General features: G+C 42.0%; 8 protein-coding genes across 10 annotated transcripts; 6 read left to right on the top strand and 2 right to left on the bottom strand.

Moving 5' to 3' along the window:
• Positions 1-37,924: 37,924 nt before the first annotated feature.
• On the bottom strand, positions 37,925-44,169 carry hscb (HscB mitochondrial iron-sulfur cluster cochaperone). 2 transcript variants are annotated; one of them, XM_071532795.1, is made up of 7 exons: positions 43,854-44,060; positions 43,681-43,726; positions 43,448-43,544; positions 40,113-40,202; positions 39,793-39,937; positions 39,133-39,180; positions 37,925-38,978 (listed from the first exon to the last, which is right to left on the bottom strand). In XM_071532795.1, the coding sequence occupies exons 1-7, from the start codon at positions 43,921-43,923 to the stop codon at positions 38,884-38,886; spliced, it is 591 nt and encodes a 196-aa protein (XP_071388896.1). In that variant the 5' UTR covers positions 43,924-44,060; the 3' UTR covers positions 37,925-38,883. The 2 variants fall into 2 exon arrangements, with proteins under 2 accessions (XP_071388896.1, XP_071388888.1); XM_071532787.1 differs by having other exon boundaries at positions 43,681-44,169.
• Positions 44,170-44,219: 50 nt separating this feature from the next.
• On the top strand, positions 44,220-50,210 carry lrrc8ab (leucine rich repeat containing 8 VRAC subunit Ab). Its single transcript, XM_071532777.1, has 4 exons — positions 44,220-44,320; positions 45,031-45,156; positions 46,821-48,939; positions 49,239-50,210. The coding sequence occupies exons 3-4, from the start codon at positions 46,828-46,830 to the stop codon at positions 49,512-49,514; spliced, it is 2,388 nt and encodes a 795-aa protein (XP_071388878.1). The 5' UTR covers positions 44,220-44,320; positions 45,031-45,156; positions 46,821-46,827; the 3' UTR covers positions 49,515-50,210.
• Positions 50,211-54,344: 4,134 nt separating this feature from the next.
• ppil3 (peptidylprolyl isomerase (cyclophilin)-like 3) lies at positions 54,345-58,466 on the top strand. Its single transcript, XM_071532860.1, has 6 exons — positions 54,345-54,377; positions 54,660-54,734; positions 56,735-56,828; positions 56,939-57,006; positions 57,099-57,217; positions 57,533-58,466. The coding sequence occupies exons 1-6, from the start codon at positions 54,375-54,377 to the stop codon at positions 57,657-57,659; spliced, it is 486 nt and encodes a 161-aa protein (XP_071388961.1). The 5' UTR covers positions 54,345-54,374; the 3' UTR covers positions 57,660-58,466.
• A 183-nt stretch (positions 58,467-58,649) lies between these two features.
• On the top strand, positions 58,650-64,845 carry LOC139655425 (3-oxoacyl-[acyl-carrier-protein] reductase FabG-like). Of its 2 annotated transcripts, XR_011696064.1 has the most exons (9): positions 58,650-58,733; positions 58,895-59,065; positions 59,738-59,916; positions 60,924-61,017; positions 61,114-61,183; positions 61,280-61,316; positions 61,486-61,549; positions 63,101-64,505; positions 64,559-64,845. XR_011696064.1 is itself a non-coding variant. In XM_071532830.1 (8 exons), exons 1-8 carry the CDS (start codon positions 58,710-58,712, stop codon positions 63,257-63,259), a joined length of 798 nt encoding a protein of 265 aa, XP_071388931.1. In that variant the 5' UTR covers positions 58,650-58,709; the 3' UTR covers positions 63,260-64,845. The 2 variants fall into 2 exon arrangements, 1 of the variants encoding a protein (XP_071388931.1); XM_071532830.1 differs by having other exon boundaries at positions 63,101-64,845.
• A 1,468-nt stretch (positions 64,846-66,313) lies between these two features.
• On the top strand, positions 66,314-67,868 carry LOC139655417 (G-protein coupled receptor 4-like). The gene is made up of 3 exons (XM_071532818.1): positions 66,314-66,481; positions 67,048-67,229; positions 67,307-67,868. Exons 1-3 carry the CDS (start codon positions 66,323-66,325, stop codon positions 67,866-67,868), a joined length of 903 nt encoding a protein of 300 aa, XP_071388919.1. The 5' UTR covers positions 66,314-66,322.
• Positions 67,869-69,587: 1,719 nt separating this feature from the next.
• On the top strand, positions 69,588-71,958 carry LOC139655408 (G-protein coupled receptor 4-like). The gene is made up of 3 exons (XM_071532806.1): positions 69,588-69,770; positions 71,105-71,286; positions 71,400-71,958. The coding sequence occupies exons 1-3, from the start codon at positions 69,588-69,590 to the stop codon at positions 71,956-71,958; spliced, it is 924 nt and encodes a 307-aa protein (XP_071388907.1).
• Positions 71,959-72,978: 1,020 nt separating this feature from the next.
• Positions 72,979-77,073, top strand: LOC139655372 (3-oxoacyl-[acyl-carrier-protein] reductase FabG). The gene is made up of 8 exons (XM_071532766.1): positions 72,979-73,085; positions 73,247-73,417; positions 75,160-75,338; positions 75,823-75,916; positions 76,016-76,085; positions 76,182-76,218; positions 76,414-76,477; positions 76,866-77,073. Exons 1-8 carry the CDS (start codon positions 73,062-73,064, stop codon positions 77,022-77,024), a joined length of 798 nt encoding a protein of 265 aa, XP_071388867.1. The 5' UTR covers positions 72,979-73,061; the 3' UTR covers positions 77,025-77,073.
• Positions 77,074-77,159: 86 nt separating this feature from the next.
• On the bottom strand, positions 77,160-137,309 carry col27a1b (collagen, type XXVII, alpha 1b). Its single transcript, XM_071532754.1, has 61 exons — positions 137,257-137,309; positions 134,985-135,049; positions 128,159-129,450; positions 125,307-125,360; positions 119,516-119,569; positions 117,245-117,298; positions 117,081-117,134; positions 111,082-111,126; positions 108,383-108,436; positions 107,019-107,063; positions 106,329-106,382; positions 105,790-105,834; positions 103,597-103,650; positions 100,658-100,702; positions 100,339-100,392; positions 99,965-100,009; positions 99,674-99,727; positions 99,496-99,549; positions 98,470-98,523; positions 98,295-98,348; positions 98,156-98,209; positions 98,009-98,053; positions 96,790-96,843; positions 96,514-96,558; positions 96,263-96,316; positions 96,073-96,126; positions 95,608-95,661; positions 94,432-94,485; positions 91,732-91,785; positions 91,184-91,228; positions 90,474-90,518; positions 90,223-90,276; positions 89,498-89,551; positions 89,340-89,393; positions 89,174-89,227; positions 88,772-88,825; positions 87,486-87,593; positions 87,323-87,376; positions 86,946-87,053; positions 86,819-86,872; positions 86,180-86,233; positions 85,110-85,166; positions 84,960-85,013; positions 84,793-84,846; positions 84,623-84,676; positions 84,432-84,485; positions 84,205-84,312; positions 84,005-84,112; positions 83,375-83,482; positions 83,207-83,260; positions 82,173-82,235; positions 81,949-82,002; positions 81,812-81,847; positions 81,286-81,303; positions 81,127-81,162; positions 80,993-81,019; positions 80,828-80,893; positions 80,356-80,524; positions 80,130-80,239; positions 79,209-79,427; positions 77,160-79,092 (listed from the first exon to the last, which is right to left on the bottom strand). The coding sequence occupies exons 1-61, from the start codon at positions 137,307-137,309 to the stop codon at positions 78,946-78,948; spliced, it is 5,085 nt and encodes a 1,694-aa protein (XP_071388855.1). The 3' UTR covers positions 77,160-78,945.
• Positions 137,310-143,522: the final 6,213 nt, after the last annotated feature.

The raw sequence follows: 143,522 nt of genomic DNA, 5'->3' as shown, positions 1-143,522 counted from the left end.
CAGTCTGACAGCAATTATCAGACACAGTGGTGTTGCATCTATAGGAAGTTGCACTTGCTCAACACCCAAGGGTGTCCTGCATGGCTGGAGCATTATAAGTTTTCTGTTTGTAAGATTTTGCAGAGTTCTGTAACACGACGGCAGGCGTAGTAATTGAGAACATCTGCAGAGCAAAGTGTAGCTGAAACACTGGTTGATTTTATTGGTGTTTTTATTCACCCTTATTAGGGATGCTTTATTCCCATAATAAACCAGCCTTTTCCCATAATGCATTGGTCTTGATAATGGTGAGGTCCTTCAGATGTGGGAGTACACTAATGACATGTCGCCACAAAATGCTTTCTCTGTATATGTGTGGGCCTCTGCATGTGTGTGTATGAGTGTGTGTGTGTGTGTGTGTGTGAGTGAGAGAGAGAGAGAGAGAGAGAGAGAGAGAGAGAAACGGTGAATCACAGGATGAGGGGACGGGGAATGAAAAGGATCCGGTCTGATAATGGGTTGAGAATGACACCTGGACTCCCCAGAAAGAGCGTCACAATGGCTGCTTTATTCCCTGACTGCCACCCCCTCCCACCCCCCACCCCCCTGCTCTGTCCCGATAAATTGAGCACTGCAAGGAAGTCATTAAAACGGCAATCAATGTTTCTTAATTACTAGGCATTGTAGTGAGATATTTGGTCTGGGGGGCCAAGGGAGAATTCTTAAACGTTCAGATCCTTTCCAGTCAATTATGTGGCCCGAGTGTTAAAGACTCAGTCCTCCATTTACATTCTGCTGAAAAACGGACCTGAGGAGAACGCCGGCCTACCCGAAGGACTGCACCTTATTAGAAGTAAAAAAAATAATCAACAATAGGCTCGAACTTTAATTTGTGTTAAGCTTTGGTTCAGTCACCACGCACAAAATTGCCATCAACAATAGTCTGATGCTCTGAACAAGTATAAGCGGTACAGTGGGCCGGGTTGTTTGGGCTTTGAAATAGGCGGCTAGCTGTGAATGTGGGTAAATTATGTTTTGGCTTCATACGGAAAAGACGCTGCTACTGAATACACGCAATAAGCATCGCATTCTTGCAGCAGAAGAGAAATGAGTCTGAGTTCACTTGCAATTCAATGAGCCAGTTTGATTGAATATGGCCTGAGGGATAGCTGCATAATTAGCTGAACTTTCTTGGATATAGGAAATCTACAGTGTCTGTGTTTCGCTCTTCAGACCTACAGATGAATAGAAAGTTCTCTTCCCATGAACACACACACACACACACACACACACACACAACCAACCATACCTGTGTATGCATGCATGTGTGCTCACACAGTCGACAACACATGCATATATAGTCCAAGGACATGCAAGCCAAGTGAATTGAAGACTCATACTTGCCCATAGGCGTGGGCATGTTTTGTGTGTAGTATGGTATATGATGTATACGATGTAGTACATAATGTAGTATATGACGTAGTATATGTTGTGTAGTATGTACACTGCCCGTCAAACGTTTGGACACACCTCATTGAATGTACCATGTTTTTGATTATCTTAAAGCCATTTTGATTTGCGAAAGGCTTATGCTCAAATGAATTTAATGAAAATATGAATTTCTTTCCAAAGCCTTTGCCTTTCCACCAAGGCAAAGGGCGGCTGCTTTAAAAAATCTAAAATATAAGATAGTTTTGATTTGTTTAACACTTTTTTGGTCACTGCATAATTTGAGTTATTTCATAGTTTTGATGTTTTTACTATTATTATAAAATGTGGAAAATAGTAAAAATAAAAAAAAATGTGGTGTCCCCAAACTTTTGATGGGCAGTGTATATGGTGTAGTAAACAATGTATATTAAGTATGTACTAGTCCATACCTGGGGATACGTGCAGACTTCCGGGGATGTGCGCGCCAAAACTCCATGCAGACTTGGCAAAAATGCGCATAAACAGCGTAAATTTGGGAAAATCAGCTTCGTCAGTCCCTGCCTATGCCAATGCTCAATGCCCATGTGCAGTTTCAGATTGATTGGCCAACCCATTGAGGAGCAAAATGGATGCAGACAGACAGACAGAAGGACAGAGTTTTCCTCATTTTATAGTAGGATATGACCTAGTATAGCAGTCATTCTCAACCTTTTTCATATCAAGGACCTCTAATTTAGTCTACATTAGAGCCACGGACCCCCATTTGATGAGATTTTGTCTCTCGGACCCAAATCTGAAAATATGCTTATTGCTGGATATGATTTTGTCCAGAATTCCATGACTATCTGTATTGTAGGTAGAGAGATATCAGTGAAACTATGATCAAAATAGGCATTCTTCTACATTCTCTAATTGTGTTAACTTCTTGTAAATTAAATAATGGTGAAGTTTAACAATTCATAAATTTGCTGGGGACCCCCTGGAACCCCCTCAAGGACCCCTGGTGGTCCCCGGACCCCACGTTGAGAACCACTGTAGTATAGGATGTATATGTTGTGTATGTATGATGTAATATGGTATGTGATGGTATGTAAAGCCCTTTGAGACTTGACTGTGATAAAGGGCTATGTGCATAAACAAGACTTACACACAGTGTTTCTGTATCTGTCTCTCTCACACTCTCACACACACATGTTCAGTCTCTATTGACAGGCAAAGCAGGAAGTGTGCCCATCCACAGAGCTTGTATCCTGATTAATGGTGGCAGTTACTGTGAGTGCCAGGGAAGACCGCGCGGAGGGCTTGTTTGGAATAAATGCACCTTGCCAAGACCAGAGGTTAAAAACCCATTCAGATAGGAACAAATAATACTAGAGTGAGTGTGATCCTCTCTGACAGCGGAGATTTAGAGCACCACTACCTCTAGCCTCAAGGATGTGTGAAGCCAGTGGTGACCTCATTGCCAAGTAACAACATTTTAAGGACCAATCTGACCAATCAAAAGCAGTATCAGTGTACATCATCGAGAACAATTCAATCCCCCTACGGCACTGTAGCTGTTCTGCAAGGCTTTGATTTGCTAAGGCGAAGAGTCACGGACTGAGAGAAACGGTTGACCGGGGAGAGCTCAAAACAGCTCCGAACCCCCGAGTTCAGCCTCTTGGTTTCGGCAGCGCTGTCTGTTGTGTTTTGAGTGCTGTTGTAAGAAATAGCCCTCGTCTCATCGGGCTGTTTCTGTCAGCATGTTTACTCTTTTTAGTCGGTTTGGATTAGAATGAGCACCAGCCGGCTCTGTCTGTTCCCGGTGTGAAGTCATTTTCACAAAAATCCTAGCATCTCAGCATCTGAACTCCTCTGGAGATGAATACATGAATAAACACCCCGCTCCAAAAACTCTGGGAGTCAGCTCTGTTTTCTTGCGCATTAGGCAAGGTCAAAGGCTTGATAGAGACCTTTGTGGATGTGCCTGTATTCTCACGAGGGGATAAATCCCAATCCTTTCTAAAAACTCAACAATAACGCTAATAGGGCTGGAGCTCGCTAAAGGGAGAGCGGGGGCCTTTTGAGAAAACTGATAAACGCCTATCAAGAAGTTCCTGAATTATTTATCCGCTCTACTCTGCTGTCAATTTGTTCCTGCCATTTTGTTTTGCTGTAAATGAAATCTGATTGAGCCACAGATGGAATTCAAACGCATGGCCCACGTTGTGAGAGAAGGGGGATTATGCCTTTCTTTTGTTTGACTGGGAGTTTTCTGCAACATTACTAAAGCCCCTCAGCAAACAGAGTCATCTCTCAACGAGAAATTGGCAAACAGCGTAGGCTTTTCAAGATTTAATTACGTCTAATTGTATCTGTTTCAGTGTGGTCCCATCAATCAGCCAGAGTCGTTTCAGTCGCTTATACATCTTCAAATAGACGGAATCCTGGTTCTTTGATACTGACGAGAGCATGGGAGGAGAAAGAAAAGAAGTGACTCTTATATAAGATGTTGCAGCGTCTATACTCAACATATCAAGGCAGTCCTAGTTTTGGGTGAGCTCACCATTGATGTTGTTGTGTTTGATCACCCGGTGCCATCGCTAGGCTTCTGTATGATGCAACTGTCGAGAAAGCTCATGGCGTTCCAGCCCACAACTTAAAGAGGGGCGCACCCCCACCAAGAAGTGCCATGACATCCGCCCCCGCCCGCGCGCAAGTGGAAACATTAGTCGAGTGATAACTTGTTTGCTTATTGGTTTGTTTTGCCCCCTGTGAACATCTTTCAGTTTATTACACCCTCCGTAAACCAAGAAACAATTAAGAGACGTGCAGCCAGCTCAACTCAATATCAACCTCATGTAACATTTACTCAACAGTCTGTTGGAAAATGAAATGTGCTGTCACATCACTCTGTCAATTTAGCTGTCAAGCGAGGCTTGTATAACAGCAAGTAAAAAATGTGCTTTTGTATTTTTGCAACTTCAATCTTTTGCAAGTTCTGTGTTGAAATGTGCTGCCTTCAGATGTCAGATGTCATGTGGAGGTGGCATATGAAATGTACTACTGTTATTACAAAAGTTGAGGAACTTGTCAGTCGCCCCCTTCCAGAGCAGCTCCTCCAGTATAATGATATTGGTGTACTTATCCCATCATATTACCAGTTACTACTGACGTTACAAAAAGAGCGGACAGCTAAATATTTGCCGAGAGAACTTATGCAGCCATTACTTTTGTGTTTCATGTTCGGGGCGGGGCGGGGGGGGGGGGGGGGAGAAAATGATCTGCTATGGAAACTGATGGCCAGCGTGATATTTCAAAAGGTTACGCTGCGTCTTGCTCAGCGATTGTTTTCCACGGATTTATATTTGTTTAAAGGGGGGTTGTGGTTGTCAGCGATAACAAATGCACTGACAAATAACTGGGCAGTGTGCCATTTGGAATTCATTCAGCAAGACAAGGTAGAGATAAAGGCGCCACCCCGACTGTCTGCGAGCGACGCTTCGTAAATCAGAGAACAGCATGGATGAATTACACTGGTGAGAAAAGTCTCTCTTCTGAAGGACAACGCCAGTGTGCCTGTTTACAAGGAGCTGGCCTGCGGCATAGGTCAGCGCTCACTCCTCCTCTTTCTGTCCTTTTGAAAATGTTACACCAGGCCAAGATGTAGAGAACGATAAAAGATGGAATACCAATTCAGAGTGTCATTTCCAGGTGTTTTAAGACCATTGTAAAGGCAATCCTTTTGTGTCATCGTGTGTGTCCCATCATTCATTTGGAGCATTACTGTCACCGCCGTGATGAGTGTAGCAGATCTGTATCTTAAATTAGACAGGCAATAAAATAGCAGAAGGCAGCCTTATAGTAGGTCTCTCGGTGACAGATACCTGCTAGAAATCACATCAACATTTATATGTACAACTGGGGAGAGATACGGTGCCTCCTCTTGATAAAAATGAATTGCAGTATTAGAATTAACTAATGCATCACATTATTGTTTTGCTCCAATGATGTGGATGAGGAACCATGGAGTCATTTATTAAAATGACCTCTGTGGATCTATCCTAAATCCATTACAGGATCATTTCAAGGGATGAAACGCAGTGATATTGACATTATTATCTATAATGATGAATTCATTTTTGTAAAGATAAAACATGAAAAGAGAGAAGACATAAAGATAGAATATGTTTTAACCATTAATACGTAAGAGAAAATAGGGGAAAATCCGCATGACCTGATCATTTCGACATCAAGCTCAATTTTTCATAAATCACAGTGTGGCTTTGATTTTGTGGCAAATACAAAATGTGTGCGAAAGCCTTTTATAAATAATGCCTCCTGAATAGCCCTATACAAACCGCTAAGTGGATTCAAAAGCAAACTGCATTCATAACCTTCCAAGATTCACAGTCTGAATTTGGGAGAAGAATGAAGATGAAAAAAGACAAAAACACGAAGACCAAGAGTAGAACGAGATTATCTATAAGAACGGGGTTTATCGTTAATTTGCACATGCTAGTTGAAATTTATGTTTCTGCATATTCCTCCTAGATATCATCAGATCACAGAGTTTCCCGCAGTGCAGCACCCTTAGAAACAGTTTGGAGTTGAGTCATTTGCTCAAGGGCACTTCAGCACCAACAGTGGGAGCCACTAATGTAATATCAGGCCACTCACTCTGTTTCGTTGCAAGGCTGAAATTGACTGGGTGTGTAATCACCTTGACACTTCAATACTGGGTCTCTAAGGAATATTCATTATTTACATGTACATAGAGGAAAGGGGTGAGTCAAGCCTTCATCTGGCCAAGATCCTAATAATGCGAGTAATGTCCAATCATATTTCCCTAAACAAGTCACATGACAGGCAAATGTTTCTGTTGCACAAGTACTCCTCTGTCACGTTTGTATTTACTACCGTAATACTGATAGCTGTCATGACATTGATTTTGACTGGATGTTTGGAAAAGGTATTGACAAATGATGCTTGCTCAGATAGAACGTGTGGATTATCATTCTCAATGGTACTCAGTTCCATAGGCAGGCAATCTGTCAGCAAAAAAAACAGTGAAAGAGTAAATACAGACAGACATGACTGATCCATATTTCTCCCCACTGTATATCTATTATGCATGCAGAGGCCAATATTTAACCGTGCCAGAAAAAGCTGAAAAGAGCTGAGATATGCAAAAACTGAAATGTAGCTTGTAATATTTGCGGCATGATTTATTTCAATAGATATCTTTAGGCGAAAGACATGAGGAAAAAACTGCAATATTTTATGCAGGTTAAAAAAAAATGCCGGCGTTGAGGAGATTTTCGCTCGTCTCTATCATTCCTCCTCTACTTTATACCCATCTAGACTGTCGTTAATGGACGGAGTGCGTCATGCGGTGTGTTTTTCAAAGTCACCTTACCCTTCGCTGTTCATAGGACCTGATTCAGTTTGAAATGATCCAGTTTGAAATATGCTATTGACAACACATCCTTGTCAATACAGAGCCATAATACCTCAGTGTAAACTGAGCTGCGAGCAGTTTATTTGCAAAAAACAGTTTCCTTGTACTTTTTTTTTTTTTTTTACTTTGATAAGGGTTGGCAAGTTCCCAGAAATAAAGTGTTCAATTTGCTCAGCAGAAACCTTGCAAATTGTGTTAGAACTGAAAGGTGTAAACTTTAATTTCGCCCATTAAAGGGATTGATTCAGGTTAGCCAGTGCTTGTTGTAGATTGCTAACTGAAAAACACTTATTTGGCACATCGAAGGTTTTTAGCAACTCGTTCGTTGCAACCGAGCAACACATGACCTGTCATCAAGGGTTCTTGCCTGAAATGTATGAAAACAAAGCCACGTAATAGAAAATGGCTAAAATACAGGTAAGATGAGATGAGGCAAAAAAACAAAATCCTTTAAAATCAGGTCACTCTGAAGCCGGTTTTAAGCAATAGACTCGTTGAAGGTTACCCCAAGTATTTCATGTAGGGCAAGGCGAGTGCCCGGCTGTATTTCCTGAGCTGAGTGGCAGATACAGTACAATGCTTCATTGCACTCGGAGCACTTTACTCTGGGTCCAAGCATGTGGCCTTGATTTAGGTGAATGAGCACATCCCATTTATATTCAAGCAATCAGCAATCGCTCACAGAGACACATGCACACACACAATCGCATTGGCTCTCTGTCTCTCCCTCGCTCTCCCTTTCTCTCCTCCGCTCTCACAGCCAGCAATGCTCATTACGCAGCTGAGACGAGTGTGAGAAGAGACGGAGAGAGACCCCGGACACAGGGGAGATCTACTCCCACACCAGGCTGCTCACTCCAAGCCAGCAGTCGGTGAGTCAGTGATCCTGGCAGCGGCTCGGCCCTGCTCAGCCCCCCGCCCCCCCGCTCTGTCAGGGAGGTCTGGAGTGACAGGCCCCCAGCCCCCAGACCTCAAGGCCCCAGGCCCCCTGTCCGTGCAGTGTAGACCAGGTGCTGAGCTTTCCTGCTAGGGACTTCAAAGAAGAAGGATGATGGGAGGCAGTACAAGGAATGTGGGATCCGCAGGTATGGATGTAGGGACAGGCCAAGCTGACAGGCCCATCATCCCGGCTTGCGAGGGAGGCTCCTTCTTGCCTCGGGGTCTTGTCTAACGTCAAGTTGTGCTTGTACACACAGACATTCGAACACACAACAACTAACCACAGTGAAATTAATAATGAACAACATGCTGAAGGAACAATATCATGTTTACATGCACATCAGAAATGTGATTAAAATGCCATTAAGGCAATAATGCAAGTAAGGACCCATGTAAACACCATACATGATTAGGCTATATCAATGTGGTTTTTAGATGAGCACGAGCACTGTAAAAGGTGACATTTTTTACAAAAGGTCAGAAAAACTTAAGGAGGGTGGATCTGTCAGAACAACTGAACATGTTTGCGTTCCTTAGAAAGCAATGAAGGGAATGAATTCCCACAATTTTCTCTGGATAATCAAAATAAGTACTTATAAGCCGCTTTTCCACCGCATGGTACCGGCTCAGCTCGACTTGACTCTACTCACCTTTTTTGGTTTTCCATTGGGCAAGTACCAGGTACCAGGTACCATATTACCTGGTACCTGGTACTTTTTTTGGTAGCACCTCCGTCGAGGTTCCAAGCGAGCTGAGGCGATACCAAAAGGTGATGTGAAAACACTGCAGACTACTGATTGGTCAGAGAGAATCGTCATCATTGTGTGATATGGGACATCCTGGACAAACCCGCCATATTTAAATAGCCAAGCTACTGTAGCGGCCAGCACATTGAGGGGGTACTATCTGCAGTGGAAAACCAAGTGGTACTACCAAAAGCGAGTAGAGTCGAGGCAAGTTGAGCCGGTACCATGCGGTGGAAAAGTGGCTGTAGATACGTATAGAAACGTACATGTCACATAGAAAACAGAAGACCACACAGACTGACTATCTGCATCAAATGGAAACCCATCTCTGTCAAACACACATGCCATTAAACCTCCCAAATCCATCAAGCTGGGACAAAAGACATCAAACATATAGCAGACATGCAGAGCTCTCCGCTGTTTTTCGTCCCTGGAGGAATCCCACTGTTCTCCTCCATGACATATACAGAGATGCCTGGACCCCCACAGAGGGGAGGTGGGAGGATATGACACCTCCTGTCAATGCTGTAATGCATCCCAGGGTGGCAGAACAGGGTGTGAACAGTGATGCTATAGTGTCTGGGTACATTGATGACTGTCAGCGGCATTGTGAGTATTGTCAGTGCTTTTATACACCCTCTGCATGCCTCAACAAGCAGCACTGCTGTTACTTTGCACTCTCCGAAAAACAGAGCTTTAAAGTTTTTTACTCTGTGCGAGAACTGTCTTAAAGGGAAACTCACTCGCTCATTTTAAGAATTTGTGTGTTATTCTCATGGCCTTGGAAAGTTCAAGTGGGGTTTTGGCAAAACTTTCTCTCCAAAGCTTGAAACGAGAGAACTGAAACTCTAATCTGCAATGTCATATCGATGTACAGCCTGGAGCTGCTCCATTAACAATGATAACGGGGGGGAACAAACTCTTCTCTCTTGTTTCTGTCTATGGGAGACAGCACTGAATGTTCACTAATACAGACTGAACCCTCCTAGGGGCAATGGGATGACACATTTCAAACCTGAGTACAGTGGTACTCCCCCTTTGAAATATTTCCACCTCCAAGGCTGCAACACTTTCACCATGGAATTTTTTTTATTCTGGAAGGCACTTTTCATTTTAAGCAGGACTCCCACTTAAAATTTCCAGGGAAAAATTCTGCCTAATGCTCGAAAAAAAAAAAAAATGTTAAGTGTGATTTTGTAATGAGCATGATTCAAAGTAAACCCTTTCGTACAGAGAGTCTGGCTGGGAGCTTCCTCGGTAAGATCTTCTGTCTCATCTTCATTGAAATTCTCTGTCCCACTGGGTCCTTGGTGAGAATGACTCAGCAATGCAACCTTTTCCTCAACTCTCTGCTCTAAGTCGTCTCCTAATCTCTTTCTTCTATTTCCCATTCCATATAGGCGAGGAGGGAATATTTCAAATCGGTCCCTTAATTTTCCTTCAGCTTTAAAAACCAAGTGCAAAGCGGGAAGGTGCAATCTTGCATAAACAAAGCTGTCATTTCACGCATTAGATATTTATAAATGTGCCAGGATTGAGAGCGTGTCTGATATCAAAACATTACTTATCTCTAACTTTCCAAGATGTCATTATGACAAATAGAGCATTAAAAAAAGGGAGAAAAGATTGGGTGTGAAGTATTCCAATGCATGATTAATCATAACAGAATATGAAATGGTAGTGCTTCATCAATATGTGAGTAATGGGAAAGATTGGAAACGTGTGACTTTCAGTAGGGGGGGGGAAAAACTGTATATTCAAGGAGAGAGTCTCTTGTCTTTGACCAAAATCCTCTGTCTGTTTAAACAGAGCAGCCAGCTTAAACATGCTCTATGTGTCTGGCTTTTTCCTCTTCCCTCTCTCTCTCTCTCTCTTCCCTGCCTCTCTCTCTCCATCCCTACAGTCTCCTCCCTCTGCTTTATCTCCTCTTCCTCCCAAATCTATCTCTCTCTGTTTGTTTTGCATTTTTCCCTGCTCAAGCCTTTCTCTCTCTCCTCCCTTATCTGCCTCTCTCTCCTCCCCTTTTTCCTTACCTCTCCCTCTCCAGTCGTCGTCTGCCTCTCCCTCGATCCCTCCCTTTTTTTTTTAGTCTTAAGCAAAATCCTGGCTCCCATCTTATCTCCAGCCTCCATGTAGTGACGCCAACCATGACCAAAAAACGGAGAGGACTTACATTTCCTTGGCTGGCTGCCATCTTCTCTGTCTCCCTCTGTCCCCGCGGCTCCGTCAGGGTCATGTATCTGCCTGGCAGCGGGCGGAGAGTTACAGGGGGAAAAAACAGGCAAAGGCCCCGCTTTACTTCTCCTTGGAGTTGGCAGATTAGCACCTTCAACACCTTATCTTTTCAGCGATTTGAGCAGCCGACTCAGCTATAGCGCATGTGTATGTGTTTGTACTGTATGTGTGAGGGTTTGTCTGGAAAGGGACAGCTTCCGAGTTTCTATGAGACTGTTTTCAGTGCAGTTTGTTTGGTTAGACAAGATTTTTTTTTCATGTAAAAATACACCCGTCTTGTCAGCCTCTGCAACAGAGAAGAGCATCTCATCTCCCCTTATTGTGAACCTGTAGTTTCACCTTATTTACCCAAATGAAATTCTGGTATCAGGTATGGACACTTCTCCACCCATAGGAAGTGACCAATCAAAACTTCACAAAATACAAACTGTCTCCTGAACAGCAGCAAACAAGCGCTCCTGTCTCGTCTCTTTGGTTTCCTTTGGTATAAAACGATTACAGACTGGCCAGGTTGGTGTTGTGTGCAGTTTACTGATGTTCCAGGATTTCTGGGTATTGAAGTTCACATTTTTCAAACAGTTACCTCTCGCTGCCATTCGGAGCTGCCACTGTGCGAAGTTGCCTCATGTAGCTTTCACATGTGCGTTGGGCTTCTACCTTACTTGGTGGTTCAGTGTCAGAAATCCTAATAATATACATACGGGTGAGAAATATCCTTGATGTTGTGTTTGGAAAGCATCATCAATCGCTGCATGTGCCCTGAAGATCCACGGCGGGCCTTGATGATCGATAAATGTATTTACCATGGGTGCTGAGTGACTCATGAATATAACATAGATAGAAAGTCTCTCTCCACAGTCAATAAGTCATTATGAATAATTCTTCACATGTGAAATTTTCCCTTACAGGAAAACGAATGGAGAGAGCAGCTCAAACGAAACGGTATCATTACCATGGCGGACTGTGGGAACACATCGGAGGATATATTGACAGATAGCTATCCCAGGCCAGAGAGAGAGAGAGATAGTATTTGAGAATCATGTCTTTAGATTAATGGTGAAACAGTGTAGTCTGCACACACTGGCTATCAGTGATAAGACACAAGGTAAATAAATGTGTCTGACTCGGCAGCACTGGGTACTGCAACACATGGCCAATACCTTTTCTGTGTGTCTGTATCAGAACATAATTATGACACCCACGCAGTGACATTATTGCTACCCGGCTTTCTATTCTACCCAAACATCGTGAGCCTCAGCATAATAAATAATAAACAAAACTGAAAAAAAAAAAAAAAAAAGAAGAGACATAAAAAAAAAAAGCCAAACCATATTTGCACTGGAAATGATGAATAATTGAATCTGGGAGGCATGCACACAGATGCAGACACAGACGTGCGCGCATACACACAGTTGCACACAGACACACACCTACACACATTCACACACACACCTACACACAGATTCACACACACACACACACACACACACACTGGGGAAAGAGTCCACTGGGTCTCCAGTGCCATCTAGAGTTGATTTGTAGAAATGTGCATAAAAACATGCCAAGATATTAGGGTTTCATAGTCATATTGGCTCAATGGCTGCAACTGTCGCCCCACAGCAAGAAGGACCGGGGTTTGATGCCCGGCTCCGCCCATTTTTGTGTGGAGTTTGCTTGTTCTCCCCATATTCCTGTGGGTTTAAAGACATGCAAGTCAGGCAGATTGGATACTCTAAATTGCCTCTAGGTACGAGTGTGAGCGATTGTCTGCTGATCTATATTAGCCCTGAGTAGCTTCCCTGTCTTCTGCCCAGTGTGTGCTGGGACAGGCTCCAGTCCCTCATGACCCTGGAAAGGAATTCGCTGAACGAGGAATAAGAAGAAAGTGGATGAATGGACAGTCTTGTTGGGCTGGATCTGAAAGGAGTTTGTTCCGGGGGGATGAAGCTGTTGTGTTGCGCCCGGTGCCACTGTGGGTGAACGGGCCGCTCGCTCGTCCCAGCTGTGGCCCGGCAGACAGCAGAGGGGCCGCCCGGGGGCCACCGCGGGCTCCTGCGTCTGGCAGCTGTGCGGCCGCCCCATATGGTCCTCCGAATAATAAGTAGATATGCCATTCTTCCGGCTGGCCGCTCCTGACAAAGTGAGAAGTCGTGCATGAAGTTTTATCAGCTCGTCGACACCAGCGGAGTGATTATCCCTCGGTGCATTGGTGATGTTACCCGGATTGGTTTTTTTTCTGCCCTCTTTTTTTGACTATGCTAACAGCTCGCAATGTGTCGGGAGCATCATTTGACACGGTGCAGGGTGTATGCCTGTTCTCTTGATCTGTGCAAATACATTTCTCTTCCTCCTGAATGTTTGTCTAGTCATTCTGGGTTTCGTCTTGCAGTGACACATGTCCAGTTTCCCCTCATAATGTATTTTCCCTAATACTTTATTTCACAGTAATTCACAGTAAGCATTTAATAGCCTAATACTGTTAAATGTCAAAATTGCATGGGTGTCAATGATAGAATCAGCCAGAGATTCTCAATTCCTAAAAAGATGTCTGTTTGGACTGTTGGATTTTATACAGGGTTTCAGCAGAGCACTGTCAATATGTGCATGTAGGACACGCATGTCGGAGCACAGACAAACATGTACATTTGAGTAACTTTCAGAAGCACACATCATATCTGCCAACTATATAGCCTTTTCCCTATGGGCGCTGGCACAGGAACACACAGCACAACCAGCTGTTGTTCCTTCCACTACTATAGACGTTAATGCGGCGTTTACCATTGGCAGCACTTCAGATGCCATTGGCAGAACGTGTGTTGCCGCCAACATGGCACCGCTCCAGAAATGTTCCATCTCTTGCTATTTAGCCTCTCTACCTACATTCCCAGATTGGGGGCAATCCCTCCTCCCTCCGCCCCAACCAGACACAGACTGTGCTAGATAACAGTTGAAAAGGTAAGGCATGATTTTGGTTTCTTAAAAAATCACTGATTCTGTGCTCTGGATACTCTCCGTCATCCTTTGATCCTCTTCCTTTCTTGCGCAGAGGGGCTGAGACTGGAAAAGAACACCCAATACTGAAAGGCAAAGAGGTGGAAGGGAAACTTTTAATTGGCTACACAGAGCACAGCTGTGTTTTGTTGTTCTCCCCCAAATTCCATTTGTCAGAAGTGCAGAGCACTGTAATAGGGAGGCAGCACCTGAAACTAATACTTACTGTAAACACTGGTGGCAGGATTTACAGAGGGGCGGTCACCTTCCAGAGTCATCCATCCGATTTCTGTGTAAGCTAACTAACCAATACAGTACTAGACTGTAGATATTCAAATTGCGAACCATTATACTCTTGAAAACGACGGGGGGTACGTAACCACCGAGTGTTTGATGACACCTTCATCTTACACAAAATATCTGCATAGGCAGAGTTCCAATTTAAGATTTACTTTTGATATGATTTATTCATTCCCCATGACTCCAGACAGGGGAGGGGGGGAGGTGGTGTTGGGAATCAGACCGTGTTTCCAATCAGTCACAGTGTTGCCTCGTTTCACTAATCATTATTCAAATGAGATTGATTTGCTTCCCCACCCCTGCGCCTAGTTTCACTGTAAAACGGTTTACAGAGGAGCTGGCTGCCTCCGAGAGGGATTTGTATTGTGCCCCCCCTTGGATTGGAGCTGAATGGTCCCCAAGTTCCTAACAATAGGCTCATGAATACTGAGGTAGTATTTTATTTTTCTCTGCCTGGCTCTATGAAATTCACTGTCATAAAGGAAATGAAATCCACTTGAAAAGGAGGCATTTTGGATCATTTGCATGCAAGCATGGCCCAGTAATGGAATGAAATATGACACACCAATTTAATTACTGCTTCAGAATTGTCTCGCCTCACAGTATAAATATTGATTCGGGCTTCTCTCTCCTCAGATTCTCTCCCACTATCCCTTTCACTTCTTCTTCTTGTAGTGGTTCTATCCTTCTCATATACTATTCCAATCTTTTCTTTCTTTAAACACTCTCTCACTCTCTCTTTCTCTCTGACACACACACACACACACACACCCCCACCGAGTGCCATTCCCTCCTCCTCAATTTCCCCTTTCAATCTGTCCACCTCTCTCATCTCTGCTGCCCTCCCTTCCTCACTCCCCTCTCCGCAGCCTGTCCATTCCTTATTCAGCCAACACCAGGTGATGCATATCATGTTGTAGGGGCAAAGACTGGCAAAGGAGCCACGGATATGAGATACCACCCTGGGTTCTCTGCTACTTCAGTGTGATGATAGCGGCGCTCTATATGCATGCCCGCACTCCAACCGTTAACGGCCCCTGAAATTACACACAATTTCCATAGCAATAGGCTTTATAGAAGGGAAATGGGTCCCTGAGGGAGCCATGGCCACACCTTTACAGTGTGGACAGTGGATGGAAAGAGAGGGAAGGCACCGTGTACAAAGCGACGGAGGAGTGTGTGTGTGTGTGTGTGGGGGTTGATTTCCCCAAGGCATCTCCCATGTGGACTTTTATAAACTCCTTGGCCCCGCCGCTTCCCCTCGAGTGTATGATGGGTCAGCCTCACGGCAAACCTCAGCTCTCTGTGGGGGGGAAACCAGCCAAGAGATGTGGACTTGACTGTGAATTCGCCGGCTGCACTGTGGCTGTCTGCCCAGCCAGCCACTGCCATGAGGCAGCAGAAGAAAGAGGTGGAAAACACTGGTAAAGTCTCCATAAAGGCAGGCTGTAATGAATTAAACACAATGAGCTAAAAATGCCCTTTTAAGCATTTAAGTGGAGGAGATCAGAGAGCGGGGCTCTTAGCTCCTTGGACATGTTTTTTTTTTTCAAAGCTTTTCTGAGTCAAAGGGAAAAACACTCGGCATCCTTAAAAGCCCAGGCATTTTGTAAACAACAGATCCTCCTTGCAAGGCCTAAGTGTTTCTCGTGTTTTTGCAGAGCTCTTAACAGGCTGAGTGCCTAACAGGGGTGTCCAAACAAGACACAGAGAATTGAATCCTTGTCTGAGGCTTTATCCACGCAAAGTGAGGCATCACCACCCCCATAACTGCCTTTGTTGTCTTATTCGCACCAAATAGATTTCTTTTTTTTACAAGTCACAACTAAAGATAGCTTTTGAAATGAACTTTTTAATGAGTCACAAACAGGAGTCTAAAGACATTTGAGAGAATGGATCTGTTGATGTGTTTGAGTACAAACTGGAAGTCAAATATATGCAGCCCTATCCCTGCCCCCCTTTTCCAAATCTCATTCCCAAGACTACACGTGTACACACACACACACACACACACACACCTACACACACACACACACACAGAGTGTGGGCTATTAGGGCGCCTGCCTTTCAGAAATCCTGCACTTTCAACCCACTCGCTCTCCTCCTCACAGGGTCGTGAAAACATCCATTTCCTAATGGCTCACTCATGTGAATCGTCGCAATATAGCCCAAAGAAATGGTGACAGAGCCGGCTGGCCTGACGCATCGTTAACACCATGTCGCTGCAGCTAAAGGGAAGGCAGAGACATGACCTGCCAGCAGATTAATCCACCAAACAGCATAGTTAAGGTCAGGGCCACGGCCACAGACACCGAGCCAATACAACCACAATCACCAATGCTGACAGGCAGGCGAAATTAATATTACAAGAGTAATTTTTTTTCTTTGTGAAGTGAATGATTCATGTGTTAAAAATATATTTGCTAGGAAAACGGATAAAAGAAAGTGGACAACATGGATGTTTTTTGTTGTGCATTTACTGTGATTAAACACCTCACTCTGGTGGGGATGATTATGCAACAACTGCAATCTCTGATTCCTGTCTTTTTGTCTTATTGGGATGTTGTGTTTGAGGATCTGTGTGTGATGAGGGTTTATAGTACTTGTACATAATAGGGATTGACAAATAATTACAGGGATAGATCAGATTTTTAGAAAGCATGTCTGATTTATCACAAACTGGAAGTGCTCTCAGTCCAACTAAAAATCACTTGCATCTGTGTTTATGCCGATTGAGAAATTGCAAGCAGAAGTTGTTGTTAACATTTGTTAGCAATGCTAGTGCAACTCAACATGGCTGAAAACCAGTTGTCACAAAATAATACTTGAATCGTTCTATATAGGGTTTAGAACCTCTCAGTATGTGCATTTTTTTTCCCAGAAATGTGGCCTTTAGCCTCTCAAATGCAACCAAATTCTATTTCCAATATAAAACAAACACTGATGTTGCAGTTTTTGGATGGAGAGAATTGACCTCCAGTTCTTCACAAATCAGATAGACTTCTTAGAAACCATATCAATCCATTTAAAGGGGCAGTAAGTTAGATTTTTACTGCCCCATAGCACAAAATGACCATAATATATCTGCTGGGAGTGGATAGGGTAATTAAATAATACCAGTGACTCATCGATTACTCAGCCAGGTGCTGAGATTTCTGGCTTTCAAAACCCATCCTGTTTTAGAACAAAAGCTCCCCACTCATTGGCATTTCAAGACACTCCCAGTCTTATTTTCAACCGCTCCAAGATGGAGCACGGTGCTTCGAGCGAACGACAACATCACACAACATTTCGTTCTCAAGCCAAAAAAGCAAATGGCAAAGCACTATTATTTTTATTATAGTATTTTGCATCGTAACCCAATGCATCTTCACTAGTTTCTGTGGGATCTCTTCTTTAATTAGCTTACTTAATTTAATTAGCTTACTCGTCTCTATTGGGAAAATGTGACTTTATTTATGTCAATTACAGGCCATCGTCCCTCAAGGGATGGAGACGGGTTGGGTGGTGGAGGCTGTTGATGATGACTTGTCAATGATGTTGTCATTCCTACTGGTTGCCAGTAGAGGGCGACAGAAGTCGCAGATTACTTAATGCACCTTTTAAATCACAATTTTAATGAAAAATCACTTTTTCGTCTTTGTAGCTCATTCTATCCCATTGGTTCACACTTTTGAATGCTCCCTTCCTGCATTATATCCTATCCTGACCTCTGGGCGCTGCAGCTAACCGATGATGTTTTGAATGATGATTGTTCCGCTGTTAAATATGAGGCTACATTAGGGGGCGTGCACTTCATAGTATGCACTTCATCCAGACATGTATGTCATATTGTATGTACTTTACAGTATGTACTTTATCTTGATATGTGCATGTCACCTGAGGGTTGTTGACAACAAAGCACGGAAACTCTATTATTACTGCACAGTATACATTACTGTGTGCTGAATGCTGAAATAAGTGTTGTCTGCTGTAACTGTGTTTAAGCTGCAAAACAAATTGCCTCAATGAGGACATCCAAGTTTTCTATTCTATTCTATTTGATTCTTATTTCAACAAGAAATGCATCACATTAAGGAAGTAAGATGCTCTCAAAATGCAGTTTCATTGTGATTTTAAGTTGTTTAAGCAGGTTTTAAGGTATGGTAATCACATCTGGCATATAGAAGACATTACTTTGCTTCAGAAATCAAAGTCAATCAAAGCTGTATGTGTGTGTGTTTGCGTATACTCTACAAACAACTAAATAATGATAAATAATAACTCTACAACTCTACATAATCATAGAAAGAGTTTGCTGCAGATGCTGTCATGTACCGGAGATCTTATCTTTGTGTGCGCAAGAAAGCATGAAAGTGTCGCGGTGCCAATGCATTATGTAACAAATCTACTGTGATTCTACTGTATCGCATAAACACTCTAAAGCCAACCGCTGACAACCACTTGAGCAGGAGCCTTGTTGTTGGCGGCCATTCATCTGTCAAGATATCAGCGACGCTCGGGTCCCTGTGTGTCTGCTACACTAGATTATGTCAGTTGCTACAGAATGTAAAGCCTAAATAAAGACAATAATGTGGTCTAAGTGAATGTGAATGATTATTCAAAAAAAATCGAGGTCTCCCTGCAGCCTCAATGGCCATCTACTCATTTATGCGCTTGCCATTCTACCATGTATGTGAAGTCATGTGGGATAAAAATTAATACAACTATGGTTGATCGTTTAAATTTTAATGGCGCGTAGGTGGGAGCTCGCACCGTTCTGTTCGCACTCCCAGAAGAGCTGAAAGAGCAGAGAGCAAACATTTTGAGTCAATAAACTGGAACAAATTTAATTCTCTAGCATTCTCTCATTGAGACATAGGGCCCCCTCAACCTTGATAAATATTTAATTTTTCTATTCAGATGTATCGGTGAACTTGGTGCATTAAGATTTGCCCTTGCATGGACACAGAAAATAAGTACATCGGTTATGGGAAAAAGAGAGAGGATAGATAAAGAGTGGATGGCTTCATTTTTATCTGAGTGTTTGCATCGGCACACTCATGACTAAACTGCAGAATTGGACAACTTGAAGGTAGGATGAATAACACTCACTAGGGCATTTGCAGTAATTGCACACATGTAGCCAACGCGTCTTGCAGTATGTGGAATATCAAATCATTTCTTTTCCTCACCCTGAATGTATGCTGAGACCTGTCCACCTAATTTTGCAGCTCTGGGACACTTGCTGCTGGAATGAGTAAGACAGAATGGGCAATCCACATGGACAGCAGATCCTCATCCCAGACAGAATATGTCAGTCATTTCCTTAACATAAAGCATAGCCCTGAGACCTGCCTGCAAGTATTAAATAGTTGATTAAATGTCACTATATTGACTTTGAAGCTTTTTTCTCAGTTGGGTAATATACTATATGTGTGATTTGTCTTCAGATTTTGACACGGCGATGGGGATCCAACATCTCTCAGACATTTTGGGAAAGTTTCTTCTCCAATCCAAGTTACCCAGGATTAAATTTATTCGGATCCCTGTTAGCTGCCACTAAGGTGACAGCTATTCTTCTTGGGGTCGACCCAGGTAGCCAAAATTTGCAGGTCTAGCAGGTTTTCACACCTGGACAAACCAACCTTCTATCTCCATGCCCTAAAATACGCGCAGGCAGTGGGCAGAAAATATACTTTGGCTAGCGGGTTAGAAAGCTTGTCTGGGACATAATGAAGCAGGCAACATCCTTAAGCCTTCCAGTTACCAGTGCAGAGCATTCCTCCCTATCTGAGCAGCATGTTGTCCCGCGCAGGCTAATGTCAACTCAGCTGTTACATCTGCCTGGGCCCTCCAAATCTCCCCCTTAATTCCTCCAGCAGGCAGCTGGAATCAGCCACAGGAACATGGCAGAGCTGGAGGAGCAGGCAGCTGCTGCAGGTGGCAGGCTGGGAAACGCAGTAATGTGGCATGCTCAGTGTGAATGAATATCATTAGCAGATATATAGGGAGATGTGCTCGGGATCTGCTAACAGCCCCTGATAATGTTAAAAAATGTCTTTTATTATATTTCATTCACTCTTAAGTGCTAAAAATGGTGGGTGACAATTTCTAATTATGTATCGTGTCCTCATATTGTGAGTGTTAAATGCAAATGCCAACACCATTTTTGGTGCTTTTCATTTTTTTAAGTTTTCTTTTTTGCTTGACTTGAAAAGATGACAAGGTCCTTCATGTGCTGCGTGCATTTTCTGCCCCCAGGGCCCATAAAAGCCATTCAGAACCCTTTATGTATTTTCAAAAAGGCGTAGTCGCCGATCTGAAAATAAAACTTTTTCTTAATTCTATTTTGTGAGATAAAGGGTTTTCTTCTGAGGGCAGTAATATATAGCAGGGCGCTATCAGTGCTTTTAATGGTTATAGCATATCTTTCTATGAACGTTTGAATGATATTCTTGTCTAAAATGCTTGCATTTGCTGTGCTAAGGGACCCACCAGTATTAGAAAGTACATCAGTGAGTAGAATATTTAAGAGATTTCAGGGAGAGCTGTGAAGATAAGGGTAATGGATGTAATAGTATACTAATCCAATTAGAGCTATTCCATTACATTAAATTACAGAACTTCACTTTAATAAGGTATTACCATGGGAGGGGTCATAGAGCGGCTGGGTTTCCATGGCTACAGGCAGTGGTGGTGGTAGTGTGTGTGTGTGTGTGTGGAGAGAGGGAGGGTAGGGGGTTGTAATGCTGATAACTGTTAATATAGAGTGTAACGTAACACCCACACACACTACACAGCATCTCGGCTTGACAATATTTCCCCCATCAACAGGCAAGTTGTTTTCAGGCAGAGAAAAAAGAGGGAGTCACACTAGTCAAAGCTATAAGTTCATATAATTGATGGACAGACTGTGAGATTTGTCCTAACAGGCAGGCAATAAATGAGCAGGTAAGATAAAAAAACAAAAAAAAACAACAACACACATTTGATTGAGATGTTCTGGCTCATCTTCCAGGGTGCCATGAAAAACCGAGAGAGAGCTGGAGGAAGGAAAAGAGAGAGAGAGATGGAGAGAAAGATCCATGTCAAGGTAGCAAACTGTGATAAGCCAGATGAGACCATCTGCTGAGGAAAATTACATTTCTCATGACCCACACCTTCAAAATGCAGCTAAGATCTAACATAGGACCCAGTGGAAATACACTGACAAACAACTCAGATGTAGCTAGGCTACACCATTTGTAAACCAAACAGCAACTTTATTTTCCTCACTTGCTGTGACATGAGTGACCTCCATTTTACAGTAGTGTATGGCCAGTTCCAAAACAACACTGCTGCATCACTCCTTCCTCTCCGAGAGCAATTATGTTAGACAGTTTGCAGACATTGAACTTAATACACTATGAACTTTGACAAGTAACATAAAGAGGGATCAGTTTCTTGTAGGGAATGGTGAAGAAGGTAGACTGGTGGCCAAAAAGAAAATGGAAATTCTTAAGACAGCAGACCAATTAAACATACTAATTTAGATCATTTTTCATCTTGACATATGCTAGAGAAGAAATAATAACACCAGTGATACTCAAATTAAGATTCCGATATTTCTGCTCAATAGGTTAAATTGTGTGGAAAATAACATCCATTAATTCCCATTTATGAACGAATAGTTTAATGTAAAAGTTTTTGGAAATGTGTGCACAAGAGAACACCCAGGAAAGCAGGATTTTATCCTGACTTGTCAAATGAAAAAGAATAAGATATCGTAACAGCGCTGTTTACCTCTCTGGCGGGCCCCTTGAGAGGCCTTGAAGTAAACATCAAGTTTGTCCAAAAAACAAATCAAGGGGAGGTGGCAATATGTGGAATGACACCTGCTGAATGAGCCTTTTCTGCTCCAGGTTTGACAAAGTATTTTGATATCTACTCTTCCTAGCTTAACTTTTTGGATACACACCGGAATGAACTTTGTTAGCTTGAGATGTGTCACCAGTTGTGCTTAAGCAGCGTGAGTAAAGCTGATGTGAACACCAGCAAACAATCCTCAGCCCTACTCTCCAACTAGCCTCACATCCGCTGCGGCTTCAGGACAACAGATGCAACAAACATCCAAGCTCACGCTGACAAAGTACATTTGAAGACGGGGCCCACGCTCAAACAATGATTCATATATCATAACATTTAGGAGTGCACCATATATCTGTATTGTCTCTTTTACACAAGCCTAATCACTGTAAAGTTTGGGGGCCATGGAATTACAGGATACAAGCATCATCAATCTGTCATTGTCTCTGAACTCCAGCTCTCCTGGCAGACATTCAGGCAGGGAATTAATCAAAAGAACCGTTATTGCCAAATTACTGACGTGGGTTCAAAGATGGATGACTCCTGGCTGATGCCAACTGACAGCTCAGAGAGTGATTAATTTCACTCCGCTCTGGTGATTGGCAACAGACTCAAACTGAAGATTGTGCATCACCGCGCCAAGCACCATCACATGTTACTTATTTTTTCAGCATCTGGAGTATAGCATCACTCCCAGCATCACTTTGCAAGCGGAGGCAGCTGCGAAGTGGACAACACATTCTCAGGAGGTTTCAGCTGGAAAGGCACTGAGTGAAGCCCAAGGGTCAGTGGCACAGCACTTTCTCAAAGGCCTCAATTTGAGCTGGTGACAGGATTGAGTTATGTGGTCACTGTCCTGTCAAATGCAATAAGGAAAGCAAGGCAGAGAAAAGCCCAAGGTTTTCTTCTTTCCGACCCTTTCTATAATACACGGGTCCAATACCTGCTGCAGGCAAGGATGCGGCTGTGATTTCATAACATGGAAAGACAGGTCCTCATCCCCTGCTTGGAACGTACTGAAAGAGGTTCACCCGGATATTACAATGCAGCTGAATAAGTATGTGACCTTTCCGCAAAAGGTCCATGTTGTAATGGACAGCCAATTCCAAATTGACAGCTTGAAAAAGTCAGACATTCTGGTCACAGACCTAACGCACTGTTTAGAAATATACAACTGCAGCAGATTTGTGAGTGGAGCTAAAACATTATCACCTTTTGATCTTTTGAGCCTGTTAGCCTCAACCCCCCTATCAACCCAGATATCAGTATTACAGAGAGAAGAGAGACCGATCAAATCCATTATCTGGCTTTTGTGTTTATCATGCTTTAAAGTTGCAGCAGGGGCTAGCGTTGTCATAGAAACAGCTGCAGTGGAAAAAGGTTAGATTGTTGTTGAACTTGGTAGGATGCATGGAGTAACGAGAGTCATCATTATGTGAGATATCAGCAGCACAAAGATAGAAAGCAGAGTGGGGGCTTTTTTCTTGTTTACCTGAAAAGCAAAACCTTATAAACGAGTGTGCTGGTGGCTGCAAATGCCTCCTCTGTATGAAAATGCAAGAGAATATAGAGAGACTCTCTATAGACAATACTGAGCTAACGCAATATATTGCCACAGGTGCAGGGATTTGGCTGAATTCCTGCATAGCAATAAAATTCAATGATAGAACTTTGTTTTCAGAGCTCAAAATTGGTTTGTACCTGCACCACAATGCAATCATTGTTGTCCCTTCTCTCCCTCCAAAAAATGAATGCTGTTTGGCCTACCTGCTGCAGTAAGCTGAGGCATGCTGATGTCTTTTTGCTTGAGAACTCGACATTAGCATTCACACCAGCTGGTGAGTTTACTGAGCAACCCTCCGACTGACGGCCATCTCTGAGACATTGGGGTGTTTGTAAAAAGAATGTGCGTTTTAATTCGGTTTTACAGAGAGACGACCATGAAAGTTCTGTCTCGTGTCGGTGAAAAGACGACTAGCCAGCCAGCCAATTCATTTAAAGCGGGAGGGAGGGCAGGATGAGAGGCCCCTCTCTCTTTCTTCCGCATGAGTCACACAGTTTTGCATGTGGCGATGACGGCTAGATTCCCTCTCTTATGGAGACGAGTGTATGCTAGAGGCAGTGGAAGGAGCAGATTAGTTAGTTTTCAGAGCTTTGTAAAAAAGTTTCTGCCTTCGGCCATTTGAGAGCCAAAATGTCATAGTGGAACCCAGAGCTCGATTAGGCACCACAGCATTACGCTATGCAAGGTATTCAGATGAGATGAGAAACAAATAGGCCAGATCTGCACCGTGGACAATGTGATTGCTGTGAGATAGGCAGTGGGGAGTATCTGCAGCACAGCGGAGGAGATAAGGTGAGGAGATCTCACCAGAGGCGAGTAGTGATTGCACTCCACTCAGCTGAATGTGAAAGGCTGATCTGTATTTCCACAGGCATACACCTTGTTTAAAACCCCTGGCTCTTTGCCTTCAAAGACTCCCCAAACTCAAGAACCACAAAGGAGCCTTTTGAAGCAATATCTCCTGGTGTTTCAATGGCACAACCAAGCACCAAAGATCCCTCTTAACTTCCAGATCCACCCGCAGCCTGCTGCTTCTTGGATGTTTAATTAAAATTGGACCCCACTTTGCAATGGGGATTATAGTCTTTAGAGCCTGAAATATTGTCAACATTGTAGATATTTGATACTTATTATAGTGAATTAGTTGAGTTAATGGGTGCAGACCGCCTATCATTTTGCCTTCTCTCATCAGGTCTGTATTGATCCCAATGCAATGCAGTGTCGCAATTCGCAGCAGAGGTTGCTTTGTGATTGAATACAGGAGAACCAAAGAGGATTTTTTTTTTCCAATATAGTAAAAATATCAGAATATAAGATTATGATGTGGGCTACTAGCCACAATTGCTACACAACAGCAAGCACATTTGATTGGAGCTGTGCGCAGGATCAAATCCAATATCATTTGGAGGAGTACATGTGACAAGAGGTTTTGGGGAAGGCAATTGATAAGGGGATTACTTGACAACTGCTTTTTGGTGGGCAGATTACCCATTCTGGGAAGTCAAAGGGATTTGATGATATGACAAGGGTCTTGAGTCACAGTGCACACACACATCCGCATCCGTGCACACCAACACAAACATGCTGTGTCTAAATGCACAGCTCTTTGCTTTATATTGCTGAGGAGAGCAGAGATTTCCCCAGAAATCTCTCAGCAGGGCCCATATCAAAAGCTTAGAGGAACTGCTTGCCTGCCGCAGTGAGTCTCACACCTCTGGGAATTCTCCACACAAAGATGTAGCCAAGTAGAAAGGGGGTATTGTCGTGGTGTGTTTCGATTTGACTTATAAATACATTCTATAAGGGAAGAAACAATCCACCAAAGCGCTTGAGACACTCACACCCATAGTTTTAATGAACCAAGTCCCCTCTAAAGTTGAAGACTAGAGTCCTCCTGCAACACATCAGCAGCAATTGGAGACAATCGTGGAGAAATTGCATGAATGCTTGGGGCCATGTTTAAAAAAGCAAAAGGGAAAAATAACAAGCATAACAACAACAGTTTCAGCATGAATATTTGTTTTATGCTGCCAACCTGTATTTACAATCAGTATGCGTATCATATCATGTCACATTAGCAGAGATTAGGAACAAGCCGGGTGCTGTATTGCTGTCACCATCAGTGCACTGCCAAAGTGTTCTAAATCTTTCTAAAGATCAAGTCACATTTTTGTGTGGAAGAATGTCTCAAGGAATCAGACTGTGCTACCGAGTTGTGTTTAAAGCTCAACGTTTATCAGAGTGTGCCAGTCATGACTGGGTTCAAACCGAAAACCAAATCAAAATATTTGCGCTGAAAAACTGAGCAAAGGAAGAGGAGACAAGAGTCGAAAACTCAGGAATTCAGCGAGCACATTTGTAGACATCAGGGGGGGATCGTCTGTGTGTGGAGTAACAGTTTTCAAAGTGGAATAGTTCTGAAGCGTTATGGGGGGGCACAGACATGCCTTAGTCAGGAGATGAGGGGAAACAACATAAGAACCCAGATTAGGGGCGGTATGAAATCCTCATGATGATAGATTATAATGGCATTACTACCTGGTGAAATACAAATACACACAGCATGCACTCAGGCTGGAGGTTGCTGTGGGAGGGTGGGACTGACACTCAGTGGCTGAGTCACACAGAGGCAGAGGAGGGGCGAGGATCACAAAGATTGCTGCTAGGCTGTGAGGAGAAAAGAGTTCGGCTCCAATGAGTCATCCTCCATTGGTTTTGACCTCTGTCAATCAGGGCTTTTATTGCCTGCTGTTCTCATCCATAGTTTAAGGTCTATAATGGGATTCTCTGGTGCCGTATCTGTTCTCTCATTATAAACCACAGTCTACTATTCTTCAAATAATTAGCTCCCTGTCAGGCGCGCTGCAAATGTGTTTCAATGGTTATATTCACACACCCACCTATACTTCAATCTTAATGGGATTATGAGAATACTATGATTAAGACATAGGTCATATGAACACCTTAATCTAATTATGTTACTTCTATTAAGGCCATATGGAGATTATTAATGCTACAATTACGACATGCAGTATTAGTCATGTTGATGGAGGGTTATTTCAAGTTCAATACTTTACTGCCATCTCAATTTGGTTGATTGGGATTTGCTTTGGCAAGCTCAAGAATGGTTAAAAATGAACCACACTGAAAGTAAGACACTTAAAACGCATAGAACACAAAGTAAGACATATGGTAGAAGCAATAAAATACCATGAACAAAATAAAATACCACAACTAAAATACCATAAACTTAGAAATATGCACCATGGGGATAAAAACTGTATTAAACAACCACTATACCTGTCACATTTGGATTTGGACATGTAGACACCACACTCCAGGTAAGATTGTCCTTCAATGATCTTACAAGTTGCAACACTTGTGACGCCCAATATGCCTTGACTTGTTAATTTATGGCAGCCTCAATCCCTTCATGCTATGAGTTTCAGCTTTGGATAGGTTGGACAATTAAATAACAATGTTAATACCAAGGAAGCAATGCAACTGTAGTTTACGACACAAAAGAAATGACTGGAGCAGGCACTTGATAACTGACTCAATGATCCCAGTATGCAAGACTGCATGAAAACTGGAATACAAACTGAACCTACTCTGCTACATGAATGAAATGAAATTATCTTCATAATCAATTAAAGGAAGGGTCATTTTAGACTATCAAGTGCATGTAAACAGTCACGGATTATTAGTTTCATGACGTTAACTGTTTTTTTAAATCTCATATCATAAGAACTAGCAACCCTAATTGCCGGGTCATGTAACCTGTGTAAAACATTGTAATTAAACCGGTGAACCTACTCCACTTATTCTCAGCGAACACTCCAAGAGCAGGATATTACTGTGCCTCATTCCCTGCTGCTCTGATTCCTACCCACTAAGCTGACCTAGCTTATTCTAAAAGCTGCATGGTGGCCGCCATGTACCTAGTTCATTTTGCCATGCTTTCCCATCCAAGTCAATTTCTCTGCTTGGCTGCAATGAGTTTTTTTCCCTTTCCTCTCTTTCAAACTCAATTTCAAAGAGTCCTGGGAGACAGCAGTGGCCTCAGAGTTGGTCGATCACATTTTCTCATTAATTTAAAGGCACCGTAGATGCCTTCCGATTACGACATGAATAATAAATAGGCCTGCTAGTCTCCATGTGGTGGGAGAGGCCCTGTTTAATTCACTGTCTATCCACAAGTATTAGGGAAGCTGCTTCTCCACGGTGAAAAAACCTCTGACACGACATTGTTGTTCCAGACTTAATAAACAACCAGTCAAGCGGTGTTACAAAGGGATGTAAAGCCCAAAGTCCACCAGATGCAGCACGGAAGCGGAACGGCCCGGGGCACGGGATCGGAACGGCTCCGGAACGGAAGGTAATGTACACCGCACGCGTTTGATTGAGTTGTATGCATCACCCGCAAGTCAGTAAAGCGCATCTTCACGCTTGTCAGACGCAAGCGGATCCGGCAAAACTAGACCAGCCGCGGAAAAAGAACGGAGCGGTAGAAACTGCTGATTCACATGGGTGTAAGTCTGTTCTGCATCTGGTGGACATTGGGCTTTACAGTGGACTGGGGCGCATATGAAAATAAATTAAAAAAACGCAGACATTTCATGGGTTTGGGTTTTGAAACTAGATTAACATCACTTGAAATTTTTCATGTGGTATGATGTTTTGTTTTCTTCAGCTGTTCCCCCACGTCAGCGTGATTTATCGGTTGCTCATACCAAGAGCCTCGATCTGACTTTAGCTCCATTTCCCAATTATAACCACAAGTAATTAATTATTAGGGCCCGAGCACGATCTCGTGCAAAGCCCTATTGAAATTGAAGGAATTATTATTATTAGGGCCCGAGCACGACCTTGTGCGAAGCCCTATTGTATTTCGTTTGTGGTCTTTTTCTTCTTCGCTCAAATAAATCGGACTTTTGAGGGCCTAAACGTGCTTGAAAACTCTCCGAACTTTGCACACGAGTCAGAAGTGGTGAAAAATTATATATTTTATGGGTCTTGCACATGGGCGTGGCAAAACGGCTCGATAGCGCCCCCTACAAAATTTCAACGGAGTATCCCTCGACGTACGTTTGTCCTAGACTTACGAAACTTGGTAGGCATGTGTATCATGTCCAGACTTAAAAAAAAGTCTGGGGGTACCATGCGCCTAAAACCAACAGGAAGTCGGCCATTTTGAATTGATTGTGACATTTTTGGGCGTTTTTGGCCATTTGCAGGGGTCGTACTTTAACAATCTCCTCCTAGGCGGTTGATCGGATCCACGTCAAACTTGGTCAGCGTGTATAAAAGACCTCAACGATGCAAAGATGTGCGAAGTGTGAGTTTTCGTCACACAGTGTGGGCGTGGCGTCGAATTTCCATGTTTCGCCACGAAACAGGAAGTGGTTTGTAACTGGCCTGTACATGGCCAAATCTGGCCCAAACTTCACACGTTTGATTAGAGTCCCGGCCTGAACACATCTACGTGCCGATATTCGGTTATAGTCATAGCGCCACCTACTGGCGACAGGAAATGCCATGTTTTATACTGTGGTGTGCTACTCCGAGCGGCTTGGCCACATCCACCTCAAATGTGGTCAGAAAAGCCGTAGGACCTTGATGACGCTTCGTGGTGAAGATCGGGAGCATTCATCGCACGGCGTTGCGGCGAATTTCGATGTTTTGCCGTGAAACAGGAAGCTGCGTTAACTTGAGTTTACATCGTCCGATCTGCACCAGATTTCACATGCTGGTCAAGACTCCAGGCCTGAGGACATCTACAGGCCAGTTAGGAGTCATAGGCATTGCGCCACCTACTGGTGACACGAAACAGGAAGTGGGCTGTAACGCGACTGTACATGGTCAAATCTGGCCCAAACTTCACACGTTTGACTAGAGTCCAGGCCCGAGGACATCTACATGCCGATATTCAGTTATAGTCATTGCGCCACCTACTGGCAAGAGAAAACAGGAAGTGGGTTGTAACGTGACTGTACATGGTCAAATCTGGCCCAAACTTCACACATTTGACTAGAGTCCCGGCCTGAACACATCTACATGCCAATATTCAGTTATAGTCAATGCGCCACCTACTGGCAACAGGAAGCTGTGTTAACTTTAGTGTGCATTGTCCAATATGCACCACATTTCACATGGACAAGAGTCCAGGCCTGACGACATCTACATGCTGATATTCAGTTATAGTCATAGCGCCACCTACTGGCGACAGGAAATGCCATGTTTTAAACTTTGCTGTGCTTCTCCTAGTGGGTTGACCAGATCCACCACAAATGTGGTCAGAAAAGCCTTGTGACCTTGATGATGCTCAATAGTGAAGCTTATGAATTGTCCATTTAACTCTGTTGCCATGGCAACGTAGTATTTGTCCTGAAACAAGAAGTTGTGTTGAGGGATTAGGGGTGCGTGAAAATGCACAACACTTGGCACATGCAGTAGAAGGGTAAGGATTTCTAACTGGTGTGGGTCATGAGCTTGGCTGAGGCAAGATGGCGCCGATAGCGTGCCCTACAAAATTTCTACAAAGTTGCCCTTGCGGAACGGTGCACCTACCTGTAAAAAGTTAGCAGGCTAATGTTAAATGTTTGTAAAGACTGTAAATCTTGTAACATCAAAGTTTATTAGTAAGGTGTATTTATTCATAGCATGTTATAGTATGAACAAAGTATAACCCAATCCATGTAAAAGTTATAGATATTGCTGAATATAGGAAGCACAGAAAAAGTAGAGACAATTAATTGAGTGAAAATAATCTGGGCTTTCATGTACATGCCAAAACATCAGCAGGACACCGCAGGGAATCGAACCCCATCCTAGTAAACCAGGAGTACCAATACCAGTGACTTTTGCTTTTTGACACTACATGGAAGGTAAAGCAAAACCTACATTACAACAGCATATGAGTGGCAGCATTTCATATTATGGCATAACTGTCCTGCATTTGGTTCACCAAATGTGGTGACTTACATAATTAGTGCAGTTTTGAATAAGTGCTACATTTGAGGTAAATGTTTGTCAATACATGTTTTAGTTGTAAATGCTGTTGTAATGCTGGAAAAGAAACCAGTGTTACGAAAGTTAATCACAGTTGAGTGTTAATGTATTAAGTTGCAACAAGTTGTTTTAGTGGCATGGAAGTTAGTGACAGTTGGTAGAGACAATCGGGGGGGAAAAGGGTTTTCATGTAAATGCCAAAACAATCAGCAGGACACTGCAAGGGATCGAACCCCATCCTAGTAAACCAGGAGTAGCAATACCAGTGACTTTTCCTTTTGGACTCTACATGGAAGGTAAAGCAAAACCTGCATTAGAACAGCATATGAGTGCCAGCATTTCATAGAAAGGCATAATTCTACTTCATTTTGTTCACCAAATGTGTATAATTACATAATTAGTGCAATTTTTGGCAACGTCCACGTTTTTACACAACATTACACGTGCGTCCTTCCCCAACAACAGCTGTGCAGCCAAACATGTATCATACACCTTAACATGCTGTCCACTTATTAAATCCAGCTTGCCAGTTTTCTTATTTACAAAATCCTGAGCAGCTATTGTGACATATTCAGGACATGTCCTAAATAGTTGCTCAACATTATGCTCTTCTACTTGACTATTTGTAGGGAATATGTGTAAAGCTGAGCTGACTTCACCGGTTTCACAATGTTTCAATATTTCAATGTCACTATTTAACATTGGGGTCCCTTTTGAACGAGTTCTTATCCTGTTCAACAAGTCTGCAAACACACGATCTTTCTGCCTAACTATTTCTTTTAATTCCACAACACTAAATAAGCTAGACCACAAGCTGCTGCCTACGTCATCGACATACGCCGCATACCGAAACCCTCCTCCACAACCGCTTTCGCGACACTGGCCGGTGATGGCTTCGAAGACACCTCCACCTGAAAAAAAAAAAACACACTTGAATGAGTTGCATACACAAAATATGTTTAGCTACACACATTGCATGCAACCACAATGACATCTGTTGGCATTTCAATGTGTACATTGGATGCATCCTGGACTATATAAAGGCCACCAGCAAACCATGTATTTATTAATGAGCACAAACATTGAAGTGTTTTTAATTCTAATTTATACTGCATTAACAATGATAGTAAACTAGCTATGCACAGCCATTCAAAAAACACACAAAGTACACTAACCTCCTCCTTCACAGCCACTTTCACAGCCCTGGCAGGTGATGCTTTGGAGACAGCCCCACGACGCTCGCTTCTGGCTCAACCTACACAAAAACAGCAACTGAGTGATCTACATAAACACCATACGTTTATTTACACACATTGAATGAAACTACAATGAGGTCTGTTGTCTTCATGAGTACACTTGATGCTACCTAGCCTATATAAAGCACCAACTACAACTATTTACTTAGCACAAATAACATGCAAGTGTTGCTTTCAATTCTAATTTATACTGCATTAACATTGACACTGAAATAGCTGTGCATGCACCGTTCAAATGACACAAAGTGCACCAACCTCCTCCTTCACAGCCCTGGCACGTGCTGGCTTTGGACAGACCCCCTCAACGCAGGCCTCCACCTACAAAGAACACAATTGAATGCGCTGCATACACCAAATAAACCATGCCTCTTGTCATTGTTTCACAATTAATGTAAAACAATTAATTACTAGATAGTACAAACATGTAAAAATACTGTTGCAACCAATCTACTCAAACTGTACAACAAACAATTTCAAATATGTTAATACTGCATTACAACCAAAAAAACAAACCTGCTTCTCTGCCGATCTCCTCTTGGAGGCAGGTGGTTTCCTCTGCTGTTCCACCTTCGGTTTCTAATGTAAGAAAAACATCATAAACTTTTTAAAGCCATATTTGGGGCATAGCTCCTTGTGGACAATATAAGCAATGTTGCCTGTTAATAAAAGTGTGTCAGACAAAGGACACCGTTTACAGTAAAGCCTCAACCAACAGATACAATTTGCATTCAAATTACCTTTCTGCCTTTTGGAACACCGGTGGACTGCACAGGGCTAGTGAGAGCCGATGGAACGACTTCCTCCATCGCGTCCAACATGGCACTGCTAAACCTGACGCGTGTTAGCGGGATGGAACACTCCTTCAACACCTGTGAAATACAAATGCAGAAAGACTATTGCTTACAATTTGTCTGGTCAAAAAGCAAACCACACACATAAAATCAATAAACCTATCCTAATTGTTTACAGTAAAGCATAAATTTAACAAACCTGCTGCTGAACCATCATCCTTTTGGATGCACCACTGGACGGCTCATAATATAATATCATATAATGAGAAATTGCATAGTTTGTATTAAACAAATAAATACCCTTTGACCATTGCTAAGATGAACTGCTTAGAACATATCACATCAAACTCTCTCCCGTACAATTACAGTGTGCGACCTTACCTTCCTGCCGCGTCCAACGAGTGTCCACTCAAAGGGGTTTGGTGGTGGACGTGGCACGCTGACCTCCCCTTCACGACCACCTTCGGGGAGAACCGTGGCGGTGACGCCCTGGGAGGAACCACTGGCGTTGGCGCTGGTGTCTCCAGTTGCTGGTAAGCGAAAATCCACAGCAACTGCACGAGGACCTCCATCCCCTCACTGTTGCTCAAGTGGACCTGCAAAGTTATTCACAATATTAACACACTGACATTTGAGTCTGAATATGTATCCGTCGTGTCAACTTGCCATATCGACTACAAAGACGTTTACATGGCACCGCATATTCTACTTACACCATCTCTGCTCCACAGCTCAAGGCGGTTCAAAGGGAAGTGCTCAGCCACGTAGCAGTACTTTACACCTAACAAATATCATCAATTATCGACATATGAATACATATATTTAAACTCTGTGCTGTTTGTTAATTACAAAACCATTACAAATATTATGGAACATAAAATATCCATTCAATCACTTAGCCTAAGAACATATACCCTGTTACTATACATAACAGACACATCTAGACAAATACGTGTCACTGCACTTAACTAAAATCTTTTCAAACTTACCCATACGTGCCACCATGCGATGAAACTCCTGATGCAGGAGCTCCTGCTGATCCACCTCGATGTTCAGCCGCGGAGGAAAGTCCAGGACAAACACCTATACAAAACAATACTTGTTCATTACAAAAGGGCATTATTTCACAAAATGTCATACCCGTTACTACATACATAGTTCTGCAACAGCCGAATCCATTATAGTACAAAAGACATACTAATAATAAATACAACAATTAGGCTTACCGTTTGCCAGCGACTGCAGACACTAGCCAGGAGCCTGGCAAAGTCTGCCCCTGCCTCGCCAACCGTCCTGCTGGCTGTCAGGTTGTTGCTCGGGGCCAGAAGGCAGACTGCGTCGGGTGTCCGAGGCACGACGGCGTTCAGCACCTCGGTCCTCAGGTCAGCAGCGGCGGCCCCCGGGGTCGACATGACACCAAAGGAAAGTCCTCCCTCTGGCATCTTCACGAAACCATCCGCAATGGCTCGTAGATGAGTCACCGACAACCAGCACAAACTGGAAAAACAGATACATTTGCTTTAAAATGCAAGCTGTAAACATTCCACAAATCAATTACTTTGATCATGAGTTCTACAACAATAATACCTTCTTGTCTAGTGACTCGACTGGAACGACCAGCTTGTGGCTTCGTCCGGTTAAGGATGAAATCGGCCACTTTTGCACTGCATGGCGGTAACCTGTACCCCTGCCTATTTATACACAGACAAAGACAACCACTACAACTTAGTCAACTTTCACAAACCATAAATCATCAACACAACTACACACCTCCTAGTAGGACAACTGTACAAAACCCACGGTAAAAGAGTTTACACACATGCAACAACACTCTAAACACAAAGGAACACATTTACTGAGAAAATGGTTGTTTACATACGTGCACTGCTGGTGTTGCAGGGCTGCTGAGGTTCCACGTCCACAGCACACCACCCTCCTCTTGGCGGCCTGGGAACGACGGTACCCCTTGCCTCGTGGCATCTAAAAGTATACAGGCAAAATTGCTTAGAATTAACTTTTGGACTGCAATAATTGGACAATTACATTGTGTGATACATCTGTAACTACACAACAAATCCTTCTTCAACACACTAACATGCTACTAACTTACACCAAAAAAACAGCTAGCCATCTATCTAGCCCGCTAACAAGCTAGCACTGGCACGTGTTACAGCACTATCTAGCCCGCTAACCAGCTAGCCCTGGCACGTGTTACAGCACTATCTAGCCCGCTAACCAGCTAGCCCTGGCACGTGCTTTATCGCAATAACCTAGTTACCACTTTGTACTTCACTGGCAATTACAATATACTCACTGTGCATCCACACCAGCTAGCTTATAAACACTGAATCACATATCTCTTACTACAGGGGAGCTAGAATAGAATTTTCACTTCAGTTGCTCTGATAAAAACCCGTCCACAGCCTTAACAACACGCTACTAACTTACACCAACAAAAACAGCTAGCACTGGCACGTGTTACAGCGCTATCTAGCCCGCTAACCGGCTAGCCCTGGCACGTGCTTTATCGCAATAACCTAGTTACCACTTTGTACTTCACTGGCAATTACAATATACTCACTGTGCTTCCACAACATGCTTTCAAATTCTGACTGAAAGTCAACCCTTCGGAATCCGGCAGGAAGATGGAATCTGTCCTGGTTGAGTGACTCTCGGTTGATGGCCGGTAGTCCCTCAGTGAAGATCCGACGAGTCGACTTGCTTCTTTAGGCTTCGGGAAGATCTGCTGTTGTAGTAACAATTTAAATGGCTTCTGCTCGGTTAAAGCTACGGGAGTCTCGACTTCAGAGAAGTGAAACTGTTGTCTGTGTCCAGAGCTGACCTTTTATCCATGGCTCAATACTGCGCTCGCTTGCTGATTGGTCCGGGCTTCTATTGCCGTTTCTATTGGCAGCTATTATTCCCGCCCCCTCAGAGCAAACGAACGTCAATGAGGGGGTGTGACAACTATGTCTGTGTGTGAGGGTGTGTGGGTGTGGGGATACTTACCTACCGATACACAGTATCCAAGAAAAATACATAAACAACCAGGATAAAATTAAAAAATAGAATAGTAAGCAGTAAGATCCTTTCTTACAGTTTTAATTAAGCACAAAAAATGATTTGACATCACACTTTCACTAGACGTTTACAATTGTTCAGCACTGGATGTCAATCAATTTTTCAATGTACTTGTGTGCTCACTCTACACTTATAGGAATGCAATCTCTTTCTTGATGCAACTTACAGAAAAAAAACATCCACACTTGTATGTATGCAACAACAGGAATCCACTGGTGGCTGGTACCTAGAAAATAATAATCTAAACTAAATTAATCTCATTCGTAGTGTTGTTGTTTTTTTACTAAAGTGGCACCACCAATGTTGTCATTGTAACTTTTTAAAATGTGAGGTGTACTATAAGACACAATGACAACCTATCATCACATATTTAAGTAAAGCAACAAAAATACTTTAGGACCTACAGCATTTTGGATATTGACATTAAGGTATTGCTACAAAACAACAATTTAACATGGTATGGGAAAGTATAGGAAGTACTGGCAATCATCAGTTTGTCTGAGATACAAGGAACAAATCACCTACAGACAGGATTAACCTCACAAAGCCCACTGCTAAACTACTGCAACACAAATTTCTATAGTTCATAAGGTTTTTGGTGTACTAGAGATTTCTTTTACTCCTTGCCTACATTACTGTCATGGGATAATACTTAACTAAACTGTCATTTGTTTTTAACCTGATGATTATAATCTGTGTCACATGACGTTAGACAATTATTGGCAAATAGAGAAGCTATGTGAATAAATAGTATAGCATCACAACACTGAAAGTCAGCATATGTATAAAGTGAAACCCACACAACCAATGCTGCATTAAATTCACACTGATACTCTAAAATCTTGACACCAAATATATATTTACCTCTGCAGAGACACAAAGCAGGAAACACTGTCTTTACAAAAGCGGAAACTGATCAAAGATTCAAAATGTTTTGTCTATTAAACTTTATAACAGCTCATTGACAATGGTCACATCCGTTTCTTTTCTAAAGTATACATCCATGCAAGACTGTGATCTTCGCTCCATACCCTTGAACATAGCACCAAAACATTAATTTTCATTCCGATTCTTTGTCCACAACAACCAAACACTATATTAAACTAGGACACTTTATTCACCTGATAAAAACTTTAAATTCTGTGTCTGTGACTTTTCCACTACTAGTAAACCTTCTCAGTGAATAGACATTTGCAGCATCTCACATGGCCTGCCTGACCTGACTCACCATTCATGATGGACAATACAGATGACTCACCATTCATGTAGGACAATACAGATGAAACCATTACAAACACAGATTTACCTTGGCTGACAATAATTGCCCATTACAAAACAACAGCTTTCAGCACCATGTCTGCCAAAATCTAATGCACCATTCATATAAATGAGGGGAGATTACTGCTTATTGTACCACTAATGCCTCACTTCACACTAGTTTCTAAACCACTTGAACTGCACGTGTGTCTCAATAGCAAAGATGACAACTTCTGATTAAAGGATTCTCTTCCTTTCACTCCTTTAACCACACCCACACATTGTCTCTGCAACTTCCTCACTGCTTCTAACCTTGTATGTGATCTGAACCTTTTGCCTCTAAATGCCTTCTGTTTTATAAAACATCTCACTTCCATTTTCACAATAATGCACCATCACAAAGTACAAGAATGTTTATCATTACTTTTTCTTTGTCAACATTGATCATGATAAGCTGCCATTGATAAAGGTCTGTGTATGATAAATAACACATCCCTGTTCAAAATGTATACAAACAAGAGAAGGAATTGACAGCCCACCTGTCCTGAAGGACACACTCAGCTCAGGAGACAATACTGCAACTTCAAACAACTTTAGCTCACTCCACACTAGTATGTAAAAACACATGAATAACTGCACAGCGTTTGTCACACAACTGTACATGGTCAAATCTGGCACAAACTTCACACGTTTGATAACACTCCAGGCCTGAACACATCGACAGGCCAATTGGGAGTCACAGTCATTGCGTCACCTACTGGCAACAGGAAGTAAACCTTGTGTGACAATCGCCACATGATTTACATGGAATTTTCATGGTGTGGGCAACGTCGACCGGTCGGTGTCCGGTAACGCCGCCGCGGCTACGACACACCCCGACTGCGGCACACCCCGACTTGCACACGGAGGCGAGGGCCCGCTCATCACTGCTTGCAGTTTTAATTTTAACAATAACTTTATTTATATAGCACTTATCAAAACAGAGTTACAAAGTGCTTCACAGAAGACAGCTTGGATAAAAATAAAAGAGATAAAACATGGAATAAAACACTCCAGTCAACATATAAGAGGGGGGGGGGGATAAAACATTTATGGACAGTGTAAAATCAAGTTTTTTAAAGGAAAAGTAGCCTAAGTCTGAAAGGTTTTTAGAAGAGATTTGAGGTCATAGCCTGATCTCCTGGGCCGGTCAATACAGAGTAGGAGTCATTATGGCGGAAGCACAGTTACCCTTAATCTTGAACTGTAGTATTCCTCTACAGTGCTGAAAGTTTGAATAATTAAATGAGGAGGAAGGTGGAGGAATTTACATTGTGATGCAACAATCAATATTCTGCAGGGTTTGTCAATGTACATGTTATTCTTGAGCCAGAAATTACAAGGATCACAGATCTTTGGCTCTACAACTAATCTTCATTCAGTGGAGTCTTCCTGATTATCATAGCATTAATGCTACATATAAAGCTAACATTAATAATTCAAAAGGTTGTCTTCTTCAATAAAGGATTTCCTTCTGGTTTCAAATCTAGTTGGTACAATATGTACTGCTCTTCTTCCTGCTGTGTTGTCAAGGTGTTATGTCTCCACCTAAAGGTAACCTGAGGAACTGAAGGAAGGTCCTGCGTTGTGTGAGCCCCACATGACACTGCTGAACTGATAGGCAGGATAATCATATAAAAACTCTGAGCAGCATTTTAATCAGAGGTAATTACAGATCTCTGCCATATTTAATGATGCATTAGGTCTAAGCGGATATGATTAAGCCTGTGAAACTTGTGTTTCAAGGGAGATCTGCATCCAATTACACACTCATAATATCTATACATTTTTTTCATCAAAATGTAGCCAGTTAAGTACAAATAACCTTTAATTAAATCGTCTACTATCCATTGCAGGTAAAATAGTGCATTCTTTATTTGTGACTTTGAATGGAAATAAGCACAGGGAAAATGTACAATAAAATGTATTATAGTTTCTGTACAAGATTTTCAACTGGCTAAAAATATCAAAAAGTGCGACAAAGGGGAAGAAAACTTCACATGAGCTCAGAAAGTTTTTCCTTCACTTTCTCTTCAATGTTTGCAAAGTATTTCATTTGGGCAAGCAGTGCTTTGGCGGCTTGAAGCTCTCCTGATAAAAAAAAACAAAAAAAGCAGAAAAGTGCAAAAAGAAGTTCAATCAAATGACTCACTCAGCGACTTGAAGGAAAGCTTCACAATAGATTAAAAACAAAAATGAGTGGGAGGAGAAGCAAAATTTTCAATGCAATGTCTGGGTATAATACCTTTACGAAGGGCAGCGTCTATTTGCTTTGTCAAGTCTGTCAGCTTCACTGCAAGTAAGAGGGAGAAAAGTTACAATTCTGCTTGCTGTTAACAAGCCGTAGCACATATGGTGCATGTTTTTTTTCCAGAACCTCAAAAGCACACTTGCCTCTGAGAGTGTAATTGCTTGATTTGACATGAAAAAAACAGAAAAATCAAAGACACCTATAGTGCTAACACAGGGTGAGTTTGATGTGTGTGCCATCCAGCACATGGGTACAATGTATTTGTTCTGTTTACAAAAGACAGGCAGACACAAACACATAGATACATGTGCATTGTTTTCGTCATTTATGGATCTTTTGCTATTTATAAACCTTGCTGTGCTTTTCACTTCAACCATTACCAATTATGCCCATTCTGCTGCACTGGAATAATTCTTAAGCAGCTCTGAATGTTTACCTACTGTGTGTTCATGCCATACAGCTCATCTTATCTGCACTATGTGAGATCCTGTCTTGTCCTGCACCTAATGTGTCAATTGTACAACTGTCTTCTAATGTGTCAGCACCCATTAACCGGGTGCAGTTTCTTGTGCACCTGTACTACTTTATGATAAAGACTCTAATCAAATCAAACCGGAATTTCACTCAAAAAACTGAACTGCTATAGTCTTTTACCTTTTGTGTTTTGGCCGATCTTATTGGCTTCTTCTGGGGTCTGTGCTTCATCAAGCACTTCATTGATCTCCATCAGCTCCATTAGAAACTCTGCATCAGCCCCAGAGTCTGCGCCCTCTTCTATATGCATCCCCTCCAGCTCCAACTGAAACATACGATGCCAGTTCACCAAGCTGACCTACACCTTTAAATACATTTCGCTACTCTTGTGTTAGAGATGGTGAGGATGCTTCCTCAAATCAAGTGATCAAGAAAGAAAGAGCTTACAGCTATGGAAATAAAAGACACATTATACATTGAGTCAGGGACTTCAAACTCACCATGTAAAGACCACGACTCAAAGGCTTGAGCAGAGTCTTGTACGCTGTGTTGACAAGAGCCGACTGGTTTTCTGAATACTCCTGTTCTTTCTGCAAAGGAAGATTCTGTTTACCGTACCACTAATGACAGCAGGTTCAATCCATATCCATTCATAAAGAAAAATCTATATTATCAGCATTTTATTGGCCAATATACTGTGCATATGCCTTTGGAAAACAAATATTCACACTCATCAAACTGCCACAAACGTGAGTAAAGGGAATTACGTCAGAGTTATCTCACACCTTGCCATCCCAATCTATATTTGAAACGTGACTCAATTTGCACACCGCCAAATCTTAGGTGATATTGATAATTATGCGTATGACAGATACAGCCACTCTTTTGTAGTGGAGCCGTCTGGGACCCTTCAACGGATGGAGGTGTAAGTTTGACACGGTAGATGTGGGGAAACGAGGTGGGGAGGAACGGGAAAATATCTTGGAAATGGTTGGCAGATCGAGTACATTTTGTGGCTGTCAGGTCTGTCAGCTCTTGTGAAAATCAATAGTCTCAAGCTGTGGCCCATGGGCCCGTCGTGTAGAGCTGTTTCTGTAATAACAACCAATGCAGTAGGTGACTGCCTTGTAGCCTTGTATAAGTAATGAGTTTTTTTATATATGATGAAGACCCCCGAGGCTAGAAGATGTCTAATTAAGAAAAATGGCCAGAGGTACTGATAAATAAAACAGAGTCAGTACAATATTGGACAGGTTGTGGGGGAGGAAACCATTTAGGCTACCGCTCCTTTCTTTCATCCTGCTGAATTTGAGTTTGCCTTTCATATCACGTCATGACACCATTCTTTGTGGTGCTTTTCCACCTGAGTGTACAGAATTAATTATGTGCGATGCAACACACTTCCGTTCTTCCTTGTACTCATGCTGCTTATTCTTCTAAAATGCCATTCGATTAACTTTAACGATCCACAGGGGGAAACTGGGTAATGCGAACACTTTGTCAACCATTTACTTCCTCATAAAATAACCTATAATCTCTTCCAACTTTGTGCAGATTCTTTGGGACAAGTCTGCTATTGTTTCTTTCTGCAGCACTTTATAGATAAGAATGGAAATGACACAGCAAAAAGGACACATGTGCAAAGTGCGGTACATGTGCAAAACCCTATTCAATTTCTATGAGCAAAACAATAAATCAACATTTTCTGTGGTTGCGTTTTCTGAGTTCTAATAATTTATGTTAAATGTATATGGTGTAAATAATTTGACATTACCTTTTCATTGTTGTCAAACAACAGCATGATCACTAAAATGTTTTTTTTCTTGAAGTCTCAAAATGATAATATGGCTCCTCTCTTGAACGGAAGTTTGCTAGCTTGTTAGCATTTTGTGATTTCCGGAAAAAAAAAAAAACATTTTAATGATAAGGCAGTTCTCTGATAACTGTGAAAAGGTAATGACAAATTTTTTACACCATTCATAAATGATCAGAACACAGAAAAAGCAACCACAGAAAGCGTTGATTTTTTGTTTTGCCCATAGAGATAGAGTGGGGAATATCACTTGCACCGCACTTTGTGGGCATGGCCTATTTGAAACATTAAGCCATTCTTATCTATACTTTTTAAAGCTGCACTAAGAAATTATTTTACGTAGAAATACACCTGTCTTATCAGCCTATATCATGAAGTGGGGCTGCAATAGAGAAGAGCGTCTCATCCTCCCTGTAGATTCGGCCTATTTGTCTAAATGAAGTTCTGGTGTTGGGCATGGACACTTCTCCACCCACATGAAGTGATGAATCGAAATTTAAGAGCAAGAGAAATACAAACTGTCTCCTAAACAGCAGTGAGCAGCGCTCTGTCCAGAGAAAGCTGGACTCACCAACGTTAGATCTTTTCCTCTCTCATCCCTTTGGTTTCCTTTGGTATAAAGCATCACAGAGCGGCCGGTTGGTAAACATGAGCGTGTTGTGTGCAGTTTACTCACGTAATGTTACACTGCCATTTGGAGCCGCCAACATGTGGATTTGCAGCGTGCATCTTTAAGATATTTTATTTATTATAGGTAAACATTTTCACATAAACACGAATGGTAAAATGTTCTCATGAACTTCAGTGGAGGGGGATGATACCAAAAGACTCTAGCAGAAGCTATCAAATACATGCAAGTCAACATACTTCATAAACCGTAGTATATGTAACTTGATTAGTTGCTTTTGGGTATAGTTTTGATACTGTTCATATTTTTAGCATGGTTGCAAAGCATCACACTTTAGTTCTTCTACTTAATATTCATCCTCTCTCCAAACTTTGTCAGCAAACTTCTTTATCATACTTTAAGCTAAAAACTTGCTTTCAGCTTTGAACTACACAGACTCTTTGGGACATGTAAGCACTTATTTCACTCTTCAGTGCTCTTCAAGTGGAGCGGGCTGATGACACTAGAAATCCACTTTAGCAGGAGTTATGAAATACACGGGGAGTCAACACGTGTTATAGACAACAGCTGTGTTTTCAACTCCATTAGTTCCTTTGGAGTATAGTTGTGACACTTTTCATATTTGTCAAGGCAGATTTTACTGTAGTCACTGCTTGTTTACTTGTTAACTACTCTTACATACTTTACACAAAAACTCCTATTTTTCCTTTGGACTTAATGCTTGTATGCAACTTTGTCATCCTACTACTTATACTTTTTGAATAATGTTACTTTTTAATACTCCACTCATACGATTCCACTGTATTTAAACCTATTTAACACTCAGTTTGTCTGTCTCTCTTTTTCGTTTTCAATGCTCTCTCATGTTTTCAGTTGTTAAACTTTATATACTGGATACTTGTGTACTATTCCAATGGTCATTAACCTTCACAGTGCTATACTGTATATAAAGTACTGTACAGATAGCTCATTCTAAACAACACTACAATTCAATTCTGTGTTTTTACTGCGTGTTCTTTTTTATTATGTTTTATATTTTCTTTTAGGAATTTTTTAACCTATTTTACAGTATGTTGGCAGCATAACCAGCAGTAGTAATAGTAGGCTACTAGTAGTAGTATTTTACTGTGTAATGGCCCGGGATTGATCTCAGAATTAATAAATGTGCTTGATAACTGAAAATATAGTGGCCAAAACAATCTTTTGGTACAAGGTACATCAGATTCCTCAGTGTCTATTATGTATGTCAGCTGGTCTCTCGGTCAAACCATGCTGATAACCCAAAGGCTCAGACACAAGGTCCTGTGTCACACACCAGTACTGATAGACATTACAGCCTCTTACTCAACCGATCCCTATTCACATTCCCCTCAGCAGCAGAAAGCTCTCCATACCACAGTTTTCTGGCTGAAGTTGTCTGGATGCAGTGACCGCTGGAGCTGCACGTATCTTCTCTGCAGCTTCTGTGTGTCCAGTGTGAATGAGTGGTCACTGTCAAGATAAGCAACCAATGGTATACATTAAATGGAGCTATAGCTTTATAGTCAATTCATAAATGTAAGGTATTGCTGTACATCAGACACTGAATAAACAACAATATATTTGGGTAATACCAGATTTCGCTCACCAATCCATGATCTGGAAGTGTGATACCTCCTCATCTGGGGGTTGGACTACTTTGCAAGACATGCAGAAGAATGCAGGTGCTTTGTCAAGAGCTTGCTTGCAGTTCCAACAGTTCAGTTTTACTTGGGCCGTACAGTAATTCCTTAATGAATTGACACCAGTCTTGTATATTACCTCTCTCCCCCGTCTGAAGTTCACTTTGCTGTGCCTCATGTCCTCCTTGGAGAAGGGGGTAGAGTTGCATTTTGTTGCATATGTAACAGCTTTAGATAAGCATTGTCGGTTCGTCATCAACCAGTTTGAAGGCTGCAAACCCCGTGATGTGCAAATAATCCGCAAACTGTTCAATGACAGCATATTGAACAGGAAAACGCGAGTTTTATGTCGTAGACTCAATCAAAACATACGATATTCCTCCTCTAACATAAACAGGAGAAAGAGGAAAAGGATGATTCTTCCTCTACGTTGGTTAAACGCGGCGCACCGTCACGGCGCCACCAATCGTCTTGGCGGTGACCCAGAGCTACTGTAAAGTCGTCAACAACAGCTAGCCAGTCAGCTGCTAGCTACAGCAAACAAAATTTGTTAACAAGTATTGATATTGATGTAACGTCGGATTTGATCACAGCCTACCTAACACAGTGAGTTGGACGACTTGGCTAATTTGTATTAATGCTATGTACCCTTGTAATATTAATCTCAGCGTTTGTCAGTGTGCAAAGTTCAGGGGACTGAAAAGCCGGGGGTTGCTAATGTGTAGCTAGCCTACTAGCTAACGCTAGCCTAGCTTGGTTGGCTAGTAGCAAACAATTGGTCTTGTATGTGGTCGGTGCTGCTAACTAGCTAGCTGTCAACTGTCTATCATACGACAATACATTATCATAGATAACGCGAGTAACATGACGTGCAATTGATTATGGGGAAATTTGTCACCCAGCGTGAGCTAGCAGCAGATAACTTTTGGTAAATATTAGCGTCGAAAATTGCTTAGTTACCTAGCCAGCTGACAAAGACGCCCCAAGCTAACGTTACCTAGCGGTGTCTGCTTGATAGTCCGCACAGCCAGCTAATTTATGTGCATGACACCAACACAGTAAGATCCTGTACTCTTCGTCGCTAATTGCGGAATCAAATAAAGCTGCATATTGTCCATCGTCAAATGTTGGATTTAAAAAGACAACTTCGGTTAAAATGTAATGACACTAAGAAATTCGCTATTGTTTGAACAACATGTGCTTTCGTTGGCATTTGCTGCTGTCCTAGTAACCTAGGCGTACCTGAGCGTGTCACCACCGAGCATGACAAAAAAAACTGCTGAAACCACATTTTAATTTCCCCGTGTATTTTTCAGATCTCCCACTCAACCCCATGGCGATGAGAGAGCCAAGGGCCCATGAAGATTTTTGGATCCACAGAGAGTGGAATGTCCACCAGGGACAGCATCAGGCACTGGAACATAGATAACACCTCCAAACTGGTGAGTATTTTAAGTTTTACACTAAGTGTTTACATACAGGCTACAGCTAGATAATCTACCCAATCTGACCAAAAAGTAGACACGCTGCTAATGTGCTAAAATTGTTCTTAAGTTGGGATAGTCTAAATATGCGTAATATATAATAGCAGGCCAAGGGTCAGACTAGGCGTCAGACTCCTTGCCTCCACAGGAAAAAGTCAGTTCTCCTAACAGAGAACAAGCTGTGATGAATGCCAGCTCCGGACTCTTATTGTGTCTCTGTTTGTGTGTGTGTGTCTGTGCGTGTCTGTATGTGCATGCATCTGTGTGTGTGTGTGTTTTGTGATTAGGTGGTGGTGGGTGGGGGGGAGGGGGTGCAAAAGGTGACGGTAGAGTATTCCAGAGAGACACTGGTTGGAGACAGCAGCTCCTGTAAGGTAAACAGGATCTCCTCCTGAAGGTCGAGGGAGGTGCTTCTCAAGGCCCCCACAGACAATACTCTGGGTATTATTAACGGAAATGGCTAAGAATAGAGAGCAGGGGAGCAAGGTGGCTCCTCTGGCCGCTGCGTTGTTTGGGCTGAACAAGCCAAAACGGAACATCTTCTTTAGAAGAGTGACTTCTGTAGCTTACATGCTGGGTGTGTCACAGTCACGCAAGGCTGGAGGTTGATTTTGGAGGGTTTTATCTTGCACTGATGTACAGTAGCAGCAAAGGAGTAATTGTGTATGTCTTGACTGCGGTTTATATATGGAGTTATTGTGCTTTACTCCTGATTTGTAAGTAGAACAATATTCACGTGCAATAGGAAAACGTTGTACTACCCATATACACTGTTCAAATTGTGTAATTCATGTCTACTTTTTCAGTTTTGTTTATATTGTGGGCTAACAACTTTGAGTAGTAAATTTAGGCAACTGCATCCTGCTGCCTATGTGCCCAGTGTAGATGTTTTAGGCTGGATACATAAAAGAATTATCCCTAATTAGGTTGTCTCATGCCTGAAAATCAGGTTTATGGATTTTCTTATAGGCTTTCTCTGATGACCCCAATCTCAAATGGCTTTGTTTGGATGGCAACAATTGTTCTGTTTATGTATTTATTTACTTTTTAAGTCTTTGAGCCTGTATCCGTTCCTAGGCCAACTATCTCATTGTGTGATGTCTGTGATTTTCTAGTTGGACCACCCATTAATTCTTCATCTATTCACCTATTCATTCTTGAAAAGACTGGATTATAATACAGACAAATTGACTTTGTTCTTTATGGATAGTTTGTTTGCCATGACAATAGGAATGCTGTCCAATACTGACACCCCATCGGAGCAAGATTAATTGTACCTGTTAAACAATGGTAAAATCAATAACATGGTAGCCCACCCAGTGAAGTCAATCAGAAATTCTGTGTCACAACAAGTGGGAGGCTCTATTTCATTATTGCTGGCAGACTTCAAATTAACCATCTGAAATGTTCTGATGCATGGCCTTGTTAGCTAGCATTGTAGTATTGATTTGTCAGCTTTGTAGTGGGCAGTGGTGCTCGTAAAGGCTATTCAGGTATTGAGGGAAAATAGCTTTTTCCTATTTGTAGAATGCCAGAGCTGTGATGTTTTGATTTTGATCAGGTTATATGACAGTGTATCACTCTACCAGATAATGATTATGTCCTCCACTCTTTCTTACTAGGTAAATCATGATCCCCATCACGGAGCTGCGGTACTTTGTGGACACACAGCCAGCATACCGCATCCTGAAGCCATGGTGGGATGTGTTCACCGACTACATCTCCATTGTTATGCTTATGATCTCTGTGTTTGGGGGGACGCTGCAGGTCACCCAGGACAAGATGATCTGCCTGCCCTGCAAATGGGTGGTCAATCAGACCTGCAGGAGGTACTTCAATGCCACCCTCTCAGCTTCACTGGTTTTGGAGCCCAAAGGGATCCAGTACGACCTGGACCGGCACCAGTACAACTACGTGGATGCTGTGTGCTATGAGAACAGACTGCACTGGTTTGCCAAGTACTTCCCCTACCTAGTATTACTCCACACCCTCATTTTCCTAGCTTGCAGCAACTTTTGGTTTAAGTTCCCTCGGACTAGTTCTAAACTAGAGCACTTTGTCTCCATCCTACTCAAATGCTTTGACTCCCCCTGGACCACCAGAGCACTGTCTGAGACAGTGGTGGAGGAGAGTGATCCAAAACCCATGAAAATGAACGGCTCAATGGACCACAAGGAGTCTGTTATCAGTGAGGATGTTGAAGCTAGTGTTCCTATGCTCCAAAGGACAAAGTTGCGCCTTGAGCAGGGCATTGTAGATAGAACAGAAACGGGGGTTCTGGACAAGAAAGAGGGTGAACAGGCAAAAGCTCTGTTTGAAAAAGTGAAGAAGTTCCGCATACATGTGGAAGAAGGAGACATCGTGTACAGACTGTACATTCGCCAGACTATCATCAAAGTCATCAAATTTATTTTGATAATCTGCTATACAGGGTATTATGTGCACAATATTCAATTCAGTGTTGACTGTAGGGTAGATATAGAAAGTCTTACTGGTTACAGCATGTACCGCTGTGCTCATCCATTGGCTACACTTTTTAAAATCTTGGCCTGCTTTTACATTAGCTTGGTAGTGGTGTATGGTTTGATCTGCATGTACACCCTTTGCTGGATGCTGCGACGCTCTCTGAAGAAGTACTCCTTTGAGTCAATACGGGAAGAGAGTAGCTACAGCGACATACCTGACGTGAAGAATGACTTTGCATTCATGTTGCACATGATAGATCAATACGACCCTCTGTATTCCAAACGCTTTGCTGTGTTCCTCTCAGAAGTAAGTGAGAATAAGCTGAGGCAGCTCAACCTCAACAACGAGTGGACACTGGACAAGCTGAGGCAGAGGATTACCAAGAACTCCCAGGAGAAGCTAGAGCTGCACCTTTTTATGCTGAGTGGCATCCCAGACACAGTTTTTGAACTGATTGAGCTGGAGGTCCTAAAACTGGAGCTTATCCCTGATATCACAATCCCCCCAATTATTGCCCAGCTGGCCAACCTGCGGGAGATGTGGCTCTACCATACGCCAGCCAAAATTGAAGCTCCGGCATTGGCTTTTTTGCGTGAGAACTTAAAGTCTCTGCACATCAAGTTCACTGACATCAAAGAGATTCCCTTATGGATCTACAGCTTGAAAAACCTGAGCGAGCTCCACCTGACAGGGAACCTAAGTGCTGAGAACAACCGCTACATTGTCATCGATGGGCTCCGGGAGCTCAAGAGGCTCAAAGTTCTTCGTCTGAAGAGCAATCTCACCAAGCTACCTCAGGTGGTGACTGACGTGGGCATGCACCTCCAGAAGCTCTCCATCAATAATGAAGGCACCAAGCTGATGGTGCTGAACAGCCTGAAGAAGATGGTGAACATGACTGAATTGGAGCTCATTCGCTGTGATCTAGAGCGCATCCCGCACTCAATCTTCAGCTTGCACAACCTGCAGGAGATCGATCTGAAGGACAACAACCTGAAGACCATTGAAGAGATCATCAGCTTCCAGCACCTTCACCGGCTGGTCTGCCTTAAGCTCTGGTACAACCAGATTGCCTACATTCCCATCCAGATCGGCACGCTGACCAACATGGAGAGGCTGTACCTGAACAGGAACAAGATTGAGAAGATCCCCAGCCAGTTGTTCTACTGCCGCAAGCTGCGCTTCCTGGACCTGAGCCATAACAACCTAACCTATATCCCGACAGACATCGGTTTCCTCCAGAATCTCCAGTACCTGGCAGTGACAGCCAACGGAGTGAGTACTTTTATATTCACTGTTTTTCCACTACCAAACTAGGATTTTGGCAAATAACACATTATCATTGGTCTTTTAAACAAAGCACAGGGACCAATAAACCTACTGTAATTTGTAAGCCTATGCTTTTTATGATATTTCTAGTTGATTGTATATTTGAGATTGAATAATTTGTGGTTTATATGCAACAATTTGTTTGGTGCTGCAATGTTTTGAAGCTGTGAATCTTAATGTCTCCCAACCCCTCTCCCACCACAACAACCACCTCCAACCCCCCACCCACCCATTCCGAAATAAAGATTGAGACTCTGCCGAATGAGCTGTTCCAGTGCAAGAAGCTTCACACTCTGAACCTGGGGAACAATTGCCTGCAGTCTCTGCCCTCACGCTTTGGAGAGCTGACCGGGCTGACCCAGCTAGAGCTGAGGGGCAACCATCTGGAGTGTCTGCCGGTGGAGCTAGGCGAGTGCAGACAGCTGAAGAGAACTGGTCTTGTGGTGGAAGAGGACCTCTTCAACACCTTGCCCACGGAGGTCAAGGAGCAATTGTGGAAGGTTGAGAAAGAGCAGGCCTAAACATACTGCGATTGTGTGTTAAAACAGTTACTCGTCCACTGGGCTCGGGCGCAGGAAGAACGCCCCGACAGTCCCAGATGGCTTCTTGAAGTAGTCAATATTCCTACTGCAGTGCACGGCCAGTAGGGTTGGGTATCGAGAACCCGTGCCAATTAGACACCGGTTCCTGATTGATCGGAAACCAAACTACTGATAAGCTAACCCGGTACCTGTATCGGTTCTTAACGGTCTAATTCATTGTAATTCGTTCGCACATAACTTCTCAGGCGTTTCTGTTAAAGCCGAGCGTAATGACGCTTTCTAGCAGGAACATTGCAGTGACGCAGCGAGGTTGAAGGACGGCCCTTCAGGGAGAGATGTAAAGTGGCTTTGACCTTGATCTTGAGGGAAAGCAATCAGGCAGTTAGGTGAGTGTTTATCTTTGTGTTTGAAAGTGTGTATAAGCGAGTCCTCCCTTCTACTGAATACTACTCAGTGGACAAACATTGCATGATCACTACCTTACAGTCACACTCATTACATCAGTGGAGTATTGGTATCGATAAAATCTTAACGATACCCAACCCTAACGGCCAGCATTCTCTTCAATGGGATTTGAGCTAGAACTATTGCATGACCGTACTGCATTCACTTTTCTATTGGTTTTTCCAATGAAGTGCACAGAACAAAATAAAAATTTTTTGAAAAAAAAAAAAAAAAAAAAAAAAAAAAGATGGTTTTGTAAAGAAAAAGGTGAGATTTGAATGAAATGAGTTGTGTGCCTGTTATAAATTAGTTTTCAAATGAAATATTTATATAGGATAACACACTATTAACGTCAAAATGCAGCCTGAAAATGCTGGTGATTGGTGTGAAACAAACTGACACAGGTCACAGACAAATTAGGCTGTATTATCCCATTCAGACATACATGCTTACTCAGTACATTGGTAGATTACCCTTGATATGGTGGTATGAAATAGCTGCTAGAAACTAGTCACTCTCTTCTTTTGTGCCATGATAGTTGAGAGCCACTATCTGCAAAACGGCAAGTAAAAGAATGGACACTCCAGCCTGGTCTTTTGTGTAATCATGAATAATATGGTGGGATGAATAGGATGGGTATTTATGCCTTGATGGGGCAGTTATTCTCTTATTTGAATCTGGCTGAACTTCATTAGTCAAAATAATGTGCAATGTCCAATGTAGATGCTGTTTGCTTGTGAACTGATGTTATAGCCATCTTTTACTTTAAAAGCATTATCCAAGTCGCTGCTTATTAGACTGATTTAAGTGGAGTGAATATGTAATTTAACTTGAACAAAATGCAAGTATTTTCTCTCACCCATAAATGACAATGCAATAAGGCTCAAAATTGCCATTTCTGAAACTCCATAGTAATGAATTTTCCTTTGTTTTTTTTTGTTCAATAGGCTTATATGGAGAAACTACATTCCACTTTTTAGAAAAGAAAATGTAATTCCTACAAGTTCATTGTTCAGATGGGGAGATGTGTGTTTTATTGAAAAAAGCCATGGGTTTCAGGTCACTTTGAAAAAACATAAGAACTGCTGTTATGGAAATTTGCCTTAACTTACTTCAGTTGAAACAGTGTTGTTGTGCACTACTAGCAGCTGCACAGTTGGGACAAAAATTAGAAGTATTATGGGTTTGGTTATTCATTAATTTCTCAACCATTAGTGTTAGAAAATGAACTAATAGTTGAATTATTGCAATTGGATTACTATTGGAATTATTGCAGTTGCACTAGTCCATATTGGTTATTTTAGTTGAAAGGGTTTTTTGTGCTGCATTACAGTCACCTTGCTAGTAAGCTTATCTCAAACCATTAATCACTAGCAAATATTCAATCCCTCATATCAATGCTTATTAGTTTTCTCTGGCCTCAAAACTCGTTAATTTGTAGAGAAAAGTTGAATACTTTTTGCCGGAGTGTGGCTTGTTGGGACTTGTGTTTTGACACAGTAAGACGATGCTAAATCTGTGGACTTCTGTATGCAAGGTCAATGCATGGCTCTGACACAGCAGAACAACATGCATAAGAGGATTCTTATGCATGAAAAATAAATCACAGTTCGTATTGAACTTAACTGTGGCAGTGCAAATAAAACTTGGACCGTAGCAATATAACTGAGTTGAAAATGCATAGGAATAGTGGCTGACATTAAGCTACGTACATTTATTTTAGCAACTGTTTAACTAAATGTTATATTGTGCAATATTGCCTTTATTTAAACTATGTAAAAGTAAAATAGTGATGATATAGTTTTCTCATGTGCATGGGCATTCTGTTTGACACATTCATTTTACTCTAGTAACAGTGAGACCTTCTTTTTGGTCCTTGAGAATGCTTTTTGCACTACAGTACCTCTTAGTCTTCAGTTAGAGGACAGTTAGATTTTGGTAAATGCAAGAAAATGATATCCAACTGGTATGGTGTCTTGTATATTTTCCTATGGTTTGGGAAGCTTCAACTGATTGACCGCCAACCACAAGATATTCACTCTGTTATCAGGGATAAGCCCACTCCGTCAGTGCAACTTTGATTTTGAATTTGAGCCGTTGCGTCAACTTTTAGCCACCAGGTGATGCATTGTGTCAACTAACAAAGAACTTACTAATACAATACTAATACAAGATTTACATGTACTTTCTCAAAATTTATTGAAGCCAAGCCTTTAATTGCTTTTTTGTTCAAACGGCACTACAACTTGCCTGCATACATGTTGAATATAAAAAATGGTATCAGTAGATCCAGTAGATCAGTACTAAATTATTTCCTAATGGTGGAAAGAAAAATGAATATTGGTCTTTGGGTTTGGTAAAGTTGCAAACGGAGCATCAGTAGTTAAATGAAATGCAGAACTCTTCAGCAATACACCACAGATTGACAATCAACTTCATCTATTCTAATTAAAGAAGACTGACATCAGAAAAAACATATGTCAAGTGTATAGTTTGTGTTGTTGGCGTATGCCCTATACGCTGCAAGTGAATGGTCAACAAGTACAGCTGGTGTGCAGGGTGCTAGTGAGTGGTATTCGTAAATAGTAGATTTTTTTTTGTTTATTGTTTTCATAGTCGTTAATTCCATTTCTTTTATTTTCTTAATTCAAGGTGTTATATAGAGGCATTCTTGTTTGGAAAAGTGTTGTCTCTGGTGTTATGTGCATGAGTAGTAAAAGGGAGCCAAATTTAAATTTTAAAAAATTTAAATGAGGACTGCTCTCATTTTTTGGCATTTTGAGCTCCCGTTTCAGATTTCTTCAGTTTGACAGCTATTAGTATCATGACAGTACATTAAAACTTTCTCAGGAAACCAGCTAGCACTCTTCTCTTTTTTTCGTTATTTTTTATTTTTTATTTTTTTTTGCTTTAATTGCCTATTTTTTATTACAACCTGTATTTTTATTAATTTAAACAGTTGTGGTAACAACACATATTTTTATATGCATTTCTATACATTCTTTTCTAGTTTTATTGATGTATTTAATAATGACTGCTGGTTTGAAAAGAAATATGTGTTTTTGAAGAAACCACTTGATTTAATCTTAATTTAATGTTTTCATTGGTAACCATTAATTGAGCTGTATTGTTTCAGAAGTGTTATATTATCTTCAATGTGTCTAGCACAGATGAAGAGAGAGTGTGTGTGTGTGTGTGTGTGTTGCGCTCTCTTGTGCGTATGCATGTGTGCATGTTAGGGCTTCCTCATCCCTGGATATCATCCTTTGTTCTTTGTCCTCCCAAAGTTACAATGTTTTCATCTTGTTCAGAGTTATTGAAAGGTTTCCCAACCTGTTTCCCATCATAGTTGGTGTAAAAAACGTTGGTTAGATTCAGTGTTTGTTTGCCAAAAAAGTATTTCAGCATTTCATTGTGGGCATAAAAAGGAAATCAACAGTGCAACAGTATTTTGTTGAGATGACATGAATGAAGTGACAGGAACAATCTGTTTGAACATGTGTCTCATCCTCTCCTGTACACCCTTAATTAGAGGTGCAAAATAATAAACTTGATTTTGGCCAAATATGTCTCGGTCTCTGTTGAGTTGGTATCTGCATATTGTGGAGGAGTCAGTTCGCAACAAAGTCTCTACAGACTGCCCAGGTGTTACATTACATATGACTTAACAAGGAGACAGTCTCTCTAACCACTAGGTCAGTGGTTCTCAACGTGGGGTCCGGGGACCACCAGGGGACCTTGAGGGAGTTCCAGGGGATCCCCAGCAAATAGATTAATTGTTAAACTTCACCATTATTTAATTCACAAGAAGTTCACACAATTAGAGAATGTAGAAGAAATGACTATTTTGATAATATTTTCACTGTTATCTCTCTACCTACAATACAGATAGTCTTGGAATTCTGGACAAAATCATATCTAACAATAAAAATATTCTCAGATTTTGGCCCGAGAGACAAAATCTCATCAATCGGGAGTCCATGGCCCTAATGTGGACTAAACTAGGGGTCCTTGATATGAAAAAGGTTGAGAATCACTGCACTAGGTCACCTTGTTGCCCCAGCCTGTATTTAAACCCTGTATTTAAAATCTTACAGTATGTGAGTGTATCCAAGTTCAGCTTGGGTGACCCCAGTGGGCATCAAACCCCTAACTGTGGCAGTGTATTTGCCATTGAGCTATACAGGACCAGTTATTATAATATAAACAGCCCTATGGTCTGTACAGTGTAACGGCGACAAAAGTAGATTTCGATTAAATTAATTTTGCCATGCGTGTCACATTCCAATGACTTGTAAGTTTCTATCACGGAACCATGTAGCGCTGGGTAGCTGTACCTAGACGGACATATTTCTCTGACACACTGATACACAAGCCGCAAAAAACGACTGGAAAATGGTAACTTAAATTTTGATTGTATAAATTACCTGTAAATAGCTGTCTCCACATGAAATTAACTAACAACTCAATAAGCTATGAAGTAACGTTATGGTTTAAGGGGCTAATGTAGCTTGGAGCCAATCAGCTAGCTTCCCTTTGCTAACTTTAATTTGCTTAAATTTGCTTGTCGTTAGATAGGTAACGTTAGATTAGGCAGCTAACAGCGAATGAATGGCCAGTCTTGTGTCTCTTGGCTCTAGTTAACGTGACGGTTAAGATATATTTTTGCTCCTTTTCCAGGCAGTTACTCTTCACACAGATCTCGGAGACCTTAAAATCGAGTTGTTTTGTGAGCGCACACCGAGAGCATGTGAGGTGAGTTAACGTTAACTGGGCAAAAGGAGGGAGTTACAGTTTAACTCGTTTCCAGAATGAATGAATGAAATTGTATTATTGTGTCGTGCATACAGTTACATGCCCAAGACACCATAAATTCAAACAAGCCAGGACCAGAGTACAGTGTATACATTGTCAAACAACAGAGAAAGAAAATAGAGAAACTAAAGCACCTGTCACCTTCAGATCTTCAGACCATCATTGAGTAGGGCAGAACTCCTAAATCACTGACAGAAGCTTACTATGTGTTACTGAAAAATCTAAATAAATATTAATTAAACAATCTACCTTCTTTTCCAGGCTTTTGAGATAAAGTTAGCAATCTTAAACACATCAAAATTAAACAGCCATTCCAGTTTTTGCTCATCTGAACACCAGGATATTTCAGGGGTTTCTCGAACGATTCCATGGAACAGTAACTCTCTTAAGTCATCATAATTTGTACAGTACAAAAGAAAATGGGACTCACTTTCCACTTCACCCAAATCACACAGCTCACACAGTCTGTTTTCCTCCGGGATATTTTTGCATAGATTCAGATCAGATTAACTGGTGACCGTAGCTTGAATGCGTCAGTGGTTACTCAGAGCGACGGGTTGTTTGGCCTGGGTGGTGTAGGTGAACTGTTCTGTGACAACTATATACAGACTATGAAATATTTTGTCCATGATATCGAATCCTGTCCATATTTTATCTATAATAGCCTGCTTTATTTTCTTGGGAACATTCAAAATGCGTCTGAATGTCACGAGCTCAGCTGCATTAAAGGATTTACAGATCACCATCAAAATAAAATAAATACTTAAGGAAGCCTAATAAATGTTTTATTTTGTCATTAATCTTGAAGACTTTACACCGTGGATTGAATTATAAAGGAGTACTGACAGGGCGCTAGTGTTTAGGGCTGGGAGATATGGACCAAAATTCATATCTCGGTATTTTTAGGCTGAATGGCGATACACGATATATATCTCGGTATTTTCTACGAAGTGGGCTAAATGTTCAGTTGTAAGTAGGGCCGGGCGATATGGACAAAATCAAATATCACAATATTTTTGGCCACATACCTCAATATCGATATTGCGACAATATTGTAGGGATGACTATTGGTGCTTTCACAAAATATTTACACAATGAGATTTTTGATAAATAATCATCAGTAATGTGGATATAATGACTAAGTGGGTAAAGGCAAATAATAGAACAGCTAGAACAGTCTGGTAAGTTCAGAAAATGACATCACTTTACTGTAATGCAGCCTTTAAAACCAGGAAAAGACACTTATGCCATATCACGATATTACGATAACCAAAATGTAAGACGATATCTAGTCTCATATCACGATATCGATATAATATCGATATATTGCCCAGCCCTACTACTGTTCTCTGAAACGAATCTCTAGCCTAAATGATAATGCATTAGATGGAAAAGCGCTGCAATGCTATAGTGTGCATGGTCACAAATTAATCTGGCTGTATTGTTCAGACCAGGAGACGCTTGTGTCTGGCTATTTTCACCTGTCCCGGATAGCGCAGGTGAATTACAACAGTTATAGCTTGTGCCACTTATCTGCAGCATTTTCTCTGTGATATCGAATCCCGTGTAGGGTGATTTTTTTTTTCTCTTTCCTTTCTGGGAAACATTCAAAATGCAGTTGATGCATTAAATAACTTACAGATCAACATCACAATCAGATGAATATTTATTGAAATTACAGTTACAATTAGCACAGAAATTATTAAGGCATTTGCGAGGTCAGGTAGAGACCAATATCCTAATAGGTCCACAATTTTCATTTTAATGATTATTTCAGTAAAAATAGTCGTATAGATCATTCTAACTGGCATTATTAAGTCTCAAATTTAACATGCTGAAACATGCAGACACCCTGTGCGATCATTCGGTCTAGAGCCTTTAACATGTTTTCCTTAATGGTGTCGTGGCACCTTGTAACATGTCAGGTTTTTAATTGACAGAACTTCCTTGCCTTGTGTGCCAGTGGGTTTTACAATGGTTGCATCTTCCACCGAAACATTAAAGGCTTCATGGTTCAAACTGGAGACCCTACAGGTATGGGGCTGTTTTCTTTCACCTGTTCAATACTTGACGTCTCTAGCACAGTGTGGTTACATTCGTGTCCTGTTCATTTTGTTTTCCCTGTCCTTGATTAAATGATCTAGGTACTGGTAAAGGAGGAACAAGTATATGGGGTCGCAAATTTGAAGATGAGTACAGCGAACACTTAAAAGTGAGTACCTCCTCTATCTAGGTTTTACCTCAGCTTTGATCTGGGGTCTGTTTTGAACTTGTTGTGTTCTTATTCTTTCTCTCATTTTTCAGCATAATGTGAGAGGAGTGGTCTCAATGGCAAACAACGGCCCCAACACAAATGGCTCCCAATTTTTCTTCACGTATGCCAAGCAGCCCCATTTGGATATGAAGTACACAGTGTTTGGAAAGTACGCAACCTGTATACCAGAGAGAGAGAGAGAGAGAGAGAGAGAGAGAGAGAGAGAGATCTGCAGTGTTGTTTCAGCTGTCTGGACAGCCAGTTAGGGAGAGAATTGAAGCATTTCTTCTTCTTCTTCTTTTTATTATCATTATTATTATTATTATTAAGATAATCCATCCTGTACCCAACAGTTATTGTGCCGTTTTAATAAGGTTTTAGTGTATTAGTAGGCCGTTTCTGATTCAGGCATAAAGTCAACCCCTAATTTGCCCCCCATGACAGTTTTAGATTGTCAAATAATATTTCCCTCTCTTCCATGTAGGATCATAGATGGCTTGGAAACCCTGGATGAACTGGAGAAGCTGCCTGTCAACGAAAAGACATTCCGGCCTTTGACTGAAACTCGGATAAAGGATGTGACCCTTCACGCAAACCCTTTTGCTGGATAGACGACACCACTGTCCACATGTGCTGATATGCCTGAAACACTGACATGGACTCAGATATTCACAACAAGCCAACACATGTACCTTGCATGCACCCATTTTTGAATTCGTATATGTTATTTCTGTGCCCCAGGACAGTTCGGTGTTTGTGAACTTGCACCACCAGAGGAAAAAACCTTGAATTTGATGTCACTGCAATGTAAAATCAGGGGCTGCTCCACAGACAATGAATGGGGCGCTGACTTTATGGAGCCATAAGATGAAGCCAAATGAACTTTATATTCTAGCATTGCTAACGGGTGTGAACTAGAATTTAAACCTCAGTTAGGCGCAAGAACACGCACAAAAATCTTGTGGGTCAACAAAGTCAGTGTCCCATTCATTGTCTGTGGGCAGTGTGCCAGATTTTACATCCCAGTGACATCACAAATTCAAGGGATAGGGATCTCCAGTTTTTTACTTGAGGAAAGAGTGGCATGTCAAGTATTGATAACTGTCCTGGAGCAGAGGAACAACATACATTTTTAAAATGGGTAGCACTCTCCTTGAAGTCCAATTTAACCTGATGAAGCCTTGGGGAACATAAGGGTCCGACCTGTAGGGGGCTATAATCTATTTATCTTAATTTGAAATTAAGGGATGTAGGTTACTCTTTTCCTATGGCTCCTCATGTCTAAACAGTTAAATCCAACAGTGCACATTTCTGCCTTTGTAGAGAATTGCTCTACGGATTATGAACCTTTTTCTTGACAGGCTATGTATAAATCGTCGATGTTTTGTACTAAATAAAAGTTTTATAATTGTTTGCTATTCTGTTGTGTCCCTACGTGCCCTTTTCTACATAGCCTTGAAAAAATTAACGTTTTCAAATAGCTGCGCCCTGAAAACAAGTTTGTTTTCTCCTTTACAACAAGTTTGTTTTCAGATTGTTTATGTCTCAGCCACTCCTCCTTGTGTCATCAGGTGCGTCATCACTAATCTATGGATGTCCGCCAATATAACGCTTTGATTCAACTAACAAACTCCAAAGTTACTATTCACTTGACAGAAGATATGGCTACAGACGACGCTTTTAAAGTAAGAGTATTTTCTTTGCATGCATGTGGTTCAGCAGTTATTTAGCACATTTGCTCATTGCTTTCATAGCTGTCAAACGTGAAGCCACCGTGAAGTCATGTAATCATTACAGCGTGTCATGGACTGGATCGGGGAATGTACACCTTGCTGTCTTGTTTTAGGTGTCCTCCTTGAAGGGCAAAGTGACCCTGATCACAGGTGCCAGCTCGGGCATCGGGGCAGGCACCAGCATCATGTTCGCCAAACTCGGTGCCCTGCTGGCGCTCAACGGCCGCGACGTGGAAAACCTCGCCAAAGTAGCCAAGCAGTGCACCGACTGTGGAGCAGCGGAGGTACAGACTCACCTCAACACGATTCAGACTGACACGAGCTAGCTAACCAATAATGAGTAGAGGCGAATTCAAACACAGCGCCGCCTTAACATGAAACGTTTTCATGTTAACACTGTGTGCCAGGCCCGAGACATTCCGTTCTCTTTTGTATGGAGAGAACATATGGGAGAGAATGTCACGCCAAACTCCATTTAAAAATCTGGCAGTTTAATGTTGCCTTGCTTATCGGCAAATGTACACACAACATAAACTGTGACACACCTTTTCTGTTTCGATAGGAGCAACTTCTCGATTTGGCATACATATAATTCACCTAGCAGCTCTTTATTTCAGTGAAATTTCAACTCTTAGGATTGGTTTGTGGGAGGTTCCTGGTGGGCCGTTGCTCTCTGATAAGATAAAGGCCCGCATCCCAATGCAGCCCGCTGCTAGATCTGATAGGCAAAACCTCCCAGTCAAGTGCAACTGTATACAAAAACATTTACAATGTCCACATCAAGTTACAAATCTTTACCATAAGTACCCACAGAATTGTACAACAATCCCTAAATGACTCAAGCACCTGGTATCAAGTGATGTGTGTTCTTTGACGCTGATATCTGTGCACAAAAAATGGCTGCAAAGTCACTCTTTAATAAAGCATTGTGTGTGTGTGTGTGTGTGACTATGCAGCCCTTGCTCGTCCCTGGAGACCTAACTGACGAGGAGACGGTGAAGAAGACAGTGGAACGGACTATCGCTCACTTTGGCCGGCTGGATGTCCTGATCAACAACGCCGGCATCCTGGCCGTAGGCAGCATCGAGGCAACAGACATGGCTCAGTATGATAAGGTCATGAACATCAATGTCAGGTAGGATTTCAAACACCTGACAGACTCTAAAGGAGAGATCTTGCTGCTGAGTGTTTCTCATACATATACACTTATATGATGGGGTGTGAGGTGAGATGGCTCTGGAATGGTTTTAGTCATATACGGCTAAAACAATATTTGATTGGGATGTGCAAACAAAGAGGCCTTGGGCAAGGGAAATACATTACATGTTTTTAGGATTGAGTCATGACAAAAAAATGATATTCACACTATAAAAAAAACAGGTCTTCCTGAAAGTAAAACAAGCACAGGCTGCAGAAATGTGGATGGAACCAAAGTTGCAAACCTTTTGAGAGATTGAGAATTATTATTTTACTGAAAATCATATCATACAGTATATATAACCTGGTCAAGAAGAAAAGATCAATTTATATGCTCAACTTAGATCAGGTATATTACCCCTCCATACTGAGCTGTAAGTTTTGTGTCAAGTGGTTATGTGTCATGTAATCCCATGGACCGGCCACGGCACTTACTAATTTTGATTTGATGTTGCAATGCTGTATGCCAAAGTCCAAGGTGAGCATTCATACAGAAACCCAGTTCAGATGTCAAAAGAATTATGTAATAACCCACAAATGGAGACTATAGCAGACATCGGCCTACACTGTCATAAATCATTATACAGGCAGCACCAGCCACCTAATCTAAATGTTGCAGGGTTCAGTGTGTGAGTGCAGCTGTGTCACTGGGTTTATCAAGTGGTCTCCTCCCATTGCAGATGTTCTGTTGAATTGGGCCCGCGACAACTCCAAGAGGCTCAACAGTGATTTCTGGCATCCCAGAGCCCTTCGCCACCCACACACACATACACAGCTGGGGTGCATGACATGAAAAATCAAGATTTCATTCATACACTTCATAGTACTCACTCCTCAACTTTAGACTCTGTAATCATCCTTTATACTGTTGCTAATCCTGTTGTATATCTCCAGTGCCTTTTTTTTCAGTTCAGATATTTCCTTCCTTATGTTTCCATATTCCAGATCTGTGTACCATCTGACTCAACTCTGTGTGCCCCACCTGATTAAGACCAAAGGCTCCATCATCAACGTATCCAGTCTTGCTGGACAAAAATCAGTGGGTATTATGCAGCTCCACCCAACCCTCCATATATCTTCTTTACTTAGTGAAGTGTGAAGAAGAACACTAATGCAGTCTTTTCCTTTTCCATAGTTCCCTGGTTTCCTGGCCTATTGCATGTCAAAGTCTGCCGTTGACCAGTTCACACGTTGTGTAGCACTTGGTGAGTGAACCATTTTTTCCTTGTACATTCAAAATTTTAAAAGTTCATAATGGTGCATCAGAGCGTAGGAGGTCATGTGACTGCTTTTTATTTCAGAACTGGCATCACAGCAAGTCAGAGTGAACGCAGTCTGGTACGTGCACTTAATATTTTATTGTGTCACATAAGCGAGCTTGTTCACATTTTCCTGCCCTTTCATATCTTGGGGAACACACCGTTAGATTACAGAGAACAAATCAGGGGAATCGTTTGTTTTTGTTGGACTGGACCATTTCTGATGCACTGTATCTTTATCCCTTCAGCCCCGGTGTGATCGACACTGATATCTTCAGGAGAGCAGGGCTGGATGGGGAGCAGTATACTCAGGTAACCCGTGCGGATCGGAGCCGCAACTTTGGAGACACGCGTGGTTTCTATTTTTGTCAGACTATGCAGTGGTCTGTTACATATTTAAGCCATATAAATGTATATACATGCTAAGATTTTGCTTACTATAGTCATTAATCACCATGGTAGTAAACAAAACAGAAGATACATAAACCAGTATCACTGAAATAAATGTTGGAGGCGAGATTATCTATGGAGCCGCTAAGAAGCCTTCTAGTTACAGCATGTCTACCTTCTCAAAAAAAGTATCCCCATATGGTACATTAATGATCCATACAGTACAACTTGAGTTGTTTATGGAAAAATAAGCAAAACTAGATAATGGTATTTGGTAAAATGTAGGTGGGTGCAACACAACCGGCAGGCTGCGGCAGAACAAGAACAGTGCAGCAGCTTCAAACGGTGTGCTGCAACAAGTTCAGACAAAAATGTTATGCATACTGTGTAGTTTAGGTGTAAGGAGAGTATCAAGATAGTGTCAAGATAGTGCAAACAACCAAATTTCGAACAGTCTTGGTTCACTATCTCATTCAATAACTCAGCATTGCAGAAATCTTGGTGTCATTTTTGATCAAAACCTCAGCCTAGATAAACATGTTAATTCAATGGTTCAATCCTGCTTTTATCACCTCAGGAACATTTCAAGGATTAGACCATTTCTTTCTGCCAAAAATCTGGAAACTGTCATTCACGCTTTCATAACCAGTCGATTGGACTACTGTAATTCCCTGCTCTCTGGCATCAGCAAAAAATCTCTCTCCCGCCTCCAGCTCATCCAAAACTCTGCTGCCAGGATTTTAGCTCAGTCTAGGAAACATGATCACATCTCACCGATCCTGGCTTCCCTACACTGGCTACCTGTTGCTTTTAGAATTGATTTTAAGATTTTATTGATTAATTACAAAGCCCAGAGAGGCCTTGCCCCAAGCTATCTATCAGATCTCCTATTGCCCTATGTCCCCTTTCGTTCCCTGAGATCTTCGGATACATCTTTACTTGTTGTTCCAAGGTCTAGACTGATACATAAGGGGGATAGAGCCTTTGCAGTCAGGGCTCCTAGACTTTGGAATGACTTGCCTGAGGAGATCAGTGCTGCAAACTCTGTATCGTCTTTTAAATCACAGTTAAAAACCCACTTGTTTAAAATTGCTTTTCGGTGATTTCATTATATTTTATGGCATTTTAGTTCATTTTACTCTATTTGTGATTTTATAATGTGTTTAGTTTTTATGGCTTCTGGTTTGTTTTTATTCTCTTTGCATTTTTAAAATTGTCTGTTTTTATTGTAAAGCACTTTGTAAATGTGTTTTGAAAAGTGCTATATAAATAAAGTTATTCAAATAAAGGTATTATCATGTAACCGTGACGTCCTGGGTTCCAACCCTGGCCTGGGACGTTTGTCGCATGTCATCCCACTCTGTCACCCCTAATCTTTCCTGTTTATTTTGACTGTCCGCTATCAAATAAAAGCATATGACAATTCCCCCCCAGCCGCCTAACCTTCATCCCCCCATTCTTCTTCTCCACCAGTTTTTAGAGGAGTGTAAACAGGACCATCCCCTAGGCCGACCAGGGGAGGTGGTGGAGGTGGCCCACAGCATCGCCTTCCTGGCGTCCGACGCAGCCAGCTTCATTACGGGGGTCACCCTACCCGTCGATGGGGGCCGCCACGCCATGTGCCCAAGATAAGACTCTGCACCTTCCCATAGTCTGTGAAAACCCACACGTGAATTCAAAGCATATCCTGGTTTTCATATACAAACGTGTAAAATTTCCCCTTTCCCATGTGAAAATGCCATTCTTGCCTGTGAATTGTCTCTTTGCATGTGAGGGTTGTTAAAAAAGTGTCCTTGTGGTGGAGATTGGAAATAAGAAAGCTGGTTTTAGGAAACACATTTTCTCCATGTTTTCACTGGCAATTATTGTCAATTATTGTCAGTGTTTGAGTAGAAGGTTCCAGGTGTGAAATGAGTAGAAGCAAGCTAAAATTCACTGGCAGAAGTAGGCAGTTTAAATGCATTATATTTTCTCATTTTGCTGGGGTTTTTTCTAATCGCTGTTAGGTTTCTGGTTTCATGAAAACATTTGAAGCTTGCTCATCAACAAAGGTTTCAAACATTTATTGAATTGTCTGTTGAATCATTAGGCTTTCTTAGTGGAGCATAAAATACATGTACAGATGAACACTGGACTCTCCACAGATGGGATGTGTTGTACTGCTATAGTGTACTGTGGTAGTTTAGTGTTGTGTAATGTGGGGAGTCCTCTAGACTAGTTTATAGACTAGTGAAACCAAACAGCAGTGTTGCACATTTTAGGTGACAAACACTATCAACAGTAAATAGTAAAGGATGGGAATATGTCCCAAAGTACAGTTGATTCTTCAGGACAGTTTAATTATAAAAACACATACAGCCTATACATTTTTTAAAGCTCCAAATGACCAAAAATGCTGAAAACATGAACTTGTTGCCTGGTTTTGAATTGATGATTTCATTTAAATAAAATTGAAATAGCATCCACTGTATGTAGTAAAGGTTACATAATTACATTTTGTAAAAAAAAAAAGAAAAAAAAAAAAAAGAAAATCATTTTCAATACAAGGAACTACGCTCACAATCACTTTTGTTTTCACCTTAAGAATTGTCCTCTTCCATGTTAACTTTGAAATAAATACAAATATAAAAGTCAAAAATCAAACTGGTCAAAGTTTATGTTCTGTCGACTATAGGTCATTACTTAGATTGAGATCACACTGCCTAAATCTCTGTGCAGGGAGAATTTTGAGAAGTTAGATGGTGTTTTAGCACCAGACAGTGGCACGTCCGAGCCATTTTGACATGGGGTGGCCGAGGTGGGGCACAGAATCAAGCCAGGGTGGCACTGAGCACGGCATTTAGGAAGTATGTAGGCAGGTCCCACTGCTCTGTGGGTGGTGTTGTGTTGAAAGGACGTGTTTTAATCGCTTTTTGGATTCAACTGTTGGAGAATGTATTTGCCCTGTGTGTTTGTAGCGTACCTATTGGACCGCAGTGCTCCCAACTATCTGGAGGTGTGAAAGCTCAACAGTGAATTAAGTGATGAAATTTTGAACACAAGGCCCAGGCTGAAAATAACCAGAACTATCCATAATATTTTCAAACATCACTGTCTACTGTATGCATATTAAAAAAAAGCTACTAACATTACCTCTTGTTTATTATCTTCAGGTGCTGCATGTTGTTGCTGTTTCATTCAGTTTGGACAAACATACTGTTTTTTGTCACATTAAAAGATCCCTGGTTTGGTTCTTGGTCTTTAAGCACATTTACTGCAATTCTACAAAATGTTCTATGCCTGTGTGCGTATTTTCTTTTTTAACTTTGTATCTCGATATTATTGCAAATGAGGGAACCCTCAATGATTCTCGAGGCTTAAATAAAGGTTTGAATGAATGAATTAATGAATGTAGTACTCTTAAACACAATACCTTTCTTTGCTGGATATACATTATTATCTTACAATTGTGAGTGACCTGAATTTGCCACTTTCTGCCCCTGGCTGCATGGCGCGCCGTGCGAAAAAATAGGATTATTGTTCGTCTATCACTTGAACGGTACGATTAGGCCTACTTAAATGTTTACTTTGAGTAAAATAGGTCCTTTTCTTTTTTTGGCTGCCATCCTAGAGTGAAACACTATTGTTATTTCTAATATCAAAACATACAGCCACACGCTGACACAGAAGCTTGACCACAAGCTACTGAGCCAGTGCTGCAGGTTATTAGCAAAATACACTGGAAACAAACAAGTCACCAAAACAGCAACTAGCTTGTATGAGGAAATTGAGAATTTAATATTTTAATATCTGAATTCCAGAGGTGCGACCAAGTCAGTTTTGCTTGAGTCCCAAGTCAGTCTCAAATTTCAAGGCACAAGTCTCAAGTCAAGTCCAAGTCTAAATGTAGATTACCACTCTGACTCGAGTCCCACACCTCTGGTCATGATATTGCATAAATTTTACTACTAGGGAGAAAAGTTACAAAGTTTTTTTTTCTTTTCTAAAAAGAGGAAGATGGACATGATGAAATCAATAATCAGCATTTATCTTATTGCAGGAAATGCGTGTCAACTCTGATGATTCCTAGCAAAGATTCTGTCATCTGTACATTAGAAGCAAATATAGATAATAGGAAGCTGCTGTGGGGGATTATTCACACTATAACTGCTGAAGGTAGGCTGCTTGGATGCAGACGAAGAAAACAGCGGACCTTGGCAGATGCAACACATTCAGGTTGTGGTCCAGCAGCTTTCAAACCATAAATTTTATATTTCATTATTTAGCATACATTCAATTTCATGTGGTCACTTCTTACAACACATTTTTATAGATGGGCTTAGGTGTACTTGTTTCTTTTTACCTATTTAAGTGCTGCTGTATATGCCTTTTTTATTCCTTTCTCAATTTTGCTTTTAATGTCTAACTTTATTCATATTATTAATTGTAGTAACAGTAGATTTAACGGTAGTGACTAGCATCAGAGATTCGATATCCAACATCTCTCCGATATAAAACTTAATTTTCTGGTATTTTTTGATGTATTCACAATGATTCTAATTTGCCATAGCATTGCACCTCAGCGAACAACTTCTGTTTCCCCTTCCTTATCTTAAGCAGTAGTGGTGGTAGTAGGAGAAGTGTGTTGAGTAGAGGCTAAGAAGCCTCCACCTTTCCCTGACCTGCTATCCCCAACAACAGGTCTCACTCTGAAGAATGGAAGCTTTGAACAACACCATCACCTTAGAGTACAACACCAGCGGTTCTGTTGACATCTACTACAACTTCTCAGCCGCCTTACGTGTGACGGCATGGATCGTCACCTTCATCGGCCTTCCTTTGACCTTGCTGGCCATCTGTGCTCTGTATTCCCTGGTGTGTGAGTTATGATTGATTTATTTGTCTGTCTGTCTGTCTTTGTAAACTATATCGATATCTATAGGCAAGCCGATACCTTCATTTATTTTCATAATAAATGAAGGTAGGAAAATAAAATTTCATTTTGAATCATCTTTATTCTGTCAAGTTCTGCTTAATGTTTCATCCAAGCCTTGATTCATGTATTTCATTTATTTGTGCCTTTGTTCAACCATTATTTCATCTACACATTTATGCATTCATTCATTGATTTGTGCAATCTTTCATTCATCTGTTATGTATTTGGAAAAAGAATACTTTATTTCAATATTTAGAATAGGCATTTGGCACTACTTTTTGTTAATTGATATAATGGTCAGTATAATTGGCTAAGTGATACGCTAGTGATACCTGTGTCATTAAATTTGCACTTGCACAGTAAAGACACCTGAACTTTATCTTGTGGTTCAACATCATATCTTTTACTCACTCACTGATTAATTCATTCTTTTAATTCATTTATTCAAATACATTTATTTTTACTTTCACGGGTCACTCATTTATTTTTACCACTGTTCCTGTAGGTGCAAGATGGCCAAGCTGCTCCGATCTACGTCATGAACCTCCTCGTCTCCAATCTCATCCAGTTCTGCTTCATGGTCGTCCGGTTGGAAGCACCATGGGGAATCATGGACATCGGGAATTATATCTACTTTATTGGGTTGATGGCCAGTGTTGGCTTCATGGTGTGTGTAGCCCTGGAAAGGTAACTAACCATCTGTGTGTGTTTATGTGTTTCCGATGCATCTGTCTACCTACCTACTTATCTATCTTGTATTACAGGTATTTGGTCATCGCCTGTCCACTGTGGTACCACTTCAGACGAAACATCAAGGTCTCTCTGGTGGTCTCCTTCATGGTCTGGGCCTTCGCCTTAGTCCTCTTGATTCTCATATATTTCCTGCGTGTCAGCTTGTTCCCATTCATCATCCTCTCGATCTTCCTCCTCCTGCCCTTCCCCCTGCTCATCTTCTTCCTGGTTGGGACCCTCAAAGCTCTGTCTGTTTCCATCTCTGTCCCCCCTGAGGAAAAACGGCGAATCGTGGCAGTCTTGGTTCTGGTGCTGCTTAACTACACGCTGCTGTTCCTGCCAATGATCATTACATTCCTGGCGATGGGAAGTTTGACTCAACCCATTCATCCTGACCTGTCTCTTGTCTTCGTCCATTTCAGTCCTCTGGTGGACTTGGTTCTGTATGTTTTCATGAGGAAAGGAGCCGTAGACAAGCTGCTGTCCTGCCTGTGTCTGTGCAGGATGACCAGAGATGAAGAGCAGGGACAGAACCCTAACCCGAACCCTAACACCGCGAATGACGACACCACAGGGAGGGTCAGCTCCGTGTAGGAAGAGGAGGAGAGGGAGAGAGAGAAGGGGAAGGGGAAGGGGAAGGGGGTGGATGGAGGGAAAAAAGGAGGTGAAGAGAAGAGATGGGAGGAGCCTTGTACCACCTAAAGAGAGTAGAGTGTAACACCTGAGAGTGGAGTTAAAGGGAGCAATTTTTGTCCAGGGGGGTTTGTGGTACCATGGATCAGCCTCCGTCTGTTTTTTCTGTTTATTTGTCCGTCCATCCATCACACATGATATCCACAGATTGGCTCTAAGATCTAGGCTGTAAGACCTGCTGATAAGATAAAGCTAGGCCCATTCTTCTGCATTTACTCTTTATGTTTTTAATTATTGCTCACATTTTTTTTTATTTTATATTGTAAACCACATTTAATTGTTTGTAATTCTGTATCTATAAATAAAGTGCATTATCATTATTATTAATATTATTATTATATTTATTTTGAAAGTACATCTTGGTCCAGATAAATTTGTTCTTGTTCACAGGAATGGTTTTAGCATTTTAAAGACAGCCTGTCTTCAACTGTATGCCGCAGTAAGCTGAATTCTATCAGTATTATCCTATAGCCTCTTGACATGGGACACATGGTGTATGAGTTCATAGCCAGAGTTCAGCCACAGTAGTTTCAATAGCAGGTAATGTTGATAACAGCACAGCCTTTTTTATACTTCATGTCTCAATTTTTCTACTTAATGTCTCAGCAAGCCATGTAATTTAATTGCAGTCAACTTTTCTTGATGATACAGGACAGCTTTTTGTGACGACTCCAGACAGCAGCAGTGTTACATCAGCAGGAAATGTACCAGGAAATGCTAAAATTGTTTTTTGACTTTTTGTCTCACTTTGTTGCTTGGATCGTTATCCATCTACGTTCAATTAGTTTAGGTTAGATTATTCAGTTAAGTTTCTATGGTCAGAGCCAGAGTGTCAATAAAACAGATCAATAAAGATATTCATGTGACCTCAGAGTAATCTTGTATGATACAGAAGTGCTATAAAGAAATAAGATCCAGGGAGAAAAGCTACAAACTTTGTATGAAATCAGTCATCAGTGTTTCTCTTATTGCAGGAAATGCGTGTCAACTCTGATGATTCCTAGCAAAGATTCTGTTATCTGGACATTAGAAGCAAATATAGATAATAGGAAGCTGCTGTGGGGGATTATTCACACTATAACTGCTGAAGGTAGGCTGCTTGGATGCAGACGAAGAAAACAGCGGACCTTGGCAGATGCAACACATTCAGGTTGTGGTCCAGCAACATTTAAACCGTAAATATTATGTTTTATTATTTAGCATACATTAAGTTTCATGTGGTCACTTCTTACAACACATCTTTTATAGATAGGCTTACATGTACTTGTTTCTTTTTACCTGTTTCCTTTCTCAATTCTGCTTTTAATTAATGTCTAACTTAATTTATATTATTAATTGTAGTAGTAACAGTAGTTTTAACGATAGTGACTAGCATCAGAGATTCGATATCCAACATCTCTCAGATATAAAACTTGTAATTTTCTGGTATTTTTTGATGTATTCACAATGATTTGCCATAGATAATTTGCCATAGCATTGCACCTCAGCAAACAACTTCTGTTTCCCCTTCCTTATCTTAAGCAGTAGTGGTGGTAGTAGGAGAAGTGTGTTGAGTAGAGGCTAAGAAACCTCCACCTTTCCCTGACCTGCTATCCCCAACAACAGGTCTCACTCTGAAGAATGGAAGCTTTGAACAACACCATCACCTTAGAGTACAACACCAGCGGTTCTGTTAAGTCGAAGCCCAACTACGACTTTGATTATGTTGTTAACTTCTCAGTCGCCTTACGTATGACGGCATGGTTCGTCACCTTCATCGGCCTTCCTTTGACCTTGCTGGCCATTTGTGCTCTGTATTGCCTGGTGTGTGAGTTATGATTGATTTATTTGTTTGTCTGTCTGTCTTTGTAAACTATATCGATATCTATAGGCAAGACGATACCTTCATTTATTTTCATAATAAATGAAGGTAGCAAATAAAATTTCATTTTATTGAATCATCTTTATGTAACCCTCTGTTGCCTATTATATGCTCTGACCAGCTGAGTTAAGGAAAGTAGTACCTTGGATGCGCTTGATATTTGGATGGGCCACTATTTCCATTTCTTAACAGGATCCTGAGTTCTTAGCAGTTGATGTTGAGCTGGCTAAATCCCCCTTTACCAGTAGATGTTGTCAATAAAGGCTTGCATATAAAAAATAAACGTGTAGTATAAAGTAAACACTAGCGCGGTGCCTCCACTGTGAATTACTAAAACTCATACACTATGAGCTATACTCGTATTCCACAGAAACAATGGTAAGTATTTAACGTGTCAGTATACATTATGAAAATAGAATGTTCAGGACAACAAGGTAAAAGGAAAAACAAAAAATAAATGTATTTACTTAAATTAGAGTCCTCTTTCGTTGGGTGTGTATTATTTTAAAGTGCTTTTCTTTTCTGGTATTCTCTCAAAATATAATTTTATGTTACAAACAAATCTCTTCTCTGCTCCTTCACAGTAATAACTAAATACAAAATCAATACCAGTATACACAATAACCCTGTATAAAAAAATAAAGTTTCCAGTAGGTACCTTTAACCTTTTAAACTTGTATTGACCTTGTATTAAATGTATAAATCAAAATATTTTGGCCACACACAATTAAACCTTCAAAATAATAATTTCCCTTTTCACAGGAAGATACAGAAACAACCACCTGGTCGAATACAACCGTCAATATTAATAACAAACTTAGCAAACCTCTATTGAAACCAATAGAGAGTCTCAATGAAACAATATAGTTAACAGTTCAGTTCACAGTTCAGTTCAAAGTATTACCAAGCGCTTGGATTTATTCATTCATCTATTATGTATTTAGAAAAATAATAAGTTCTTTCAATATTTAGAATAGGCATTTGGCACTACTTTTTGTTAATTGATTTGTTAATTGAATGATCAGTATACCTTTGATTGGCTAAGTGATACGTCAGCGTAGTGATACCTGTGTGATTGAATTTGCACTTGAACAGTAAAGACACCTGAACTGTATCGTGTGGTTCAACTCATTTTATTGCTGTTAGTGAGAAGAAACACAACACATCATATCTTTTACTCACTCGCTGATTAATTCATTCTTTTAATTCATTTATTCAAATACATTTATTTTTACTTTCACGGGTCACTCATTTATTTTTACCACTGTTCCTGTAGGTGCAAGATGGCCAAGCTGCTCCGATCTACATCATCAACCTCCTCGTCTCCAATCTCATCCAGTTCTGCTTCATGGTCGTCCGGTTGGAAGGACCAGGGAGAATCAAGGACATCATGCTTTATATCTACTTCTCTGGGTTGATGGCTAGTGTTGGCTTCATGGTGTGTGTAGCCCTGGAAAGGTAACTAACCATCTGTGTGTGTTTATGTGTTTCCGATGGATCTACCTATTTATCTATCTATCTATCTATCTATCCATCTATCTATCTATCTAACCATCTATCTTGTATTACAGGTATTTGGTCATCGCCTGTCCACTGTGGTACCGCTTCAGACGAAACGTCAAGGTCTCTCTGGTGGTCTCCTTCATGGTCTGGGCCTTCTCCATCGGCCAGTTAATTCTCGTACATTTCATTTACACCTTGTTCCCATTCATCCTCCTCTCCATCTCCCTCCTCCTCCCCTTCCCCCTGCTCATCTTCTTCCTGGTTGGGACCCTCAAAGCTCTGTCTATTTCCATCTCTGTCCCCCCTGAGGAAAAACGGCGAATCGTGGCAGTCTTGGTTCTGGTGCTGCTTAACTACACGCTGCTGTTCCTGCCAATGATCATTTCATTCCTGGCGATGGGAAGTTTGACTCAACCCATTCATCCTAACCTGTCTTTTATCTTCGTCCAGTTCAGTCCTCTGGTGGACTTGGTTCTGTATGTTTTCATGAGGAAAGGAGGCGTAGACAAGCTGCTGTGCTGCCTGTGTCTGTGCAGGATGACCAGAGATGAAGAGCAGGGACAGAACCCTAACCCGAACCCTGACACCGCGAATGACGACACCACAGGGAGGGTCAGCTCCGTGTAGGAAGAGGAGGAGAGGGAGAGAGAGAAGGTGGAGGGGAGGGGGGGAGAAATGGAGGGAAAAGAGGAGGTGAAGAGAAGAGATAGGAGGAGCCTTCTACCACCTAGAGTAGAGTCATTTATAACAGAGTAGAGTTAAAGGGAGCAATGTTTGTCCAGGGGGGTTTGTGGTACCATGGATCGGCCTCTGTCTGTTTTTTCTGTTTATTTGTCCGTCCATCCATCACACATGATATCCACAGATTGGCTCTAAGATCTAGGCTGTAAGACCTGCTGATAAGATAAAGCTAGGCCCATTCTTCTGCATTTACTCTTTATGTTTTTAATTATTGCTCACATTTTTTTTATTTTATATTGTAAACCACATTTAATTGTTTGTAATTCTGTATCTATAAATAAAGTGCATTATCATTATTATTAATGATATTATTATTATATTTATTTTGAAAGTACATCTTGGTCCAGATATATTTCTTCTTGTTCACAGGAATGGTTTTAGCATTTTAAAGACAGCCTGTCTTCAATTGTATGCTGCAGTAAGCTGAATTTCATGTGGTCACTTTTTGTAAAGCTAGGTTTACATGTAGTTTGTTATTTTTTACCTATTTTAGTACTTTTGTATATGCCTGTTTTATTCCTTTTTCAATTCTGCTTTTAATTAAGGTGCAACTTATTTGTTATTATTATTATTATTTGATTTTATTTTGTATTGTTTTTTAATCTCGACATACAAAAACAACGTTTTCTTGCTTTTTTTTAGTTTTATTTATGATGTATTCATGGTGATTCTAATTGTGCCATATGTAGCTTTTCTGAGAACAGACCATGTCTATGTATATAAACTGTCAATGTTTTATAGTAAATAAAAGTTTCATAATTATTTTCTATTCTTTTGTGTCCAAACATGACTTTTTCTACATGTAGAAAAATAAATTATTTCAAACTGTGCTGAGCAAACAAAGATCGTCGGTTAAAACTACAAATCAGTCGCTCCCTGGTGTGTCATCAGGTGCGTCATCACTGTTGGACGAAACCAGAGCTGTCCGACGTGTTCAGCCTCAGGCTTTTAGTTCAAATAATAAGCTCCAAAGTTACTTCACAGAAGATATGGCTACAGATGACGCCTTTAAAGTAAGAGTATTTTCTTTGCATGCATGTGGTTCAGCAGTTATTTAACACATTTGCTCATTGCTTCCATAGCTGTCAAACGTGAAGCCACCGTGAAGTCATGTAATCATTACAGCGTGTCATGGACTGGATCGGGGAATGTACACCTTGCTGTCTTGTTTTAGGTGTCCTCCTTGAAGGGCAAAGTGACCCTGATCACAGGTGCCAGCTCGGGCATCGGGGCAGGCACCAGCATCATGTTCGCCAAACTCGGTGCCCTGCTGGCGCTCAACGGCCGCGACGTGGAAAACCTCGCCAAAGTAGCCAAGCAGTGCACCGACTGTGGAGCAGCGGAGGTACAGACTCACCTCAACACGATTCAGACTGACACAAGCTAGCTAACCAATAATGAGTAAAGTGGAATTCGCCGCCTTAACATGAAACGTTTTCATGTTAACACTGTGTGCCAGGCCCGAGACATTCCGTTCTCTTTTGTATGGAGAGAACATATGGGAGAGAATGTCACGCCAAACTCCATTTAAAAATCTGGCAGTTTAATGTCGCCTTGCTTATCGGCAAAGGTACATAAAACATAAACTGTGTCTCCACGCCTTTTCTGATTCAATAGGAGCCACTTTTCAATTTGGCATACATATAATTCACCTAGCAGCACTTTTTTTTATTTGATTTGATCAACTTCTAGAATGGGTTAGTGTGTTATGAAATATATAGTGGTGGGGAGTAGGGAACAGTAGGAATCAATTTTTAAAGTTTAAATGAGTTCTGCTTGGTGAATAAGATGTATGCCGAATTGAGGAGTGGATCATGATTGGTAAATTGGGTTATGTCATATTCTGTGATATGTATGTTTGCCAATAAGCCAGACATTATTATGTATCCAGTGTATCCTGGGATGAGCATAGCCTATATTTTAAAATATCTTTTAACATATTCATGAATAATGTATCTTGCCATAAGATCATATTTCAGAATATAGGCTGCTCTTGGATAATGTATCTTGGTATAGAATACATTTAAATATATTCCACGTCAATAGGTTTGGGTTATCTGTGCACAATATGAAAAATGAAATAGATCCCCCACTGTAATGCTGCAACACACCGTTTACTGACAGCGGTTTAAGCCCAAACATATGCTGAGCACACCACACCCATATATATACAGTATGTAGAGAGAGAGTGAGCAGTGAACATCAAGGGGTAGGGCAGCACATGATAGGTTTGAATGAAATGGGTATTTGTCAATAGATAAGGAATATTGGATTACCAATTACATGTTCAAACACAACTATATCCAAAACATTTACAATATCGACATCAATCTACAAATCTTTGCCATGAGCATTACCCACAGAAAGATATCAAATTCCACAAATAACTACAACAACATACAACATACCTGTTCTATGTCTATGTATTACTTCGATCTTTAATTAAATGCCCTTGTGATCTTGGCTATGTGGGAAAAACAAGCTGTGTGCTCAAGACGCACATAGCAGATCACAGATGTAGCTTCAGAAATCAAGACCCAAAAAGCCCAGTGGCCATGCATTTTTTTGAAGGCGAAACGTAATGTGTCCTCCCTCCAATACACAGGCGTAGAACATATGAAGACCCCTACATGAGGGGGAGATGGAAATTAACTTCTATTGCAACCAGAATCGTATTAGACTGAGTCATTAAGGGAAATGTATATCCTTCTGTGGGTTTCACTCATGGCAAAGATTTGTAGATTGATTTGGATATTGTAAATGTTTCGGATATAGTTGCGTTTGAACATGTAATTGGCAACCCAGTATTCCTTATATATTGACATATACCTATTTCATCCGAACCTTTTTTCATATTGTCTTCAAGCCAAGCACCTGGTATCAAGTGATGTGTATTCTTTGATGCTGACATCTGTGCACAAAACATGGCTGTCACTATTTAATGAAACATCGTATGTGTGTGATTGAATATTTGAATTTCCCTCTGGGATAATACATTTCTTATCTATCTATCTATCTATCTATCTATCTATCTATCTATCTATCTATCTATCTATCTATCTATCTATCTATCTATCTATCGTCCAGCCCTTGCTTGTCCCTGGAGACCTAACTGATGAGGAGACGGTGAAGAAGACAGTGGAGCAGACTATCGCTCACTTTGGCCGGCTGGATGTCCTGGTCAACAGCGCCGGCATCCTGGCTATGGGCAGCATCGAGACAACAGAGCTGTCTCAGTATGATAAAGTCATGAACATCAACGTGAGGTAGGATTACAAACACCTGACCGACTCTTAACATCATGGCGAGATCTTGGTGCGGAGTGGTTGTTATACGTATCGTGGGGCAGAAAAATTAATCGCGATATTAGCTAACATTTTATTCTGCTGTAGTAATCACAGATGAGACGGCTTGCCCATGACAGTTTCACAAGCTCTCCATTGAAATTATATTATTTTCACTTTGTAATAACATTGAAAAATTGTTGTTACATTGTAGCAAGCCAGTGCCATCGCTAGAAAGATTTGTGGCTCAGAATTAAACAGACTTGTGCACAGTCAGACTTTGTTGTCGTTGAAATTTTATTTATTTCATCGTATCGTGGTTGTAGCGAATCATGGACCCCATATCGCGTATTGAATCGTATTGTGAGATAAGCAGATCGTCCCATCCCTAGTAATCATCCTTTATGCATAGCTGTTGGTAATCCTGTTGTATATCTGTTTCCTTCCTTATGTTTCCATATTCCAGATCTGTGTACCATCTGACTCAACTCTGTGTGCCCCACCTGATTAAGACCAAAGGCTCCATCATCAACGTATCCAGTGTCAATGGACAGAGATCAGTGGGTATTATGCAGCTGGCCATGTAGGCTCCACCCCATCCTCCAGATATCTGTCACTTTATGAAGCATTATTTGAGAACTCTTTTTCCCTTTCAATAGTTTCCTGGCGTTCTGGCCTATTGCATGTCAAAGTCTGCCATTGACCAGTTCACACGTTGTATAGCACTTGGTGAGTGAACCATTTTCTTCTTGTACATTCAAAATGTTAAAAGTTCATAATGGTCCATCAGAGTGTAAGAAGTCATGTGACTGCTTGTTATTTCAGAACTGGCATCAAAGCAAGTCAGAGTGAACTCAGTCTGGTACGTGCATGTAATATTTTATTGTGTCACATAAGCGAGCTGGTTCACATTTTCCTGCCCATTCATATCTTGGGGAACACGTTGTTAGATTACACAGAACAAATCCTCAGAATTTGTGATTTCAAAATCAGGGGCTGTTTTTGTTTTTTTGACTGGACCATTTCTGATGTACTGTATCTTACTTTATCTCTTCAGCCCAGGTGTGATCGTCACAGATGTCCACAAGAGAGCAGGGCTGGATGAGGAGCAGTATGCTCAGGTAACCCGTCTTGTCACTACTGTATGTTTCCCACTGTGATGGATTACGCGCATTTGAGGTTCCATACAAAAGTGTTGGACACTCTGTTGAAGTCCAGGGATGTGATAGCATGGACAACATTGCTGTAAAGGCCAGTCAGCATTGTATCAAAGTAACAATATGCATTAGGCTATATATTAGCATACTCAGTTGGCTAAGGTGAGTACCATGTAATTGTGGTTTGAATCCATCATGGGATGTCTGTCATCATCCCACTCTCTCTTCCTTAATCTTTCCTGTCTTTCTACTATCCAAAGGCAAAAATGCCCCAAAAAATTATCTATAAAAAAAAAAGGCATATGTATTGCTCCTCCCCTATCCTCATCCTCCAAATCTTTTTCTCTACCAGTTCTTAGCGAAGTGTAAGCACACCCATGCCCTAGGCCGACCAGGGGAGGTGGAGGAGGTGGCCCACAGCATCGCCTTCCTGGCATCCGACGCAGCCAGCTTCATTACGGGGGTCACCCTACCCGTCGATGGGGGCCGCCACGCCATGTGCCCAAGATAAGACCCTGCACCTTCCCATAGTCTGCCAATACAGTGCTTGAAACCTCTAAGTCTGCCTCTGTTTTTGTATTGAACATGACCGGAGTAGTAATAATCCTCTGGATGCCAGTAATGCCAGTGGGGAGAAAAGTTAAAAAAAAAAAAGTGTCCTTGTGGTGGAGATTGGAGTAAGAAGAATGGCTTTTACTTGAAGGACACAATTTTTCTCCATGTGTTCGATGGCAATGGGTTGGGTGTCAGTGTTTGAGTAGAAGGTTCCAGGTGTGAAATGAGTAGAAGCAAGCTAAAATTCACTGGCAGAAGTAGGCAGTTTAAATGCATTATATTTTCTCATTTTGCTGGGTTTTTTTCTAATCGCTGTTAGGTTTCTGGTTTCATGAAAACATTTGAAGCTTGCTCATCAACAAAGGTTTCAAACATTTATTGAATTGTCTGTTGAATCATTAGGCTTTCTTAGTGGAGCATAAAATACCTGTACAGATGAACACTGGACTCTCCACAGATGGGATGTGTTGTACTGCTATAGTGTACTGTGGTAGTTTAGTGTTGTGTAATGTGGGGAGTCCTGTGAGTTTATAGACTAGTGAAACCAAACAGCAGTGCTGCACATTTTAGGTGACAAACACTATCAACAGTAAATAATAAAGGATGGGAATACGTCCCAAAGTACAGTTGATTGTTCAGGACAGTTTAATTATAAAAACACATACAGCCTATAAAATCTTTAAAGCTCCAAATGACCAAAAATGCTGAAAACATGAACTTGTTGCCTGGTTTTGAATTGGAAAGCCCATAGGAATTTAAATAAAATTTAAATAGCATCCACTGTATATAATAAAGGTTGCATAATTATACACATTTACATTTTGAACAAGTAAAAAAAAAAAAAAAACTAAATTAACTTATAGTGTCAGACTCATACAAAGAATATTGAAAATGTCATAAAATACTACCTTGAAAAGATAGTTTAGTGAATTTGGCCTTTTTGTATTTATACTATACAATCTTCCCTTTTAAGTAAAGTACATACATAGCTTTTCTGAGAACTGACAAGACTTTATCAAACGAGTGTCAACTATTGCAGCACCAGGTGTCACCTCTGTGTCATCCCAGATTATCCCAGGAAACATCTTGTTTCTTGTGAGATGAGAGGTGCGGTACGAGGTAGCATCTTGACACACTTTTCTCCATTTACACTGTGGCATCCTTACACCCACTTTAATATGGAAAGTACCACACAGCAGTTGTTTGTGTGAAGATAGTTCTTATGCGGGTTTCTCAGCATTGAACAGTTACTAGAGGCTCAAAAGACTTACCTGGAGACACTGTGTGTCCTGGGCACACTGTATACCTGAATGAGTGAAATGATGTTGAGATCTGCCTGAATTGCTTCAAAAGGCTGTGGAACAATAACTATTGCACTTTATATTACAATATACAGTACATATACATGTATAAATAATACTTAAAAGATGTAACATTAAAACAGGAATTATTGCATTTGCAGATGTTCCATATTTCTGTACAGATCTCTATTGTGAACTTTAAGACTTTGCAAAATAGGGTATTAGACCGTGAAGGGAATATGTTACAACATGGTCCAAGAGAGATGACAGAAATGAGACTTTCATATTACTTTCTTCCATTCTGGGCATCCAGGTCTTGTATCACAGAAACAAGTCTCTGAAAAAGAAGCTTATTATTTTCCATAGGCGGATTAGTGCCAGACGTCTCAGTTATCTCTGCATTTCCAATGGGCCTTCCCTCTCTGGCGCCCCCTCCTGTCTCTGCAGTCCAAGCATATAATGTGGAGAGAAATTGGGGTCTGCTGTTCTGGAAACTTAGAGAAGCACCAGTCTCCCCTGTCCACCCTCCCCCATGCAGTCACTCCTTTGAGGAGTATTCAAGGCTCCCACAAGGCCCTATAAGAAGCAGACTGGTCCAACCTCCAGGTGATAGCGTGAGCCAGGCTCTGTCGTAGGCAGGTTGTACACATCCACTATGGGGAGTAAGTTCGGGTCCTGGGTCTGGAAGACAAATTGGGTCTGATGCCAGCGGCCATCTTTGATCTGAAAGTCAAGGTTGTATCATGTCACATGATGAGAGAATTGCGAGTCGGTGTGTGTGACAAAAGAATAAAAAGGGTGCTGCTATCAAGCCATGCCATTATAGTATCATTGCCTACCCAGCAGTCGTCCCTGGGTATGAGCGGCTCCAGAAGGTCTCCTGCCTGAATCTTCTCCCCGGTCCAGGCCTTGAAACTCACAGCCTTGGTTGAAGGCCGCAGGGAGGGTCCTGCTGCCCACACAGGAGTGTTCAGACAGTGAATGGTGATGTGCTGCACCGCCTCGGAGCTCAGAAGGTGGATGAAGTTCATCTGGATACGACCCACTCCTATCTCCAACTATAGAGCAATTGTATTTTCTATCAGTCACTGTAACAATAATTTGTACATATTAGACAGCACGGTTTAAGTATTATCATATGTGTTCCCACAGTTGTGTTTTGTGTTTACAATTTAATCCAGACACTGGGTCTCAATTTGCGTTCTTGTGTCCTCCATGAGGCGTTTGATGTAGTATCTAATGGTTGAAGTACAATTCCAAAAAAAAAGAATGTGAGGACGGGGGACGGATAAAGATCCTGAAAGTTTACTTGCCAACCATCGTACTGTGACTTGGCCGACGAGAATGAATGGGAAGCCCCAAGATTCATTGCGGGAACGACGCGTCACGTCCAAACAACGCTACAGTCTATAGTACAGAGTCAGTTGAGACAGATGGGAAAATGAACAGCTGTGCGGCTTAATTGATCACATGCACGACATCAAGCACACAGCCCATCTCCAACTGTAAGGAAGCTTCTCTGTGCTCAAGCTCTTGAGAAATGTGTTCTCTCCAAGGCAACTTGGGAAGAACGTTCTCCACAAGGACGCCAGTATCAACCTGGCATTCTTGGATTTGATATTCACCCACTGTCTGCAGAGCTTGCTAACCAAACATGTGCAAGGCGTGGTTTTGTCTGAATCCAAGTAATATGTATTAAAATTTTACTGGGTGTTTTGTCTAGCTAAGGCAAATGGCTAAATGTGAGAGGTGATCCTAACCTTGGAAACTGTGATGGGTTTCAGGCAAGTCTGTCCACCACCAGTGAAGTTACATGTCACCTCAATAGTGTCAGCAGAGCAGCCCAGGTTTGGGTCGATCCAGTAAGTGCCTTTCAGAGAGTAGCAGTGGAAGAGAAAATGACTCTTAATTAACAAGGACAACACGAACATGTGCAAAAGAACATATGGAGCATTTTAAAAGTCTCTCTCCATGTAGGCTCCTCACCGTCGTACATCCTCTGCTCACAGTCTTGGAGGTCTCGGCAGATGCGGGCAGGATTGTCGCGGGTTCCGAGCGGGTTCTTCAGGCTCTGGATCAGGGTGCTGAGGTGCTGCAGCGTCTTGAAGATCTCTGTGCCCTGGTCTAACATGGGCAGGTCCATATTCTGATAATTCTGCTTTGGACATAAATATGGACATATTTTTGTATGATTTTGTACAACTCTGAATTTATTTACTCTTTGTTCACCAGCCTACACTTCGATTCTTTGCTTCTGCAATGACACGATTTCCCTTCAGGGATCATGACCTCTATGACAGATATTTTATATGTGAGTGTTATGTGTGCATGCAAGATAGAATTGCGGTACTTGTTCAATTTATTACAAAGAAGTCCAGATCAGCAATCGCCAGAGACTAACCAACAAGCGACAGTGATTCCTTGCAATGAGAGCAATATAGTTTCCATCAAAACTGACCTCTGACCTCAGCGCAGTATGGGAATCAATGATGACTTGAAAGGCAGCACCAAGAGCCTCCTTTTTCTACCGAAGAAGACAACAAGGAAATTAGATAACTGCCACCAGATTCATTTTCACTTAAATCTTCCTGATACATTGACAAATAAAGGGAAATATACTTACAAATGAAAGGGGAGAACTAGGAAGCCCCTGGAAACCAAAGAGAAAAATACACATATAGCCATAATTTTTTCTTGTTTAAAGGAAAAGATCTATGCAGTGTGTGTCTTTTTTCATATGTTAAATGAAGAACTTACTGGTGGTCCAGGTGGTCCACGAGGACCAGGGGGTCCCTGAAAAATTGCACCACAACATTAGGCAGAAGTTGATTAATTAATGAATTAATTTCCTCTACTATTGAGAGAATCACAGGCCTTAGTTAAGAAGAATAATTACAGAGACAAGTAATTACTTACCCTTGGTCCTCGTAACCCCTGTTGAACGAGAGAGAAAAAGAAAGCAATATTCATAAGTGGACCATCCCGGATCAATTGAATGTATCTGACAGTATTTTGCAGGCAATTGAAACCAGACAAGATATTGTTCTATCATGTATAACTTCATCCTACTCCTGCTGATTCAATAGACAATCTTTATGTTGAATTGCTAGACTAATTGAATTTCCTCCCCACTTCTTCCTTGTAAGCCTGTTCACAGCACTCTGTTTTCACACTAAAAATCCATACGTGAACTGTGTCTGCCTGTGTGTGAGAGTCCAACAGAGAGCTTTAGATGAGCATGCAGCCAACATTTATCAACCTGACATGAATTCCACTGCAGCTAAGTGTCACTGTGAGTGTAACAACAAACACCGGAGCACAATAGGAAATGAAAAGTGCTGTGGGCGAAGGAGGCTGAGTGGTGCACTCTCTCCATACTAAGTATTCTATTCTGTACTCACACTACAGACAGAAAAGGATTCATCAAAACAGAGCCACGCACCGTCTCCCCTCGACTTCCTTTGTCACCCTGGGGTCCCTGATGGAGAGAAAGGAGAGAGAGCATCACTCCATCACTGCCAAAAAAGAGAGAGGAGTAACATGATGTTTGGCAGATGCGATGAGATATGAGGTACATACAGGATGGCCGCTGGGGCCAATGATGCCAACAGGGCCCATAGCTCCCTCCATACCCTGGAAAGCAGATGTACGTTAGTGACAGTGGACTGATATGATGGAGCACCCGATGAAGCACTACTTATTTTTGTGTGGAGTGTGCAGTTTGTGGGACAGAGTTCAGTGCAGTGGCATTGGCTGAAATCCTGCGCTCACGCTGTCAAGTCTACCATTAATCTTCATCTTACCATCAAGCCACGTGGTCCTTTTGGTCCCTGTATCCCTGCTGGGCCTATGTCTCCTGGAGGTCCCTGAAAAGAAGCAAACACTTGTTTTTATAACAGCGGACAAGGTGTGACAAGCTGAAAGTTTAAAGGGGCATCAAGTAATCTATGACATTTATCGACCTCTATCGGCGAAAAGTAGGAATTGCAGCAATATCGACAGAACTTATCCCCTCCTACACAAGCCACAGCCCCCCATACACATAATAAAGTCACATTTCCATAATAGGAACAAGTAAGATAGCTATTTAGAGCAGAAATTCAACAAAAAAATCTTTATTATTGCCCCTTTAAACCAGGGTGATGGCATAACGATCTGAAACATGGTTTAATCATTCAACATCACTCCTCCAGGATTTGAGTCGTTTCAAAGGTCTGTTTCAAAGCCTTTGATTCTGCCTTTTTACCTGATGAATTAGCTCTAATCAATGACATAACTGGTCTTTAATCATGACTGCTGAGTTGGAACATCCACTGCACGCAACTCACACTCTACACAAAGCTCATCTGCTTCACACTCCTCTTCAAACCCTACTATAACTGAGCACAGTAGGAACACATCCAACATCACTGGCAATCACAGGACTCTAAATTATAGAGCAAAGGATTAGTAAAGCCTCTGTTTCTTCAGCTGGCAATAATCTATAGTGCACGCATAAGTAATGCAGACTTATGGTGTGTATGTGTTGGGGAGTAGCAGAGGCCATCGTGGAGCATCTTACGGTAACATCTAACAGCTTTTATTTTAACTCTTCCCAAAGACCGTAAATATACTGTACCTCTACACCATTACAGGGATTTAAATTTCACCAACATATCAGATTAATCATCAGCTAAAAAACTGATTTACAACTGTAAAAAGCTTTTATCAGAACCATACCATAGGTCTGGCCTCAGAGTTAAGAACATAATTCAGATGGGGAAACTATATAACTTTATAGGTCTGAGTGAACTGAGGTCATGATGTTGGTGGTGAATGACGTTGGATGGGAGCATACCTGTGGTCCGAACAAACCCAGCATCCCTGGAAATCCTTGTTCACCAGTATCCCCCTGATGCACAAAGAAACAGGGAAATTAATTTGATCCTCATCACTACACAGGCAATGAAACATATAAAGGAATGTTAAGTAATGAGTTGTCTTTTTTTGCCAAATGAGTACTGACTGGTTGCCCTTTGGGTCCCTGGTCTCCTTGTTTTCCTGGCAGTCCCATCCCACCAATGAAGCCTCTCTTCCCTCTCGGCCCAGTTTGGCCTGGAAGACCCCTTTCACCCTGGAGCACACACGCACACACACACACACACACAGGCCATGAGGCCATGCAAGAGGGACAAATTCATTAACACTTCAAAACACCAACTCACCCAAATTATTCTAGCACATATAAGGTCTTTTGAAAGGTGGCGTAAAGACTGCTCAAAGAGTTTGCTCATTCAGAATGGCTGCTATCACTGATGTAAGACACGAGCATCGTCACCAGAGAGTCAAGGGAGAGAGTTTTCCATCCTAGAATCAGCTCAGATCAGAGAACGTTCCAGTTGTAAAGAGCGCTTTAGGGTGCAAGGGTGCCAGCCTCGGTGGATTAGTCTTAAAGCTCAAGTATGCAATCCACTTGCAATTGGTGATCAAATTTGCTTGCGTAGAACTCTTTCCAGGGCTTGTTTATACCACAACTTGATTTGCATAAATTTCTTACTGAATAAAACAAAAACTCTACGCTCTTAAGCAAACAGGCACAAAAATAAAGCAAATTGCCCCCTCAACAGAGTCCTAGTGACCTGGACCTCAGTCTCACCTTGGGTCCAAAGGAGCCTTGACTTCCGGGAAGCCCCAGCACACCAGTTTTACCCTGCTGCCCAGGTTTGCCAGTTAAGCCAAACTCTCCGTCATCTCCTTGCTCCCCCTGAATAGATGTAAGGAGATAATTGGTGAACCACTGTCACAGCCACTGTTCATTTCAGGCAGTGAAAAGAGCACCACTGATAGCGCCGTTACCTTGAGTCCTTTGCCTCCGTCTTTACCAGGTGGTCCATCTATTCCAGGCTGGCCCTCAAGTCCCTCCCTGCCCACCACCCCCCGTGGGCCAGGAGGACCCTCTGGACCCTTGGAAATAGAATCAGAAATGTTCATGTTGAAGCCTACATTGGTTCTAGCACATGCATGTAGCTTGACTGTGACTTCTTTCTGATTATTTAATGAGAAAAGCCACTCATCCTACTCACTGGTGGTCCTTTGGTCCCGGATACGCCTCTTGCCCCTGATTTTCCTTTCCGACCCTGGAGCAGAAAGAGCTCATGATCCACAGCTCTAACATGTTTGCACCATGACAGAAAACACAGTCCAACAATATTGCATGAAGTATTCAGTGTATCATGCAAAAAAAAAATCATGCCACTATTATTTTTGTCCTTACTTGATCACCTTTGGATCCTTTCGGCCCTTGTTGTCCCTTTGGCCCAGGATGTCCCTGAAATTATCATTACTGTTTGATTTGAATTGCCTTGATTTGTGTCAGGACATGTAGACACTGTGTCTGTATGAGTTTTACATTTTAAGACATGAAAGAGATACAGAGATACTTACAGGAAGCCCTGGGGCACCAGCTTCACCTCTCTCTCCATCAACTCCTATTTGACCCTGAAAAATGTAATTTTCTACATTACGATGTATAGAACTTCTTCAACTTCAACTTAATTGGCACCATGGCTGATGGGAAAAACGATAGCATCTCAGTTTTTCATCTCACTCACAATGTATCCTGGGTCGCCTGGCTCTCCTCTATCTCCTCTGTCTCCAGGAGGACCCTGGGTTCACATGGGAGCGAGAAACAATGAGACTTGCACGCCCAGTATAACACTATCACACAACACAGGAAAACCAGCAGCATGTAAGGAACTCACTCTGTCACCTTGGGGACCTGGAGGCCCTTCCACCTTGCTGTCCTCCCCCTGTTCACCCTAACACAAACAATATGGAAAAAGACAAACAACTACAATCAGACGTTTCCCTCTAAGCTATGGTCTATTCAAAACCAACACATGGTTTGTTTCAAAGAGCATTACACCCCAAAAACATGTCCCGCAGTCTTTATCTGAATGGCATTAAAAGTGCTCACCCACAATGATCCCATTTCAAATAACGGGGCCCAATGGCTGTTCCAGTGTCTTTATGTGATTCATTAAACAGGAGCCAAGGATGTATGTATGTTTTTAATGGGCCGGGTGCCATGCATGTGCCAAATCAAATAAATAAGTGAGCAGCCCAGCAGGCATCTAACACTCGTCATCTAACACTAGAAGAATAATGAGTGGTGGCCAGGGACTGAGCTCAGCTGTCACTCATGTTGGTGAAATAAATGATATTGCTGCAACAACACTTTAAACTGAATTCTGATTCTGCTCTGAATTTAAACAGTCTGGTTTAGTGCCAGGGTTACCTAGCTCTCTGAGAGACAATTCAAAATCGCACGTACGGCAATGGCCCATGCAGCAGCACAATATTGAACTCATTAGACAGCAAGCAAGGCCATTATTTTGATGATATTGGCAAACACAAAATAACAAAAACAAATATCCGGTTCCTGTTTACCAAACAGTAACGGATATCCACAAAACGAGGAGATTCAGCAGAGTCCAGGTACTTGTGGCTAATTATGTACATTTGACAGCATGTCTAGTGAGTTAATGAGATGTGTCTTGGTCCATATCAGTGATCAAATTATGGATGTCTTCAAGAGTAATTACAAGAACAGCGAGACAGACAGAAGAAACGCTAATTAGGTGCACAACTATAACCCCCATGTGTCAAAACAATAGACCATGGCCTTAAAGAGAATGTGCTGCAGGACAGTTTTACAATGGTAAGTAATGCTATCATTACTAGCCCCGCAGAGACCATTAGTCTACTATAGACACAACCAATTAAGTTGCAGAGGGCTATTAGGCGCAGCAAGTAAGTGTGGGAAGTGTACCTTTTCACCTTTTGGTCCAGGAGGCCCCAGTGGGCCCTGTGGTCCTGTGTGACCCTGTGACAACAAAAAGGGTCAAGAAAGAGTTTGTGAAAGACTGTGATTCATCCATATCAGTACAATACAAGTACAATACCCGCTCACAAGTGAGTAGTGTCATTCAATAACATGGTGTATGAAATATTACCCCAGATAAAAATACCTTCTCTCTATTGATCAAACATCAAATCTGGTTATTTCACCAGGTTATATTACACCTATACTGTTTTTCAATTCAATATTATTGTCAAAGATTCAAGCAAAATTCAAAGTTTGACACATCTAGTTCAGTGTGAGACAGTATAGGAGGCTTGAGCGCTACTTAGCTTCTCATGGTACAAAGTTACAAATATTAAATTTTCTACACTGTTGTTTCAATAGCAACAGAAAAAGATGGGTCCATGGCTATAAACAGTTAAAAAGCCTTTATTTTATTGGCTGTCCTTAAGAGAAGGTTAAAAACATTGATTGTTACCACCTTTTTGAACAGCCAACAGATTAAAGGCTTTCTAATGGTTTTGGGAGTGCCTGAGATCCCTCATTTTTATTACATCTTGTAATGAAATGTTTCATTACATCACTGTTATTAGGGGGAACTCTTACCTCATAACCTGCTATGCCTGGATCCCCTTGTTGGCCCATCCTCCCTGGAGCGCCCTATGGAAATTTATACATTTAGCCCACAACCAATGACAACCAATACATTTCCTTCCTTCTGTGGAGGTCTTACCACTGGCCCGATGGTTCCTCTTGCTCCCTTCTGCCCGACGAACCCTGCCTCTCCCTGTTCACCGATTGGCCCGGTCTCGCCCAGGTGACCCTGGTGACCCTTGCTGCCCTGGAGAGAGGCCATCATGGAGCAAGTATGCAGTGAGAGTATGAACTTCCACTGAGCAGCTGTGTGGGTACTTTGGCAATTCAAACATTTCATATTGAGTGTCTGTTTGAAAAGCACGTCCAATGTCATGCTCATGGAGGGCGCTGACCTCGTTGTTTGTTTACCACTACAGCAGACGGCCATTAAACCCGGCGCACAAGAGACAGCAGCTTGACAGACATGCAAGAATGACCGGTGTATTTCAGCAGCGAGTGAGTGGACCGACAAACCTTTTCTCCTGGTTTTCCTCTGTCGCCAATTTTGCCAGGTTTACCCTCTTGACCCTAGTAAAAGAAAATCGAAAGGGGTGTGTAAGTGGACAGACAGAGCAGTCTCTTCAGGGGAATTGAATGAAATGCAAGCTGGTAAGTGGAAGTTGGCTTAGACACTCACCCTTACACCCAGCAGTCCAGGAGGCCCAGGAGGTCCTTCCTTTCCTTTCAGCCCAATTGTACCCCTGTCTCCTTTAGCACCCTCTGGCCCAGCGTCCCCCTTTTCTCCCTGAGAGAAGAAGTACAAGTCAAGTGAAACCTAAAGGATAATGCAGTTCACCAACAATATTGGCCTATTTCAAATTTATTACAAAGCAGCCAAAGCCAGGGTCTGGGCCGGTCTGGTCTAATTTTTAATTAGCAAGTTAGAATATTCAAACTCTGAAAACATTCAGTAGAAGTACTTGTGTCACAACAAAAATTGGAGGCACTCATCACATCCCCATTAGGAACTTTGTAACTGTTACTTGTGGTAAAATCATCTGTTTGTTAACTCCCCAGTATAATCAAAGCTAACTTTCACAAACAAGTAATGTAGGATGTGTGGTTTTTACTATTAGACAGTTGGCACAATAGAAGGCCGCATGCTTCCGGTGATGATGGGTGTCTCCAAAAAGTGTTTAGAAATGTGGAGGGGACCTAACAATCTTCATCAAAATGAACTGATTTTCATCCCGCTAACAGTTAACAGCACTTGCTGCAAATCCCTCTTGAGCTGCAGTTTTCCATCCAGGAGCCTCACTGTGGCCAAGAAACCCAGAAAGTAGTTTACTATCCCGACTAACAGAAAATATCCTGTACATAATGGAGCTGTACAGACTCTCAGGTCGACTCTATTCTAATCCCCAGTGTTCTCTGTGCTCACGTTTAGCCTTGTAAGACACCTTCTCTCGGGCAAAAGCTGTTTGTGGGTCTGTCAGCCATACTTCCAGCAGCTTGGCTCTGACGGATACGCAGTCTTTTTGTGCTTCTCTGAATCCATTTTTTCTGTCACAACAATTGCCAGACAGTAGAGCTCTTAAAATAGGACTGCTATCTGTTTTCACTAAGCGTCGACAGAATGCAGCTCCAGCTGTACAAAGACCAACTTTTCACAAGCAATACTTAACTCGCTCTAATGACAATGAACTGCTGTTCCAGTAAACAATAGAGTTCATTGGGTCCACACAAATCCAGTTTCAGAGAAGATTTGATCAGTATTGGAATTATATTGATTGCTGGTCACAAGTTATTTGTCATTACATCAACATGTCATTTTCATGTACTGTACTAAGTTTGGTTAAATCACTCTTCTATATCAGTTAAGTTAGTGAAGTACAGTCAGCGTTGTGAGGTGAAGTCATGGTGAACCTAACCGTGTGAATACAGTGTGTATTATTTCCCATTGTGTATAATCTCCTTACTTACCTTGGCTCCATCAGGTCCACTTTGTCCAGCCTCCCCATCAATGCCTGGCTCACCCTGATAGAGAGAGCATCAACATATTACAGTTGCAATATGCTAAAGTGTTACAAGGGCAATAATCAGAGGAAGCAAAGAGAAGTGTGATAGTCCCTGATGCGCAGGCCAAAGCTTGCCAAAATAGTGGTTGAATATATTTTGAATGATTGAAAAAACAGATTTGCTACTTGGCTTGTCCTATCTTGCAAATGATGGGTCCATTTTTGAGTCTTTTCAAGTGTTTGCCAAGATAAATCCAGTGCACCTTAACCAAGTTCAAATATTTGAAACCATATTCCATTTTATTTTTGCCAATGTCTGCAGTCAGCCTTTTCAGATGCATGCATAAATGAACTGTGGGATACTCACTCTCTGGCCCATCAAACCCTGCTCCCCGATGTTGCCAGCTGGACCAATGGCACCCTGTCAGGCAGAGAAATACGACAGCAACGTCACTGATGCTGTCTTCATGGTGTACAACACAAACACGCTCAGACACATTTATCAGCATTCTGCAGCATGAAGAGAACCTCACCTTCTGTCCTGGTTCGCCAGGCAGACCCCACTCCCCAACCTTCCCTGGCGGCCCCTGCCAGAGAACAAGGATTGCCTTTAATATTGAAAGCTAAGGTGCAGTTCAGTGCTACAACAGAGGGTAACAAGTCCCAGCACCACCTGTGTGATCAAACTCACCTTCGGTCCCATCTCCCCCAGCGGCCCGATTGTTCCTGCTGGCCCCGTTGGTCCCTGAGATGAGAAAGCAGAGGCACCAATAAAATGGCGGTCTTCAAAGAACAGTTCCTAATCTCGGACAAACACATTTAAAAGTGACAGTAAAGGAAGAATGTGAAAAGGAATGAGAACCAGGCAGAAAGTGTGGATTTGTGGAGATAAGTTAATCTACGGGGCTGAGAGCCTTCAAAACACTGCGCCAAAGCTTCTGTAAGTGATGGAAACAGGGCTGCTGTTATAGAGACACATTCAGGCTACAATAAAGCTGCTTCTCCAGGAAAAAGATGGTGTAAATCAAATTGTCTCAGACTCACTACTCCTCTCCTTGTGTCTAAGAGACTTGGGCAGAATGAGAGAAAGAGGATTAGGCTCTTCAGGGCTTTTCGACCAGGGGATGGATTTCCAGGCAGCAGTGAATAAGACATGTCAAGACTGAAAATATAGAGTTTATATGTAAGGCTAAGACAAGAGGTGTGCAGAACGTTCTAGAGAGCTAAAGGTCATTATAGATAATGTGAAATTAAAGTCTCTACTATTCTGCCACCCCAGTCCCCCGGCCCCAAAATCTCATTTAATTGAACCAGACAGAGCAAGGCTCTAAATATGAAAACTATCACCATAGCCTGATACCAAAATTGGGAACCTATATAGTTGACACTCAGATACAGACAAATACTGTAACTTACTGGTTCCCCTGCAATTCCTTTGGCTCCCGGAGGTCCCGAAGGTCCTTGAACACCCTGGAAATAATACAGCCGTTTATAACACACACTACTACTATTCACACACACATGAATTCATGTTGAAGTGCTACAACACCCACTAGAATAACAGTGCACCACACAAGCTTCTCTTATCCATTTACTGTTCCCCAAAAAGTGTCCACCCCAAAATCAAGACTGACCTAAAAGAGACCTCTGTTAGCCCAATCACTTACTGGAAATCCCTTAGGCCCGGCTTCACCTGGCTCACCGATCTTTCCCTGCAGCAAAACAACACAAACAGAAAGATAAGTTGAACTCACAACAGATGAACAACAAGTTAGAGGCTCATGCTGTAGTTTGTTGTTGTATAATGTCAAACAAGACTAGGCTCTTTCTCTATGTTCTTGTGCGTTCTTGTGTCGTCCCTGACGCGTTTTACGTAACGTCTCACAGCTGAAGCACGACTCCAAACCAAAAGAACGCGGGACAGAGGACAGATCGATATGCACAAAGTTTACTTGCCAGACGAGGATGCACTGGACGGTGACTTGGCCAAAGAGAACAAGTGGGAAGACCCAAGATTCATTGCAAGAACAACGCATCACATCTACAGTACAGAGCCGGTTGAAACAGATGGGAAAATGCAATAGCTGTGCATCCTGCACGCCATGTCAAGCAACACAGCCCATCTCAAACTGTAAGGATGCTTTTCTGTGTTCACTTTCATGAGAAGTTTGTTCTCTCCAAGACAACTTGGGAAGATAGTAAAAAAAAAGTGTTGACTTGGCATGCATGGATTTGATATTTAGCCTCGATATTTGCTCTGTAACCTTGAGGACTTGAATGGACACGCGCCTGAGAGTCTAACCAGGATCAGCGCTAATAGTGCTAATAGTGTTATTGCTATTATGAAGGGAAAGCAAAGAAGCTTAACTCTTCTTACCATCTCCCCAGGGAAGCCCGATTTTCCTGGTGGACCATCAGGGCCCTGCAAAGAAAACATTCAACAGACTCTGCTCAAGACTTAACTTTCTTAAATCCCCCAGATTTAAACATTTCCCCGACTGTATGAAGTACCAGCACCATCAATATTTAAGACCCTTTGATTAAAGGTTCTGTTGTTGGATTTTGAGTTAGCAAAGTCTGTCCCTTAAAGATTCCTTAGATGTTAAAAATAGTCAACATAATTGGAGACTTTTGAACAAAGCTGCTTGTAAAAGTTTTCATGACTTTTTTCCCCCCCTTACTGAAACTTGAGGCTGAGCTGCTGTTTTGTTGCCTTTCTGTTTATCCTTGCTTTCCACTTTGACAGATTTGATGTGTGCAATTAGAGAGCTGACGGCTAAACATTGCTATCAGGCAGTATAAGGGAGTGTTTGGCAGATGGAGTAATGTTATCGATCAACAAAGACCCACACAGTTGAACTCAACATGAGGCTCTGAAGTGGATTTACTGACCGTTTTTTCCAACTTTGACCTCTTAGTGCTTACCTTCACTCCAGTAGACCCCTTCTCTCCCACTGGACCATCAGGACCCCTCGGACCCTGCGGAAAGAAAACAAGCTGTGATTGATGAATATCTCTGGAATAACTTGTCCTCTCACAGGCCTGAAGCACACGTGTTGTATCACGTGTAAACTCGATGAATTGCGGCTCTTGATCTAAATTTTGTCGTCCACATTTAGTAGAAATTGGGAGGCAATGCCCATGGCTTTATTACATACTATGGTTTAGGGAACATTGGAGAGACACCACAGATGATTGTGGCTCTTTTTGCAAATACTTGGCTTCTCCAAATTAGATCCGCAGTATGCCCAATCCACACTGCAGACTTTGTCCCCATCTTCTTTCCACACTCGCACAAAGTGGGGTCGTGGTATTCAGCCACTGCACACTGGGGATATTGTACAGTAGGCTTTTGAAAAGGTCATGAGTGGGTCTGAGTCCTATAGCTGACTCATCCTTGCCTCTCAAATGGTACCAAAGTGTCCACTGCCAGGGAACATTAAAGGAATGAGTGTGTCTTTTGAGGGTTGCTCATGTAAGTGCTATATATACAGTAGATCTAAATAAAGCCAATGCAGAATACAGTTCTAACTTATATAAGGCCTTGATGTTTCCACTGCTGCTAGGCAATTTAGCAGGGGTTGAAGAGTGTGGATAAAGTCCCAAGAGGAAGAGTGTTCACTGGTCAGTCTAATGGGGTCTATGGAGTTTTCTTATTCGTTGGTGTTTGGAGCGAGAGTAGAGACGGGCCACTGCTGTTGCACAGTTTGAGTCCAATCGTCTATTTTAGACCACACTACAAAAAATATCCTTCTTGATGACTCATTTGGTCTAATACTGAGTCTTATTTTAACTTTTTCCAATGCACGTCAATTTGTTTCAAGAACTTTCTCAAATCAAGTTGTATCATCTTGATACTAGTGGAGTGATTCGCCTCATTTCAAGATATTGTCAAAAAAATGATTGAAAACAGATGAAACTGCATTGGAAACCCTGAAATTATCTCAACCCATTGCCATTTTGTTTACTTGTTTTAGGAAGATTAGATTTTAAAAACTCAAAACCTGACTAAATGACTTATTTAGATGGATATGTTTTATATTGTGCAGATATTTACTATCGCCTCCACCCCACCCTTCATTTTGTTTGAGAAAACCACAATCAGTTCTGCTTCAGATCCATTCAGCCAGAACAGACGCATTGGCTGGATGCTCACCCATTTCCACCGGCTTTCTTTGAAATTGCGCCAATATTAGGATTTTAGGCCGAGAGACTGAGCGTTCTGTTGAAACGCCAGAGATAAAAAGGGCCATGGATTATTTGATGATAACGATTCGCTTAGACATCCGAGAGATGCATCACCTGCTGAAGGTTGGAGAGATTTCAGTGCTTAAAATCAGATGAGTCAGTTTGAGGTGTGTGTGTGTGTGTGTGTGTGTGTGTGTGTGTGTGTGTGTGTGTGTGAGTGGGATGTTTTGACAAAGTTGAATGACATGATGCTGAAGTATGACTAAACCCTCCAAAAGTAACATACAAAATCATGAAAGCAAACACAAAATAAACAAATCGGATTGGATACACCATACAAATAGCTGTCACTTTTTCCTTGGAAATGCTGTCATCTGTTTTATGTGCTGTACATATTGCTTTTTGTGGATTTTTCTGAATCACTGTTGTTGACTATGTAGCAATATACATGGGTCTGGTTTTTAAAATGTAAGACTTCTAATGCTATTTCTGTTATTCGTTTGGAAATAATAGCAATATTTTATATGCAAAACTCTGGACACAGGTAGAGACTGTTCCAAGTTTTCAAAATAAAAGCCGTTCGTGTTTTTTTTCCTCTCATCTAGTCTTTCTACTATTAAGAATTACTTTCCACAGTGTCTCACAGCGCTTCATCTCACTGGTCTAAATTCTATTTTCAAAAGCCTTGATGTAATTTTCAGCTATTATAGTTATTAAATATTAAATTTGTGACTGCTTGTGATGTCAGGGGAGCCATGTAAAACCAATCTACAGAATTAAATGCCTTAATCATACCACTTATTCATGTTAGATCAATTATTCATCCAGTCCAATGATCCTGCTGTGCAACCAAGGGCTATTTTCCCAAATTAAAAAACTGAATTCTGGGAAAGCCAGCTAACATTGGAATTATGATGTGCTTTTTGCAGACACAGCCATGCCCACACGTTTTCATGTACAGAAACTCCAGGGCGTTTTACACAGCAAGATGTTGGGACTCATGAACTTTACCAACAACCAGAATCTGATTATACTATTTTGGTATTTTAGGGTGAGCACCAATAGAGAAAGTTAGATTGGATATCAGAGGAAAGGGGTGTTGGTGAGATCGGTACCTCATAATACGATTTATCAAGCTTTTTTTTTTTTTTTTTTTACTTATGTCTACATAGTGATATAGTTTAATCCAAAGACTCCTTATTTTACTTTGGTGACATCTTTGGTGCTCAGCGCTCATTGCTGTGGTGTTTCTGCACTGCACTTCCCAGAAAGCACCTGTCAATCAATCAGTGTGGCTAGTTCAGCCATGGGTGGCTATTGCTGCTCATGCTAACTACCCAGTTCTTCTTTCTTCGTCTATTTATTATTATTAATATTATATTATATATTATTATATTATTTTCCAAACAACCTGCTGTTGCTGCTGCTGTATCTTACCCGCCGGCCTTTGGGTCCTCTGATGCCGATAACTCCGCGTGAACCAGGAGGCCCCTGAATGTGGGTGAAAACATATTCTTAGAGTATGACTATATGTGAATGTATGCAACAATAATAATAATAATAATAATACATTTCCGGCTATTTGTATAGCGCTTTTCTAAATACTCAAAGACACTTTACATATTAAACGAGATGCACAAAACACATAATACAATATCAATGAATAAGACAGAGAATAAAACATTTCAGATAGGGAGAAAGACAAGAAAGTTAAAATTGAAAGACCAGGAGGCCGGAAGAAAGTTAGAGATTAAAAGCAGTGTACATAAGAATCATAGCTGGATCTGTCATGCGATGCAATATCCTTCTACATTTTCTTTGGTCCACCAATAGCTATACTCTATCGTATTCTGTGTCTCTATTAGACTATTAGGTCAGTCATGTGGTCCACCTTTGATATGATGGAAGTTTAGATTAAGTTTAAAGGTAGTAATGTATCCCAGAGTTTCCTGTACCATTTAATTGCTGGGTCACCCTGCTGTAAAGTGATGCTAACCCTAAACAAATGTTATCCATACAAGTTTCAGCGGAGAGTTTTAGTGTCACACAATGGTTTAAATGTTGTTTCAGAGGCTTTTCCATCCTGCCAAGAGTAAAATTTTGTCAAAAAACACTGAATACTTGTTGGCATGAAAATGGAAATGTTAAAAGATATTGAATATTGGCACATAATATTGCTATCAGCAATTTCAATATCTGTATCTGTATTGGCGTTCAAAACCCCATATCGGTCGAACCCTAGGCTGTATAATTACCCACTAACAACAACAGAGCTTTATAGCCAGAGATTGTTCAGTGTCTGTGTTTTCTGTGACCCAGACAACGGCACTTCATTCAGTCAGTTTCACATCCAAGAGGAAACTGTTAGGAAGTCGCGATCCAAACTTCTGCTTTCAAAGATATATCTGGGAAAAGTCGTTACAGCAGACTGCGGAGATGGAAACAAGCGTAAGAGTCGAAGAGTCAGGAAGATAAAGAAGAGAAGAACAAGGAGAGTGAGAACACAAAGACAAGGACGAGAACAAGAGCGGAGCAGCAAGTTGGCTGGGTGCAAAGACCCGCGATAAACTACAAGGACCGGGAGTTTGAGTGCACTTTAAGACTGGAACTCACTGGGATCCCTTGTGGTCCGGGTGGGCCGCTCTCTCCAGGCGTTCCAGGGTGACCCTGATGGAGAAAACAACACAAGTCAAATAACAAGTGAACCTGAGGAAGCAACAAGCCAAACGTGTTGTTCGCTCATTTTATCAGCCTATTTTGCAAATGCTATAAGAAAAATAAAGATGTGAGTATTATTGTCAGCAGTCTAACAGTGTGCGGTTGGATCATTTCTTTATATAACTCAAATAATATGTAGATTCTTTAAATTAGCTCTCAAATCTGTGATGAAACTGGATGGATTTTTTTACCCAGATCATAGATGACTGTTGTTTGATCACTATGTGGCCAACTGAGAAAGCGTTTTAAAAACTTCTGCTCTCAGTTCAGCCTCTCCAAGCGCATCGCACCCCGTACCCTACCCACTTAGAGTTGAACGCCCCCCTGGGAGGAGAGACGGGGTCCAGACTTACTCCTTACCATCGCCCCCTTTTCCCCTGGTGGCCCGGGGAGGCCCGTTTTCCCTCGGTCCCCCTGAAGAAGCACACACCACTGTTAGAGCAATGTCACACGGCACGCCGACAGAAAACACTACAGCAGATTAAAACGGATGCTGGGCGACGTAAATGTGGATAGCGACAAAGTGTGACAGATAGAGACCGCCGCTGACCTTTTCTCCGGCGATGCCTGTCTCACCAACAAGCCCGATGAAACCGGGGAGTCCCTAGGGAGCAAATTTGAGAAAACATGCCTTCTTATTTCCTCTTAGTTCTTATTATTCCATTACTGTTGTTATATTTCTCATAATCGGCTGCAGAGCTATGGGGTACCGACAAAACAGACACACACACACACACACACACACACATGCACACACACTGCATCGAGCTTAAATCAGCAGAGAGAGAGAAAAGCCTTTACCCTCTCGCCAAGCTTTCCGACCTCGCCAGTTATCCCGGTCTCGCCCTACAGCAAAGGAGCCAATTAGCATATCACAAACTTATTCATGCCTTTCTTTTTTAGTTAAAAAATCAGTAGAAATGTGCTTAGAGGCCCGTTCCCCTGTGGTAAGGGAGAATTAACATCTAATTTACACATATTCAGATGATGCATTATCATAAAAGAGAGCCGGGGAGAGACTGTTCAGCTAAAGATGACAGGGATTCGGCAGTGGATGTGCTCCCTATTAGGTCTGACCTTGAGTCCATCTGGGCCTGTCTTTCCGGGGAATCCCTGCCTCCCAGGTCTGCCCTGAACAGAAAGCAAAAATGACACATAGAAGTGTACCGCAGGTCCCAAGAACAAACAATAAAAGTCACTGTCCTCTGTAAAAAAAGGTGCAGCCTGTGAGTCTGTTGTCCCTCAAGTGGCCGCGGCATAAAACAAACCAACAATTGATGCCGAAAGACAAAACATCCCTTTTAGAAATTCAACGATCCATAAATCCATCAAAGCTCAACAAAGAGCCATTTGCAGCATCAAAGGCTGCATATTACTCACAAAAGTCATTGGGTCAATTGTGTTTGTTTTCAGTAATCATTTGTGGGTTATACACTTTGGGAGATGGCAGATTGGACTCAACTATTGCCAGAACAGAGAGGACAGTCTGGATGAGTTTGATTGGAAGAGTCTACAGCTATTGTTTAGCCTGGGACTGTTCCAGACAAACACTTTTTTTTTAGATCATGATAGTCACTGTGGGTTTCATTATACTGCATTGTACTAGTACAAAGCAATCCTATTTGTTTCTTACAAAGTCTAAGTTTGGCTTGGATGCCTCTATATTCAGATGTTTATGATTACTAAGACAGAATATAAATCTATCTACAGTGGAGAGATCTGACTTGGAAATATAGTTAACAAGTGGGACAGAGTTATTTCATAGTAGCCAGTCATTCAATATATTTTATGACATATTGTTTTACTTCTCTAATAGATGGTAATACATTATGTTATTGTCAGTGTTTGGGAAAATTGTTCCTTTTCCAGAAAAAGCAGATATTTTGACTGCTTCATCAAATAAATAAATTATATTTAGCCAAATGAGTGGGACCCTGTTTCCTTTGGTTGAAACTGAAAGGGGTTGTTTTTATAATCTATCATACTTGACAGTGATGAGTTTTTTATGACAGAAAAGAGCCTAGCAATTTGCTAACCAATCTGGTGATATGAATACACACCGTGTCTCATATGTGTCTTTCAAAATAGCTTCAGAACAATAGAAAGATGTTTCTGCCAAAGGCTTACCATATATTACTGGCCATAGTTATTCCGGCAAAGCTAAACTTAGGCAGAGACACATGGCCCCCTGGTGTGTCATGTGTGGTGTGGTGCGGTGTGTGGGTCCTACACTTAACTGTGCTATTGTGTTTTCTAATTGGTCTGGAGCTGCAGGGCTTATCCAATCAGCACTCACCTCGAGTCCAGAGGCTCCAGTTGGCCCAAGTGGTCCCTCATCACCCTGTCAAGAAAAGGGTGGCAAAAGGTCAGTGGAAGAAAAAGTGCTGTATTTTGCTGGTTAACAGAGGAGATATAACAAACAATATAACAAAGTGAAACCCACCTCAAGTCCAGGTGTTCCCCTTGGACCAGGTAAGCCTCTTGTCCCTGGCTTCCCCTGTACAGAACAACACAGGAGGTTAGCTTCCACTTCACTTCTGCTGCACGAGGTTTGGTATATCAAGTAATGTCACTTTACTAACCTTTGGCCCCTCAGGGCCATTTTGACCCGGTGGGCCAATGTCACCCGGAAAGCCCTGGGAAGATACCAGAAAATGTTTTCACCTCAACAAAGCAGCATGCTCTTCTGCATGTAGGATTGCATACAGTTATGTTGTTCTATCCAGAATGCAGCGTTTGGTAAACAGTGTGTCTTACCTCCGGACCAGGAGGGCCAGATGAACCATCAGGGCCTTTGTCACCAGGTTTACCCTAGGAAATGTCAAAAACCTTGATGTTATCACATTCCTCTGTAAACTCTGCATAACTTTCACAGAACTGTTGAAAAATTAAAGATACTGTGGCCCAGATTCACTGAAGGTTTGCAGGGAAGAGCGTGCACTATATCACCAAAATGATCAAATCAGAATGCCATGCTGTTCACTGTGTACAATGAGTGGAAAGCTGCCTAATAGCTCTGGTCAAAGAACAAAGCTTCTTTATTCCTGCCATGCTCATGCAAATGTAAGTTATATGTAAATCTCATTATTTTTACTAACACTTGGCAACACTGACTCCTCCACATTATTGTAGCGCATATAAGATCGTAAAGACTTTGCTCAAAGAGTTTGGTCATTCACAACGGCCGCTGTCACTGCTGCAAGACACTGGCATCATCGCCAGAAAGTCAGGAAAGCGAGGGAAAGAGTTTTCCATCCTAAAATCTCAGATCAGAGAATGCTCCAATTATAAAGGGCACTTTAGGGCACGAGGGTGCCAGGCTTGATGGATTAGTCTTCAAGCTGACGCATGTAATTTGTACTTGGAATTTGCCTGTGCAGTGCTCTTTTTAAAGAGTTGTTTTTGCCACAGCTTGATTTGCATATATTTTTTTAGTGAATAAGACAAAAACTGCACTCTTAGCTCAAGTAACTGAGACACAAAAAATGTGCAAATTGCAACAAAATCTTGCTGAATCTGGACCTATGACTACTCACGGGCCTATGGGCTACTCTGTACTCTGCACTCCTGTCAAACGGTGGATTTGTGCTACTGTAGGTGTTTGCTAGGTGTAGTTCCAATCATGTTGCAACAACAGGCCGGATAAATAGCCATGCTTGTATGGGGTTTCCATGTCAACAACTAGATGATTGTGGTCAACACTGGATGATGTTTTGCCAATCGTAGGAAATTAACAGCCTTCTCGCAACTAGTTTCAGTATTCTGGTGAGTGTGGGAAAGTACCTGTGGTCCAGGTTTTCCACGAGGACCTGGCAACCCAGGTGAGCCCTGGATACCCTGAATTGTAAACAAGCCAGAAAGACAAACAAGTGGGCTGGGTGTCAAGAAAAAAGTTTCACATAAATTAACATGCTGGTCAGCTATACTGTAAAAACTATGAAGTGAGAGTGAAAAGAAATACCTTGTCCCCTTGGAATCCGCACTCCCCCGGCTCTCCTGGTAAGCCAACTTCCCCCTGAGAAAAGAAAAAAAAAACAAAAAAAACGGCATGACAACAGTAATCAAAATGTTGACAGAAATGATTCAATCAAACATGAGCCACCAGAGTGCTGAGCCACACAAGACATGCATGATAGCTTTGTGTCATCTGCTAGCTTCTACAGAGAAGGTAGATACAGTTATGTGATGTGGTCGTCTCTAGCATGCTTGGATTCAGATGGTTAATAGACTAAGAAAGACATATGCAGATCACCTTATCACCTTTCAGTCCTGGTTCCCCTGGGTTTCCTGGTACTCCCTTGGAGGAAAAAAATAAACAAAAACAGAAACACGATGAATGAGCAGCGCTGGAATTTCCCTATTAAGTCGGGGTTTACATACTCGGGCTGCGGAACAAGACGTGGTGGGAGAGACCAAACTTTTAACCCAAAGTGCACAGATTTGATCCCAATACCAGCCATGCGTCCCGTCACAGCAACACACTGAGCCCCTGTCTGCTGAAGTACTGTAAGATGTTCTGGATAACAGCATCAACTGAACCGCTAAAATGTAAATGGTTTACACACCCGGGCATCTATCCGACTCCCATTACACCCAAACCAAAGCCAGACGGGGGACATAATTTACCTTCAGTCCCGGCGGTCCTGGTAAGCCCATCATGCCTACAGGACCCATGTCTCCCTGCCACCAACAACACACAGAAAACACATACTTATAACACTGAATGAGCACATACCCCCCTGCTACCCCGCTTCCCATTATAATCCAATTTCAACATTTACCACAGTTCATCAGCGAGCTGCGACTCTGTTCCCTTTCATGTCAGCTACAGTTACGCCTAATATCACAGAACAGACGGCAAACCTGGAGAGACTGAGCTGAATGTGCCTATAGAAGGATCTGGAAGCGAGGAGGATGTAACAACAACAGGGCTTTTAATACTCACAATAAGACCAGGGACTCCACATGGGCCGGGAGCTCCCAGCTCACCCTAGGAGGGAGAGAGAGAGAGAGAGAGAGAGAGAGAGAGAGGGAGAGCAGATTGCAAAGGTTAAAGGGGCTCTATTCAACACAAACGCTGTCAGAGAGCGGTGTAGAGCTGCAGGGGGCCATGATATAGAAAGCGGGCGCATGCATGTACACGTGTGTGTGCACGGTACACTGTATGGGCGCGCATGTAAGTGTGCACTGTGCCCGGTCCGCACACGCTTCTATATGTACAAGCGTGTTTCTCCGCCGGTAGTTTGAGTAATGTATCGCCCCAGTCTTTAGCATAATGAATGAGCGCCTGGCACTGCACACAGAGAGGCTTGTTGTCCAAATTATCTTCCCCCACGGCCACATGCCATGCCCACATCCTCTCCGAGCAACATAACCAATGAGAGAGAGAGCGCGAGAGAGAGAGAGGAAGAGGGAGAGAGAGAGAGGGAGAAGGGAGAGATGGATGACACACAGCCCAGTGTGGCCTTCCTGCCCCCTCTTCCATTTCCCTATGAATGAAAGGAGATGAATTCAGCCAAATGGAACATCCCCTCTTCCCTCTGGAGAGAGAGGAAATGAGGCCCGGAGAGGTTCTCGGAGGTCAGCCAATCACAATCTAACACTAAACCTGTCAATCGAGAGCCGCGAGGGTCAAACTAAGGAGAGAAGAAAGGCAAGTGAAATTGGTGATGCTGCCCTCATTACAGTTTTTCTCAGTCGCTTTGGTACATTTCTCGAATCATCCTCGACATTTGCAAAACAGTAAGTGCATTTCTCAAAACAATTCGTACAAATAGCAAAACACCATGGATTACCTGCAAAAGCCAGTCTCTTGCTCAAAATCCTTAGTTCATCTCTCAAAAGTAAATATCTGTGTCAATGAACATGTCAGTGCCATCAGAATGACAAGTCCTTGTGTCATTGTGTACGGATAAGACAGTCAAATTGCTTAGTCATGTTGTCAATATAACAGTGTACTCTGGAGGGATGTTCTGATGTAAACTATGGCTAAAGTTTTGAAGACAATTATTGTAAATTGTAAGTTACACCTTAGTGTATGTGGGAGATTGATTGCAAGAGACTGAACAAGATTCACATTTACGCCTTTACTGTTTGTACTGTAATTTGTTGACAGACCATGTCATTGCGATACATAAAAGAAAAAGACACAACTGTTTTACAGCACTGCATAGCACAAAGGAAAAAAATACAAAATTAGAAATGTAAACATAGGAAACACCCTTAAGCAGAACTGTACATGCAGCGCTGTATGGGGAATTACAGTGCAGTCTTTCTATACCTAACGTTCTTGTCTTGTAACACTGTGTTGTGCTCTGTCTATATATACTTGCCAATTGAAGGTTCATGAGATGCACCTCTGAGCTATTTTAGAGAACTGGTTGATCACTGGTTGATCTAACGCTTCACACATTCCCCTTCATTAGTGAGAATCAAGTCAAGATTCACCTGAGAGCAATTCATCAATTCAGGACACATTTATAAAAAAGGTCTTATAGAAATGTATAGAAAATATGCTTGACAGATTATGACAACTGGTTCAACCATTTTGCATGTAATGACTTATGCAATGAACTAATGCCTAGATGTTTTGGGGAGTAAGACTATTCAACAGAGAACCAGTATAATACATTTTGATCAACATGACATAAGCAATTGATAATGTAGGAAACAGCAGACAATTGTACATAATCATTTGCATGAATGTGCGAAAGCATTTGCAATTTGTTCAAAAGAATGAGAAACTGCTTTTATGATGTGCACAAGTGACTAGATGATGTGGAGGTTGAACAAGTACTTTTGAGAATTTCAATTCTGATCTGAGAAATGTACCAAAGTGACTGAGAAAAACTGTAATATGGATTATGACGGGTGACTGACTGACTGACTGACTGACTGACTGACTGACTGACTGGCTAACTATCTAACTAACTGACGGATTGACTGACTAACAGACTGACTGGCTAACTAACTAAGTGACTGGCTGACTGACTGACTGACTGACTAACTAACTAACTGACTGACTATCTAACAGAATGACTGACTGACTAACAGACTGACTGACTAACTAGCTAACTAACTAACAGACTGACTGACTAACAGAATGACTGACTGACTGACTAGCAGACTGACTGGCTGGCTGACTGACTGACTGGCTGACTGGCTGACTGGCTGACTAGCTGACTGACTGACTAGCTGACTGACTAACTAGCTGACTGACTGGCTGACTGACTGACTGACTGATTGGCTGACTGACTGATTGACTGACTGATTGGCTGACTGACTGACTGGCTGACTGACTGACTGACTAACTAGCTGACTGACTGACTGGCTGACTGACTGACTGACTGACTGACTGACTGGCTGACTGGCTGACTGACTAACTAGCTGACTGACTGACTGACTGGCTGACTGACTGACTGACTGACTGATTGGCTGACTGATTGACTGACTGATTGGCTGACTGACTGACTGGCTGACTGACTGACTGACTAACTAGCTGACTGACTGACTGGCTGACTGACTGACTGGCTGACTGACTGACTGGCTGACTGACTGACTGACTAACTAGCTGACTGACTGACTGGCTGACTGACTGACTGACTGACTGACTGCACAGATTTGCCTCACAGCCACGCTTATGCAGAAGCAAATTTTCTTGTTGTAAAACAATATGCAAGTCAGCTCCAAATCTGCAACTAGATTGTTTTGTTGTTGATTTTTCAGAGATAATGCCTTGGCCTAATTGGATCTACAGTAAAGCACATCAGTAATGTTTTGGAACATTCTGTTAAGGCTGTACCTGTTATTGGGTAAATGTTATTGGTGTGTGACTGGGCCGATGAGTGAATGAAGGGGTGCATGTATCCAAGTTCTTTCACTTACTGGGTTCCCATCCGGGCCAGGGGGTCCCCTCTCTCCAAAGTCACCAGGAAACCCCTGAGCACACACACAAACAGGGTCGTCATGTAACCAAATGGTGCTGAGTGGCTTTATCAGATTTACATTTCATGCTTGTCAGAGCACACATGTTGATGTTGAATCTATTTACATATGACATGCTCCATCTGTGAGTGTCACACCAAACACATAGGATCAACAAAGTGTTTCCCAAAACAGAAGTTTGCAGAGTAAAGCCAAGCAAATCCCAGCAAATGCGCTCCCAGCGCTTCATTCCTGGGAGACCGGCAGGAAATTCCATGGCTGAGTGTTTCCGAGCGACGGAGTGAGTGTGTGTGTGTGTGTGTGTGTGCACGCTGGCAGGCAGCGCTCGGCAGTCCGCGAACCAACCCCCAGGACTTGCCTCACTGGCCCAACAAAAACTGCTTGGCCCAGGAATTGCTGACGGGATCCTTTTTTTTCGCTTGTCGTTCGTAATTCCATTATAGAAAACAGAACAAGAGGCGTGACGCGACTGCGAGGCCACACGCTCAACGTGTGCTTGTCAATGTGCCAAGGTCAACAGCATGCTACCGCACATCGCGGCTCGGCACTCGCCCACAGAAGGCGAGCTACGGTTAGATAGATGATGAATGGCGGAATAGCAGTGAGGTCTCTCTCTCTCTCTCTGTCTGCAGAGTGAGATGGAAAAAAGACAGATCAGATGAAAGTATGAAGACCTCAGAGATGGCATGAGATAGGATTGTTTTGTGTGGCAGAGTGCTGATTTAGAAACATTAGGCAAATGTGGATAAAGTAATAAGCGGTAATTGGAGCAATGTGAAGCCCACAGGAAATGTGGAAAAGTTTGCCTCCTTCCAAAAATGTCAATAACTGATTTGGTCTGATCAGAAACACATGCATTCCCAAGTCTTTGTTCTCGTATTGACAACAACTTTGAGTGATGTTGGTGAAACTTTTTCTCATCGTGTGATCTGTCCAATGACAGTCCTGCCGTTTTGTCACGTGCAAACTATAAATTCACAAGGTAAAAACATAAATCCAAGGACTCAACAGCTTTCCAACTATGAGGTTGAGACAGGAGGGGAAGAGCTGGCAAGGCACTTTTTCTAAAATATACAAAGTCTCTGAATTGGCTTTTTTGTGGCCCAGGTTGTAGTGGTTGAGACCCTGAGTCACATGTTCCTCTGCTGGATCAAATCCCACCAGATCCTTCCCCCCTTCTGTGTGACCTTCTCAGATTTGCTGCTGACTCAGTAAAGAAAAGAAATCTTATGCAAAGTGACTGCCCACTCTTTATAACAGAAAAAAAAGAGAAATGGCTTTCTCATGACTTGGCTGTTCTGCCTCAGTCTTTGTCGCTGACCATCGGTGCCTAATAAAAACACATGTACAAGCAGACTGGGCCTGGGAAAATATCAGATTTACATGGGTGGTTATGAGCAGTGTTAGTATTTTCCATGTAAGCCTGGCAGGATGGGAAATTCACTTCCAGGCGCCAATGACGATAGACTTCCCTGGTCTGTGGGTAGCGACTTCGGAGAGCCAAACCCACAACTGACACATTATATTATCATATTGCTCTAATGGAGAAAAGACACTGTCCTTCACTAACCATACCGTATAAAACACAGTGTTTCCTAATCAACTTCAACCAGAGAAAATTACAATCATAGAAGATTTATGGATAAGCAAAGCAAAATATTTCAATTACTCACTTCAATGCGATGTCAATAATTTCTAATTTGAAGAGGGCATTAACTGAGAATGCGGATGTGATACGCCTATGCATGAATGTTTTAGTGTTGCCAATGCCTTCAGCCTATTGATAAACTATACTGTTAAAGGTGCAATAAGTAAGACTCCTTCTGTCCCATAGCACAAAGTGAACATAATATATCTGGAAGGGGGTTGATAGGGTTGTTGATGAATACCAATAACTCAGCGATTACTTTCAAAAAGCCTGTACTCTCTGTTTTGGAACGACCCCAACCCCCCCCCTCCTTCAAACTCACTCTGGATTAGAGTCTTTCTTGAAGAGTAATGGTCATGTAATACACTATAAAGTACCCATGACGCTAAGAGAGACCGTAGATCAAGACAAAACACTCTCAATTTCATGCTGCGGCATTAAAAAAAAAAAGGTTGTCTGAAAAGTATGTTGAGAGAAAACTTTACCGGCCTACCCATCTTGCCCTTCTTCCCATGAACGCCAGGAATTCCCTGGAAACAGAGAAGGACAGAATGGAGTGAGGGAGAGAGAAATGGATTACACAGCAAAAAGGGAGATAAAGGAGTGTTTAAAGTAAATAAGATTGAAGTTATTGGACAAAAACAGTAAGCAGATGTCGAAATACTTGGCTCTACAAGAGACCTGGCACTAAAACCCCAAGAGATTTGGCACTACTTTTCTAATCCACTGCCCTGGAGGTTCATGGGTGCTTGAGTCCTGGCTGGGTTAACACACAGCAAATTTGATTCCAGCTCCTACATATTAACCTTATCCAAAACAGTTTCGCCTCAGGCTTGCTCCTATGTAAATATTGTGAGAGGGACCTAGTGTTACCCTGGGCATATAGCGGCGGTTTAGAGGAGCGTGCCCACTGCTAGTATTTCATGAGTGGAAGCTATTTCTATTTCACAACAATTTTGGCTCATGGAGAGTCGTATAATGCGACCCAGAAGACGTTTTCACGCTCGCAGCCGCTGATACTCACTCTTTCGCCATCAGGTCCAGGAAGGCCAAAAAGCCCAGGGACGCCTATGTGACCCTGGACGGATGAAGAAGAAGAAGAAGAAGAAGAAGAAGCAGAAGAAGAGATGGAGGGGAGGAAGAGACAAGGCAAGGAAAGATGGGAAGAGCAGAGATGACGGACAAAGTAAAGACCTGTTAGATGTCAGCATGTCTAAGAAAAAAAAAACCTCAACAAAGACTTCGGCCGGGACGCTTCGGTCCGCTCCGACATCGCCAGCCAGTTTGTATTTAGGGTCGGCCGGGCGGTCTTGAAGAACCAAGCCTTGAGGCAAGTGTATATGCCCATGGACTGCATGGTGCTGGCTTCCACGATGTAGTCCAAGGGCACATACCCTCACGTCAGGGATCTCTGAAGACTCCTGCTGGCCTGCTCAGTGGAAGGAGAGAGAGAGCGGGGCAAGCCATAAGACGGCAGGAACGATGAGATTACAAGGAAATAAAATGAAAAGCTAATTTCCTTAGTTGTTTTTTTTTTTTTTTTTTCTTTTTTTTTTTGCCGTCAAACACTTCAAACGAGAGATCTACAGCATTCACATTTCAAGCATCCTTTTAATTACCAGAGATCAAACATCAAATATATATTGCCTTGACGGATTTATACTTAATCAAATAAATCCATGCTTAAGCTGTATTTTGCACAAACTGTACTTACCCTGGATCCTTTAGGCCCCAATTTCCCTACAGGCCCAGGTAAACCCTACAGGCAAAAGATGACAAAACACATTCCTGTGGTTACAAACAGTGGTGGAACTTAATGTGTATGGCTGTCAAAGCACTTGTGTATATGCATCGGAAAATAGAAAAACATTTTGTTATGGCATATCTAACTGGGTCAAAATTTATAACTGTACGATAGGCATCAACTTTATCTAGACTTCCTTTTCAGAATTCAAATTAGCCTCTTGGCGGGCGTTTGCAGTGTGAAACGCTTCAGCAGCATTCACATCAATGGATCAGCGGCGTTTCCAGCAAATCCACCGGCACAGAAAATCTCTCCCTCTGTAAACTCTAAAGATCAGAACTCAGCAGAACAGAGTTCCCCACAAGCAAGATGCAGCGTCTTGACATAAACCTACAGCTCTGGTGATTCACGGCCAACAGATGGTGGGGGGTGCTAAAACCTAATCCATCACACACCGCTAAGTGTCTATAGGGATCAGAGTTCTGACATAGTAAGTGCGCTAAAGCACAGCGGCAAACACCGAGACCCGTGCCTGAACTCCAGCTTATCGTAAACAGTCGAGGAGCGCGAGTGACTGAACGGTTTTCCAGCTGTTTTGTGAGTTCAAAATTTGCTTATAGCTAAGAGGAAACAGGTTTCAGAAATGCAGAGAACCTCAAACACTCCCCAGCTTTGACTTCTTTAAACTTTTCAAACACTATTCCCAGAAGTGGGACACAGTTTGAGTTTGGAAAGACAGCGGAAGCTTATTTGTACCCGGGGATCGCTGGCATTAGTCACACTTTTATTACCTTTTCTTTCTTCGGGGGTAGCACTCGCTGTGGAAAACCTTTTGACATTTTATTTCCTGACTAGATCAGGGGCATCCGTTCCTCAATTTCTACCGCAGGTGTTTCTCGACAGCTTAGAGCTGTTTATCGCTCTTTCAGACCCTTTTTTTTTTTAAACGTGAAGTTGTTCTTTCTATTTTGGTTCCATCCAATGTGGGTTTTTGAAAGGCGATACTGATATTTTTGGATTGAAGCTGCAGTCGATATTTCGTGCCAGTATTCAATATTTTTTAAATTGGTCTATTTTCACACCAAAAAGTTCCTTAAAAATACAAGGATTCAACAACATTGACTGGCTGATGTCCATTTTTTATTAAAAGGCCAATATTAAAAAAAATTGAATTCACAGTACAGTTGACACGCTATTCCCCATTTATTGTTTTATCTTTCTGTGTGTGTGCATATGTGTGTGCGTAGGTGTGTGTATGTACCTGTGTGTGTGCATATGTGTGTGTGTGTGTGTGGCCCTGCTCAACCAGCACCGCAACACTAGATTTACTGCACCTGCCTGCCAGGATAACCTTTGGCCCCAGGGCTTCCATCGTCTCCCCGTTCGCCCTGCAGAGAGAGAGAGAGAGAGTGAGAGAGAGAGAGAGACAGAAGACAGAAATGAGTATCAGAGGAGGGCAAGAGAGTGAAAGAGAGGGAAGGAAAGAAAGGAAGAAAGAAAGAAAGAAAGAAAGAAAGAAAAATATTTATAATCAGTTTTATTGGCCCAGAAAGTTTGCTCATACAAGGAAGTTGCTCACATAGGTCACACTAACCATAACACAACACAACATTATAAAAGTCACATATAAACAAAATCAAAAATAGAAAGTTAGGAAAAAAAGCTAATATATATGTATTCTTAGTCTGTAAAAAGTTGTATATAATTTAGGAAATAGGTTTCCTTTCTGTACAATATGCAGGAAAAATAAATCAAGAATGCGAGAAAGAAAAAACAAGCGTCCATCGGTTCTATAGTAAAATCTAAATCTGTAGGCTTTTAATACAGACTTGTTTAGTCAAGTCAGTACTGCCTAAGGAAAGCGGCGCCACTATAGACACTGGCACTCTGACCATTAAATTAAGCCGACAGTAAGTGCTGTTACAGTGCGGTCGAGCCACATGCTGTTTGACTACTGTGCGCTCAGCTTCGTCTTAATATGTTTGTCCTCATCAACACACGGCGTCCTACATGAGTCACTTCTTCCATGTGGTGAAACCAATCCGAACGCATCCCTCCGAAAGAATGTTTAATTCTATATGTATGGGAAAAATCAAACAGGATTAGTTAGTGAAGGCATGCAAGAAATTATAGGCCGTTTGTATACCGAGGGCCGACCGCATTAATTATACGCTGGAGACAGTGAAGTTTATGTTCCTGTATTTTCAGTTTCCCGGGAAAACCAAAGCATTAATGTATTATGAGAAACCAAAATGTTAATGTATTATGAGAATGCTATGAAAATGCTTGTAAATGGAGAAAAAGTACAGTAGTCATAGTAGTAATAGTTGGAGTAGTGATGGTGGCAGTAGGTATTGTTGCAGTATAAGTAAGGGATAATGTGCAGCAAGCTGGTCATTATTGCAAAATTAGCCCCAAGAGGATGATTCAAAACCCTGGCACAAAGCCCCTGACTGTACATTATCCCACTTATTACATGACTACATTAATGACTTGACAAAAAATATTGTATTTACTCAGCTTACAGTAATTTGCAAGCTTCCACCAAAAAGCAGTCTATCAAGACTGTCCGCAGTAACCGAGGAGTAACAGCTTTTTGGCACAAGGTGTCGCCAGTTATCTTAATTTTATTAGAAATCAACAAAATCGACCGGACATGAGAAGTAACAGACCTCCGAACGAGTTAATTGGCCTCTCACAATCGAGCTTTCATACAAAACTGTGTAATAAGCGGTAAAATAATAATTTGCAGCAAACCAGATGTAGTTACTTTATTTTCCACAGAAAGGAGAGCAACTTCACTAAAGGGCTGGAGGAGACAGACAAGGGCTTTTTTTCCTTGTGACACAGCACATTTTTCCCAGTGATAGCACACAGTATTTGTACTAGGGAAGAATCCTAGAGGAGGAGGGGGAGGAGAGGAAGGAGGAGGAGGAAGAGGAGGAGGAGGAATGACCTAGGGTGTCCAGACTATTTGGCCCACTTGTACTTCTGCCAAAAATCCCTCTCTCCCTCTTCCCGCCAACATTCCCTAAGTGCTAATGTGTTCATGTGCAACGTCCTCTCTCGACAAGGACAAGAGTCTGTAGCTCCTCTCTGCTTTTACCCTTTTATCTATCTCTCTTTCCCCCTCTCTCTCTCTCTCTCTTCCTTAATGTCTCCATGTCTCTCTGTTATTCCTTTCCTCTCCGTCTTCCCCTCCCTTTCTCTCCAACTATCTAACTATAAATGGAAAGTCTCGCTCCAGTCTTTAGGGAACTGTCTCTGTAGGGCTTTGGCTGGTTTTATTCAGTGGGTAAACATATGTTGACGTACAGCTAACGCACACGGTGCAGCCTTCAGCCAGACGCCAGCATGCAGTGCATTTAGTCGGCGTGGCAACACTTCAAACAGACAGGGAGAGGAGGGACTGTGTCAGAGAAACCAGAGGAACTCAGATTTGAGATATTTGGAGATGCCACTCATCCTGTTCAGAAAATCCTTTTTGCTGCCTCCTGATTGTTTTTGTTTTTTTTGTCCCCCACTGTGAAATTCACACACAATATCTCAGACACCTTTGACACTTTTGGATTTTGATGGATGAAGATGAACACGAATGATTTATCTCAAAACACTGTATTCAGGCATTTTGAAAATTACACTGACTGGCCTAAAGTCACATGCTACATCATTCATTCGTTTACTTGTCCATGCGTCAAGCACAATATCTCAGATGCTGCTAATTGGGTTTTGACGAAACTTTTGGAAAAAATGCATCTCACCACTGCGTTGCAGCGTTTTCAAAATTATACTGGCCGGCCTAAGGGGGGTGCTGTAATTACGGGTCAAATCAAGCCGACATATTTGGTACTGATTGGCCCAGAAGAGGGGTGAGAGTGAGGACTACAGCTTGGTGGTAGACCAGAGGAGATATATATTCAATTTTTATGCACCATCATTATTATTATTATCAGTAATGTATGTTATCTGAGATGAAATGTATAATACACATCATACAGGAGAGATGGTTGAGGAGAAATGTCAAAATACTCACAGGATCGCCTGGGAGACCAGGGGGACCAGGATGACCTTTTTGTCCCTGTTAATAGAGGAACAACACATTAGAATTTGAATATATCCAACAACAAGTAATAACACAATAGCATATGTTATTAATATTCTGATCACAAAACCAGGGGGAAGTGGAATGTCAAATGATGCGCTTCGGAGAGAGAGATTATGTAGGTCTTGGGTGGAAAATATGAAGCCAGTGGTCACACTTAATCTAATTTTAGCTATTAGAGAGTTCATCACCTTGACGTTAAAGAGCATCTCTCAGGCAGTAACCCATCTCTATTGACACCAGAGGGGCTAAAATTATACTGAAGGATTCTCCAGTTGCCTAACGGAGGACAAGACTGCCTCATTACCTTATAAAAAGCTCAATAAAATAACTTAATAATGACCCGGATGATTTAGTTTAAAAGGGTCCACAACAAAGACAGCGTAACAGCTGCGAACCCGACGGACCGCTTATCAGCCGCACCAGAAATCATCATTAACCCTGGAGGTGATACTGTTTTAGCATCTCCTACATGAGAACAATGCAGTTTGTATTCATTTAAGCAGCACGGCAGCTTTGCTATGAGTTTGTCCCACCATTACCCCTCCTGCACACCGTGACAAAACATACTCTGAGAACAATTTGGCATTAATTAAACCAATAAACCAATAACACAGTGACAAGCGAGGCCAAAAGGGGAAATAAATGGCCAGTCCTTCACACCCTGTCGTCTCAAAAGAGCGTGCCAGCTGGTGTTATGGAGTATTCGTCTTTTCAAAATAAAGGACCACGGTAATATGCCCCGAGGTACTGGGTCATGTAAAGTCAGCTGCAAGGGAAAACCAAGTCTATCCCCTCAAGTGTGTCGTCTTGCCAACTCCTGCCACTAGTGAGGCCGGCCTGTCAACAGCAGCGCAAAGTAAACCGCAGGCTGCCTGGGCCGATGTAGAGATTAGCATCAATGTAAACACACAAAAGCCACCGTCGGGGGAACCATACCCAGCGCTCTCAAGTTCGCAGCGCACAGTGTATACATGAGGATTATTATCTCCTTCTATGAACGCTCTATGAGACATTTGGTGAAGTAGTGACTTAAAGCAGGGCTCGGCTGTAACGGCAGCCTCAGTGGGCTTTATGCAGTCCTGAGTGAGGAGGGTGATGAGAAACTTAAAGGGGAATGCCACTCAATTTCAGAATTTATTTCACCGATGTGGATTTTTGAAGGCCAATACCAATACTGAAGCTGCCAATAACCTTTATTTTGCACCGATATTCTGTACCTTTTCATCAGATTTGAACATTTTCATGCCAAATAATTACAAGTATTCAGTGTTTATGCTCAGGAGGATGGAAAAGTCTCTGAAATAGCATTTTAAACCACTGTGTGACTAAAACACTGAAACCCACGCTAATGAAATTCATTGAGGATGGTTGCAGCTCCTTAAAGACCCCATGAAACGGCATCTTTACTTACTTGATTTGATGTATTTCCTTTTGAAACAGGATGTAGGGGCGGGACATAACGCAGTGAGGGATCATTCAAAAGTGTAAACTAATGCGATATAAGTCAGGGAGAGAAAGGCAGTTTTATTTGATAGGAGGGGTGGAGGGGGTGGGACTGTTAAAAAATCTGTGATGGTTTTATTGGCTGGAATTTTTTATTTACATCTACTGGTGCAGCATGAGGTCACCATGAAAGATACACTGATTTCCAGTAAGTAAACGTAATAGGAGTTCATTTCATAGGGACTTTAGGGCAGGGTGAGGCAAACTGCAACCCCTGAAGCCGATATATATCCATCTAACCCAAATGGATACATTATTCTTATACCGTGGGACAGTCCGGCCGATGCTTGTTAAAATCTATGACAACTCTCTCCCAAAGCCACAAACCAGAGAGCTGAGACTCGAGTCTGTGATGTCATCATGATGTGAAATCTGGAGCTGCTCCAGAACCAGTCAGCAGGAAACTGATTTTGTGGCCATGCAGAAGTATGTAGCTACAGTGAAAAACACTCATGAATTAATCTTCTACAACTGCTCCGAGCTTGTTCGTGAGTTCATTACAAAAGTCCAAACGATCAAAGAAATAAATGCCGTTTGAGATGCAACTATCAAATTAAATCTATGCATTGCAGCTTTTCAAAACAAAAAGAAAAGCCAGATGCTTGTCCAGTGGCCACTGCAATTATATCATTGAGGTTCTTATAAAATTGTCCTGTCAAACTCCTGATTATTTGTCTATTTATCTGCTGACAAGCAACAATATGCTTTGATTTGGAAATATTTGGAGTTGGCTTTGGAGTAGAGGAGTCTCCTACAGGAGCCAGAGCTCAGCCACAAAAGGACAAAAGAATGTGTCTGGACCTTCCAGCAAGGCCAGTACAGCTGAGTACAGTAAAAGTAGGGAAAAGCAGTCTGTCTCTGGAGTGTGTGTATGTGTGTGTGTGTGTGTGTGTGTGTGTATCTGCCTATAAGCACTCAAAAAGTTGGATAGCATTTCCAATTGTGTAAATAGGTTGTGCAACACCAAGATGGCAATGGATCACATTCTCCATTAGTTCTACTTCCCTATGAAGAGCAAACAGTTTTAATTACTGTAAGTTACACCAGAACAACCCAGCCAACAGGCAAAGTGTAGCAGCGGCAGTGTCTCCCCCTCTTACAGACTTAGCTTGGCAGAGATAAAATACGTTGTTCTTTCCATGGGATTTTTTTTCATTATAGCAGCAGCACAAAAAAAACACCCCCAAAAAACACATATTCCCACCTGGCATGGCTTGTATTTTCTCTTGGGCAAACAGACTCAGCAAATAAAGGTATGAGAAAATTATTATTTCGTTTCAGGAGCAGGAGGGAAAAATCTGGAGCGCTGCACAGCTAATAAAGAGCTGAGCGCTATTCCGGTGTGCCATGATCACTGCTGGCTGTGCAAAGAGCAGGCTGGTCCAGAGCTGGTAATACTCTCCACAGCGTTTCAGCTCCACACACACACACACACACACACACACACACACACACACACACACACACACACACACACACACACACACACACGCAGACATGCACGCGCCACCTCTTCTTTTACAGCGCAGACCGCTGACTGACTCCAAGGTAACCCTTCCCATTACATCTTTACACAATTTCCCACAGTGAGAAAGGCTTTCTCTGGCAGCGGGCCAGCGATCACGCACATAACTCCCAGCGGCGGAGACGTGAAGCGCCCATAAAGCCGGGCAGGTCGTAGTTTTACTGCCTGGTTAGACAAGAGCAGGACAACCTAAAGCTTCAGATGTGGCATTCTGCTGGAATTTTTGTATAATTTGAATACAAAAGTGCTTTGTAAGGAGTTTTGGCTTCTAGTGCCAGAATACGAAAAAAAAAATAAAAAAAAATCTAAGTGAGCTAAGAACAGCTGCAAGCAATGAGGTGTCTGGTGGCTTTCACCAGAGCCAAGCTGATTGCCTTGCTTTTATTAACTGGATATAAACTGCATTTTAATACTCTGTACGGCTGTCAGCCGTACAAAAAAAAGCCTAAGAGATGCAGTTTTCTTTAGGGGGACGTGACCATGCGGTGCAAAGTCCCACCTGAACTGATCATTCAGAACAGGAAGAGGGATCCATTACAACCACTTAACCTCTGCCGGGACGTTGGTCCACGCCCAGCAAAGATCCACAATTACCATAAATCAGCGGGAAGAATATCAGCTTTTTCCCATGTCTCGACTTTCCATGACTCACAGGCCGAGGAGAGAAGTGGTCTTCCTTTTTCGAGTTGGAGTCCTCCCCACTACTACAGTGAATGAAGGAACCTTGAGCGCACCAGATGGTTTTTCGCAGTCGGCCCTGTCCGATTGCATAACAGACTGTTGTAGCTCCCGCCAAGGCATTATTGCGTTCATACAAATGTGACCTAAATGAAGACAGGATTGTGTGTGTGTGTGCGCGTGCGCGTGCGTGTGTGTGACAGATAGAGAGAGAGAGAGAGCTGCTTAAAAAGAATCCCCCGTTGTGTGACAGTCATTTCCAAATTAGCGTTGTTTTGGCATGCGAACGCTGACCCCGCTGTGAACTTTTACTGTACCAACGCGCCGTTTTTGTTTCTTTCTATCTTCACTGTGGAATAATCCTGGCAGCAGACTGCATAAGGAATAGTGTAATGATAAACTGTCGGGTATAATTTAAAGGAAGCCCTGTCTCTGGGTTTTGTTTTTGTTTTTTTCCCCACTGGCTTTTCACCGCTTTCTTTTTCTAAACATGCTGCTGCAACAGTCAGGCTGTCAGGTAACTCAGCAGTGATTCCCTTTGCAAAGTTTTCCTGTTGCAATGTGTTAAGATGTAATGGGAAGGTTTTCCTGGAGTCAGTCAGCAGTCTGCACTGGGAAATAAGACGAGTTGTGTGTGTGTGTGTGTGTGTGTGTGTTTGTGTGTGTGTTTGTGTATGTGTCAGTGGGTGTAAAAACTAGGGTTTGACCGATATATCATGGTGACAGACTTCTGTTAAATATTGGCCAGACATGTTGTCCGCTGCCAATGTGATGGAGGTTCCTCCCTGACTGCAGCTACATACAGTCTGTAGAGTCTGTAACAAAATATTTCCTTTGAACATTTTATTTCGTCATTTAATTAAGAACTAATACTGTGTTTTGCAAAGTAATTCTTCATTTAAATCCCAGAGTTTCCTTTCCAGTGAATAGGTGTGGTGAGTCACCCTGCCTGAAAGAGCAGATAACCCCTAAAATAATTTCATTAGTCTGTTTTCAGTGGAGAGAGTCCCATGATAGTCTTAATGCTGTTTCAGAGGCTTTTCCACTCTGCCATGAATAAAAATCCCTAAAATAAAAACTCTGACACTCTGATGAAGGCTTCTTGCTGAAACTTTGGTGTGCTGAATAAAATGTCCTGCAATAAGAGTTCTACTTCTCTATGAAGTAGAACTCTGCAGCTACACTTTTGTTTAAAATCTAGGGGAAACAATGAAATTTTTTTTTTTTGGCATGAAAATGAACAAATTTAAAAATATCAAACATTGGCAAAACACACCTTCAATACAAAAAGTATCGGCACTGGAACCATAGTATCAAACCATAGTAAAAACACTCATATAGTCAGTTACAGAGCGCTATGTTCTATGCCCACTATGCATTCGGAAAAAGCAATAGTATCTGGCCCACTAGAGATGTGTAATTACTGTGAGTGGGATAACCAGCTTTGGGGCGAGGCCAAGGATGAAATGCACAAGGCCACAGAGGGAGAGCGCTCTGCTGCTAACCATCATTCTCTGTCACCGTGACACGCACAGTGGCGTGTAAATAAGTCAGAGAATGTGGATAAATAATCTCAGAGCTCAGATATTAACCTACATTCATAACGTCTACGTCCTGCTTTTTGAGAAGAGCTGTTCCCCGGGAGGGCGAATGACATAACACCCCGCTCCTCGATGTAAAACCCGAGCCGAGCCGAGCCGAGCTCCACCCAGTGAACTCCGCCGCTCCTCGGGTTCATCGTTCTGGAGGCCGCCGGTGACGATGACGTAACGGCCCAGCAATTCGAACCTTCGGTATTTCAAACCGGAGAGGAGTCAGAACACAGGTGCGCTCCTCGACGCCTGCGTTATGTTAGGCTGCTCTCCAAACAAGAGCTCAAACATCGGTGTTTGGCTGGGACCCTCCAAACACTCCGCTTTCAGAGAGATTCCCCCTCAAGGGAAATTTCAGAGTGGGCAGGATTTGAGTGTGTTGGCTTTGATTTACTGATCTGCGATATGGCCCGCTCATTCAGTCATTCAGTCATTCAAGGTCTCTGATTTATGCCTGAAATAATTTTGAGGAGGAAGGAAGGAACAGAACTATGGGGAGACACACATACATTCACCCTGAACTTTGGCACATATGGACCAGGGCCACTGACATCATTGTATCAGTGTAGCTCAGGCATATTTACACACAGAGGTTTTGACGTAGCATTTCAGCCAAATTGAATTTCTACCTTTCGTCCATCTTGGCCAGGCAGTCCAGGGGGCCCCAGTACACCAAACTCTCCCTGAAAGGACAAATTGAGTCACATCCAATGCACCAAAATATCTGCACAACCGTATCTGCTAATAATTGAGTAGTACTACTGAGTGAGGGGGGGGATCACAGAATTCATACTTTATGTCCTTTTGGGGCTCGGCCAGGGGAAAGTCCAGGATCTCCCTTTTGTCCCTAGAACATAAAAACACAGAACATATTCTTTAGACACTTTAGATACACTCTTCCCCCCAATATGCATGAGATACAGGCTAGTCTGACAGCGCTCACTGCATGTTTTCTGCATTGCCGCGGCTTTCCGCTTCCCGCAGCGCCAAGCGACTCTGTGTTTGCGTTTACAGCATCGAAGAGTAATGAGTTCACCCTGCTCATCGGTGAAACTAGCAGTCGTATTTACATGAGAGTGCAGTCCATTTATGCCCTCCGGTGTTTCAGTTTACACCAAGCCAGTGAGAAGTGATGGGGAGTGACCATGTGCATTCTTCTCCCTTTTCGGGCAGTGGGAATCTTGTCAGTGCATTCTGGGTCGGCGTTCAACTTCTACCAGTGAAACAGCATGAGTGGCCCAGCTATCTACACAATTATAATGAGAGTTTCATGGACACATGGCTGTAGATGAGCAACAGTTTCAGTGCTTAAAGAAACAAGTAAGGAATCTGTGTCTGTGTCCAACGATTTATCAGAAAAGAATTACACAACAATACAGCACTGGGTTAGTTTGACCCCAATCAAACGGCACCAATAAACTTTAATCAGCTGATTACAAATACTAAATGAACACAATTCATTTAACAAAGTTTGGCTGTGGAAACAAAGCCTGTACTGTGAGTCACTTTTGTGTAATCCTGCAGTTAACAACCGCCCCCATGACTTGTGAAGGAAGACGGTATGGGGCCAATCTCTTCCAAACCTCTTAGTGCAAACGCTAACATCACTTTAGCAGTTTACAGTCACGGGTGGAAAGACAGACATTGCCTCAAAAGAATATGCTTTATTTTACCGGGTTAATGATGGAAGTAAGACAAGCTTTTCCATTAGCACCTGTACCGGCCCATTTAAGCCTACATGTTCGTGTCAGCCACAATTTGGCATTAAACGGTCTTTGTGTGAATTTTCTCCAGACCGGCTTCTGAACAGAGCCAGGAGTGCGGCTCCAGCCAAGAGCTACACACACGAACACTGTATCATTTCACTGTCTACAGTTTTTCATCTCCACTAGAATCTGAGGAGTTTAAGTTCAAAGACCAGCTATATGAAGTAATTATTTTCTAAAAGCTTAAGAGCTTAATAAGCACTTCTATGTTTCACATATTATACTCATATTCAATGCTTTCATTCATTTCAATTCTCAGCCCAAATGGTGCATAGTATGTAATTGAACATATTTGTGTCTCAATTTATCATCATTACTTCCAGATAAAGTGACATATTCATAACAACATTCAGCTATTTGGACATAGTGTGTCTTCATCCAGCTTGTTCCTTTCTCTGCAGCAGAGCCGTGCCAGACCGTGCAGTGTGCTGTTTGAGGTTTGTGTGCAAATGGGTCAAGCTGAGCCGGGCCAGGTTTGGTTAGGCTCCAGCTAACACATATGTACAATATAAGAGTTATGGTTTTTCCCTGGTAATATCACAGACCCCGAGCCAAAGCATGGTACCAATTATGTTTTTTTCTTTTTACTGTTGAAGACAGGGTGGAAAATGCTGAAATTCAATGCATTCATGAGGATTAGGTATGGATTTAAAACACGAGCGAGTTTCCATTCTATTCCAGTGCAGCCTAACATACAGACTCCTTTGTGAATTCAGAATGACATATTATGGAGCTTAACAACTCTGTCTGTTGATGATTCGAATCAGCTGGAACACAGACGCATGTCACCAAGCACCTGCAAATTAGCGAGTCAGTACGACTTAAAAAAGCTGTTCCCTTCTGAAGAAAAACAAATGGCTTTTAAGAGGCTAAAATAGTTGTAGTGTGAAGCCAAGTTTAACTGAACCCCAGGCGTCCAAACTGTGCAAACTACCACACAGACACACAGAGAGGAGACTAAAACTGCACTCATTCTCCAAATTTGCGTAGTAGTAAAGTGCAAATTGGACCATACAGGAGGAATATGTGTGCATGTCTTGTATGAAGCTCTGCCTCATATTTCGTTGTATTTTAATGTATTTACGTTAACATTTCACTGCTTTGATCAACCTGCTCCACCTAATCCATACTAATTAATGTAAATCCTTAGCTGACAAAATGACACATAACACAGTTACAGACTGGATTTTCTATGTTTTAGTGATATTAAAAGATGAATTTCATGGATTCATTTTTTCTTCCCTAAAGATGGATATGTAGCATTTCTGAATAAAATTCTTGACTTGTTGATGCTGTACCTTGATTCCGGAAGGTCCAGGGCGACCGGGGTTTCCATGAGGGCCTGGAGGACCCTGGAAAACAGACACACACATGATTAAGGAAGACACAGAGTAAAGGTGATCATCTGGGTCATTAAGCAGGCCTCTATTTCAGCAGCGAAGGGGGGAGTCTGCACTACATGTGAGGTATTCACCCATGTATCCACACATTGTTCAGCGCCTGTCTGTGTTATGGGACAGGTCAGGGTGTCCCGGGGTCCCTCTGTGTTTGTGTATAGGTGCTCTGTGAGCCATATGTCTCCTGCCTGCCTCGCCTGTCTGCCTGCCTGTCCAAGTTATGACATATGGATGTGATTTTCCTCATCCCTACACTTTTCCACTGGTTTCTGGGGTCCCACAAAGTGAAGGCCACTCATCCATCACGCCATATTCCCCAATCTCTTTGTGCCACAAACCCTAGGTATCTGTAATATACAACGTGCTTGCATGTAATTCATTGAGCTATCTGTGCCAAATCTTTTATCAAAAGGGACCAGCCCTGCAAGTCAGGCCAGGTGGGCAGATATATAGGAGCAGAGACTGAGGAGACAGGATCAATTCTTTTGGTTGAAGGGGCCATAAATCCAACCTAGCTGCAGAGAGGGATTGTTTGGAAAAATAAAGCCACAACTTCCTGAGGCATCCAAGTAAGGAGTCTTCAGCTGCACGCTTGTCTGGAGTGGGTCAAAACGCTGAGCATGGAAAATCTTCACCAGCAAGATTTAAAGCATTGAAACATGTTCAGATGTCCCGAGCAGGAAGCTACTGTATCTACAAGCCGTTCTTTCAGTCCTGCGGACTTTCCGTGGGTAATGAAGAGAAACCTTTTCCCCCGAGCTGGAGGTGAGAGTGAGGGATAGGATTACTCCGAGTCGAACAGACAGAGGAGGCCAAGAGGTGTAAGTGTGTGGTTGGGTAATCCGGCCTGTCTCTGTCTCTGTTATTTATCTGCGCTCCATTATCAGACCGTGGAGAGGAGTCAGGCGGGCCAGGCGGCTCCCCTCCCCTCAAACTGGCCGGGCCTCTCCCCTCGCAGGCGCTCGCTGCCGGACATATGGAGACACTTAACAGAAGCTCATCTACAGATTTCCTCCTCCTCCTCCTCCTCCTCCTCCTCTCCTCAACCATTCAGAGCATCTCCCTGCATTTTCACCAGCTCGATATTAAAACGTATGGAAGTGATTATCTCCAGATAGGAAGCAAAGGGAGGAGAAGATGGGGAGGGAGAGAGAGGCCGAGGGAGAGCTGGAATATTACAAATTGCATTCTCGCAGTGCATAAGGTAAAGAGGCATGGCGCTGATGAAAAGGTGGGCAGATGTTCCCCCTATGGAGACAGAGGGATAATGGGAAGAATGACTCACTTTATCCGTCTATCTCTGTGTGGGTGAAAAGAGGAATGGCAGCCCTCTCTGCATCACTATTGAAAAGAGAGTGAACAGATCTATTTACAGAGCTCCACACACACAAACATAAACACACACACAGCACTAACGTAAACCCAGGTGTCATGCACGTACACACACACACACACACACACACATACACCAGGGTTGGGGTCAATCCATGAATGAATTAACTCATCAATTCCAACAAGGAATTGGAATTGGAATTAAAAAAAAATCTACATGAAACAGAATTGGATTTGAACTAGAATTTCAGGAAGTTTAATTTAATTCAATGAAATTCTGTAAAATTCCATGTTTTTTTTTTTTTTTTCATATCTGAGATTACACATAGTGTTATGTATTATCAATACTGAATATCGTGAAATGTTAAAGGTGCCTTTCAGGTAGTATTTGATGCATAACATGTAATCGCAATACATACATTATAATTAAATGTATTTGTTTACCTCTCTTTTATTTGATTCATAATGTTTGATTTACAATGTTTACCAAGTCAAGACAGCCTCTCTTCGAGGTGGAATTTCATTGAATTTAATGGAATTAAATTCTATTTCCCGTCATTACAATTCAATTCACATCCTGTTTCCTTGGAGCTGGGCGCAATTCCAACTCCAACTCCAGGAATTGAATTGGAATTTACCATGCATTCTCAATTCAGTTCATGAATGGCCCCAACCCTGACACACACACACACACACCTGAGGCCTGTGGATGAAGGGCAGCTGTGTAGAGGGCAGAGCTGTGGCCGGGTTTACGATGTGGGTCAATGACTTTTACAGGAGTGACACGTGGAGCGCTACCGTCTTTATAGCCCATTAACCCACAACAGACATTCTGACACTCTGTGGCCGCACACACCAGAAAGAAACACTACAGGTTCAGCCAGGTTACTTCTACTCCAATTATTCAGTATAATGTACATTATTTTTATTTTATCTTTGGTGCTCAGCACTCATTGCACTTCCCAGAGATCACCTGTCAATCAAACAGTGTGTCCAGTACTGTGACACTGTGTTTTTCTTTGGATTTTCTATTGATGAAGTTAATTTATTCCAATCAAACCGCTGTTGCTGCTGCTGGAAATGTACAACGCATCACTTATGTGCCAGAGGATTTTTCCCGGGAAAGACCGACCAGACTCCAGGTGTTTGGAACAGCAAATGTAAAAGCTTTCATTAACTGTGTATAGGATGAATCACTTCTGTGTTATATCAACCCCCAATAGCACCAAAACAGACATTGATTTATATGAAAATGTTGTGGATTATTACTTTAAGATAAGGTGAACTTTATTGATTGCAGAGGCAAAATTGGGTCATTGCAGTAGCAAGGAATAGAAGGTGAGGTTGGGGAACCAGAGCGAAAAGGTACAAATGGATAAGAATAAAAAGGTAATAAATTATAAATATAATGCTATAATGGCTATTGTCAGATCTACATATTTAAAGATCTACAAATCTACAAATTTACATATGTTAGTGGGTTCAGTGTGTTGCTCAAGAACAATTCAACATGGATGAATACACTGACTGTTGCCGGCATCTAATCTGTGACCCCACTGCCATCTAACTTCAACTGAAACGTGCTCTCTGTGATTAGCATAAGCAGAAGTCAAAGAGGAAAGCATCTGTGTAAACAAAGGAAACCTAATGAAGCCTCTGTGATTGCTCATTACTTAGGCCTACACATGCATGTAATTTCCACGGCCAACGAATAAAAGTTTTACAACATAAATAAATTCCATGCTGCAACAAAGCAAGCTTTCTGCATCTGCATCCGTCAATCAGCGCCGTTACCACAGCTCACTTGGCTTGAGACTCCACAGACTCCTAATTTCATTTCATGATACAGTGTCAACCATTCCTTTTTGCAATTATGCAAATGTTTTCAATTCCGCGGAAGCCCTGCTTCAGATAGTGACTGCACACTGGCAGGTCAGTTTCTCTGCACAAAGCCCTCTTTGATCCAGTCTCAAGCCTCCCCTTCAGGGCCGGCTGAACCCTCATTCCCCGGCGCTCTGCTGGGCTTATGGCTGGGCCCGGGAACGTGGAGGCTCTCACGTGTTAAGAGATGCTGGTGGTAGCAGCGGTGAGACTGTCTGCTCAGTCAGACATGACACCTTTCTGTCAGAGAGGAGGCATTAGCCAGCTACTGTACCTCCTAATGGTGCCGTCTCATTCCGGCCCGCGGTGGAAACGCTAAGCTTTAATGATGAGTAAGAATGCCGACATATCTAGACGGGTCGGGGTCTTTTCGTTTTCTGCATTGGCAACCGTTGCTAGATCTCACCTCGCGCCTCGGTGTGACTTTCTCTACATCTGAGGTGAAAGGTGAAAGGTGAAATGAGGTAAGGGGCTTTCCAAAAGTTATGGTTGCTCTCAACACATCAGTCAGTCTTGAGGAGTATAAATCCTTCATGCACATCCTCAACTTTCACAGGCTTTCTGAATTTACAAAATAAAGGCCTCTGTGTCTTATTGTAGTGTCTTGAAGTATAGCGCACATGCAGCAATATTTCGGCATCAGCATCAGTAGTACCAAGGATCCCCACTGGCATTCAGGCTTTTTCCATTAGTTCTCCTTTCAAATAAACCTTGACTACTATTTAGTGATTTATAACAATTTCCCTGAAAATTGTACTCCTGGTCACAAATTGAAAAAATAAATTGGTCCAACAATGCTGCACTTTATATGGAAATATGATTTTAAGTCGTGGTAATATGTGTGGAGAAACATATCAAAACAAATGGATGGGGAAACAGAAAAAAGAATGTGACTGCACCTCCCTTGGGCGGTTTAAGTCGCAGATTAACTGTTCATGAACTCATATGGAGGTATGTGTGTTAAAAAAGGAAAATCTTCCACCATAGTGAAATGCCACTTTAATTCCCACTGTTTGCACAGGCTATGCCAAGGCCAGAGTCCATCTGAGAGCATTTTGTTGACCATGTGTGGAGCTGTGAGGTTTTTTTTTTTTCTAATCAACTGTCCAGGAATATTACGATGGTTCAGTCAAACAATCAGCAAAAACCTGAGCAGCACCTCCAGGTTTTTTGCTCTGAATCGGGCCGGCCTGCAGTAGGGTCTCAAGAGCTTGATTATGAATGAACTCTATAGAGGTGGTGTACTACTGGAGGGAGCTGCTGAGCTCCAGACAGGGTCTTAAATGCCTTTAATAAGACGGGGACAAAGCCTTCATTCTTCCTTGTTTAAAGAGATTGGGTTCCCACAGCCCACCCCTCTGAGGCCCGACCACAGGGCACAGTCTCACGGGCTACGGCAGGTAGCTCACACACACACACACACACACACACACACACACACACATACACACACACTCTTCAGTAGCTGAAGTACTCTGCACAGGAACAGAGCAAGCAAAACGGGTATCTCGCTACTTTCCTAAGTTCTTTTTCTGGTGGATTTATTCCAGTTTGGGACTCAGTGTAATACCAAGTTTAACACACACTTCATTAGCTCCCTCCATGCACTCATTTCAATATGAGATGGGTTAAGGGGATTCATACAGTTCAAAGGGCAACAGCTACATACAAAGGCATCAGTAACAGGTTTTAGAAAGAAGTCAAAAGAAAACAACCATCCCTAGAGACATACCATCCCTCAGGCTTTTTTCTCTTTCTTCTGAAAACATGAACTTAAAATAACACCTGCACCGACTCTGTTTGGCTCCGTCAGAAACTCACAGTTGCACACTGTCATTGAGCCCCAAAATGAGAGACGTGGCACCAGAGGATTCAGCCTAGAGGACTGACACACTGGAAGCATTCATTGATGTTAACATAGGAGCTAAGTCTAATTTAAGTACCGGTGCTGTTTACATAGCCAATAGAAAGTTCTTTTTCTGGAAATGCGTATGCCATTTCTAAATTTTACATAACAGTCTTTCAGGTTACCTTATTTTTTTATGCCCATTTAATAACTACCTTATGTGTTCAATTAATGTCACATTGGCAACATGCAGATTTGTAGCTTATGGTTGTTTGCTCTCCAGCTTTAGAAATGGACCTTGGCAGCAGACAAGCACAGCTTGATCAAATTCAGAGCCAAAGCAAACTAAACTCAGGGTGAATAATACCGTATAATCCAACGATGTTATTGGGTGCTTTATCAAAATGCTCAAAGGTCTTCCATATCAAGCCACTGCTAATGGTGTTATCTCAATATGATGGGTAACACAGTTGGATGCAGGCATCATAGAGCTTAGCGTATAGCACATATGGAAGATTCTGGAAGGGAAAAGGAAAGTGGAAACAGGGCGGACAGAGGAAAGCTGGATGGGAACCCTGGGAAGGTATATGTCAGTGGCTGGAGCGCAATAAATGGGACACAGCGGAGACTCACCCGGGGGCCCCTCTTCCCAGGCTGCCCTGGCTTCCCCGGAGGTCCTTGAAGGCCCTAAAAGGAAAAAGATGGAAGATGTCAAGGATTGAGTAAAGGAAGTCTATAAATACACTGAGATGTAATGAGAGTAGCTGCCTTTATACTGCATGTCACACCAAGCCACAACAGTCTTGAATACTGTAAGTGAGTGTTAAGTGTTAATCCCATTCTGGAGCTTTTTTACTATCCTGTTCATTAAGGAAGGTTAGTTGAAAGTTGGAGGCGCTGCGCTCCATTGTTAGGCACTCCGTCAGTGAGATGCTGGCAGGCATGAAAGTTTCTTGTTATAGGCCAGTGCAGCAATGTCCCTCTGAAACCAATATTATTTCTGCCCAAAACCACTACAGTGCACAGACTGTAACTCTGACTCATTGTACTGGCAGGGAGGCCGGCGCTGGTTCCAACCGCAGCCAATCACATTAATTATGGGCATCAGCTAGCTTTAAAACAATTTCATACATGGATTAGCAAATCTCTGAAAGGTCAAATCTAATGAGGGGTCAGCCTGATGAACTTCAGTTTGTTTGAAATGTTAGAATTATTTCTTATTTTCCCATGGCTCATCAAGTTTAAAGAAAGAGGAAAAGGAAAGTGGGCCTAAAAACAGCTTGAGGCAGACTAACTGAAATTGGATTACTGTAATAATGCAGGATGTATAAAGCACTTTTGTCTGACTATGACAGGACCAAGAGCTGTAACTATGTTCTTTCAGCCGACATGCACTCTGAAAAGCCAAAGGACTTCGAGGAACCTTTAAAGGTTCTTCAGATTGAAACCTAGAAGGTTCTTTGAGGAACCCCTTCATAAAGACTTCATGAACTCTGGTGGTACTTCCATGAACTTTGAACATTTGGGGGTTCTTCGAGGAGATATTTTTTCTAGTGAAGAGATTTAAGGTGCTTATTGGGTACCTCTGGATCTCAGTACTGTAAATAACATTATAAAATTGTGTGTCCTCACCCCTTGCAGGTCTTAGGCCTTTGAAAAGGAGATCAGCACTGTAATCTATCACTGCTGAAATGCTATCTTGAAGAGGCTGCTGTAGACTTTGCCATATTACACACCTTTACTTTAAAAAAAGATTCCTAATCTTGTTGTCTTAAGAGAATTTAAAATTCTAAATCTGAATAAGATCTCAGGCCTGCGTATCAAATGGTTCAGACTCCAGACAAAACATAGTTCTACAATACTGTACATCCTCAGGAAGGCAACCTTTAGCACACACAAGGGATTGATGTGCATCGGTTATTGCTCTCTCATTAATAAATTGTGTTGTTTTCGAGCAGCTTCAAGGGCTCACAGAGCTGCGCTTTCCCTCACTGCCCAAGCAGGAAAGCTTTACTTAAAACATTCTGTTCAGTCAAATATGACCTAATACACGACTTAAGAAATACTTTCGCTTTTAACGATGGAAAATGTGGGTAACCACTTTGTGGTCACCAAACGAACAGGGCCTAGGACAGAATGGTCAATACAAATGAACAGTCTGAACAACAGCTGATGAATTTGAATCTGAAATACAGCAACACTGTTCAACCCTCACACTGCTCTGAACTGTGAAAGGTCAATGTTACACAATACTAGTTTCTCCAGTGAGAAAGATTGTTTACATTTCTTTTCATAACAGTTACCTTTAAATTCAAGCATTTTGAAACTGAAGTTGACTGTCAGGTATGGACTGGTCTAATATAGTTAGGTCTCAGACACGCAGACCTGCCATCTGGACACCATGACATTTAACACACCAGGCCCATGCTATGGGTTTTCAATGGTCTGACACGAGCTGAACAATCAAGCCTGTCAGAGTTTTGAAAAGCTGTTCAAACATTTGAATGAATCATTAATTCTAATTTAGCCATTTCTTATAAAAGCAAAATCCGTCTCTGGAAGAATTTCAGGAAAGACAATTTTCCATTTCATACCATTACCACATGTGCTGCCATCATTCCTACCAAGAAAATCTGTGGTGCTTAAGGAAAAGATAAACTAAAGCTCTTAATAATGGGGCTAAAGCATTGTATTCATATTGTGTGGCTCGTAGGTTTAGTCTTTGGAGCCTAAATGGTTAATTGTTTAGAGGTGCTTTATCCATTTTTACCTTTGACCCTACTTTAAAGGTCTCCATTCTTCCAACAGTCACACTCCCTCTCAGAGGAATCTAACACCCCACCGCCAGCCCCTTCACTCAGACAAACAGCAACTGGCAAAGGCCCGCTTTGAGCCTGACTATTTCTACCCATGCTGCTAAAAAGGAAATCTCACATTAATAAGCACCAATTTGAAGGGGATAGAAAATATTCAAAACCAGATGCAAGTGTTTCATACTAGACAGAAAATAAACTGTGGAGGTTGAACGAAATGTCAATCATCAGCTCAAACAAATACACAAAGAATTTCAGAGATGCAGCGCTTGGTGTCGTCCAAACTCACAAGACCACACAGCCACGGGTCAATGGAGCAATCCATGTCAGCAGCCCGTGGAGGGGCTTCATGCACTGGACTTCAAAGTGGGTCAAATCTGCATTTCAATACCAAGCTGTCATATTTGTATATCATTGTGAGCCAAGGAGGGATTAAAATAGAGGAAAAAGGCGCAAAGCATAGAAATATGGCAATAAAGACATCCATCTATCACAAGTCAGATGCCTGAGTTCATGAGGCATGACATAAAATAAACACCATGCACAAGTGGTGGGCTAAACACGTGAACACTCCCACATAAAAAATACAGATGCACTTATTGTGGGCTAATAGTTGTGATAAGCATGCAGAGATTCAGGTATTTTTTTTTTTTTTTTAGAGCACACACTCACCGCTGGTCCTGGTTCTCCCTTTAGTCCAGGTGGTCCAGCCAGCAGTGAGAATTGGGTTGGTTCCAAGTCAAATGTTTGGAGGCCATCTGTTGCAGCTGGAGTGACTGGAGTAAGCGAGGTGGGTTTGACATCCTGCATACTGGTGACTTTTGGCTCAGGTTTCTTTGGAGCTAGTGTGGTCAACTGCTTTTTGTGGCGAAGGTAGGCGTTTGAAGAAGACCCCTGTGTGGAAGCAGCTGTGGTCTGGAGATTTGGCTTCATCTTTGGTGGCCTGGTGGAAGCGGGTAAAGCCGAGGGTTTCGGGGTGTTAGTACCTCCTTGCTTCATGTTCTTTCCGGTGCTGCCATGTGATGTCGGTTTCGGGTTTGATGGTGTCGCACTGGTCCTAAGAGACGTAGTAACAGTTTGAGTAGCAAACCTAAGCGGGTGTTCCAACCCTGGACGAACAGGTGGGGAAAGAGACGTAGTACCAGGTTTTGGAGTGCTCGAAGTCTGATAAACCAGTGAGCGGTCACTTGGAACAAGAAACGTAGTCCTAATCTTTTCCTCGGTCAAGGCCAAAGTAGGTCTATGGGTCTTTTTGGGTAGTTCCGTCAATGACAGTGGAGTGATATGGGTGACAGTAATGTTTGGGTCTGTGGGGAACAGAGGTAGCAGGGCTGGAAAAATGGGCCGATATGTGTCAGCCTCTCTGCAATGTTTCTTAATGTAATCACAATAGTTATGAGCTGCCTTGGCAGAGGGATAAATGTCAAACTGACAGATGGCACCTTCAAACGGCACCGAGTTCTGGTTCATCTTGCCCAGCAGGAAAGAGCCCTCTGGATCCAGGGCCTCCTCTTTTTTAGAATGCAAATCTGCATGTATACTTTTCTTTCCACAAGAAGTATATAAGAACACCTGCTGGCCTCGGATATCCAAGGCCAGACTGTGCCACTGGCCATCGTGGACATCATAGTCGAAACTCACAGAGTTCCTCTGCCCCACATGTACCAGGACCTTCCCCGGGATGAACTGCACTCCAAGCTGCAGTTTCTTTTTCTTGGAGAGGACCGAGAAAAGAAAGGCACTGTTGACGCGATGGGCAGACAGGCTGACGATCAGGGAGAGATTGGTGGAGCTGTAGGTAGCGGGGATAACAGTGTGCAAAGGCACCTGGATACGTGCCCTCTGGGTGAGGATGACTCCGGATTTGAAGGGGATGATGCCATTAGGGACGGATCGAGCGCCCGAAGATGACGGTCCCCCCGCCCTTCGCCCAGAGAGCCCAAGCTGCTGCAGAACATCCACATCTTCAGAGAAACAGAAGAGAGATAAACAGTCAGTCCAGCAGCCAGAGACATTCAACTAGAAAAGTCATTGTGTATATCAGGAATAGTATTGATTATCTAGCATTCTTTACATTGTCATGACCTCCAAATATTCTTTGCACACTATATTTCAAATTCTATTTGTTAACAATTGTTTGGTAACAAATATCCTGACGCTGAATATCCTGTAACAAATATCCTGATCCTGACCTTTGACTTTGATCAAAATTGGGAAAAATATTCAAACTAAAAATAAAAAAAGCAAAATCAAAAACATGACATAAAAGCAAGTCTATAAAAGTGTGTTTTAATAAGTGATTTAGAAGATGATACTGCATTAACTGCCCAAGATCAGGCAGGACATTCCACTCAAATGCACTGAAGGCCTTCAGCAAGACAACATCTAAAAACAAATGAACTGATCTGATCTTTTCATTTTAGATTGAATAAACAAAGGGCAGTAACATAAGCGATATTTCAATATGTTTTGATGCCAAGCTGGGGAAGTTCAGGAGTTAAAAGTGAGACTAATGGAAATCCTGTGGCAAAAGCAATGTAAAAAGATCGTTGAAAATTTCCAGTGGGGCCACACATCAACATCTAATTTCGGCGATGGCCACAAATTACGTAATTGTTACATCCGTCTTCATTAGAACGATCTCAGGGGAAAGAGGCTGAATGGGTCCTTGGAGAGGACAGTGGAAGTGTTTTAAGAGGTGCAATATGTAATGCAGAGAAAAGCCCTCTTACTTTGACTGAAATTGATGAGTCTGCTGAATTAAGATGATAGCTGTGACAGGGGCCCAAGCTTATGAAGACATATTGCAGAAAGTTCCAGTAGTTTTCTCCAGGTTTTAATTGCTATCTCATGGGAGGGAAAAGAAGGTAATGTGCACAGATTACAGTGCTCTGTTTATATCGCTCCTAATTGCGTTCATACTTTTGCATATCAAGAGTTCAATTTAATCCATATTGCAGTTTAGCGAGAAACAGCCTTTATATCGACAGAGCATCCAAACCAAAACTTTGAGGTACGTGTGCATGCTGTAAACTAAATCTGAACTTTGTAGTGCAACACAATTACACCAGGATGATATTCAATCTATCATATTACTTACATAAGGATAACATTCAGCACTCTTAGGAGGTTGAATCTGGTTTGGGTTTGAACAACAGAAAAAGACTGGAAATGTTCCCGTTCAATCATACTATTGTCTATTGTTAGGCACCGGTGCAAGTCATCAGTAATGTCAAACAAAAGCTTTGTGTTTAGTAAAGCAAGGTAGGAAAACAATCTATTTAACATGAATTGATCATCTCGGGGCAATCAGCATGTCTTGAGTAAGTTAATCCTCTCAGTATCTACAATGTTGAAACTACAAAGCTTAGATATAGACCTCAAATATCCATGCTTTTCCGGACTAATACAAAACAAATGTAGGCAACATTGAACTGCGAGATGATGAATTACAGTTCAACAATAGAGAGAGAAGTGAAGACACTAGTGATGTTGGGAGAGAAGGGAAACCCTGCTCAGTGTGTGCAGGCAGTGGGAGGTCAGCTCAATTCAGAAACCCACACATGGAAAAAACATCAAACCTAGGTTCAAACAAGAACAAAATCCTCCTTCATCAGCTGAATTTCCCATGATACTACATGGTAAAAATTATTTGCATTGGGAATATGAGGAAAACGAATTCTTCTTTCACTTTCTGATTTGCAGTCTACTTTGTGATTGCCTTTACTTGTCACTAGTCACAGTTATTCAAGTGTTGAGTGAAACAAGCACAGTGCAGTCAGCTGCTGAATGATTTGTCTTAAGCTTTTGGGAGAAGCAGAGGCAGAGAGTTGTAAGGAGAGACGGAGGCTTGATGATTTTCATTAAAATTCATATTCAATGCAATCAGATCTAGTGGTCTTTTGATTTTGAATGTGTTGATCTAAATGTTACAATGCAGTCTCTACAAATGTCTTTAACCCTCACTGGAATATACAGACCACTTTCAGCTAAAAGTGATTTGATTGATCAGTTAAAAAACAAGCTCAGGAAACGTAACTTTGAGAAAGAGGTCATCCTAAAGGCAGATTTTAACATCAGGTAGACAGACAGTCAAGCGAATCATGACTAACTTTGACCTAATGCAAGGGTTCCCCGCTCAGCCAATACACAGACTGACTTCAGCAATAAATCAGAGAGTGACCAACTCTGTCAACATGGTTGCCCATCTGTCAGATCATAATTTGACTGTCATAACCAGACAGCTCACTAAGAACCGGTTTAACATATCCTCTGCCTTGTCAGTTTATATAGTAATGCTTTAAATGATTTTGACAATGCAATTTGGAGGATCAGCTGGATCGACTTACTGTCTTGTAAAGATGTGTTATCAGATATATACTGTATGTCTTTCTATCTGCTATTCAAAACACAATCAGTAGCTTCATTAAGAAAACAAAACCTAATCGTGGTCGTAAGAGCATTCTCCCCTAGTTCAATGGTTAAATTTAGAAATTAATTAAAGAAAGAGATCATGGCCTAAAAACATTTTCTAAATCCAAACTAAAGAATGAAAGACAAAGGTTTACTTTTTATTTACATATCTGGCAAAGCAAAAACAAATTCTAAATTGATGTGAGAGAATTTTAAAACGTTGACAGCCAAAGATCACAGTAATACAACACATCAAGGCCATAGCAGTTTATTAAAAGATGCAGCTGAAATAGCAAATGCTTTTAATTCCTTTTTTGTTGATTCAGTCAAAGCGCTGGAACTGAGTAGCGCCGCTGGTTCTTTATACTTAGTACAAAGATAAAACACAGCTTGTCTTCACCGCACACACAGAGGTCTCTGAATCAAAGGTGAATACGGTGTTAAGCTCTCTGAAGAACTTTTACTCCAAAGATGTGTTTGGCCTGCACTCTACGTTTCTCAAAAAACACAAGGAGTCACTTGTTGGCCTCATTACCAAGCTCATTAATGCATACTGGCCAGGGGATGTTTCCAAAGGTCTGAAAATCAGTCAGAAGTTGGCTTCTCCCATGCCACATTAAAATGTATGAAAGCTAATCTTAAAGGTCGCACTCAGTGTGTCTGAGTGAGCAATGGAACATCGCAAACCCTTAGTAACATTATGGGTGTGCCCCAAGGGTCTATGCTGGGACCTATACTGTTCTGTCTGCATATTAATTATTTGCCATCCATCTGCATGGCGGCTGAAGTCCAAATGTACGCCGATGACCCTACAATTTATATTCAGGCAAACAGTAAGCTAGCAAGCTGCTCATAAACTCACTGCAACAATGGTTCATGTACCAAAGTGGCTCAGGGACTCACATTTACATCTTAATTAAAAAAAAAAAAAAAAAAAAAAAGAATATGTTCATCTGATCCTGAGCCCCATGTCCCTGCATCTTGCGAGAGACTACACATAGTATCTGACATTAAGTACCTTGGTAATATTCTTGATTGTAATCTAACATTGAAAAAACAAATGAAAAAGTAACATAATCAAATTCAATCTTGCTAACCTTTCAGATAAATACTACTGTAAATAACTGCTTAACCACAGAGGCTGCAAAACTTTATCTCAGTGTTTCCTCTAAAACACTAAAGCCCATTTAATCTGTGTACAAACAGTCTCTCAAAGTGCTAGATAGACAACCTAATATCCACCAACATGTTTTCCAAGTATGATCTCCTGGGAAAATCTCAGACGCATGTCTCATAATCAAGGTACTTCATGGCAGGGCTCCTCCGCCACTTAGCGCTTTTATTAAACAGAAAAGCAGCAGAGTCTGCCCTAAGAGGAGGCTGTATAATCCCACTCAGCATGAGCTCATTTATCTTCTGTTTTCTCAGTTGGAGCCTCTCATTTCTGGAACACTTTGCCAACTGACATATGCAACTGCTCTACCTATTGTAATTTTACAAACAATTTAAAAAAAATTGACTCAATCAGTGAACACAATCTCCTTTTACTCCTTTTATCCCAACCCCAATGCTACTACTACTATCTATTCTGTTTCTACCGTTTTATGTAGTGGCACTGCATGTTTTGTTTACTTTGTTGTCTGCTTATGTTATTTTCTTCCATGTTTAGATGGTTTAATGTCAGTTTATATCTAATGTGCATCTATCTTCTTCAGTGTATCTGCTGCTCTTTCTTGACCTGTGTCAGTACCTGGGGGGTTTGGGCTGCTTTGCATGACACCTCAGTATCATGTGCAACTTTCTTTTGTGCCTGTGTGTTTAAATGTATTTTGTATGCTTTGTCTGCATGAGTGTTATCTGTATTAGTGCCTGCCTTCTTCATGAGTCTTTAAATGCCACTGTTTTTTTAACATTATGCCCAGGGACTGCAAAACTATAGCTGGCTGGCAAATCCTGGTACAGTTACAGAAATGGTGATTAATGTGATCTGCCCCTGCAAAAATAAACAAAAATACAGTAAAGTAAGGTTCTACAAATTACAACTCTATACTTTACATCACATCTAGTAATCGTACAATACCAACACAATGTTACTGTAACCCTTGGTAACACTTTCCAATGTTCTGGCATATTAACCTATGGAAAAGTATTGTGAGGACATGATAATACTTGCTGTTACATCTTTGTAAGCAAATTATGTATTAGGGAGATTTTCATTAAGCTCTTACACAGTATTACTGTGCACTTACAATAACTTTCCATACACTGGAGTATGGCCATTGTAAACAGAGTGTTATGTAACCTTTACTTCCAAGCATCATGCCAGCACCATTTAAAAAATGGATGCTATAGACTCTGATTGCATAGTCACTTCCATATGCAAGAGATGGGGATGGGATGTAGTGCGAGCAAAATCTGATGCTCTAGTTGAAACATCCTCTTTAAAATCCCCCATCCTCAAATTCCTCTGAAAATGAAGCCATGGGAAGGAAGCCATATTCCAAGGGAAGTCCGAGGCTTCCAGCTAATCCAATTCAACTGTTCGGTACACAACACCCTCTTCCAGAGGGGGATAAAGAGGCAAAGAGGAGCCCATCTCCAGCAAAGACTCACTGTGTCTCCCAGGGAAGAAAACATAAGTGGAGTTTTTTGGCCTGGATAGATCAAACAGCAATGCTGACCGAGGTACAGCTGACCAGGCTTGGGGGTTGGGGGGGGGGGGGGGGGGATGCTGATCACCTCGGTCATAGTTAATCCCTGGATAACTTCGACAAACATGAGCATGTGCACAACAAGGGGCCCATGTTGGGGCGGCTTACTTACTTACTTATTTCAACTGACTTCATCCCTTCTGTGTTCCATCGTTATGTAACCACAAATAATCATCATATTATCAAATTTAGGATCTAAATACCCTCACTGCGGTGTAAGTGTGTCATTTTAACTTCTTGTAAATCATCTGCAGTTTCCTGTTTCCCACAGTGCTTTCGGAGCACGTTTGTCACCAGACGGGTTCAACGGGATGTTCCCCCCACCAAAAAAACACAAAACAAGATACATCCATCCTTGGTGTAATGTTACTCACCTTGTGCTTGTGCAAGTCTTAGAGAGCAGGTGCAACAGAGTATAGTCCAAAGAATCAGAACTCTCCTGTGGGAAAGAGAAAAAGTTGACAAAATGCTAACAAAAGACAGACAATCAAGGCATAGGGAATATATTCAAAGAAAAGTTGTAAATTTGGACAGATTTTTGTCACAATTCACGAAAAAAGTACAAGCCCAAGCTATAGCATGTGAACATTAAATTACATAACATACTAAAATGATAGGTTGACACTAACACCAGCTCTTTTACCATATCCTCCCAACTTGCAGTTCCTCCACCACGCCTGCCACAGTGGTCAGACTGACCTACTGCGGAGGCGGCATCAGCAGCGGCTCTACCTTGCTCAAAGTCTCTTCATCTGTTTCAAGTCACTGAGCGTTTTCTTATCTTGTCGCCAGACCAGATAAGCTACCCCTCAGCAGGCTGGCTGCACTCGCACTGTCTCTGACCGACATCCTAAAGCATGCATCGGCCTTATCATGAAGAAAAACTTCCATTTCCAAGTCAAAGATTAACATCTGAAATCAACACAAACATGTTGTGCCCCAAAAAACATTACTTGCAGGCCTAGCAGTGATATTAAGGTTTTATTATAGATAGATATGTGTAATATATTGTATATGTCGCTGCTGTTGGTATCTATAAAATGTCTAAAATGTATTTATAAAACTTTTCAGTAAATAAGAAAAACAGCCGTGTTTTTAGCTTGACAGCCATGCAATTTTGAGTTTATCCCAGGGGGTTTGGAAAGAGGGGAATAGCATTTTCTCAACCCATAGCAGACCATGTAATCATCCAATTGAAGTACACAGAACATGAAAATCATCCAAATTGGAGTTCCAAAGCTTCCACACAACAACAGCGATATTTATCTCCCCACATGCTTACATCTATCATCAGATACACAGCAAATTTCCCTTTAATAAGTGTTGATTTTCAGTGACAGTTATTTAGAGTTGAAAAGCGTTGATTGGAGTGTTGATTGTTCTCTCGTAGAGCCGATTTGGCTCTGGGGCAGCTGTTCAAAACTATCTAAAAGTGTTAAATTAACTCTGATGGGTGTGAGCTTACATAAACACTGGCACAGTGTTTATTTTTACGCTCTTGGAGTTACAGTAAATGAATACTGATGATTTTCCTGTGTTGCTAAAAGAAGAGGCCTGTTTGACGCTGTCAGAACACACTGTAGCCTGCAGTCGTGTTTGATGTGGTGCAGGCCAATAGTTTAAATGGCACTGTTATCTCAGCTCAGTGACATGTGCCATAGCCTAAGTGGTTACGGCAAAGCACCGTGTCCATCATCTGTGAAAACCGTTTACTTTTGTGGTTTTCCTTACACAGCGAGGCCTCCCAGTGACCCTACAGCCTTGTGCCAGGGGGTTTGGAGACACTGATTGCTACTCCAGCACCCAGAAATACCAGAGAGCCACTGAGAGCAACCGGTCAACCACAGACACACTGACTTCTGGTTGAAGCTGGGATACTGAATAATGAGCTTTCTTCCTCCCCCTATATGTCCCAACCGCTGCTCTCACACATACACTCCCATTAAAAAGGGGGTGTGCAGTTTATGTGACCAAGTCTCTCGGATGTACAGTACAGTTATGAGTTATATGATGCAACATTTTGAGTTTTGTTTCCCCTCCCATCGGGCTGACCGGCCAACCAGCAGAGGGAGATGCACAGTAGGGAGGAGAGAAAAGAGGGAGGAGAGGGACGACAGGATTTTCCCCTCCTCTCATACATCCCACTCAAATCAGTCCCAGATCATTGGCAGTTCATTCTGATACAAGCAGCAAGACACAACTTCAAGTACAGTACAGCAGACTACACAGGCTTCCCCCGAGCCGAAATGTCTGAAGAAGTGAGAAAACTGTTCCCATAAGTCATCCTGTAGCCTACTCCAAAACATTTAGATTTAGCTGCATTATTTGTAGAATTTGAATTTCTAAATATTATAATATCCTGAATAGTTTTGCAAACGCTGCACACACTATTCTGCAACAAATCCTTAAAGAAAACCTATGGAAGCGAGGTGATTTATTTAAAAAATAAAAAATGCATGCATATTACAACATTCCGCTATGCTACTGATAATATCTCATACTAGCCATGAATACCACTGTCAAGTCATGCATTGATTCATGAACGTGCAGGTGATGTCTACACGGCACATGAATGACTTCTCCGTGATAACCCACAAAAAGAGAGGAAAGCTAGTTTGTTTGGACAGTTAAAATCCAGCAACTCACCCCCCGACTCCAGCTGTTTTGAGTTTGGAGTGCGGGGCATTGTCCGGCTCCATAGCGGTTACTTCATTCTTTCTTGAGAGTTTTTACTACAGTCCAGACGTGGCAGATTTGCGCAAAGTTTTTCCATTCCAGGTGTTCCTTGGGGGAGAGCGCGAGGAGTGAACACTGACAGGAAGCAAAAACAAAACAACCACACAAAAAAATCAAGCAGAGTAAGATATCGCAGTGAAAAGGCTGCTTTCTGTCATTGTCTTGTCCCGGCAGTCTTCCTTTCAGTGGGTGACACCAAATTTAAAAAGACGCTCCGGAGAGCTCCACCTGTGCGCCTCGTTTTTACGCGCGTTTTGGAAAGTACGGTGACAAGTCCAGTTGAGTCCAGCTTCCCGGGAAACCGTAGGAGGACAAGATGACGACCGCCGTGTGTGTGTGCGCGCGCGTGTGTGTACGTGTGTGTCGACTTCCCAAAATGCAAGTTTATTGTGGAGCGAGGGAAATCTTCAGAACCGGGAACGGGGAACACCTCCCTCTGTCGCCCTCAGCTGACATCGAGGGAAACAAATTTGTACGATGGTGTGTAACGAGGAGAGAGAGAGAGGGGCGCTTCACTCACTGAAGGTGTGTCTTTAGAGAGCGGGACCCTCTCAAATTGCACGTGCAGCATCAACATGCCTTGCTGCTGGTCCACGGCAGAAAATGCTGTCTAAGCATAGCTGCCTTAACATGTGTTGTTGTGGATTGTAGTCGACTTCCTGAAGGAGAGGCTGAGAATGAGGTGCAGCCAACATCTGCCAGTTTATGGAGCTTCAGAGGAGTGCTAGACAGATGCAGCACTGTTTGCATTTCACAACTGCTCCATCTAGGTCAAGCTGCACCAAAAGAGAATATTATATGTTGGAGATTTTGCTCTGAAATCATGAATATAAGGAATAACCTTTTCATTTAATCTAGTGCAGTTTTAACCAGTAATCCAGTTTTTGTCCCTTCGCCTCCTGCTTCAACCAACATCCACTTCCGCTCCTGCCTGAGTGGGAGCCGGCTTGCAGGGCTGCAGTGGGCTCTAGTGTGTGTGCTGTCGTGTGCTGTGAAATTCCTCTGCCAAAGAAAGTCCTCATTGACCCGCCTTCAGCAAACACGCTATGACAGTGTCCAGGGGAGACCCAACAGAGCAGCGATTCAGCTGCCTGCAACTGGATCCCTCCTCCTCACACAGAGCCCCTCACAGTCCGTCCTCGCAGGGCCAGGAAGGAAAGGGAGCACACCACCTTGAAAGAGCACTTCCCATGTACCTGTCTGAGCTGCGTCGGATGTTAGCTTTTGTTACCGCACGTTTTATTTCACGGACAAGAGAGGCAATGTCCTCGCAGCCTCTGGAAGAGCGCAGAGGATCTGCTTTCTGGAGGGGTGAGGTGTAAGGTTTCTACACCGCACAGCAACACAGGGGGTTTGTAATGATTATTGCAGCAGCCTGTGGCAGCTGCTCCCAAACTGGGTCCCCAGTAAAGTGAGGAATAGATGAATTTATCTACTCTTTCACTCACTGGAAGTCAGCACAATGACATAATGCATGGATGACATTTCATAGGTTTCTCTCCCACCACTGTGTTTACTTTCCCACCTAAAATGTAACCAGCCATATAATTCTGTGCCAAGTCATATCTAAGACCGACAATCCTCCCAGATACGGTTCCTTGGGACAAATTGGGGTCTAATGTGTATCAGATTGCTGGTTCTTGACATGAAGCCCCCGGCCTGTGAGACGCTGTGCCTCAAGGCAACAGCGGCACAATATTATCGCAGATTTCCTACCTGACTGCAGTTCAACAAGAGTCTCGGTCCAAGCCAAGCAAAGACCTTCCATTCCCTCTTGGGTCCATAATTTGCCAAAAGCCTGTTTCATGGAAACCATGAATGAGTTCTGGTGGAAAGAGAAATTATACAACAAAACTATTTTTTTTTTTTTTTTTTAAAGAGAAAGACCCGGAGGCCAGTTTCTATTAGTGTTTTATGAGTTGATTTTCTTCCACTCATCACATATGACTGCCATCCTGGCCCTCGTCTATAACCATTGACAGGTGTGGATAGGCTCTGCGACTGTTTTTATTCCAGACCAGTGGCGGGTAATAGAAGTCAGCTGGCCTTTATACCCTGACATTACAATGGATATTAGAAGTTCAGTGTCTACAGGAAATTGGAGGATTTTCCTGCAGACAGACAGTGTCAATGTAGCCAGGATCCCTATACCTTATCCATATGAATCATCTTTACTTAATAGAGCAGTCACACAATTTATGAGCAACATTTGGTTATTCACAATAAAAAGTCTTCCACCAGAACACAGCTGTAATTTCTGAGATTAGCAAAAAACCAAACGACCCCGAGGGGACTTTTGATCATTAATGCTGCCACCTTTATTCTTTATTCTCTCTCTTCTTTTACAACAGGCCTCAAAAAAATCTAAGATAAGAAAACAGCGCATATATCCTTTCATGTCATGCTCTAGTGATGGAAAATCGTGTATGATAAACACAGGGCCTTTTGTTTTACTCCCATGTCTTGGGGAATTGGGGCCAGCTGAATGCAGCAACCTCTGTCCAGGCACAGCTGGATCCAATAAGACCTTGCCCTGGTGCTCTGTTTACCCATTCCATACATTAAAACAGGAAATTCAGGGGAAATTTCTATTCATGTGAGTTTGGTGAGTCCAAATTTGGAATGATATTCCAGTATCTCCCTGTTGTTAATACAACAACATTTGTTATATAATGCTGCCTCTAAATGAAACCATGTGTCTTTTAATTAAAAAGTGTTTTTAATAGGTTTAATGAGTTCCTGGGCCATGACAGTTACTGACCACAACTGACTATATATGCTAAAGCTCATAAATAAGAATAAATAAATACTTGGATGAATGAATGGACATAGATTGATAGACAGACAGACAGACAGATAGATAGACAGAGAGATAATTTAATGTTTTACATATGAGGAAATATTAAAAGTGCTACATGTTGCATTTGAACAACAATAAATCATTACCACATTCATTTTAGTATAGATCATGTAAACAAACAAGACCATCACAGAGAAGACTGGCAGCCTCTTCACTGCATATTACATTGTGTGCCACTGGGTCAGATTTGGCGGGAAAACTCCTTTAAGGCACAACAGAAGATTGCTTTACGGCACAAAACAAGAAGAGGGCGCTGTTCTTCTAGGACATACGAAGCTAAACCTTTTGAAATAGACAGTTTTAAGTCAAATGGAGTTTTCATGAGGGTTTACTGCTGATTTAATGAACTGTGCTGAAGGCCTTCCAAGTCTGAATGTCTAGATCGTAATGATGAGTGGGTTAAAAAACGTCTTTAATAAGACATAACCTACTCTTTAGAAATGGTGGTCGTCCAAAAAAAAGACATTTCTATGAGTTACCACATGTTGGGTGTGTTTTTTTTATGGGTTTTTTTTATGTTTTTGTGAATGGCTGCTCTGTGGATTTATTTATTTTTATTTTTTTATCCTCATGTTCCACCGACATGTTTTGGGGTCAAGTTGCTCTTAAGTACATGCATTTGATATTTGCTTGTGGACACAGGCGTGTTCCTTCTGTCAGTCATGTGAGGCGCAGCCTTAGGCTGCAGCAGTTGACACAGTTTCCTGAGGCTGGCAGCTTTTACATCATGTATTGACGACGTCACAAGTCTGAGCACTTAAAGCGCACTCTGAATTTCCATCCCAGTGATGTGGCAAGCCGAGATTCTCATTTCTGTCTTTTCAAAGTTAATAATAATAATAATGATAATAGTCAGTTTGAAAAGACAAAAAAGAAAGAAAATGGAATGCAAAGTCTGACCTTTCTGGAAGGCCACATTAGATGGCATAATTATTACCAACTCCTTACCCCGTGGAGTTACAGAAAGACGGGTGCTGTTGCCAAGTCAGAGGCATTGTTGTGGTGACATTTGAGTGGAGGATCAAACCACTGATGAATAATCCATATTGAAAAGCTGCTCTTTCTGCCAAATGTCAAACAGCAGCATGAGCCATTGTTCAGGGAACGGACACTAAATTTCCATTCACCACTATCACAAGGCTGCGTCACATGCTGCAGTAAATTGCAAAGGCAGAGCGCAAACTCAACCATAATTAGGTGTGTACTGAACCGTTTATGGATAGGATGGTTAGACTGATATATCAGTTTGGCAATATATCGGGCCGATATTGGCCCTTTATTAAATATTGAATATTGGCCAGTCACGTCGTCTACTGCCAATATGAAAGTTCCTCCCTGATCACAGCTACAGAAAAACAGTCTGTAAAACCTACACAGAGATTTTATTTTCTTTGCACATTTTATTTCATTATCCAGTATCCAATTTTATTTTGTTATCCTCAACGGTGAGTTTTAGTGTCCCATGGTCTAAGGCTTTTCTTTTTTCTTTCTCTCTGAAAAGAATAAAATACACAGGGGAAACACTGAATGCTTGTACATTTTTGAAATGAAAATGGTCAAATTTGAAAATATGGAATAGCGGCACAAAGTATAAGATATTGGCAGATTTAATCCAAAAATATTGGTATTGTTTTCAAAAACCCATATTTGTCGGACCCAAATGGACAGACTCGTGAGCAAGAATCAATAAAATGTATTTCAAAGATTCTCTGATTATGAAGCTGTATAGGGAACTGAATCTTAGATGGAAAACAGCTTATTTGTACTGCATAGAATTTACAACCTCTACTACATTGCCTTCACATCTCAAGTGAATTCATGACTTATCTGTCACATGCAGTAATGGCAACTATTTGCTTTGGGTTTACTGTAGTTTGCATGCGTCATCGTCGAAGCAGTATCCAATCTATAAATCGCTCCCCCCCCCCACACACACACACACTCTGGACGAGCCTCAGGAAGCCGTTACGGTGAGCCGCCGGGCCCCACAAAGAGATCTCACTGCAGCGCTACATCTCACAAATCCAGAAACCTCTTTACTCTCATCCCCAGCCAGGCCTTTCCACATCCATCCAACCTTTGCCACGGCCAAGTGTGGGCCAACATCAACTTCCTCTTCTCCTCTCGCCATTTACTGTAACAGCCGAGGAGATGAAGACGAAGCTCTCAGTGCAGATGTTGATGGAGAACGCTGCGTAGTTTCTCATAGTTCTTAATGAAGAACCTGATTCGTTTTTCATAGTTACAAAAGAATTCTTCTCTATACCACCACTGAACAGAGCGGTTATAATTAGCCAACCACAAAGCTAGGCAATGTTTCAGGCTTTGCACCGTGTCTCCGCTTGAAAAAATATGTTGAATTAAAAACAACCAACCTCCATTGGTCAAGCTGCACCAGTAACATCTGATTTGGACAGACTAGACAAAACAAATTAGTGTGTTCCTGCGGGTCAGTACAGCAAACCTGAACGGGCCAAACAGAGAGTCTGCTGTTCCAACACCGGTCCACCGCCCCCGGGCTTCCGTAAACACAAACACACACACCACCTTGGTTTCTAAATGTAGGTGGGGGAAACAGGTCCACTGTACACACCAAACACACACACACACACAGTCCTCTTCGTCCATCCACTCCTTCATGTCGTACACAGACTAAGATTGTTCTAATGGCACGCATCCTCAAAATGGGTACAGCCTGTCCCAGAGCACTTTGGTGTTAATTTTGGTGGTGGTGGAAATGACGCAGTATGGGAGCCTCAGTGAACTGGTATGCTCTGTTTGGAAATGCATTAAAACACAACCTTGTCCTGACTGACTGAATAAAGGCTGTTTTGTCCCAGACATCCCTAGAAGTCTTTTTTTCTCTTTTTGAATTCTACGTTTTATGCACAAATCAATGTTAAAAATGGACTCCCCAGTTATTTACACACGGACAAAAAAGTTGGAAAAAGTTCAAGTTTTACCTACCCGAGTTATGTCAGAATGTGTGGATCCAGAGAGACATGATTACTAAGGACATCAAACGTTAATGGCCCTGCAAACAGACATTGAGCCTTTATACTGTATGTAATGTATTTAAAGTGGAAACAAGTTGAGTCACCCTGCCCTGGAAACTTAAAGGAAGTCTGAATCACTGAACCTCCCTTAGGTAACCATTGTTCAATTCAGTTGTTTTTCTTTGAGCCCTAAGTCAGAGTCAAGAAACTCAAATTCCCCAAACTTTCCATTTTCTCCACGGTGCAAGACAGGGGCATCAGAAGCCAAATTAACCCCTATATACCAGTGCACTATATACTTGCAGTACTTCAGTAATAAA

Source organism: Centroberyx affinis, unplaced genomic scaffold (assembly GCF_046629955.1).
Source record: "Centroberyx affinis isolate AG114_WGS23_722 - 3 ecotype Tasmania unplaced genomic scaffold, CSIRO-AGI_Caff_v1 ptg000155l_1, whole genome shotgun sequence".
Taxonomy (NCBI): domain Eukaryota; kingdom Metazoa; phylum Chordata; class Actinopteri; order Beryciformes; family Berycidae; genus Centroberyx; species Centroberyx affinis.
The sequence above is the reverse complement of the archived record's forward strand: the minus strand, read 5'-3'. Positions and strand labels throughout refer to the sequence as shown.

Bases quoted from the DNA above. Each gene is read 5' to 3' on its own strand.
- LOC139655417 (XM_071532818.1), top strand. From the start codon at position 66,323: ATGGAAGCTTTGAACAACACCATCACCTTAGAGTACAACACCAGCGGT. The intron at 66,482-67,047 runs GTGTGTGAGTTA...CTGTTCCTGTAG, and splicing joins TCTGTGCTCTGTATTCCCTG to GTGCAAGATGGCCAAGCTGC. The intron at 67,230-67,306 runs GTAACTAACCAT...CTTGTATTACAG, and splicing joins GTGTGTGTAGCCCTGGAAAG to GTATTTGGTCATCGCCTGTC.
- LOC139655408 (XM_071532806.1), top strand. From the start codon at position 69,588: ATGGAAGCTTTGAACAACACCATCACCTTAGAGTACAACACCAGCGGT. The intron at 69,771-71,104 runs GTGTGTGAGTTA...CTGTTCCTGTAG, and splicing joins TTTGTGCTCTGTATTGCCTG to GTGCAAGATGGCCAAGCTGC. The intron at 71,287-71,399 runs GTAACTAACCAT...CTTGTATTACAG, and splicing joins GTGTGTGTAGCCCTGGAAAG to GTATTTGGTCATCGCCTGTC.
- LOC139655372 (XM_071532766.1), top strand. From the start codon at position 73,062: ATGGCTACAGATGACGCCTTTAAA. The intron at 75,917-76,015 runs GTGGGTATTATG...CCCTTTCAATAG, and splicing joins GTGTCAATGGACAGAGATCA to TTTCCTGGCGTTCTGGCCTA. The intron at 76,478-76,865 runs GTAACCCGTCTT...TTTCTCTACCAG, and splicing joins ATGAGGAGCAGTATGCTCAG to TTCTTAGCGAAGTGTAAGCA.
- col27a1b (XM_071532754.1), bottom strand. From the start codon at position 137,309: ATGGAGCCGGACAATGCCCCGCACTCCAAACTCAAAACAGCTGGAGTC. The intron at 91,786-94,431 runs GTAAGATACAGC...TTCTTTCCGCAG, and splicing joins GAGGACCCAAAGGCCGGCGG to GGTCCGAGGGGTCCTGATGG. The intron at 90,277-90,473 runs GTAAGTGATTGG...TATTATTTCCAG, and splicing joins CCGGGCCTAAGGGATTTCCA to GGTGTTCAAGGACCTTCGGG.
- LOC139655425 (XM_071532830.1), top strand. From the start codon at position 58,710: ATGGCTACAGACGACGCTTTTAAA. The intron at 58,734-58,894 runs GTAAGAGTATTT...GTCTTGTTTTAG, and splicing joins CTACAGACGACGCTTTTAAA to GTGTCCTCCTTGAAGGGCAA. The intron at 59,917-60,923 runs GTAGGATTTCAA...TCCATATTCCAG, and splicing joins GTCATGAACATCAATGTCAG to ATCTGTGTACCATCTGACTC.
- ppil3 (XM_071532860.1), top strand. The intron at 56,829-56,938 runs GTATGGGGCTGT...TAAATGATCTAG, and splicing joins TCAAACTGGAGACCCTACAG to GTACTGGTAAAGGAGGAACA. The intron at 57,007-57,098 runs GTGAGTACCTCC...CTCATTTTTCAG, and splicing joins AGTACAGCGAACACTTAAAA to CATAATGTGAGAGGAGTGGT.
- hscb (XM_071532787.1), bottom strand. From the start codon at position 44,036: ATGCTGTCATTGAACAGTTTGCGGATTATTTGCACATCACGGGGTTTG. The intron at 39,938-40,112 runs GTGAGTTTGAAG...CGTATGTTTCAG, and splicing joins TGAGTCGTGGTCTTTACATG to TTGGAGCTGGAGGGGATGCA. The intron at 38,979-39,132 runs GTATTATACCCA...TTTTTTTATCAG, and splicing joins AGACGCTGCCCTTCGTAAAG to GAGAGCTTCAAGCCGCCAAA.
- lrrc8ab (XM_071532777.1), top strand. From the start codon at position 46,828: ATGATCCCCATCACGGAGCTGCGGTACTTTGTGGACACACAGCCAGCA. The intron at 48,940-49,238 runs GTGAGTACTTTT...TCCGAAATAAAG, and splicing joins TGGCAGTGACAGCCAACGGA to ATTGAGACTCTGCCGAATGA.